General features: G+C 35.6%; 1 protein-coding gene across 2 annotated transcripts; it reads left to right on the top strand.

Moving 5' to 3' along the window:
- The first annotated feature begins 35913 nt into the window (after window positions 1-35913).
- BARX2 (BARX homeobox 2) lies at window positions 35914-117864 on the top strand. 2 transcript variants are annotated; one of them, XM_003764406.3, is made up of 4 exons: window positions 35914-36660; window positions 100988-101285; window positions 105540-105624; window positions 116825-117864. In XM_003764406.3, the coding sequence occupies exons 1-4, from the start codon at window positions 36474-36476 to the stop codon at window positions 117092-117094; spliced, it is 840 nt and encodes a 279-aa protein (XP_003764454.1). In that variant the 5' UTR covers window positions 35914-36473; the 3' UTR covers window positions 117095-117864. The 2 variants fall into 2 exon arrangements, with proteins under 2 accessions (XP_003764454.1, XP_031816764.1); XM_031960904.1 differs by lacking the exon at window positions 35914-36660 and adding an exon at window positions 57779-59133.
- The last annotated feature ends 26315 nt before the right edge of the window (window positions 117865-144179 follow it).

Here is a 144179-nt window from a genome sequence, read left to right as displayed (position 1 = left end):
GCCAGTCTGACAGGTATGTAGTGGTATCTCAGAGTTGTCTTAATTTGCATTTCTCTGATTAATAATGACTTGGAGCATCTTTTCATATGGCTAGAAATAGTTTCAATTTCTTCATCTAAGAATTGTCTGTTCATATCCTTTGGCCATTTATCAATCGGAGAATCACAGTAATAATAATAGAAATGTTGGCAAATAGATTCTGTAGCACAGTCCTAAGTGTGTTTGGCCTCAAAAGGAAACATGTAGAAGAGAAACTCAGTTGTCCTTAATCATGTATAAGGATATCCAGGGAAAATAGTGTGTTGGAATATTGGATTTGGTTTCAGGAAGCTCTGAGTTCAAATTCTACTTCTGACACTTATTAGTTGTGCTGCCATAGTCTCTCCGAACCTCAGTTTCCTCATCTGTAAAGGGGTGTTAATAATTCCTACAACACCTATCTCACGGGGTATTGTGAGGCCCCGCTGAGACTATGTATTTGAAATCTTTAGCAAACTTAAAAAATCTGTGCATGTGTTAATTGTTATTTTAGTTATAGATCAAAAAAAGATTAAAATGAAGCAGAGACTCTGTCTCCTTTCCCAGCCCAATACCCAGAACCATGTTTTTTACATTGGAAGTATTCAATAAATATTTGTTAACTATATTGAGTCATAGAAAGCTGGAGAAAGGACCTGTTTCTCTGGGCAAGATGGGATTAGAATCTTGAAAATGAATCTCATTCAACAGCAGAACAAACAAACAACACAGAGAGATCCAACTGAGTAGTTCATTCAGCTTTGGCAGAAGTACAAGGTCATTTAACTGGGGCCTTTTGAAAACAGTCTACTAGACTCCCCATTGACATACTGCCATCTGGTGGAGCAGGGTCGGCTTTCCAAGTCTGGCTCTCCGAGCGGGTAACATATGCTTGTCTCCATTTCCTGCTGATTTTTCTGACGCCTGTCCAAATATCCAGGAGAGGAAGGCAGCTAGGAGGGGATTGTTGCAAAACTGTGAAGTAGGTGAAGTTTGTTTCTAGCACTTTCCCAGCTCCTCTCTCACTCGTCTCCCCTTTACAGTTGTCTCTCTCTCTCTTGCATCCCATTCCCACTAATGCCTCTGAAATACCCTTTTAAGTTGTTATCCCTTGTGGATCGGTTTTAATAAGGTGCCCTTAAAGATCAAAAAGCCTTCAAGACTATTGTACTGAGTCTTTCTTTCTTTCTTTCTTTCTTTCTTTTTCTTTCTTTCTTTCTTTCTTTCTTTCTTTCTTTCTTTCTTTCTTTCTTTCTTTCTTTCTTTCTTTTTCTTCTTCTTTCTTTTTTTTTCTTCTTTCTTTCTTTCTTTTTTTCTTTCTTTCTCTTTCTTTCTTTCTTTCTTTTCTTTCTTTCTTTCTTTCTTTTTCTTCTTCCTTTCTTTCTTTTTCTTCTTCCTTTCTTCCTTCTTTCTTTCTTTCTTTCTTTCTTTCTTTCTTTCTTTCTTTCTTTCTTTCTTTTTCTTCTTCCTTTCTTCCTTCCTTCCTTCCTTCCTTCTTCCTTCCTTCCTTCCTTCCTTCCTTCTTTCTTTCTTTCTTTCTTTTCTTTCTTTCTTTCTTTCTTTCTTTCTTTCTTTCTTTCTTTCTTTCTTTCTTTCTTTCTTTCTTCCTTCCTTCCTCCTTCCTCCTCCTTCCCTTCCTTCCTCCTTCCTTCCTCCTTCCTCCTCCTTCCTCCTTCCTTCCTTCCTTCCTTCCTTCCTTCCTTCCTTCCTTCCTTCCTTCCTCCTCTCCTCCCTCCTTCCTTCTTTCCTTCCTTCCTTCCTTCCTTCCTTCCTTCCTTCCTTCCTTCCTTCTTTCTTCCTTCCTTCTCTTTTCCTTCTTCCTTCTTCCTTCTTTCTAAAATTATACTTCTTTTTCTTCTTCAATAATCAGCTTTCCAGTCTTTCTACATCCTTTTTTTTCATTTTTCTGCAATTTCTCTATTCATTTAAACACGAATTAAGATCTAATTAGGCTTTAGTGTGGTTCAATAAATAAATCAGATTTGATAGCAGGTCTGTTCCTACTAACTAGATCCTGTGTTATTATATCAACTGTATTTCTGGATCAAAACTTGTGATAGAATCTCTAATCCACACTAAGGGGTCAAAGGCAGTGTAATTGCTTGAAAGAAAACTGGATTTGGAATCAGGAAGCACCTGGATTCCACCCAAAACTGTGAGACTCTGGACAAGTTACTTCAACTATCCAACCTCATCTCAATTTCCTCATCTAAAAAATGGGATAGTAATACTTTCACCACCCACTAAGAAAGTGACTTATGTAGTTCAACCTTAAAAATCTAAATACAATAAATAGAAATCCATATCACACAGTGGAAAGTTAGTTCTAGAAGGAATATTAAACTTCCCAAAATTGTTCATCTAGATAAGTGAGGATGCAGAACGTTCCAAGAATAACAGGAAATGTGACTATTGCTCAGTTCTAATTCTGTAAATAAGCATATGCATGAATACCAAAAAGAAGATGCTAGAGCTTCACACAGTGTGACATCATTAAAGGCTTAGCCTGAGAAAGGAATTAAAACTTGTGGTTGGTTCAAACTATAAAAGCCAGGACTATGTCCAGAACCCTGTGCCCAAAGAATAACCAAAGAGCTTGTGAATAATTGTCAGTGTCTCACAACTATAGCAATACCACAAGGAAATTCCTCTGTTTCTGGAAGAAGTTATATGTGTCCTTACACAATAGATTGGGAAGGTTTTCAGTGATGAAGTGATCTGAACATTGTGTCCTCCCACCATCACCCTCATATTTCCAAAGCCTAATCTGGTCAAGTAATAATGGCAAAGACATTCTCTTTCATGAGATCTTGCTAGGGAGTTCATGTCTGGCAGTGTAGCAAAGTCTTCCTCTATTTTGTGTTCTAAGTGTTTATGTGTCCTTTTGACTCATCAGTGTGGACACTTTCAGGAGAAATGGATCTCATCTTTTGTCTTCCTTACACAATTACCTTGCAAGCATTTGTGTAAAGCTACTTAATTCTTGTCATATGTTAAATGGAGCAATAAAGGACATCTCATAATTACTCAGTCATACAAGAAGAACCAATTGGACTGAGTATGGAGCTAGGTTTCATCAATAGAAGTCTAATAATCCAAACAGCTCAAATGAAATCCTCACATTGCTCATACTACTTACTGCACATGCATATAGAAAAAGGCCAAAGCCTCCTTTTTCAAAGGGTATTCATTCTCTTAGAACAGAGCACATTAAATAATAGCTCACAGGACAAATTCGGTCCGCCACCTGTTTTTGTTTAGCCAGCAAGCTGAGAATGGTTTTTACATTTCAAAATAAAGTTTTGTTGGAATATAGGAGATTATTAATTTACATATTGTCTATATGCCATGCTTATTTCCATACTAAGATATTTAAAAATTATCAGTTCATACCTATCATATCAAAAAAAGAAAGAAATTATTATGATTTTTTGATCTGAGAATTGAGATTGAGATTTTTCTGAAGAAAAAGAACTATCATCAACCATTATTATGGAACACTGAATGATTTGGAGCAGAAGCATTTACTGAAGACTTGATATTATTTCTTAATGAATTAAACCTGAGTAACAAGGCAAAACATCACTTATATATGAAACACTGCAATAAAATCAATTCAATGACAACTAAGCTTATTTAAATCACATATAATAACAAGTTGCTTCTTATACTTCCTGTGCTGTCAAAAGTTAAAACTTTAAGTGAGATCTTCATTCCTATACAAATTTGTGGTGGATATATTTTCTGAGCTCAAATTATAGACCCAGCAGTGTTTTTTGGACTTTAATGAAAGTGCAAAAGAAATGTTGATATTTTAAATTCTGCTTCAGTTGAGAAGAACTGTTCAGTTGAGAAGCTTGCATTTAACATTCATTTAGGAGTGATTAATCTGCAATGTAATGACATGCTTAAAGGCAGGCTAATAGAATTCTATAAATACTTCCTAAGTACTGAATATACTCAATTAAAATCATATGCTCTGTAATGATATCAGTATTTGAAACTGCCTATTTTTGTGAAAAGGCATTTTCTTTGTTTTTTTTTTTTTTAATTTAATAGCCTTTTATTTACAGTTTATATGTATGGGTAACTTTACGAAAAGGCATTTTCAAAGATGAAATACGTAAGATCTCATTACAAATTAGTATTATGCAGGTGCACATTTACAATTTATTTCAATGATAAGACCACTAACTTTGAACTCTAATTAAATATCATCCCCCAAAAAGGAATTCCATTTTTCCATTAATAGACCTGCCTTACAAAGATTATACTTTATTGTTGTTACTGTGTTTTGAATGTTTTTCAATAAAAGTTTTTTCTCTCATTGATTTTGCCTCTCAACCTGAAAGGCCTAAAATATTTATTTTTTGGCTTATCAACTTCTGTTATAGAATATAGATATATGGAATGTAGCATGGTACTCAAGTCATTTCACATCAGTTTCTCTTCATTCATGAAGAATGATTATTTGATACTCTGAACTTGTATGAGGGCCAGAGTGGGAGAGAGCTTGGGAGAGGAAAAATTTTAGTTTTCTGCCTTTGAGAGAGGACACTTAGGGTTCTGGGCTCTCTTCAAGATAAGGAAAATTGAAGGGAAAGAAAGACTCTAGGAAGAAGTCTACATGATTAAGGAACTTGTACCCCTACATGTCGGCTTTTTGGAATCTTTCTCTTCTAGGAAACTTCTCCCTGAAAAGAGCCTGGAGCCATATGTGTCATTTCTCCATGTCTTCATGGAGCACTTAAAAATCATTCTCTATCAATAAGAAGTCTTAAGCAAGTGAGACTGAATCCTGTATTACAGAAGAAACACAGATTCTTGTACTTAAACCCCAAAATTAAGGTGCCAACTAGCTCACACAATAGATCCAAAGAGTAGCGTATTAATATTAGGGGCAAGATGTTCCCTGGTTCTTGTGATCCTGTACTCCAATTCATATCCTAACTGTGAAATATATAAGGATCCTATTCAGTACTTGCATTTAAATTGTAGATAAGTAGCCAGATAAAATCACCAATATCTGGGCATGCTTGCATTTGATACTCTTAGATTACTGTCTTGAAGAGAGATGCCATTTGCTAAGTAATGATTTTTTTTTTTTGCAAAATGTGAGAATTGCAATATGTCAATGGTTCCTATAATTTTTTGCTTTGTGCATTTCTTTCAACAACCACCACCAAAAAAGGGTTGTGAACTTTCAAGGCAACTTAACATATTATTTATAATATTCTTTTCAATTTATTCATCAAATATTCACAGTTAATTATAATGATAAATTTTGATCCCCAAGTTTCAAATTAAAATTGATGTATTATAATATAAAATTGCATTTTACCCACAACAGATATGAAATTCTAAATATAAAATCATAAAATACCAATTATAATATAATTACAAATATTTTATGAGACATTCTATAAAGATTAAAAGAAGTAATGCATGATGAATTTATATGCTTATTATTACTTATAAGACTTCATATTAATTTTCTTTTTGTTCCAAATTCTATTGAGTATAAATTACATTTTAAAATACAATTTGGAGGGTACCTAATATATTATAATAATTACTTGTAAACTTGATGCTGAAGTTTTTTATTTGAATAAAGGCTTGCAATCTTTGACTAAACAATAAATTAACAGACTTAAATTTGGTTCTGCATTGAATTTATTTCTCTATTTGGATTTACAACAAGGAAGAAGTTAAAATGCTTACACATATATCTGGTGGAAAATGATATAAGAATTTTATATATTCTCTTGATGAAAGATGGAAATTCAGTTTTTATTTTTTACCACCTAACCAACTGACAAAAATGAATTGCTTAATTTTATAAAAAATAATGTATTTGCTTTTCTTCTAATGACAAGAACTCTATTAAATGATAAATACATTTAAACTTAAATTGTATATATTATATAAAAACTAACTTTTGTAAGGAAAGAATCTCATCACATATGACTTTCTTCTTTCTTATACAGGTACACCAATTTTACTCTCACATAAACTCTACTGAATGACTGACACTGCTCACAGTTAATTCATTAAAAAAAAACAAACCAGAAGGATAGTAACATAAGCCAAGGAGAAGTTGAAATGAGAAAACAGTCTTAAAACTGCAGTGAGAGGCAATATAAAGATTGTTTTTACAGAAAGTTGAAAATGGTCCATGATGGTTTCAAGATAGTTTGTAATGTGAATGCTCAGTGATTATGTTTTTCAAAAAGCCTGATATTTGTGCTACAAGAACGTAAATGTTCATAACATCTTGATCATGTGATTACATTGCTGATTAATAATGATAATATTGGGTAACAAAGGAGCTACTTTAATTCAACATTCAGAACACAAATGAGTGTATGTAATGTGCCTATTGGAAATTGGTTTGTGCTGAATATCAAACCTTTGTGGCAGTTTGGCAACAATTTGATGACAGGTTGAAAAACTGCTAGAACATGCTAGACTTGATCAGAAGTAGTCAGAATTGGATACAATAACTACACAAGCATTAAAACAATTGTGAGCATGATTGTGGTGATTTTAATCTTATGAAGAAATAAACCAATAATGCTTCAAACATGCATATGCTGGGTGTCACAGAGGAAAAATATATTTGTAGCATAAGTAGGCAATTATTCACTAAGGAATCATTGAGGAATTTTTAGATGATTTTGTTGTGGACTTTTGTCTCAAACACATGAGGGGTTCACAAATCATTGAACTGGATGATTTCTAAATCATTTTCCAACTCAGTAATCATCTATGATAGGAATATTATGGACATAATTTACCTAGATTTTAGCAAAATATTTGATAAATGTTATTCTTTTGGGGAAGATGGAAGAATTAAAAACTAGATGATAATAAATTCAACTGGGCTCAGAACTGGTTGAATGTCCATATGACAAGAGGTTTCTAATAGAGGGCCTCAGAGATCCCCTGAGTCCTAAGCTATCTAGCATTTTTATCAATGTTTTTGATAAATGCAGACATAGAACACTCATAAAATATGCAAATGACAAATCTGGGAGAGATAGCTAGAACATTGGTTTGAATCTAATAAGATGAATTTCAATAAGGATAAATGTAAATTCTTGCATTTAGTCTCAACAAATCAGCTTTAAAAATACAAGATATGGGGAAGACCCTTGGTTAGATAACAGTTTGTATGAAAAACATTAGCAATGTGATACAGTAGACAATAAAGTTAATGTCATTTTGGATTGCATTAAGAGTGGTAAAATTTCCAAGAATAAGGAGATGATAACTCCTCTGTATTCAGCCCTCATCAGATCTCCTCTGGGATATTAACTTTATTATAGTTAGGAGATTATCCTGAGAGGGGCAGCCAGAATGGTAAAGGGCCTTGATTTCATTTCACATATGAATTTGTAGAAGAACCAAGGGAGAAATGATAACTATGCTTAAATAATGAATTTTTATGTCTAGAAAAGGAATTGGATTTGATCTGTTTGGTCTCCTAACATAGAACTAGGAGCAAAAGATGAAAATTGTAGAGAGACAAATTTAGGCTTGATGTCAGGAAACACTTCACTTCCTAGCAATGAGCTTTAAAAATATGCAATACATTTCCTAGGAAAATGGTGGTCTTTCCATCTTTGGAGATCTTTGGAGATCTATCTTTTAGTAGATGCTGAACAGCTACTTGTCAGTTATGCTATAATAGAAATTTCTCCTAGGTAGGGAAACCTAGATAGCTGCTGAAGTAACTTTCAAGTCTCAAATTCTATGATTTGATTCTATCTATAGGAGGCCAAACTAAGGTTTTTGATCTTATATAAAACTAATCATTGAACCACTATTGATTTTTCTGTGCAATAAATTTGCTACCTTTTACCTATAGAAGTGGTAAAACTTAAGTGTTTTATTTTCTAATCAAAATAACTGAAGGAGAATAGAAGATTGAGTTTAACAGAAAGGTCCAATTCAAAAATTGTTTTGTAAATCTCAGAGTAGTGTGATTTTAAAAGGGCTAGAGTATTGTGGAAATAAGACCTTCTTAACCCTTATAGTAGATATCCTAGTCTTTTGCACAGAGACCATAGTTGAACTCATAGGAGCTGATGAAATCAATTAGAGAGAAAGTATAATTAGAGAATAGGGCAAGGATATCGAGGTATACTTATATATAAGAAATGGACAGAGATATTGATAGAAGACACTAAGAAGGAATGCTCAAACAGGTAAGAGAAAAGTTAGGCGAGAATGATGTCACACACCCACACATCCACACAGAATATTTATACTGTTTATTCTACCTTTCTTATCATCATCATCATCATCATCATCATCATCATCATCATCTAAAAATGTTTTAATATTGTCTTGGACCTTTTCCTTTTTGTTTCAATTTGATGAGATTACCCTTCTCTACAAGGTCAATCCTTTCTATGCTTTTCTTTCATCTTTCCTACTTTCTTCTCCAATAGATTTTACTTTCAATCATCCCTTCTGTCCTTTTCAATCTTCAACCACTCCCTGTCTACTTACCCCCTGACGATAGACCTATCCAAGTTTTCCTCAGAGGAGCCTTATTAGACCCTATTATTAAATTATTAGATCCTACTATCTTCTCAAGCTATTGTCCCATCTCTAGTTTTTCTCAAACTTCCAGAAAAGATTATTGATTCCTTATCTCTATTTTCTCTCTTCCCATTTGTTTCTTAATTTTTTTGCAATTTGGCTTCTGACCTCATTACTCAATTGGATGTCTAAAACTCCTTGTTTATTGATTGATGAGTCATAAAGTATTCTTAGAATGGGCCTCATAGCTTTTTTCAACAGCTTATACAGTAGAGGGGGCTGTTGCACCAATTGAAGTGAATAAAGAATTGAATTCTTGCCAAGGGAGCCTTCTTGATTTATCAGTTTTTTCAAGATGCTTTCCTTTAACTCCAGAAGTTGGAAAATCACATGTCTAGTGCTATCATCAATAATAATAAAAACTTGCCTGCTACTATTTATTGTCTTTTTTTTTCCAATTTGATAAATGTAAAAACATTTTTATCCTCAAGAAGCTTACATTCTAATGGGAGATGTCACATATAAAGTATATTGTGAAACTTAAAAACATTGTATAAAATGTTTTGCTAACTTTGAAGGATTTTGAAATGTCAACTATATTTGCCAATCTCTGGTTGGATCCAAATAAAACAGTTTTGAAGCCGGGAATTTAGAAGAATATAACACAACTATACTTCTTTAAACACATTAGTCAGTCAACCAGCATTTAAGTGTTTATTATGTGCCAGGGATTGTATTAAACAATGGGAATACAAAGAAGGGTAAAAGATAATCCCTGCTCTTCAAATGCTCACAGATTAATGAGAGATATAATGTGTACTCAGTTGTAGACAATTCTACAGGAAAAGATGGAAATTAACAAAAGACAGTAGGCACTAGAATTAGAGATCAGGAAAGACTTCCTGTTGAAGACTTAAGATGACTTTGCCCAAGTTTGAGTGCCTAAATTAACATCCTATGACTTATCTAGTAAGTCAAAGGCTGGTTATTGGGAATTACTTCTCAGGCTGATGACATATGAAATAATGTGGCAATAAGATTTAAGATAAGAAAAAACCTATTAAACAAGATTCTCTCTCTTTCTGTCTTTTTACTTCTGTCTGTCTGTCTCTGTCTCTCTCTGTCTTTTCCCACTCTCCAAGTGAGTATATATGTATATGTATATAAATATAATACTTCTCCATTATAATTTTTAAAATTTTGAATTCCAAATTTTTTCCCTTCCTTCTTCTCTGATGTGTTGAAAAGGCAAACAATATGACATCATTTATACATGGTAAAATATGGAAAACATATTTCCATATTAGCCATAGTTCAAATTTTCATTTTCATTTTTATTTTCATGATTATTGCTTTGCAACAGTTTGAAATCTGGTACTATTACTAATATATATTTTAAAAATAATTTCCATGAACCTTGTACTTTGATGATTCATTGTGACTAATGGAGGGCTATGAGTACTCCTAAGGTTTGTCAGATCCTACTAAGCTGAAATGGTTTCAAGGAGGAACACAGCAACATACTGTCATCTGAGGACTAACCTGGCTAAATTTGGTGAAGTTGGCTACTAGGTGATGGATTTTTTTTTTATATTAGCAATTCATGAATAAGCCTGCTAAGGCATGGCAAGGGGATATAATCTGTAATGGTGGAAGGAATACTTACAATAATGAAATCATGGATGTTTTAAATTATTGAAGCATTCCATAATTAAAAAACTCTTTTATATTTTAAGTGGATAGAGTGGTGCAGTGGCATAAAATTCAAATAAAAACTAGGAGCCACTAATCCATAGACAAGAATTTCTGTGGGCCACATATTGACTTAGTTTTAAAATGTGATAATGTCTATGTTGTATTGTTGTTTAATATTTCCCAATTACATTTTAATTGGCTTCAGCTGCATTCAAGAGTGTTGTTGGCTATGGATCAGGTGTTTAATACCCTTGGAGTAATAAATAAAGCTGAACTTGGAATCAGGAAAACCTGAGTTCAAATCCTGCCTCAGGTAGGATCAGGTGTGATCCTAGGCAAGTCACATGATCTCTCCCAGGCTCAGTTTCTGCATCTGTAAAATTAATAGCTTTTACCTGCCAATGTTGTTGTGGAGATAAGTGAGATAATTCTTGTACAGTGCAATTCTTGGTTCTCAAAAATGCCTGCTATCTTCCTTTTAAGAGGTGACCACAGATAACAAGAATCAATATTTAAGAGTTGACTGTATGAATTATGAGTTGCTGTATGAATAGCAATGCTTCAGGATGCAACAACATGTATCAGCATTCTATCTAGCTATAGTGCATAAATAAACTAAGAGCTGTGGACCAAGCCAAGATTTTGTAAAAACCAGTTTAGTGTTACTCTTCTTAGCTGAGTTGGTCTATGCCATTATTAGGTCTATTTCCAAAGATGATTAAATAAAAAGGAAAAGAACCTATATGTTCTAAAATATTTGTAGTTGTTCTCTTTATGGTGGCAAAGAACTAGAAATTATGAGAATAGCCATCAATTGAGAAATGTCTGAACAAATTGTGGTTATATAATTGTGTTTTTTTCCTTTCTTTTCTTTTTACTTTTTTCTTTTTTTTTAAAATCTTTCCCATGGTTTTCCCTTTTTCTCTCATTTTTCTCTCCCAACATGATTCATAAAGCAATGTGTATTAAAAAGAAACTAATTTACTACCACAAAAAAACAAAGCTAATTTCCTATGGATACTATTAGAAGAAAAGGAAAAGAGTCATTTGTACAAAAATATCTATTGAAAGATTTTTTAAAATGTAAAAAACTCGGTATATAATTGTGATAGAATATCATTGTATTACGAGAAATGATGAGCTTAATGATCTTAGAAAAACATGGATAGTCTTGCATGAAATAATGAAAAACAAAATGAACAGGATCAAGAGAATGTTGTACACAGTAGCAACAATATTGTTTTAAGAGAAACTTTGAGTAAATAAATTATTTTGATTATTATACATATCCAAATTAACCACAAAGGACATATGAAAGAAGATGCTATTTGAATCCAAAGAAAGAACTGATAAACAGATGTATAGATTGATTTTATATACGTGCACATACATTTCATATATAAACACATGTTTCCCATGGAAGGAGTGGAAAAAGAACTGATTTTTTATATTATGGCCTGATGTTGGGGCTATTTCCACCTGGTCTGAGGAGGATTGCATGAATCAGGTGAAATGCTAAAGCTAGGTGAATTAATATTATTTAGTTTATTTTAAAATTTTGATTAATTTGATATGCTATGTGAACTGATGCTGAGTGAAATGAGCAGAACCACGAGATCATTATACAGTTCAACAACAATACTGTATGAGGATGTATTCTGATGGAAGTGGATTTCTTCGACAAAGAGAAGATCTAATTCAGTTCCAATTGATCAATTATAGATAGAATCAGCTACACCCAGAGAAGGAACACTGGGAAATGAATGTGGACTATTTGCATTTTTGTTTTTCTTCCCAGGTTATTTTTACCTTCTGAATCCAACTCTTCTTGTGCAACAAGAGAACTGTTCGGTTCTGCACACATGTATTGTATCTACATATTTAACATGTATAGGACTGCTTGCCATCTAGGGAAGAGGGTGGAGGGAGGGAAGGGAAAAGTTGGAACAGAAGTGAGTGCAAGGGATAATGTTGTAAAAAATTACCCATGCATATGTTCTGTCAATAAAAAGTTACTAAAATTTTTTTTATATGCTATGCTTTGTAAGTGAGTTATGGATCTATCGAGGATCACAGATAGTGGGGAATTCAGGGTGAGGTATACAACCCTCCAACCCAGCAAGGGGCCCTTCTGACATCTTGTTTGGCTCCCACCCCTTGGGATCTCTCAGCCTTCCTGAGAAGTTAGGGAGCATGACAACCTGTGTTGCAATTAAAGCAGAGTTATACTAAAATGTCAAGGAGACATCTGCACACAATAGCAAGTTGTTTATGTGTCCTGCATGCGCAGTATATAGTTAGTGCATGTGCAGTGTGCTATAGATATGTAAGGATATTAAGGTATATAAGCCTGAGAGAATTTTGAATAAATGAACTCCTGTTTTGAGCATCTTTGAGAGTTCTGCCCCTTCACTCCTCACCCATGATCAGGATTCGGGATGGTACCAATATCCTCCAGTGAGCAGTCTGGACATGGATCCACATAGCTAGGGAAGTAATAAAGATCAAGAGCTTGTAAGATGGTGGGGTAACATCCTCAGATTTTATTGGATAATGTCCAAATATAAACCCTAGATTAATGACATAAGATAATAGCATTTAGAAAGGAGAATGAGTCAGCCAACCTTTTGAGAACCAGAGAGAGCTTATTAGTTACCCAGACATCACCTTCTAGAGTTAGGTGGTACATGTGGCGGGCAGGGTGAACATTTAATGGCATCTGATTCACTGGTTCACTCACTATCGAATAAGGCCAAATATTAATCATAGTATTGCTCACCTGCTATAGAAACATCATGAAAATTCCCAAGACTTCTTTTTATTTATGGTCACCTTTTAAAAGGAACATGGCAGGAATTAGTGAGAACCAAAACTTGCTAGAAATATTTTGTCTGGAGTTAATAAATCAGCTACTTCTATAATCATAATCATGATACCCTTATTGATATATTATTGGGGACAGATAGGTCATATGGGAATATATTCAAATATATGTCAAAAGGGGAGTATATTTTTATCTTTTTGGCACCTAGTAGGGGTCATTCTCTTGTAATGCAAAGGAAAACAAACAGTATTCTTCATAAAATTTTGCTGTTATTCAATTGTTTCAGTCATGTCTGTGATTATTTGTGACTTTGTGTGGGGTTTCTTGGCAAAAGTGGTTTGCTATTTCCTTCTTCACTTCATTTTGCAAATGAGGAAACTGAGGCAAACAGGATTAAGTGCCTTACCCAGGGTCACACAGCTAGTAATTGTCTGAGACCTGATTTGAACTGAGATCTCTTTGACTCCAGGCCCTATACTTTATCCACTGTATTACCTACCCATCTTCACAAATTATTAAGGTCTGAATGATATCACTACCTACAACTGCCATTTCCCATGCTACTGATTTTAGGCTAAAGGTTCAGAGGAAAGAACTGTATCAAGTTGAAATTGTGGGAAATCTCCAGCCTCTTCAGAATTAGCAATGAAGATGAATGAAAAATATTTTGGTCATGAGTACTCAGATATATACTCTTTGGGTTGTCTAATTTCTTCTAGAATTTAACTTTAAAAATTGTTTGGTGGCTCCTCTTAACATGCTAGGGCCTGTTTAGATAACATTTTGATTTTTTCTAGTCTGACCAAGGGCTTATCCCAAAGTTTTCTGAAGTGCTCAACTGACTTCTACACTAAATCTATGGATTATTTTCATCAGTGAGATAATCTTTCTAAAATCTGGACAGAAGACAATGTTTATAAATCTAAGGCATATAGAAACTATAAGGGCCTGGGTTTCACCAGCATTATATTTAGCACTTCTTAAACAATAAAATTTAAAAAAATTATTTGTACTTTTTCCCCAATAGCATGTAAAAGGAATTTTAAACTTAAAAAAAAAGTTTTGAATTTTAAATTCTATCCCTCACTCTCTTCCTCCCTCCCTGAGATGATAAACAACCTAATATAGGTTATATATGTGATCACCTGGCAGTCTAAGGTACAAGACACTGAGGTCCTTTCTCGAACTAAATTGCCAAGCATTCGAACTCTATTTCAGAGAGCCCAACTCTGTTGGGCTGGCTACATTGTTTGAATTGTGGAAGAGTTCAAATGTACTCTTGTCAAGAAGACAATTTTATGAAGAAATCCCACAGGGCAAATGCTCACAAGGTGATCAGGAAAAGGTATACAACGACACTCTGAAGGTCTCTCTTAAGAACTTTGGAATTCATTGTATGACATGGGAGACACTGGTACAGGATTGCCCGCATGGCATATAATCATTAGAGAAGATGCTGTATTCTATGAGCAAAGCAGAATTGAATTAGTTCATAAGAAACATGAGATTCACAAAGTTAGAGCAACCACATCAAATGTTCATAGGGATTATTTGTGTCTAATCTGGGTGTTGATCTGGACGATACCCCTTCCACTGCATACAATTCTCACTAATTGACTTCTGTGGAAATACATTAATTACACTTTAGTAATTTGGAAGTTGCTTGATATCAAGGCTGTACTGGAGATCTCACAGTGTCTCCTGGAGGCAGCAATGAATCTTTAATCCACAAGAACTTGGTTTACTTAAAAGAGCTTATCAAGTTGCAGTGCAACAAGTGGACAATGAGGTCAAGTGATTATAACAACAAATTCTGCTATCTATGGTAGAAAAGACACAGGTGGAACCCCAGGCATGTTCAGCAGAGATTAGTAAGTAGAAAAGTTCTTGACTATAGTTCTTTTTTGAATTGATTGTAGTGAGACAAAGTATTTTTCCCTCAAAAGTATTTTATTTTTCTAAATAACTGTAAAGATAATTTTCAACATCCCTTTTTTGTAAGATTTTGTATTTCAAAATTTTTTTCTACCTCTCATCTTTATAGCAAGCAATCTAATATAAGTTATATATGTACAATACTTTTTAACACATTTCCATGTTTGTGGGACCAAACTTTATTTTTTATTTTTTTTAATAACTTTTTATTGCCAGAACCCATACCAGGGTAATTTTTTACAACATTATCCCTTGCACTCACTTCTGTTCTGATTTTTCCCCTCCCTCTTTCCACCCCTCCCTCAGATGGCAAGCAGTCCTATACATATTAAATAGGTTACAGTAGATCTTGGATACAATATATGTGTGCAGAACCAAACAGTTCTCTTGTTGCACAGGGAGAACTGGATTCAGAAAGTATAAATAACCCGGGAGGAAAAACATAAATGCAAGCAGTTTACATTTATTTCCCAGTGTTCTTTCTTTGGGTGTAGCTGCTTCTGTACATCCTTGATCAATTGAAACTGAGTTAGATCTTCTCTTTGTCGAAGAAATCCACTTCCATCAGAATACATCCTCATACAGTATCATTGTTGAGGTATATAATGATCTCCTGGTTCTGCTCATTTCACTCAGCATCAGTTCATGTAAGTCTCGCCAGTCCTCTCTGTATTCATCCTGCTGGTCATTTCTTACAGAGGGACCAAACTTTAGTGAGCAAGTGTTGCAGGAGTATCTTGATATAACTTTAGTCAAACACATTGGGGAAGTGAGGACCAACAATTTAATCCAGCTGTGCTACTGGTTCAACATTTTTTATTAGTGACTTGGATGGCTTCTCACCTCTTGCCAGTGAGTTGTTGGAATACAAGTAAAGAAAGAGTTATGCATTTATAGACATAGCTAATGTGGTGATCTATTTTACTTGATTGTTTTTTGACTATAAGAGAGGACTTCGTGTGTGTGTGTGTGTGTATACAGCAGAATTAATTGGTAATGAAATGCTGCAAACAAAAGAAGAAAAGAGCATCAATGAAAGATTAAAAAGTACAAAGAAGAAAGCAGAAGTAAATTCATATATATCCACAGGGCAACTTTGTTTTTGTTGTGTTAAATTAATATATATTTTAGAAACTGTATTAAGTTAATTTCAAATGTAACCATTTCTGTTGAAATGTTTATGTGGTTTGATGTTTGTTAAGTTCATAATAAAAAATAATGACTTGAATGCAAGAATAGATGATATGATTAATAAAATTGCAGATGACCTAACAGCTGGGAGGGATATCTGATACATTAAAAGAGAGAATTGGGAAACAAAAGGATTTCAACTTACTAGAATGATGTTCTAACTTTAATGAAATGAAATTGAGTATGGATAGACATAAGGTAACTTGTGCTCAGTCATATCCAGATTGATGTTTGGGGTAATTATCTATTTTACTGAGTAGCTTACAAATCCACATGTATACTTTTACCAGATCAAACCAGATGACCATGAATAATTCAAAGCAAGGACATGTAAAGAAGTGGAAAAACCAGATTAAAACAGGGAATTCAATTATGTTTTTAAAACACTCTTGAACCCATCATCAAATAACTGAATTCATCTAGGTTTCTAGATAACTCTGTATCTTCAACTCTGTGTGAAGGAGGTTACATTAATCATATGGGAAGCTTCTTTTTTTTTTTTTTTAATTTAATAGCCTTTTATTTACAGGTTATATGTATGGGTAACTTTACAGCATTGACAATTGCCAAACCTCTTGTTCCAATTTTTCCCCTCTTACCCCCCACTCCCTCCCCCAGATGGCAGGATGACCAGTAGATGTTAAATATATTTAAATATAAATTAGATACACAATAAGTCTACATGACCAAAACGTTATTTTGCTGTACAAATAGAATCAAACTCTGAAATATTGTACAATTAGCTTGTGAAGGAAATCAAAAATGCAGGTGGGCATAAATATAGGGATTGGGAATTCAATGTAATGGTTTTTAGTCATCTCCCAGAGTTCTTTCTCTGGGCGTAGCTGGTTCAATTCATTACTGCTCCATTGGAAATGATTTTGGTTGATCTCATTGCTGAGGATGGCCAGGTTCATCAGAACTGGTCATCATATAGTATTGTTGTTGAAGTATATAATGATCACCTGGTCCTGCTCATGTCACTCAGCATCAGTTCGTGTAAGTCTCTCCAGGCCTTTCTGAAATCATCCTGTTGGTCATTTCTTACAGAACAATAATATTCCATAATATTCATATACCACAATTTATTCAGCCATTCTCCAACTGATGGGCATCCACTCAGTTTCCAGTTTCTAGCCACTACAAAGAGGGCTGCCACAAACATTCGGGCACATACAGGTCCCTTTCATATGTGAAGCTTCTAAAGAATTTATCACATCTCTGAGGAATGTTGACATTTTCTGAAAGGAAACTGAATGATCTCTGAAATCCTGTATAGGTTTTGAAGAGGGCTGCTTCTCTGCATGAAAACGAAAAAGATAACAGAACTCAGAAAAGAAATGCCAAATTTTTGTTGTCTTTTTCTATCTGACTTTTCCAATTCCAAATCTCTTGCTTTATAACACTGGCTGGCTGGCTCCTGATGATACTTAAAGAAAATTATGGCAACCATTTCAATAATTATTTGATTACTTTATGATAATGATGATAACCATATATGTATATATATAGTGTTTTAAGATTTATAAAATATTTTCCTCATAATAATACTTTAAAGTAAGTAGCATAAGTATCACTATCCCCATTTTGCATGTGAAGAGACTAAGATTCTGGGAGATGAATCCATTTTCCCTGGATCACACAATTTGTGAGGGTTGAAAACAGAACTAGATCTCTTTTTTAGTGATTTATATGATATATATGTTTTGGTGATTTATATTTTAGTGATTTATATTTATTGGACTTTGTGTTGAACTAAATGCTTTGCATGATTCCTTTAAATTCTAATTTTTCTTTTTCTTTTATTTTTCTAGGGGTTTACTGGAACATACACAGGGATATACTGACTCTCCAGGGGAAAACATACAAATGACACATTTTTAAAATTTAATGTGCATTATTATAATATTACATAATATAATATTATAATATTCTCTATCACCTTCTTTAAGTGTAGAAATCAACAAAATAATAAACAATACTCTATTTATTTATACCATTTGCCAGTTTTCAAAGTATAAATGCTCATAATGAAAATGTAGCAGTTGGCTTTCACAAACCAGTTTGAGCTGGCTCCAGCAAATCCCTGAACGTTTCCCATGAGGCATGGAAAATACTCATAGCTCCATTGCTAACTTCTACTAAGATATGGCTCAACATTAAAGAATTTAATGCTCTTGGATGACTTAAGAAACACTGGGTGATCCCCTGATACCCTCTGCTTTTCCCCTACTACTTTCATATACTTCCTTTTTTTGTTTTCCTAGAAAGACAAAGACTTGTAAAACTTCTCCATGGAGGGATAAGGGAAGACTAGTATCAACGCCTAACCCAACAGAAATGACAAATTGTCCATATATAGCAGGCAATGCACACTCTGGACTAGGTGAGCTTAATACCAGATTTCAAAACTAAATCTCTAGATGCCTCTTCTACATTCTGTTTCTTTCTTGAGCATAGGGTACTGTGCCACAATTCTAAGAAGAACAGCCTTGGAAGCAACCTAGTGAGACTCAGATGATGGAAATTTCTGAATCATCATCATTTTTCTGGCTGTATTCAGGGGAAGTACCTAACAACAACTATAGCACTTATTAGAGAATATAATCACTTGTAGGAAGATGGATTGGCTTGCCAGAAGAATTGGACTTGGATAGAATTATATGGAGAGTATAAAACTGAGGTGAGGATGAAATGTCAATTTAGTGGTCTTAACAAATTATTTAATTTCAATGTTCTAAATATCAGCCTTTTCAAAGAGTAGTTATAAAAGTTATAAAATATGCTATTTGTTTTAAGTTTTTAATCAAGGATTAATGCCAAATGAATTCAGTCTTTTTTTTTTAACATTTATTTTTGCATAGCTGTCCTATGTCTTATTTATAGCATATATTGAGTTTTTCCCTCTATTTTCTCCTTTGGTAATATGATTATCCCAGGGATGAAATAAAGCTAAGTTTTAAGTAACTTTCCTTAAGGAGCCAATATAGTGATGCACAGAGCCAAAGACTTTGGGGAAAAAAAGAGCCTGAATCCCTTCTATGGAGCCAGGCTTCCCTAGCACAGAAGTCATGCATCTAGAATTGAGATGGGCTTCTTAATAGGGGATGGGCTTCTTAATAGGGGATGTGCTTCTGGAAGGGAGAGAATAAGTGCCCCAGCTCTCTTGGGCTCAGCAGTGGGTCTTATTGTTACACTAACATTTTATGGAAATGGAGATATTTGGCTAAGTGATCTCCACTGTTCCTTCTAGCTTTTATTTGTGCAATCTTAAAAAAAAAGTAGTTGGTTTTCAAAACTACTCAGGCAATTTGTACTGAAAACATCTCAAACGATATCTGATATATTTGAAAAATGACAATGTTTTAGATAGATTATCACTTAATGACATTAACTATACACATAAAAGTATGTCAGTGCAAATGGCATTCAATTTGGAGTCAGCACACCAGGGTTTGAATTTCAATTTTGCTTTTTACTGTCCATGTTAATTTTGCCTACTAACTTAAATTTGGTGGTATTCAATTTTCTCACTGTAAAATGAGGGGGTTGAACTTGTTGATTTTATGACAGCACAATCCTTATTATCAGCTTATATTACAACATATTCCTGGTAGTGTGATCATTTTGCCAGTAGAGGGTGACATGATGCCATAGCTTTGGAACAGTAGAGACATTCCATCCTTTGGAGGGCAGTGACAGCCACATTGATCTGCCACAACCCAGACAAGCTGAAGCCAAGTATTGAATACTGTTCTTGTTTCCAGGGTACTTCAAATACAAAATGGGCTGAGATGCAAAATTTGAGTGACTTCATATTTTTGAAGATAATAGAAACTGAAAAACCCTTCTTTACAATATTAGTTATAATCCATATGCTCCAGCATTATCAGTTCAATTGACCTGTATATGAAACTCCTATTGGCTTTTAACAGAATATGGAAGGCTGGCTATATATAGAGGATGATCTAGTAAACAAAGTTGCCATGACACATTCCATTTAAGATAGATAACAGGTTTTTAGAAGGGCTATACTTGCATCCTTAAATCTGAACCCATCAACACCACCAACAAGCATTTACTAAGTATTTTTAACACTAAATAAATAATAAGTAAAGTACCAGATGTGATTTTATAATTTTATTAACTATTGTTTTCAAGAAAAGATAAAGCTTAAAGTTGAGGCACTATTAGTAATGCAGTGGTTTTTATCAAGGAGAATAAAATTTTATGGCCGCACATTGGGCTTTCTTATTTAGGGGATGCCAAAGACTTTAGACTTTCTTGTGTATCTTTCCAAACAATTCAACAAGTCACTTTACTATTGGGAGAGTTGGTAGTGATGATAAACAAGAGTACATCTTTTATAAATTAATGGCAGAGTAGGAACAGTTAAGTCATGTCCACAATCCCTTTTTCTTATCCTCTATCCAAAATGCAATTATTTTGCTTATTAACCGTAGTTCATTTTAGTTCTAGTCTAAGTTGGCCTTGCCTAGCTCCCAGGGAAGTTTCAGGGTTCTTTCTACCAAGGACTTGTTTTTAGTTTACTCTATTTCCCCCATCAAGATTGAATTCCTCTCCTTAGGCAGCATGAATATTCTATCACTTCTATTATAAGTCTTGGATAAACAATCCATGAAGAATCTAGGGCTATCTATAACCCCAATCTCAATTGGTACTCCATTTTCATAAAACTCAAATCCTTTTCATTTTTTCCTTTTCTTTCTCTTACCTGAACAAATTGATTTTGATGCATTCTTAGGTGGGATCAAAAAATATTTTGTTTTCTAGGAGAGACAGAGCTGTACTTTTTATTTTTCAGGTCACAGTTAGCCCTCGACAATTAAGCTATCCTCATTTAATGAGTAGAGAGAGACAAAGAACAGCTAGGTGACAGAATAGATAGAGTACTAGGTCTTGAATCAGGAAGATTTGAGTTCACATCCTGCTTCAGACACTTAGCTATGTGAACCTGGATGTGTCATTTAACATCTCAGTTTCCTCATCTGTAAAATGAGGACATTAATGCCTACTATACAATGTAGTTATGAGAATCAATGGTGATATTGTACATAAAGTACTTTGAAAACCTTAAAGTGCTATATAAATATCATCATTATCTCATCATCATTATGTAAAAGATCAGGTGTAGAGGCATGTGTAGCAATGGGGTGGGGGTGATTGCTGCAAAGCTTAACAGAAAACTGTGGATCGTTCATCTGAAACAATAATAGTTTATAAACTTTAAGCTGCAGCTTTCACTTTAAACCTATACCCAGATGATAGACATTAAAAAAAAAATGTAACTACCAGGAGGTCAATTGTGGTCACTACTGCCCAGAATTGAAATGGAAACTCTTTTCTTCCATTTTCTCAGTTTGAAAAGGCAAAGTTTGTATCTGCTTCCAGCTCTCTAAACAAAACTGATTTATTAAAAAACAACAATAAAAAAATTTTAAATAGAATTTCTAGTTCATGTATGAGAATGTTAATAAGATAATGAAAATGGGGTAATGGGGACAAAGCTATTGGGCTAGGATATTTAGGATTTCAGAGCTCCTCCCTGGGCATTAATTTCTCCCTGGACAGTACTCAGTTTTATTCTCATGTTGTCTAAGTAAGTAATGAGTTGATACTCACCCTGTGATGCTGTGGAAGGAATGCTGGATTTGGAGACAGAGGATTTGGGTTTGAATTCCCTGTCAGCTGCATGCAATGTGACTCTGGAAAAGTCACTTGGACTTCACTTTTGTTTTTTATCTATAAAATGAAGAGGTGTATTATGTAACCTCTAAGCTCTCTTCCAACTCTAAAATTATGTCATGATATTAAAGATCAAAGAGTAAAGAATAATTTAATTAATTAAAGGTTAAATATTGAAGATATTAAGTTACTTTTAAATTAAGAATAGCTGTACTGATTTGGTCACTAGTGTGCCTTCCTTTGTGCAAAGGTTATGTTCCTAAAAAGACCCATATAAATTGGGTTGGGTTGCACAGAAAAGCCAATGAATTCTCTCTGGAGAGTGTTAATTGGTTACTGCTGGCGCTGCTATTTACTATTGTTTTTCAGTATTTATAGAGAACTGTCATTGGGTTGGGCTTGATATTAGCTGGCATCAGCTTTGGCTGCCCAGGGTTTCCAAGTCTACATCCAACAAACACATGGTTATTCTTGGGACACAGATATTCCATCAACCCTCTTCTCCCACTTACATTCTGGATCTAAGAAGCAACCGAGCACTTTCCAAATGCTAAATTGTAAATTACACAGACTTTCTTCAGAGGGCCTGTCCTGTTTCTGATTTCAGAAGAGAGTAAACTAACTTCCCAAGAGGTGTTCATACTCTTATTGTGCCAGCACAGCCAATTGAAAGGTGAAAAATGTAATCAACAAGTTGTTTTGTCTGTACAGCAAATTTGATAAATCTTTTATTTTTTTCAAACTAAGTTGGCTGAATTTGTTATTATGCTGATTGAGATGACCAGATGTTTTGGCAGCTTATATAAATTTGACCCAAGAGACTAAATAATTGGCCAGAGATACAGTATAGAGATAGAACTGGCCCAAGAATTGAGAGTCTTCTGCTTTGTGCTGCTTTAACAGGCCACCTAAAAGGGTAAGCGCTCAGGGTTACTGAGATATCATAAACTTTGTACTGGCCTTTCATTTAGCTGATTTTTAGAGCCTTTTTTAGATCTTAGTATCTGTGTAAATTTAGGAATATATTGAAGGAAAATCTGCATTCTTAGAAATCTTTAAAAGATATTTATTAGATTGAATGTAGATACTATAAATGAAGTGAGAAAATGCAATAATTATGTGGAGAATAAAAGCAATTATCAGGAAGCATAGAATATATTAAATTTGTAATCATGAAGCCTGGAATTAAAATCCCAGGGCTGCTATTTAGAATTTAGAGCTGGGAGGGGTCTTCTTAGAGGCCTTGTAGCTTAGCACTCCCATTCCCCTATTTTACAGGTGTGGTCAATGAGGCTTAGGAAGGGAGATGAAGTGATTTCAACAAGTCACACAAGTTCAACAAGTCCGAATGAGTAGCAGTGATCAGATTTAAACCTACATTCTTTGATTCCAAATTTAGTATGTTCCACTGCACGAGACTCAAGTAAAAGTCAATATCTCAGGCTTCAATTTTCTCATCTCAAAGAATCTCTAAAGCATAACCCAGATTTAAAGTGTGAAAATAAATTCAAGCCAAATGACCCTTTTGAGTTAGTTATCTATTTTAAGTGAAAGTGTTTAGGGACTGAATTATTGAGAGAATTCCTTTGATTATCTGGGGCTTTGAGTATATAGAAACAGCTATAATCTGTGTTCATGCTGTAGTCACATGTATACCAATTTTTATTTTCTCCTACAATTTTAAGGAGACATACAATTCTCAGGAAGGTTAAGACTATGCAGGAAATGTCATATTTTAGCTGATGGTTTATTTCCTTAAAAGTGAAAGTAGACTATTCTTTTTTGTGTTTTTATTGATCCTTTTTCTTTAATCACATTCATTCATAAATATATCCTTCCTTACCCTCTCAGTAAGCTATTGCTTGTGTAATTTTCTGTATGGGGTATAGCAATACCAGGATACAAAACAATAGATGTTTCTTTTAAAACTCTGTAAGGTGTATGTGTGTGTGTGTGTGTGTGTGTGTGTGTGTGTGTGTGTACTTCTAGGATTTGTTCATTGAGAATTTTGGGAAGAAGAGAAAAAGATATGCAGAATTTGAGAAAGACAGAAACATGCTTCAACTTGAATAAGAGAAGCATGCAGAACAATTTGTTTCCTTCCTGACACTTTCATCTAGCAGGACTGAGACCTGATGACCATAGAGATATAACTGCTAGTGTCGATTCAGTATCAGTGAACTACATCCATTTTGGCAAGACTTCTCCCAGAAGTTATTCCTTCTCTGCCCATTTCTCCCAACCAAAGACTGATTAACTGCTCCTCTCCAGTGTCCCAACCAGGAAGTTCTTTTCTGGTTCCCTGAAGTCAGGCCAATCTCTGAGAGTTATATTTTCACTGTAAAGATCAGCTCCAGTGCTGCCCCTCTGCTCCCAATGAGTTTTCTGTTACCTCTCTCAATTTTTTAAATTATATTTCATCCTCTTTGACGAGGTAATGGTGGGAAGTAAAATTGATCCAAAATGAACATAATAGATCCTTTCACTCAATGCACAGTTTGGGCCCCAGCCTCTGGAGCTAAAGATGCCAGGGAAAGGATGAATTTCTCCAATCCAGCTACAGAATCTACAACATTCTAAACTGCCCTATGATGATAAAAGGAAAAGGTAAATAAGGATCCAAGAGAGTGTTATAACTAAGTTTCATTCACCCCAGATGAAATATGAGTACAATAGTACAAGCAAGAATAAAAAAGAAAAGGCAATAGAAGAATTACAATGCATGGTTTCCCCTGACTTCTCTTATCTTTGCCACTTGACCTTCTCCATTCGATTACAAGTAGAGCACTTCAGCTTCATTATAGTTATAGCAAAGATTAAAATATAAATTCAACAAAACTAGTTAATATATCAATCCTATTTGACAGTATTTTCAGCATTCTACTTCAGTCCCCTATTTCTGCAAGGAAGAGAGGAAGTTTCATTTTCTTAACTCTTCTTTGGAGCTTTGCTTGGTCATTACAATCATGTAACATTCAGATTTTATTTGTTGTTATTAAATTTACATTGTTGTTTTCATTGTATATATTGGTTTTCTAATTCTACTTATATCATTTTTCATCAATTCACAGATTCAGCCATACTTATCTGAATTTTTCATGTTCTTATGGTAGTCATATTCAATTGCCTTTATGTGATACAACTTTTTCTATTTCTTTTTTTTTTACTAGGAAAAATACTCCTGTGAATATTTCAGTGTACATAAAACTCATTCTGTTTTTTATCTATCTTTTATCTTCTTGCCTAACACTTAATCCATGGATATTTTAATAATTTTTAAACTCCAGTTTGCCTCATTTTCCTTAATTATAAAATGGAGACAATAATGGCATCTGTCCCACAGGATTGCTGTGAAAATCAAATAATATTTGTAAAACTTTACACAATACTTGGCACATAGTAGGTGCTATATAAATGTTCATTGTTATTGCTGTTGTCATTATTATTATAATTATTATCATTGCAATGTAATTGAGGATTAATCAATAAGAGCCCAGTCCTTAGAACATGAAGACATATTTTCTGCCTTTTTTTAATGCAACCACCTGAAAATTTGGGAAGTCAGTTTCTAACTAAGAGTGATTCTTGTGAAGGCAGAAGGTCTAATGATTTAAGAACTGCTAAAATTCAGTGTGCTTACAAAAGGTATGATCTGCTCACTTCTCATTCTCTTTCCTTCACAACTGTGATGAGACAGGACTGCTTTGAGATAGTTTTGAGAGTTGGATGGGGGAAGAATATTGATCCTGTCTTCCACCACTCCAATGGTGTTTGTGACAAAGCAGCAGCCTCTATTTCTTTGTGGTTATTCTTTCCTGATATTGGATCAATGTGTACTCCAAGGTAAACTTATCTAAGCATCAACCATATGAATTTAGGAGATTGAACAACTAGCATGTGCAGCAGAACCAAGTGGAAACAACAGCAAAAAAATAGCAGAAGCCAGAAGCATTGGGAGGTGACTGAGCAGCAGCCTTGAGATGAATGGTTCTAGGTAGTGATCTTGTAAGCACTGCAATGTCTGCATACATTGCAGGGTGATGGTTGCACATCCTTTCCTAGTAGCAACTGGGCCTAGGAGGAGCCAGCACAATAGGCTGTTGACAGTGGAAGTCTTCCCTTATTTTGGCACCAAATTAGAAGGGAAGGAGAAATAACCAGTGGCAGTGGAATATTGGGCCAAATGGAGAAGAGTGATGACCCAGCATTATAAGAGCAGCCTGACCCAGTAGTGATTGACCAACGTGGCAGGAATATATCTAAGGAGTACCTTAAGAGGATCCCTGGAAGGGAGAAAACTGCCAGCATCATGAGTTAAGAGGTTTCCTTCCTTAAGAGGAAATACTTATAAGTATTTATATGCTTAATTATCATTTACTAATACAGTGGTATTAGTACCGTTTACTACCACTTACTACCACTATTCCTAGGAACCTTATATATACAAGGAGAAAACATGCTCCATATTTTGGGGATATGTTTTGTAACAACTTTTTTTAGTACCTTCTCAGTAAATCTCTTTTCTAAAAGATACTGAATTCAGTTGATTGACTGATAACAGAGAGCATAGTGGTGATGGTTCAGGAGCTATAAAATTATAAATAACAACCCTCTAAAATCCTGAGAAAAGTAATAGTCAGATATTGTTTTGAGATATCTTCCTGGTTCAAATGGGAGTTGAGAGGAGCCCTATAGTAGTTGTTACATTATCATGTTTCCTAATTGCTTTACAGAAGGGTTGGAATGTTTCATACAATTACTAAAATTATGATACAGGAGTTGACAAACTATTGTCAAAGCAGACAAAAACAGGTAGAAGGCCATATTTGATCTGTAGGTCTTATTTTGGGAATGATAATGCTTCATATGCTTATCTTTCCTTATCCTCTCCATTATTTACTATTTCCATCTTTTGTTATCTTACAATTTGAAAGGTAAAACCTTGGAATCATTTTAATTTGTATTTTTCTTGTTATTAGTAATTTGAAGCAATAATTCCTATGTTGTAAATAGTTTATCATTCTACAATTAGAATTATTTATGATATATTTTCACTACTTATCCACTGGAGAATGAGTCTTGGTCTTATATATTTATGTTAATTCTTTTTGTGCCTTGGTTATCAGGCTTTTATCAAAGGTATTTGAGACAAAGATTTTTCTTAATCAATAGTTTTCTTTCCTATACTAGCTACATTAATTTTCCTTATAAAAGCCATATGCATGTATATACATATGCATTTATATAAAATAAAAACTTCATCTTTTTTGATCTCTATTTTTTGTTTAATTAAGATTTCTTATCCTACCCACAATTGTGAAGTTACCTAAATTTTTTTCTTTCTTTTCTTTCTTTCTTTCTTTCTTTCTTTCTTTCTTTCTTTCTTTCTTTCTTTCTTTCTTTCTTTCTTTCTTTCTTTCTTTCTTTCTTTCTTTCTTTCTTTCCTTCCTTCCTTCCTTCCTTTCTTTTTTTCTTTCCTTCTTTCTTTCCTTCCTTCCTTCCTTCCTTTCTTCCTTCCTTTCTTTTTTATTTCTTGCTGTCTAGGGAAGAAGGGTGGGGGAAGAGAGGGAAAAATTTTGAAATACAAGGTTTTGCAAAGATGAATATTGAAAACTATTTTTATGTGTATTTTGAAAATAAAAAGCTATAATTAAAAAATAAAAAAATTGATTAAAAAAACTTGTGTTTTTATATTGCTTAGATTTACTCCTACATCCTTCCCTCTTTCTTTCCCCCTAAATTATGCATTATAACAAAGAATTTAAAGGAGAAGGGAAAAAATTCAGCAAAGCCAATCAACACATCAAAGAATTTTGTTTCTTTATACAATATTTAATAGCCCTTTAACCCCAGCCACTACAAAAGAGTAGTAAGAGGGACCTCCCATATATTTTAGGGTCAGACTTGTTTTTATAATGTTACAACATTCAGTGTTGGTTGTTTGTGGTTTTTCTTTTCATTTGTATGGAAAGCAGTCATTTGTTTTCCTGGCTCTTCTTGCTTAACTTTGCTTTAGTTAATATGTCTCCCTGTTTCTTTGTATCCAGCATGGTTCTTTAAGCAGTTATATTCCATTACATACCCATACCACAATTTGTTTAGCAAAACAATTCAATCAAGGCCATTCCTTTTCAACAAATATCTTTAAAGTATTTTCTATATGCAAATCAAAATGTTAAGCACTGAAAGTGATAAAAGGTTTCTTTTTTCACACTTTTATATGAAGGAATTATATTTGTCTATATCTAAGATTGAAACTCATGAAAATTAACATTGCCTTGTGAAGGTTCAGTCAGGATGCCTGGCAGCTAAAATTATTTTTTTTCTCTATCTCGTGAGATAGAGTATCCATTCTTTAAAGTTCATTTTACCATTAAAGTCTTATAATTTATCTTCTTTTTGCATCCCTCTTTCCTCCTTTCTCTTTTTATTCTTCATTCATCATTGAAAAAAATATTTCCAAGTATGTATTAACCCCTGCCCTTTGTAAAGGACAGATGAGTCACTCAGTGCATGTAGGCTTAGAGTGAGGAATATTTATCTTCCTGAGCTCAAATACAGCCTCAGACACTTACTTGCTGTGTGATCCTGAGCAAGTCACTTAATCTTTGCCTCAGTTTCCTCATCTATAAAATAAACTGAAGAAGGAAACGGCAAAACATTCCAGTATCTTGGCCAAGAAAATCCCAAATGGGGTCACAAAGAGTCAGACATGACTGAAAACAGCTAAGCAACAACAAACAAAAGAGGTCATAGCCTCTTTCTTGAAGAATGCCTGTTTAGTAAGGTTGAACCTATTACTTTCAAAAGATGATAGATTTAGTCATTCAATCACTCAGCAATCAGTCAATAAGCATTTATTAAGCACATATTATGTTCTAGGCAATGTGCTAAACTCTGGAAATAAAAAAGGGAAAAACCAAGATGTGATTGTGTGTGTGTGTGTGTGTGTGTGTGTGTGTGTAGGTACATATAGAGAGACAGGGAGATAGAGACAGAGACAGAGAGAGAGACAGAAAAAAAGAGATAAAAGGTAATCTGAGATAAGAAAGCACCAGCCTCCAGAAGCATGGGAAAGCCTCCTACAGATAGTGAGATTTGAATTGAGTCTTGAAGGAAGATTAAGGGACATTAAGAGGCAGAAATGAGGACACAACATTCCAACTATGGACAGCTGATACATAGGTATGAAGTTGTTGGAGAGACAGCAAATCGGTCAATGTAGCTAGATTATTAGAACAGGAAGGGAGTTTTCATTACACCCAGTATACTTAATAATTACTCTACTCAATTAACATAGAAATAATAGAACCAAATAATTTTTAATCATAAAAATCTTCTTGTAAATATTATTTTTCTTTCATGTGCTCAGTAGGCAGATTGATTCCACAAGTTTTCCCAATTGCCAGCTAAGATAAGAATATATTCTTGTTGACAGTACCAGTGATGCTAGTTATTCCTTGTTATCTTTAAAAAGCTGTCTTACAGCATGAGACTTACCTCACCTGTTATTAGTGAGGACTCCAAGGAAAGGTAGTCTGAACCAGGCTTCAAACCAAACTCTGATACCGGATTTGATAATACCAGTGGAATTAATTTTTTTTTCTTTTTTCAAAAGCAAGGGAGGTTTAGGGCATAATCCAGAGAGTGCAGATGATCCTATGTTAGTATTTTCATCAGTGTACATTGTTTACATTGGAAGAATTATAAACAAAGCAGATGATAGACAGGTACAGATGTGCTGAGAATGTAGCATTAGGTGCCAGATGTTAACCAGAAATTAGGAATGATCTGTAGACACTATCATTTCTTAGAATCATAAAATCATTGCATTTTTAAAATAGGCAGGACCTTAGAAATTATTTCATTCAAATCTCTTTTACATATGAATGATTTGAAAGTAAAGAAATTTATCTAGTTAATTAGCAGATTAAAAGGTAACCCTTTTGAGAGAGTTCTACTTAATTAATTGTCTTTCCAGAATGTTGTGGGCATAATTTCAAATTTAAGTCTACCTGATTCCAGATCTAGACTATTCACTGCACCACTGACAAATTTAACATAATTTAAGGTCTAAAAGTGCTATTAAGTGTACCTAATTTTCCTTTTTTTTTTTTTTAAATAAAAAACTTTTTTTTTTTGGAGAAACACTTCTATACCTCCTTAGTTCTGGGTTGGTTTAAGGTTTTGAATGATAAAAGGATCATATATATGAAAAAAATGAAAGGATATATGAAATGATCATTATATATATATGTGTATATATATACACACACACACACACACACACACACACATATATATATATATATATATATATATATATAATCATACTTTAATAGCAAGAAGGGATATTTGAGGCCATCTAGTTAAGCCACCTTATTTCACAGATTACGAAAATTAAACCCAGAACAGTGAGATAACTTCTACAAAGTCATACTTGTTAGCGTATTTGAAAACTTCTTTGACTCCACATCTGGCACTCTTTTGACTGACAAACTCTGCTTCTACAGAGTCTTAAGATTTCTCAGGATATTTATTTTTAAGAGCAATTGTCTTGTTTTATAAAGAGTTTTGTTAATTAAAAGCTAAATATATTCAAATTCTAAAATACACGGGTGTGTGTTTTAAACGAAGAACTTGGCCTGGAGGAGACGCTGAATTTTTACAGAAAAAAAAACAAAAAAACAAAAACAAAAAACAAAAAACTCTTCCAATAGGGCTTATTTCTTACAAATGTTAGGGAGAGGTTTCAAGCACCAAATATTGTGCGATTTTCAACTATTGTGTAAGACTCAGCACTGCTAGAGTGGCAATCTGTTTTTTTGGTGTTTTTTTTTTTTTTTTTGGCCAGTGGAACTTAAGAAGGCATGGAGGAAGTTGGCATCTGTGTCAGTAGTGAGGGTACTCATCCTGAAGAAATTACACATCTTTTAAATAGTTGAAGAAGCAGCAAGTGCTTCAAATTCATACATAACCCTGAAGCGATTGAGTTCCCTTTTCAGTATTGCAACAGAATGAAACTGGCTCACCCACCATATGAAATAGAGCAACAGCAATGTTACTCTCTATCTCCCCACCCCATACTCCCACAGTAGCTTGGTTAGTGTGTTGCCATGGTTTATGACCCCTATTTTCTAGCTAGGGAAACTGAAATGCAGAATAGTCATGTGACTTGAACAAGATTCGTGCTTTTGGCAAAATCACCATAAAAGAATGCTACAGCATCTAGGTTAAAGTTTGCTTTATTTTTAATGTTTGTTCCTCTAGATATTTGAAAATGTGGGTGATTGATTGAATTTTCATTATTTATTCCAATGACAGGTGTTGTGAAGACATAGTCTTCCTCCCATCTTTTCAATTTAATGTTTTATCCCCTTAGAAACTGCTGTGAGAAAGAATAGAATAAATATTAATCCCAACATAGAACGCTAAATTTAAAGCTGGGAAAGAAATCGTTTAATCTAATGTCTCTATTTTACTGAAGGGACAAAATTCTACAGAGCTGAAGTGACTTGCCCCAAATCAAAATCAAAGTAAGGGCTGACTCCCTGGTGCTTTGTTTCTGAATAAGGTGTATTTTGGACTTCAATTCTATGACACACTCAGTGTCTTCAGTTATGTAAATTATATTTCTTCCTTCTCAAAATTTGTGAAAATAGCAGTATTTTTATGTGTGTGTATGTGTATAAATAAAATTTTCATAATTAAAACTTCCTTGCCACTTTGGTCAAGTCTTGTTATATATTCTTGTTACAGAAAAGCTCAGATGCTAGAAAAGTTTGGCATGCTCTCTCCTCAAGACTAATTTCTCATTAACATTTCCATTTTAGCCTGTTATAGAAATAAAAATCAATGACTTGAATGAAAGCTAATAAAAATTTTTTTTCTAGAACTTGAGATGTAGTTTTCTCACTGGGTAGATTATGGATAAACACCCAATTTGATGATTTAACAAAATATCTACACATAACATGTCTTTGGGAAGGTTAAATTGAGTTATTTCTACTATTGTTATTTTAATTCTATTTGTTTGATTTATCATTTATTCTAATTATACAGGATTTTGTAGCTGACTTTAGGAGAAGGGACTGGCAAAGTGGTGAATTTTCAATCTTTAGTTTGCATTCGTCAAAACTTCTGGTTCTAGCATTTTGCAAGTGTGTCCTTGTGATCTATTATCCTTAGGCTGGGTTCTGCACCTCTCCCTCCCCACAGCAAAAGCAGGTGTCATATTGGAAAGTAGATTTCCTGATTCCCTTTGGTGAGAACTTGCTTAGACCAGAGAGAACTTTCTCACTATGTGTTTATGGGAATGTCTTCCAAAGGCACTACAGAGACATAGTCACTGGAGGCTGGGAAGTGTCTTTGTGGTTCCAACAGCTGTAAAAGGTTTGAGTCCCCTTGGCAGATGTTTGCTATCCTGGCCACTTCATTAATGTTGGAAACAAAACCCCTTACTATACTAAAGTTCTCCCTGTATGATTGACAGCTAGAGTGTGCTTCACAAGATAGAAACCTTATTACTACTTAGAAAGAAAGAGAGGAGAAGGGATGTTGAAAAGGAAGGAGAGGGAGACAAGGGAGGAGAAAGGTAAGAATAAGCTGTTCTTGCTGAGAAGACAAAAAAAGGAGATGGAAAAAAGAGATACCAAAGCAAATCTAATAATAATAAAAACAACTGAATTCTACTTGGGAAAAGATGGTAACTTGAGCCCTACTTTATGAACTATTTCTCTATCCCCTGATCAGAAGCCCAGAAACAGAATCAGAAGACCTTAATACCCAGCCTCCTTCCCTTGCCTAATTTAAAATGAAATTACCAGATTTTAGATAAACCAATGTAGGGGGCGGGGCAAAAATGGTAAATACTGTTTCCTTGGGGAAAAGGAATAGGAGAGAAGCAAGAACAAAGAATGGGGGAGAATTTTGAGTAAGATTGGACAGCATCTTCCCCCTTGTCATGTGTATACTACTTTCCTTCCAATTCTTTCTAACCACACCCAAACCCCCAACCCCCATCCAAAAAGACAGAAATTTCTAGATAGAATAAAATTTCAGCTACTCCTCTGAAGAAGACAAAAGAAGGAGGAAGAGAAAGAAGAAAGAAAGAGAAGAGATAATGTAAAGGAAAGAGAAGGGAAAAAAGGCAGGAGAAGGTTAAGAGAGTTAAGTAAATAAGACAGGAGGTGGGAAGAGGAAGAATGTTGTAGAAAGAAGAGGAAAGAGAAAGAAGAAGGGAAAAAGAAGGGAGTTAAGCAGGAGGAAAGGAAAAGAAATAGAAGATGAAGGGAAGAGGAGGAAAAGGAAATGGAAGAAAAGGGAAAAGACAAGAAAGGGAAGAAAAGCAGAACAAATGAGAAAAAGGAAGTAGAAAAATAAAGGAGACATGAGAGAGAAGGAAGAGAAACAGAAATGGGGAAATGGAATAAGAGGAAAATGAAGAATGGAAGAGGTGATGGGGAATTTAATGAGAATGGAGGAAAAAAGAAAATAGATGAATGAAAGAAAAAAAAAAGAAAAGCAGTGAAGAGGAAGGTTCAAGAGAAGAGAGGAGGGAAGAGAGGGAAAACGTAGAAAAAGGAAGGAGGGAGGGGAAGAAAGAAAAAGAGACAGAATAAAGGAAAAATTGAATGGAAAAGAAATATTGAGGTCCAGGGAGGAAATGAATTGCGATAATTCTGGGCTTCTGCATGGGTATCTTTAGTTGAATAAAAAATTGAAACTTTGGTTTGATCTAAGTTTAACCAGGAAACCTAGTTCCGGTTCTGGTTTGGACTTAGATTCTTTTTTAGGTCCCTGGCCCAAGGCAGTCCTGGAGATAGATAGATAAAAGAAAAGACACAGATGAGAAACTTGTTTGGATTTTTTTTTTTCTTTCTGAAAGCAGAGATAGAAATCCCTTACTTTGGATTATTCGTGGGATATAGACAGTGAGACAAGAGAATTTTTAACTTGCTGCGTCCACTTGCTCACCTATACCTCTAACTAAACACCAGCGAGTTATCTAGGCGGGTCCTGTTCGGTGGTCAGTAGTTTTGAATTGCTACTGCCAGCTAAGAGTTATCCCTGCGATTCTTCACTGTTCTCTCTGCTGAGAAACTATCGGGAAGAGTCACGTCCAAGGTTCCAAGTAGCAGGTGCCCCAGACCCAGGAATTGGATTGGCTTAAAATGGAAGAAAGGGTCTGGGGCCTCCGTCCAAGAAGCTGCACAACCTCCATAGGGAAGACAGTATGTGAAGATTTTTTTACTATTTAAGAATACAGATTAACTCCAGCTTTTTTGTTTGTACTTTGGTTTCGGCAGCATTTATTGGAACAAAAGATGGGAAATAATTATTGCAAACAGGAAATAAGAACAAAATAAAATATACCATCCTTCAAAATCCCACAAAAGCCTTAGAATTTGTATTTTAAACGGACCGCTCAGGTTTCTTTTTTCTTATCTATTGTCTCCTTGGTCTATTGTTGCCTTAATTAAAATATTAATCTACCAATTGTCTCTATTTCTATCCATGCAGAATTAGTTCATTAGTTTGTTTTAGGGTATTAGTCTGTATTAGTGTTTGTCTATTTATTTAGTCGTCAGCTTGCTATTAATCAATCTATATGGTCGTGTCCGTTCTGATCAGCAATGCATTGTTGCTTCCGGAAGATTAAGAGCGGAAAGTAATTGTACACTTTTCTCAACTCGAGGTGAGTGAATCAGATACGAGATTTAAATATAGGTTTCCGACTCTGCCTTACGGGCTATTGAAGTAGAGATCGAGGTGCTAGAGAAGAGAGGCAAAGAGGCGCTCCGACTTAGCTTTGAGCAAATGATTTTCTGGAAGACAGTTTAACTAAACCGTGGTCCCCAAGCTAGAGCCAGTAATGATTTGAGATATGTGGGTCCGTCCGTCCGTGTGTGTGCGTGTGTATTAAAATCACCAAACACGCATACGAAACAACCCAAGGACAAACAAAAGTGTTTGAATTGTTAATATTGTTAATAATAATAATAATTGTTAATATTTTTCAATATATTAAAAGGAATCCCAACTTTTTTCTTAGTCCTGGCAATCTTTACCTGCAACAAAATAAAAGCAAATCTAATTTAATGTGGGAATAAATGGGGCAATAAAAGTATGTGTTCTGTGCAGTCGTCAGCGACCGAAGCCCGGAGAAAAAACCCAGAAGAATCCAGTTTGGGATAGGGCATCTCCCATCAATTTTCAAGAGAGAGGTGGAAAAATATGCTGCAATTTAGATGTTTTTGCTTTCAAACACACACACACACACACACACACACACACACACAAACACACCCCACAATAAATTCCCGTGTTTTATTTTCTACTACTTACGTCAAAGAGTACAGGATGGACATTATGGGATTGGGGAAGATAGGAGAGTAAAGTGAAAAGTTTGAAATCTTTTTAAAATGTTCCTACCATAGAAAAAACACAAAAGCTATCGCATCTTCCACGGATATTGCGCGAGATCAAAGCCGAGTGGAAACGGGGCGGGGTGCGGGGGGCGACGAGAGGGAGAGGCAGAGTTGGGCAGTTCTGTGGGAAGCTCCTCCGGTTGTAACAAGAACAGGCTGACTCTTCAACTATGCACTTCGAGAGCTCTAAATAGTGACATCGTAACTTACAAACTTTGCAATCTCTAAGCTTAGCTTTTGGTTATTAGCTTTCCCTCCCTCGCTTTTTCTCTCCTCCCCAAAAAAGTTCCCGGAATCTCGGAAGGATAAGAAAATTCCTTCTAGTGACGAGTAAAAGGAAAGACAACCCTGGCTGCTCGCTGTTGGGTCTGGTTTTCTGGAGATAGGAGAAGCGGTCTTTTGTAGAAAGGGGCGAAATGGTCAGGCGCAGTGTGGGAGTTGGGGCGAGGACTTGCTTCCTGGAGTTTTCCTTAAAGGTATTATACTTAATGATAGTAGGAAGAAGCACACACACACACACACACACACACACACACACACACACACCTGGAGTTTCTCCCAGAAGGGGGAGGAGGAGGGAAAAAAAGCTAGCTGTATGAGTATCTTAAAATAGAGACTTGGGGAGAGAGAGAGATTGAGAAAGGCAGAGAGAAGGGAGGAGAGAAAGGGAGGGCGGAGAGCGACAGTAGTTGAGAGACACAGAGAGACCCAGAGATAGGTGGTGGTGGTGGTGGGGTAATTATCTAGCGTTTGTTGGCTGGCCCTCCCCAAGCTGCTGCTCGGAGCAGCGACACAACGCAGCCGGGCCAAGCAGTGCAGGAAGCACGCCGTGATTGACAGCTGCGCTGTCCCAAAAAGGCTCCCAAGAAGATGCTTATCGGCCGGTGTGTATAGGAGAGAAGGATAAGGCGCGGGCGCTGCACTGTTCCCCGCAGTGCGCGCGGAGCCCCAACCCAGCGGTGCACTGTCTGTACCCTTCAGGCCTCCTGGAGGAGGTGGGGGCCTGGTCCCACAGCCCCCGCCCCTCGCTCCCGGAAGACGCTCCCGCCGCACTCGCTGTCCCTCTGGGTGCTTTGGGGAGCGGTGCTTCGGCCGGTTGGCCGCTCGCTCCATCCGGGCTCGCCATGCATTGCCACGCCGAGCTGAGGCTGAGCTCTCCCGGCCAGCTCAAAGCAGCCAGGCGGCGCTACAAGACTTTCATGATCGACGAGATTCTCTCCAAGGAGACCTGCGACTACTTTGAGAAACTTTCCCTCTATTCTGTGTGCCCTTCACTCATCGTCCGACCCAAACCCCTGCATTCCTGTACTGGTAAGACTTCCTAGGACCTTTCCTATTGTCAGTTATATGCTCTCCCTTGAAGTGTTGAAAACAGGGGAGTCCGAAGAGAGTCTTAACTCTTCCTGTGCAAGAGGTCACCCTCTCCTATCTTGGTGAATTTGAGGGTAGGACTTGAACGGAGCTCTTAAATCAATCTCGAGGAAATAATTCCCTTACGTTACTTGCCTGGAAATAGGTCCCTTTAATGACTCCAAATTATAAGCAGAAGGGAATTGTGAGTTCCTCATCCACCCTGTGGAAGTTCAGATTGAAGGTTTAAGAGTTTCCTAAAGTATTTTCAGCTACTGACATAAAATCTTGGTTTCTGTGCCTCGAGACATTGATTAAAATTTGAGCTTATTATTTTTCACTTTAATCTAATTTACCTAGTCCTTTGCTTTTACCTTTAGGAACCTGTCAAATTAGTCCTTATGCTTGCATGCTCGACCAAATCCGTAATCTGCCGAACTAGTTTCACGATGATTTTCTTGTAGGGGAGTACTGAGTTAGATAGTTGAGTGCAGAAAGTCTCTGTGTGAATTCGGATTTTTTTGCCTAGGGCAAATAGTTTTTTTTTTTTTTAATTCAACTGTGATATCCTTTCTCCCCAATCATCGAGGATAATGGGAGATGTGAGGTGAACTTGGATACACATGCATATATCTATGTTGAAAAAAAGTAAATGTATATAGTTTAGTTTCAAAGATGTTTAAACAAACGTGCATTAATTTAATTTCTAATAAATCATATTGTCTTGGCACAAATAGCTTGGTATGACTGAAATCCATGCTATCATTAAATACAGCAAAAGATTTTTTTCGCCCTTCCTTCTCGCAGAGGACTACAAAAATCCCAACACACCTCTAAACCAAAGAAGTCATTTGTGCCTGTGAAAATATGATACATTGTGAATCAAATCATTTACACACCTAAAGTGAAGAGTGGAGCAAAATTATTCAACGCATTTGACAAGACAGCTTGGATTTTTCAGTCCAAACCTAACTCCTAGTGCCCACTGCTTAGAGTTTTATATTTCTGTCAAATCAGTTGCTAGTTCAGTGGGGTAATGAGTGAAATATGTAACAAATTCAGTTGAGCCGGGTTGTTAAACAATTTATTAAATGAATTCAGATATAGCATCTTAGTATATAACTAAATTAAAATGAGCATTCCGTCTGACATCCATCACTGGAATCATAAATAGCTTGTGGACTATAAAAAATGAAAACAACTAACATTAGCTATAATTCTCCATTTGTCCTCCAAAATTTATCAATTGAATATCTACTACTGTAGATGAGAAACATTTATTAGGCACGGGAGATATACTCAAATGTCTTAATTTTTTCCTGAATTGGAAAAAATGGCAAGTTCTATATGAGGGAAGTAAATAAATAACTATTTGGATCAAAATCTGAGAAGAGGAATCTACTTAAGCTCTTCAGCTGGTGAATTTTCTTTTAGGAACAGTTTTGCATACAATTAGGCATTTGTTTTACCAATGCAAACACATTTGGAAGAAAATCGTGGGGGCAAATTTTAATAACAACTTTAGTGTACACCTGTACACCAGGACAAAGATGTGACATTAGAGTATGGAGAGGTAGACCTTCCTGGGAGAGTCAAGATATGATCTCCCAAGACCAAGAAACACTTTCAGGTATTTTGCCTGTGTTTTGACTTGTTAGACAATTGTTTTTAGCTTATAAAGACCATGGAATTGGATAGTTTCAGATCATCAGCACACAAACTGGCAAGATTATAGAAGGGAATAGCCCACAAGCACTATTCATCCTTTCTTTACCCCCCTCCTCCCCATGACAATGATAAATAACTTCAGAAAACTTTGATCATCAGTTTTTAGGGCTAGGAAACTTCATCTCTTATTGAAACTTGTTTGAAATATTCCATAGGGGAAATAAAATGATTTATGTGTCATTCTGTGACTGCAATGCATTTTCAGAGTATCTGACTCCCATTCTGTGTTTTCAATAGTTTAGTAACTTTATTCAGGGGAGTGGATTACAATTGTCCACAGTCACTATCTTATTCCATCATTTCAGTCCTCTGGGACATAAAGTTCTGGGTTAAGGGTTGTGACTTCTCTTAAAAGAGATTTGTCTGATGGAAACTGGGGTCTGCCAAGAGAATTAAATTTATAACAACTGACTACAATGGTCCACACTTTCAGATCCTAAGCCCTCAGTGGGTTTACAATTACAGTTAAAGCCTTCCCTGCATTAGATCATGGGAATCCAACTAATGACTGCTCAATAGTTTTGCAAATACCACATTTTCAAAGCATTTTTGTTGCCTTTAGAATTAGTATGTGCATCACAAATCTTAGACAGGATGAGCCTAATCCCTCTTTGATTGAAAGAAGCCACAATAAAGCACCGATAGCCGAAGTGAAAATAAGATTTTATTTTGCTAGAATATTTTGCAGATAAAGATATTTCACACTTTTGGAGGAACCAATACACTAACAAGTTCAGATGGACAACCCTCAATCGCTTGTTCAAATAAAAATTACCAGACATAATAGCCACATCATTTATAGTTTGATAGTTGAAATAATGAAAAGATAAGATAAACATGTTTCTTTCTGGTGGCAGTTTTTAAAACCCATAGAAGTGAATGTGATAAATGTATCAGTTCGAATGGTATTGAAAGAGCTATACCTATTAGGAAACTCCCCTTAGTTAGTCAGATCAGTCCAATTGTTTAGACTCTGTACATGATATCAAACACTGGTGCCACATCTCCTCAGCCAGAAGAGTTGATATTCAAGGAAACCGGAGAAATTGAAATATTTTCATAAGCCAATTAATCACTGACCAGTAATATTTTTAAGTTCTCTAAAATTGTCATTTTAAAAGTTCCTTTCAGTTGCAAATATGATTGCCTATACCTTGCACAAAGTTCACAAAATTCAGAAACTTTAATTTTTTTTAGGTTTGCTTGAAAATTTTTCCTCAAACCTGGAACTGAGTTTGAACTAGAAAAACCTTGCCTTGATTAAGTTAAGTTCAAGAACACCAGATCATAGATATTTTCTGACAGGATTTTTTTTTTACCCCTCTAAGCCTGGATTGCAGGGAAGGGACAGATAAAGGAGAAATTCTTTTTGTCCATGAATATTGCTTTATCGTATTTATTATTCGGGAGGTTGGCAGAGATGATTTTCTGTTTGGATTATGATTCAAAAACATTTAAGTTGATGTTATCTTAGTGATTTAAATTTGGAATGCAGTATGAATGACCTCTACCGAAGGTTACAGGATTGACAGCCTAGTGACTGAAACCACAAAGCAAATTGGAATTTGTGATGTCAAACAATGATTAAATGTAGGGAATATATTGACTTTTTTGTTTGTTGTTACAGTTTTTTGCCAGAATTGCTGTCAGAGAAAATTTCAGTATTTAGGACTGTCTTAAATTCTACTTCTATCCTTTTTCCTAGGCTTTGCTCACCAAGTTCCAAAGTCCTGGAATGGGCTATTTTCCTGTTCTTCTTAGTTAAGGCATTTTCTCTCCTCCATGAAATATTTTCTCTTTTTTCAACATCTCTGAAATATCCTTTCTTCCCCACTGATCTCATTTCCTTCAAATTTCATATAAATAAGTACAATAGAAGCTTATACTTATTTATCATTTTAAAACTTGCAAAACATTTTACATGTATTCCATATGTTTTAATTGATCATGAGATATCATCAGAACACTGTGCCTGTGCTTTTTCTTTGTTATCACATTTGATTTTATATGACAGCTACTTGTATGTATGTCCCAACCCTTTTGTGAGATCCCTATTATTTAATGGTAAACTTCTTGAGATAAATTTTTGTCATATCTATCTTGGCATCTTTAGCAGGTAGCATAGTGCTTTTATACATAGTGGTTAATAAATTCTTTTAATTGAATGAAGTCCAATTTAATTATAGTCTATTTTATTGTAACCTACTGAATATAGAAATCTATTAAAACACCTCTGTAGTTGGAATCATCAATAATAACAGAATTACATTTATATAGTATTTTAACTACATTATATCAAGTTAGCCTCATAATCCAATGAGCTAGGCAATATCAGTATCCTCATCTCCATTTTAGAGATGAGAAACTGACCCCTAGAAATGTTGGTAGCAGCTAGGTGGCAAAGTGGACAAAATGCTGGGTCTAGAGTCAGGAAGGCAACATTCTAAGTTAAAACCTTGCTCAGATACTTACTAGTTGTGTGACTCTGGGCAAATTTCTTAACTCTGTTTGCCTCAGTTTCCTCATCTGTAAAGATGATCTAGAGAAGAAAATGGCAAACTACTCCAGTATGTTTGCCAAGAAAATACCAAATGAGGTCATGAAGAATTGGATACCACTGAACAGCAGCCATAGAGAAGTTAATTTTAATTGACCTGTGCAAGGACATACAATAAGTGTTCAAAGTAGATGAGTTTGGAACCTAGTCCTTTTTGATGATAAATCTAATGCTCTGGCATTAAACCAGATGTATCTCTTGTACCTCAGGAAATTAAGGAGCAAATGCAGAGCTTCTTCACTATTTGCTTCATAGGAACAATTCATTTGAGGTGCTTGACTTTAGTGTGTTCCCAGGCCTAGAGAGATTTTATATGCCAACTGGTAAACAAGTTTACAGTACAAATTATACGGACAGTGATATCATATGTTGACTCTTCCCAGATGATAGACAGGAAGTCTATACTTTTATCACCAGAATTTTCCTTCTAAGCTGTTACCTGATTGTTGATTTTTTTTTTTTTTTGGTTTCTCTTTTCCTTTCCTGGACTGTGGCACTACAATTTCTGGTGCTACTGAGATAAGACTTCTCCCCTAACCACAGTCACCAATTCTTACCTTAGACCAGGGCTCATTCAGAATGAAGGCTTTGCAGCAAGTTTGAAATGCCCCAGGGGAAGAGGTGGGAAAGATGAAACTCCATGGCTCAAGCATCCTCTCACTCAACACTGCTGACCCTTAAAGGTCTGGTTAAAATCTTAACCGGACCTTGTTGGCAGAACTGCTGGTACCTTTGGTCCTCATTTCCCATTATGATTCCTTTTGCCCTCTCTGTTGCTGAGTTGTGTCTGGGTGATCCTCTTAATGGCAGATAATTTACTTCCCTGTGTGACCAAAGATCTATCACTTGGGAGTGGGTGATGATGTAGCCTTTTCATACAATGTAGCCTTTTGTTGTTGGCACTGAAAACTCTTAAAGATCCTCAAAGGGGCTGCATGCTTGCTTCAGAGATTGCATTCAGAGAAGTCAGAAGTCAGAGAAATTTTAAGATTTCATCTCAGTTCAGGCTAGGGAGCAAGAGTTTCCTCACTGGAAATTTTGGTCTGAACAATGGAAAGGAAAAAGAACCCTAATCCTTACTGGAGTCCTCAGAAGGAAAGAGGGTTACAAGGAGCTGGCTTGGACCGGAAAGTCTCAGCTGCTCTAGATCCTGGAATTTCTGGTACCCCACATCACAGAAATCTCAACTGTTGAAACTGGGTAAATTTTGTTTCCACTGCTCAGCCTCTGGGTATTGGGAAAGGTGGAAGATTGCAGTGAGGGTGGCAGTGGTGAGTGTGGAAATGTGTTCCCTGGATATCCCCAATTGGAAATAAATTTCCCCCTAGAAACATTGTTAGAACTGGTGCTTAGAACTACTTACCTATCTTAGTTTTTCAAGCACTTATATTTCAGGCACTTTGGAGTATAGAGGCTTTTGTGGGCTGGCCTAGGGAACCTAATCTCATATGTAACACTTGATAGAGGAAAATTCCTTCCTGGTTTCAAACAACCTACTTATAAAGGAAACTTGGATTCTCAACCCACTTGTAAGCTTGAGTATTCAGACATGATGTAAAAATCTATGTTTTAAGATACAAAAGACTATGTTTTAAATATTCCACCTAAAATGACAAAGTTGATCACTTACCCCCATAACTTTCAACAGCTAGGTCAGATCCTAAAAAGATAGAAGACCTTAGCCAAATATGACTTTTGGAACAGAAGGGAGGTTAAAGATCATTGCAACGAACTGCTTCAGAAAATTCTACTTCTTAATGTGCCAGTAATTTTTGGGAGGGGGTCCAGTTTTGTGATTTATTCATGAAAGAATTCCTATTGAGGAAACACCTCAAGCTGATGCAGATCCACAACTAATTTTTAACTTAAGATTTTAGAAAATTTCCTTAAGCGGTAAGATATTAAGGTATGGTTACACAGGTACTGTATATCAGAGACTGGTCTGGAACCCATGTCTGCAAGTCAGACTTTCTTGCCACTGAGTCCCTCATGTGACTTCTCTTACAGTAAAATGCTTTATGTATAATGCTTCACAAACCTTAAAGCATAATACAAATATGAGTTATTATTATTGTGATGGTGGTGGTTATAACACATAATAATATTTCATTTTAAGTCCATATCACCGCCACCATATTCGTTCTCCAAAGGTCAAGGAATCAGAAAGGTAGACCCCCACTAAATTATCCTCAAGGCATGGGGGGAGGTAATGGTGGATAGGTGGTGGTATAGTAAACCAAGTCACTCACATCTAGGGTATAGCCAGCCAGTCAATTTAGTGAAGAATTTGGGGAAGGGTTGGTTCGTACCCTGGCATTAAGAAAATTTTATCCTCCAAGCATGAGGAAAGAGTACATTCCTTAGTTTGTGATTCCTTGTGAATTTCTACCTTAAAGAACATGCCCACTTGGAATGTAAAATGAAATAAGCAGCAGGAGTGGGTATCTTCTTTGGGAGTGAAGGGATTGCTGCTCTCTCAACATGTTAACTCTAGATTTTTTTCTTCTTTTTCTGCTGAGGCAATTGGGTTAAGTGATTTGCCCAGGGTCACATAGCTAGGAAGTGTTAAGTGTCTGAGACCAGATTTGAACTCAGGTCCTCCTGACTTCAGGGCTGGTGCTCTATCCACTATACCAAAATCACAGCTCCTTTCAGATAACAGGGACCAAATCCCATCCCATTGTCTGGGAACTTGAGAAATGGACACTGAAATGTTAATGGAGAAATGCAAAATGGGGGCTTGGAAAATGATCATTATCAATCAGAATTTGTATTTTGGCCAGGGGCAAATTAGGCTTTTATTGTAATTACTCATAACTGCTACTCCAGTTGCCATTCCAAGGGTAAAGAAATCAAGGGGTATGTGCTGGGTCCAGGTCTTCCAAGATCAAGATGAAAAGAGCTGGGACTATTGAGGCAGAGCCTTTTTGGGGCCTGTAGCACAGGAAAACTTTCTGTTGCCTTATCTATAGAATCTCTTGGCTTTTGGTTCAGTTCAACTGAGTTTTATTGATTGCCTATCTTTCCTCAGCTCTGATTCTCACCCCCACTCTTCAAAGTTAAGCAGGAAATATTTCAGTTTACAAGCTTGAAACTAATTTCAAAATATTTGCAATCCCCAAAGTCATTCAGTTCTAGTGTATGCCCTATTTGCCAGCACTCTTGTTGATCAGGTGGTCATTTGGATCATTCATATTTTCCTAAATCCCCTCTATGCCTCTTCAGCTCACAGGTAGATTAACTTGGGAAACAATAATAATTACTACAAGTCTAAATCCTACTGGAATCATTGCAAACACTTTTGGGGGTGGTCTCTTCTACAAAAAAGAATTAGAATCAGGAAGACACTGACAATTTAATCCCTTGTATGTACTGCATGGCATTTACACTCCAAAACCCACCTATGGACTATATCACCTACAAAGTCATCAGGTTAATATCATAAGTGTGAAATTATGTGTAAAATCTACTATGGAGTGAATTCCCTGTAAATACACCATTTGTACCTTTTCCTTGGTGATTGAATTTCAGACACAAAGCTAAGAATATTTGTTAGGTTTGACAAATCATCCCTTCTTTTGCTCTTTTTGCTCCCATTGAGACATAGATGGAACAAAAAGTCTTGCATTAATTGAAGGAATTAATGAAAGTAGTATCTTCCAGAGATAAATTAATTTGACCTTTGCCAGAAAAAGGAGTTTTTCTTGTAAACTCGGGAATCCTCTGGAATTCAGCCCGAGAGCCACTGCTGCCTTAGAGTAGCTCTGGAACAGCTGAAGTTTTAGTCTTGGAAATGTCTTCCTGTGCAGACAGAAAAGACATAGATCCAAGAAAGGAAACCTTCTTTTGTTTTGCATAGAAAGGTTGTAAGTTCTTTAAGAGTGGGCTCTGTCCAGTGCCTAACATTTATTACTTTTTTGGACTATGATAAAAGTTAATTTAGAAACTTCCAAAAGCAAAATGTCTATTGATCCCTTTAAAATTGAGGGTAGCAGTGGAAGAATACAACAGAAAACCCCAAAGGCTCTGGTTGTCAAGTTCCTCAAGTTTTAACAAGCACAAGGGACTGCTTATAATTTCTGTGTCCCCATTTGGTTGAACATTCATAACAAATGTTCACCATAGGGGGGCTGCTGTTCCTGCTGTGCATCATTACTGAGACATAGGTGGAACTCTGGGTTTTTCAATGAGAAGAACAGAGCTTGCAGATAATGTCTGAAAGGAATTAAACAAGTTCCAAGTCTTCATGCACAATTGTACATTATGCTGAGTTTTGATGTTTAGTGACCTGTCACCACTGCTGCATTTTGGAATGAATCCGTTTGGAATGGATTCATTTCAGTGTGATTCCAGAGATATAGCTTCCCAGAGATCCCTAAACTATCTGGGCATGAGATCCAGAAAAGTCAGCTTAGTTTATCAGAGGACTATCTGACAAAGCCAGAAAGCACACAAAATTCTCCCAAAGCATGCTATTGGAGTGACCAATTCTTCCTGGAAACAGAGTCATGTGGATCAAGAAAGGATCATTGGGGGCAAACATTTGAAGACTAAAAAAGCATTGCCAGTTTTCAATCTTACTTGAAGCCTGACTCTATTCCAATCCCCTGTGGAGTTGTAAGGGGTCCTTTCTTTTCAGTATGGAATGCCAGAAAAGAATTCAGAATTTAAGTGGCAGGGGAACCTGGTTACAATTTCTGGTAGCAGAATTAATGAATTAAAATTAACTCTCTGGTTCCAAACTCACTAGCTATTATTCTCAAGTATCAACCACAGCAAACTCACAGGATTTTACAACTGCCTAATAGCATTTTTGGAGGGGTGTTTCTGATGAAAGTCTTGTAAAATATAAATGCTCTAAATAAAAACACAATTAATTTTTTCATTATTGAGTCTAATTAATTATCATTGGGTCTTTGTATATAGTAATTTAATTTCATGAAAATGGAAACTTGGCACACACTTAAGAAAGAAAGCAGCACACCTAGATAGATATCAGGAACTGGACTAATTACATTTGGGCTGGGATTGAATCTTAAATATGATTGTTGTAAAAGAGACAGAGATGACAGAAAACCCAACTCTGTAATCACTTTGGAAAGTCTCTAGCTTCTTTTGTGCTGATTGAAATTGAATATGGGGTGGGTAGTGGTAATTCTGAGCATTAGATGATGTACAAGTACATTTGAAATGGGTCCTTGCCAATCACCAACTGCATCTGGTGGCATTGCTGTTTGACAGGCACAAAGGGACAGCTATATATGCTTCCTGACTTCAGTGGCTGGGTTCATGAAGATGAACACAACCTTCTTATAAGGAAAGGTCAAGACGTGGCTTGAACCAAAGCCAGCCCGAGTCTGAACACCAATTTTAGAATGGTTGTAGCCTAGGCACAGAGGACTTGACAATGAACACTTCCCCAGACTGTGGCTGGTGAGACAGGGAGCTGCAAGATTTTGTCGTGAATTGTTGCCCTGGAAGCATTATTTCTTAATTCTATCCTAGGTTTATTTCATACATTCACAAACCAGTAGCTCCTGCTCATGTATTTATTAGGGGTAGGTGTGCAGTAAGGTGTTCTCCTTGGCAATGTGTGGAAGGTTTGGGCTCTAAAATGGCTATTGCCTGGACCAGTAAGATTTTTGGTCATTATGGCATATTAAACGGTCCCTTTGCTGTTTGATTTAGCTCTGTCCTGATTATGTTTTCCCTCTTTATTTTCATCGTTCACAGATCACTTATATGACCAGTGACAACTAGAAGCAATGTTGTGCTTCTATAATGCCTTGAGGTCACAGGAGTGTTTCCATCTCAGGAAATACCTATTGAAAGCCTGACTGCTAAAGTCAATTCACTGTCTCTACCCTATCCCCCTACTATCACTATGACTGTTGAACGGTTGTCTGTTATGTCTAGAACAGAGAAATTAAACTGCAGCAAATGTGTACTACTTATAGTTGGATTTAGAAACCCAATATAGGCAGGACCTTCTAGAGTTGGCTTTATAAAGCTTCTCTTAACAAGACAGAAAATTCTAATTTTGTGCTTCTTTCTTAGGGAAAGAGCCCAGAATAGTAGTATTCAGAGTGTTGTCTGGGAAGTCTGAAGATTTCTGACACCCTTTCAGGAGGTTCATGGAGTCAAAATTATTTTTATAATAATATTATAACATTAAATTTCTAAAATGGTAAATGACAGATAGACACCACAAAAACAAATGTCCTGTAGGGAGTCCTCAAGAATTTTTAAGAGGGAAGGGTTTTTGAATTCAGAAAGTTTGAGAACTACTGGTCCAAAGATGGAGTTTGCTTCCTGTAGCATAGACCCTGACAGGGAAGTGTTGACATATATGAAATCTTACCTGCACCCTATGTCCCAATCTTATCAGGCAGGTAAATTAAGTCATGTTCTAAGAAAAAAAATTAGTGAAACTCAGTCCATTCTCAAAACAAATTTATGATTTTAATCACAGCTAAGATTTGCTTCAGAGCCTCTATTTAAGGTACTTCATTAGAGAAATAAGGTGAAATCTATATATCGAGAGTCCAAGTGTTAATAAATATCTTTGTCTTATGGATTAGTTAATGGTTTTCTTAATTATTTCTTGGTCCAGCAAGAAAAATCTAACTCTTATTCATCTGTAATCTGGGTAATATATACACTCCAAAGTACATTACATACAAATACACTTTCTCAGTAAAATCCTATCTCACTTACAGTTCTAACTTGCTAAATTATCTTTGTTCATCTTAGTTGATTTCTGAGGTCCTAATTGGTGTATTGGTTTCTGCTCCCTTAATTCATGAGTTTTAGTGGATGAGTTAATGCATCTTTTAATTGAAAACCTGTACAAGGTTTTCAGCCAATTGTCTTTTCCCCAAAATAAACAATAATCCTGCTACCTGAGGACTTCATAACTTTCTGATAATATAAAAATTCTAAATGAATTGCCTGTCAGTGAAGGCAAGACAAATATACCTTTTTGATTTTCTGTTTTGATTGTCTTTGTTTTAATAAGTATTTGACAAATATGGCTATATCCTATCCTTGTCTTTAGCCTAACATAAATGTTGGCATTGACACTTTAAGTTAAAAAAGTTGTTATTCTTTTTAGATGATTGTGCTAAAAGCATAATTAGTGATAATACTGACACAAAACTGCAGAGTTCTGTTTTTCTCTGCTGTCTAATACTGATTTTATAAATGTCTTTAAAAAACAGAAGTGAAAGTTTAAATGTTAAGATGGGGACCAGAAATTAGCAATAAAAAAGGCACATTGGTTCTTGAACCAGTGGCAAGTCCATTCCTTTGGTGGAGTCTCAATCTATAGAATGTGTGCTCTGGTTACACCAATATAAATTGGAATCCATCCATACTGTGTTGTTCCAGATGATTTCTGTCCCTGTCCTTTCAGAAATCTTCGTAGAGGATCTATCTAGTGTGGTTTGGATCTTTTAATATTTTGTGACAAAATGTCAGCCTTGACTATACATGTTATTTTTTGTTCTTGCTACTTGGTAATGTATAGACCTGGGCTTTTGTTGCTTGTGACCAATAGACTTGTTGCCATTAATTTCCCACTGCTTTACAGAACTGAGTATAACCTGCAATGGATGGGTTCCATTACTCTCTAAAAGTTTTACGTAAAGATGTGTTCTCATAAACAAGATTTTTTTCATGGGAAAAAATCCACAAATTTGTAGATGTTATAGCTTGAGGGATCTTGGAGATCAAATTGACAATATAGGTTTAAGTAATTTTGATAAAAGTTAAATATAAGTTCTGTAGAGAACTTTATCTTCCAATGAAAAAATAAATTAAATATATAATAAATAAATTAAATGAATCAATAAATTAAAAATAAAAATAAAAACAAATAAACAAAATAAAATGAATTAAATGTTACTGTAGTTAGGACAGTTGAAATTTTTACAAAATAATCTTCTTTTGAGAAAGAAAGATTGAGCAATCACTCTGACATAACATTCTGATTATTTGTTTTCTTTATATAAAGAGCATAAATATGCTATATGTTTACTTGTTACCTTCTCCACTACAATATAAGCTCATTGCAACTAAAAATTATCCCACTCTTTGTATTTGTATTCCTAACACCTGGTATACTGCCTAGCAAACAGTAAGTGCTTACTAAACTGTTTGTTGGTTGATTGTAGCACCATCTGCAGTAGTAGATAGACTTTAGACTTGACATCAGTAAAACTGTATTTAATTCCCATCTCATAGTGGTCGAATTGCTTTCTCTGAACCTCAATTTCCTTTGTTAAACGTGTATAACAGTTGCACAACCTAACCTCACAAGATTGTTGTGAGAAAAGCATTTTGCAAACTTAAAGAACTGTACAAATGTGAATTATTTTTATTTGCTATCATTATCAAAGCTGGAAGGAGCCATAAAGATTATCTTGTCCAATCTCCTCATTTTATAGGTATGAAAAGAAGCTGAGACTCAGATAAGTTAAATGCCTTGACCAAAGTTACACAGATAAGAAATAGCAGAGATCCTCTAAAACCTGTTGCCTTTTCATTGACTGTCCCTCAAGCCTGGAGCAACTCTTGTGTTTCCTGACTTTCCAACTTTCTTCAAGATTCACCTAAAATCTTCTCTTCTGATATTCCTTGATGCTAGTGTCTTCTGTCTGAGATTATTTTCCATTTATATTGTATATATCACACACAGTTGTTGGAATGTTTCTATCCTTAAAGGGCTTCTTAAGAGTAAAGACCTAGATTTTTTTTTTGTCTTTTTTTGTGTCACCAGTTTTTAGCACAGTGCATGGTGCACAGTTAGCACTTAATAAGTGCTTGTTGATGATGATAGTCAAACTGTTCCCTTAAACATAACAGAGATCCACATATTACTGAAATTAATGTCTGTCTCTATGGAACTGAAGTCAATTCCCCATGACCCAAAGCACTGGTGGGTCTGATTTAATGTAGCCATGGGTACTTCTGAGTATTAGGTTACTTTCAGAACAGAGCTTTGAATATTTTCAGTGGTACCCCAAGATTTATGTCAACTTTAGCTCAATCTAATTCTGCTGCATTTACAGATAAAATCCCTTTGTCCCTTTATAGTCACTGTATTATGTTTCATTTCATATAATTTGTAAAAAATTGGAAGCTTTGAAGAAAAAGAAAGTTCTGAAAACAGGTGATGCTGATTTCTTCAAGGTGAGAGATGTGTGGTTTCCAGTCATGTCCAACTCATTTGGGGGATTTTTGGGTAAAGATCCTGAAATGATTTGCAATTTTCTTCTTCAGATCATTTTTACAGATGAGAAAACTGAGGCAAACAGGGCTAAGAGACTTGCTTAGGGTCACACAGGCAGTAAGTGTCTGAGGCTAAATTTGAATTCAGGAAAATGAATCCTCCTAACTCCAGACCCACTGCTCTATCCACTGTGCTTGCTAGCTGCCCCAAGGGATTTTGATCTTTTCAGGTAGTTTGGTTAAAATTTCTCTCTGACATTTTCTTCTTGAATGGGAAGGATGGAGATGTATTTCACAAAATCATTGAATCTAGATTATCTTATTTTAATAAACAACTTCACAAAATGATTAATGAAGTCATACAGAGGAAGTCATTCATTATGTACCTGAGGGAAGGGGAGAAAAAGAAGAGTACGGAATGAAGACGATGGATTATGATGCTCCAGGGTAGATTCTTAGTCTTCAGCTGCACTGAGATTTTGCAAACCTTTCATTTTTTCTCAATCAGCAACTTTTGAACCTGTTTGTTTTTGTTTTAAAAGAAAGTAGCAAAATCTACCTTGTGCTTCCTGGTAAATGAGTGTTTTTCCTACATCCTAGAATGCCACTAAGATGCCTTTAAATATCTATCATTATTCTTTATTTTGCTAATTTTTTCTTTTTACTATACTCTTTCCAGTAGACAAAAGAAATGATTGTATTTAACTAGTGAATTAATTTTATTGCCTCTGAATATCATGATAATTCAATGTAAACTTGGTTCTTCTTGCCTGTTTTGGATTCCCTGCTTAGGGAATTCCAGCATATTAAAAGGAAGGATTATCCTCCTGGAGTCTAATATCTTTGTTTTAGCTGCACAGACACTCTCTGAAACAGAGTATATTTTCATTTTAGGGAGCTGAGTGGAGAAGACTGGCCATTGATTTTGTAAGATTTTGGGGAGGAAAGTGTGATCTGTTGTCTAAAAAATAGGGGTGTGTATAGGATTCCTTTTAAAACTTCATAGTGAATCCATTTTTTGGAGGTTTGCAAGTTTTACAGGTAGGAAGGACTTAGGAGATCAGCCCAATTTTCTTACTTATTTAAAATATCTGTTCACATTACTTACTAACATATTGCAAGATTTCATCATTGTTCTGATGATTTCCTTTTTTTTTTCTTTTCAAAAATTTTTAACAAATGCAGGGTATTTTTTAATTTTTTGGTAGTTGAGTCAAGGATTCCCCCTCTTTCCTCTGAGAACCTTATAACATATAAGTTTAAGCAAAAAAAATTTACTCTGACAATGTCTGAAAATGTGGGCCTTTTTCTGTAGCTATAGTCCCCTACCTCTCTGGTGGGAGGAGTCATTTTTTCACTATCAGTTCTCTGAACTCACAAATTGGCATGTTCTGAACCTTTCCATGTTTTCATTTAAATTATTTTGGTCAACATAAAAAATCAATGTCGTGCTTATTTAGCTTTTTGTCATTTCATATGTTTTCCTAAAAGATTCTTTAAATCTTTCAAATTAGTCATTTTTTATAACCCAGTTATATTTCAATTACATTCATATACCACTTTCTGCCATGATTAGCGGATACATGCTTTTGGTCTAGATCTTTGCTACTACAAAAAGTTCTGCTAGACTGTTGTATTACTTTCAGTTTTCTTGTCTAGATTCAGACTTTGGGGAGATTAGGAAAAAAAGTAGTCAAGGAAAGAAGAATGGAAAGTTAACATTTCCAGCAAAGAATAGTCTTTATCAGAAATGGAACTGAACAATTAGCTTCATCATCTGTGACCCTGGAAGCAAGAAAATGTGAATTAGAAAAGTTGTTGGACAAGAAAAATGGATAGAGATGTGAGTAGTTACTTACTGAGCTTACTGAGAAATTCAGCTTCCAACCTAGGATGCGTAAGTGATAAAGAAGGCTAATGCATCTGTGAAGGGGGGAAAGGGTAATCGAGCAAGTTGTATTAGAAATAGGGGGGAAGGATAACAGTGTAGTAACAGGTAGAGAACTTTGGGTAGACATTTATTTCCTACTGGAAAAACAGAACTGAAAAACACTAGAATGGGATAATTCTTTTTGGAAATCTGTGCTGTGAGTACGTGCTTATTATCACAGGCGTTCCTGGTAAGTGACAGCCACCAATGATCTCTGATTAGGCAATGGCTTTGCTTAGAATACATGCGACCTAATTACCTTATATATTATTGATGCATTAAGGAATTTCATCAGCCAGCTTCATAAAAGATCATTATTATTGTAGTATGATAATATAATTGTAATGAAGCAGTATTTGTATTTTGTGTACTTTTCAGATAGTCTTTGTATAGTGCATATTGTATGGACTTGATCTATGGAAGCAGCATGAAATGGTGGAAAAAATAGAGGGTAATAGAAGGCATTGTTTACCTTTCCCATTAGGTCCTCCATTGATTTATTTTATGACCCTAAATAAGTCTTTTTTACCTTTTCCTGAGTCTACACAAGGGGATCTACAGCCTTGATTTACCTCTATTACGTGTTGAGAAAGGTTGACTGACTAATGAATGTTAATTTAATGGTTTAAATATATAGAAGAATGAGATAAATGCAAAGTATGAATGGGAGGGCAGCTATGTGGCCCAAAGTGAATTATACTTGCCTATTACCATGTTTTTATAGGCAACTAGTTTGATGGAAGCAGGACTTCTCAATTACGAAATATAGATGACTCTGAACCACAAGATATGTCATTCTAGGGCACACAGGTTTGCTCCATTACAGTCCAGGGTTTGTTTGTCAGCTTGTGACACACCTGAAACTCTTAATTGTGGGAGTCAAAGAAGGATTTTTCAGGGACTCTCAAAGCAAGATCAGACTCGTGTTTCTGATCTATCACTCAGTTGAAGTCCTTTCTAGAATCTTTTAGAGTCAGTAAGTTGAAAAAATATCGAGAACCCAGTTATTAAAGTTTGGATGCCCTTTTTTGAGGGGTTGTCTTTTTTGATCTTATGACTTTTCTTCTTCTTTCCCCAAAAGATGGGTGGAGTTGACAACTGATATGGGTGGGGGGAAGACTAAATGAGTGCCATTTTTCAATTTAGAGTCTGTATGATGGCTCAAGGTGCTCCTGACTTTACTCTAACTGGTTTGCCAACCCCTAGAAATAAGAGAGTTGTGCAATCACCCCAGCCTAACCCAAGCAAGCTTGTAGAGGTGGATGCAACCTTCCTCCATTGCAAGAGAACATTCTGCCAGTGAGACGAGTCTCCATGTGTGCCTTTTGAAATCTTCAGCCTTCATGGTTTCTCTGAGTCTTGTTACATGCTCTTTCAGGATGAGAATTCTCTCAGATGCACAAATCTTTTCAGTAGGAAGTTGAGTTCTCAGGAAGGCAGTATTTACTTCTGAGGCTAACAGACCATTTGTCAGTAGCTACCAATGGAGTCCTCTAAACCTCTAGGCTTAATTTATACCCTTAAATCTATGATCTTAAAGACCTTGGATTCTTAATCTGGGGTTCGTGAACTTTAATAAAAAAAGTTTTTTATTTTCAAAATATATATATGGGTAATTTTTCAACATTAATCCTTGCAAAAATCTCGTGTTCCAAATTTTTGCCCCTTCCTCCACCCCTTTCCCTAAATGGTAAGTAATCCAATATGTGTTAAACATGTGCAATTTTTCTATACATATTTCTACAATTATCTTGCTACAAAAGAAAAATCAGATTAAAAAGAAAAAATGAGAAAGAAAACAAAATGTAAGCAAACAACAAGCTGCTATGTTGTGATCCATACTCAGTTCCAACAGTTTTCTCTTTGGGTGTAGATAATTCTCTTCATCACAAGATCATTGGAACCGGCCTCAATCATCTCATTGTTGAAAAGAGACATGTCCATCAGAATTGATCTTCATACAATCTTGTTGCCATGTACAATGATCTCCTGGTTCTACTCATTATATTTAGCATCAGTCATGAACTTTTTTTTTTTTATCACAAGAAGGAAAAGAATTTAAGAAATACCTTGAAGGACCAAGTCAAATCAGTTAACAAAGTACAGAAAAAAATGAGGCAAAGAAAATAGAGGTAGTAGAATGAAAATCTTTATTTCCAAGCATAATTATAATATTTTTGCATCAATTTATATGGCCCTTTTAGTGCCAAATATTTTGATAACTATTTGAGTATAATTGATTTCCTTTGTAAAATCCTATGTATTTTATTTTATGCATTTAAAAGCATGAGTTTGAAAAGGATCCTGTGACAAAAAAAGAAGTTAAGAACTTATATTATTGATCCTGGGGATGAAAAGAAAGCTGTGATAGATTCTGTCCTCTAGAAGTCTATGACCTTCTTGGTAGAAGATGGGAGAAGAAGAGGAACTTTAAGTACTTTGAAGGACAACCTGTAAAACGACTTTTGTAGGAGAGAGGAGAATAAGCTTTGCTTTTATATAAAGCAAATGCATTTGAAGATGTTACTTAAGATGGGCTCTGGGATAGTCCCAAAGAACTGATTCAACCTTTTTCTCTCTCCTCACTCTCTTCATGACAGAACAAAAAAAGAGAAGAGAATACTGACCATTTTGCACTCAGCACATATAATCATACATGCCTTGTCCCAGTACTGCAACAGACTTGCAGATTTATTGCACTTATCTACCAACCCAGCCAGGGTGGTACAAATAGAAACTGAGGCAGGATAGTCATAGTGGCATTTTTGTGAATTTCTTTTAAAACATTTTATTGATTTCTTTAGTTTTTATATCACCTTAATTTCCAAATGCCTTTTCCCTTCCCCAGAGCACAATCTGTACTAATAAGTGAGAAACAGAGACAGAGACAGACAGGCAGACACATACACATACAGAGGGAGAGAGGGAGAGAAAGAAAGAGAGAAGAGATCAGTAAAATTAAGGCTGACTGTGAATGCAGAGATTCTCACCCATCATCCATCTGTAAGAAGGCAGGGAAGGACATTTTTTCCTCTCTTCTTGAGAGCTAAGCTTGAACAATTATAATCTTTGAATTCATTTTGCTCTTGTTCTTTCCACGGATTTTAGTTATCATGTCTCTTGTTTTCCTGATTTTGTTTCCTTCATTTTGAATCATTTAATGTTTTTCTATATTCTTTATTTTCATTGTATCATGTGGTTCATATAAGCATCATGGTATATAGGGGATAAAGAGTTGAATGAATTCACCCTTATTCTTTCCTTGTTTTTTTGTCTCATTCACGTATCTCTAAAATATTTCCTCCCTTTCCTCACACCAAGGATATGAAAGAAGGATAGAAGAACAACCTTTTTCCCCCTCTCATCTCGTTCACAATTTGGAATGAGAATCAGGAAGAATTTACTTTGTCCCAGTACAATGCTGGGATCATAGTGGAGAACTGGTAAATACTTGTTGATCAATAAGAATGGTTTCTTTCCTTTTTAGTACTGATTTGATATTTCTTCTGTCATATCAGAGAAGTAGATTATCAGCGAAGAGATGAGGTTGAAATAACTTTTAAAAACTCTTTCCTTTCCTCCAAACAAACTCAAAGATTATTCCACAAATTCAGTTCCAAAGGAGAATCTTCACGCCAAAACACAAAATGAGTTGATGGCAGGACTCAGGTCGCTGTCATTTAGGTCAGTACTTTGTCCATTAGACTTCCCCACCTTTAGTTTAGAGGAAGAATTTGATTTTAAATCAAATTGAATTCAATGACTTTAAATCACTATTCAAGAAGATTTTTAAAATCTTTTTTCCCCTTTAAAAAGATCATTCTTGTTCATGTTAAATATTAATACATGTACTTCACAACTTGAAGATAGATGAAAAGTTTTATTTATAAGCAACCTCAACTTGTTAATATTCATTTTGATTTTTTTTTCTTGGTTAATCTTCTGGCAGGAAACTGAACAATAACTGAACTATTTTCTATTTTATAAAACTAATAGAATCAACTATTTTTATTAATTGTTTGAAACTAGGTGGTGAAACATTATAATTTCACATTTAGGATGGATAATCATTTTATCAAAATATGCAAATATATTTTAATGTTTAATCGCTCTACTTAGAATGTGAACTGTGATTTACTTTAAAATAGAAATTAAACTGTGTTATCCAAATGTACATGAGAAACTTTAAAACAACATTTGAGTATATAGCAATCTCAGTTTTTACCTTTGTTCATTTGTAGATTGGAAAAACACAAGCTTTACTGCTTTTTCAATTTAGACTGATAGTTTAATATTTTTAAAATAAGTAATCTAGAGAGAAATCCTGGGAATTCCATTACATTCTCCCTTCCCTGTGATTTGTTTAGTTCTATTTATTAAGCAATCTCTTTGAAGAGTACTAGACTACATTAAAAAAATTACCATTCATAGTGCTATCTCTGAATCTTAATGTATTTTAAATTTAAATTACCTTTTCTTTTATATAAAAAAACCATGTTTAACAAAAAGCACACTCAGTTTTTTAAAAAGTGACTTAAAATTTAAAAAGAAGTTTGCTACTCATATAGTAGGCATCTAACTAGCCAGTGGGGGAAAGGGCTGTTAAAAATGTCATTCCCCTGAAGTTATCTGGGAAACATCCAAACTGTGCTGAGCCCAAACCCTTGGCAGTGTACTCTCTTTGGGAGCCTTTATTTAGTTCACACAGACTGATTTCTGGCATTGACAATATTTGCATTGTATTACAACCTAGCTACTGCCAATGGTATTAGAATACAAGTTCAAAACTTGAAAGATCCTGCTGTAGAGTCAACAAAGAATGGCCCAGACTTCTCCCCCAGAGTCTTGTCCATTTCTTGTCCTCATCTTGTCCTGGGGGGCTTTCCCATCTTAAGAAAACATTAGGGAATCTTAATGAGGCCCTTTGAATCTGGTTATGTTTGTGGGCAGCAGATTCCTTGCATTTAATGAGAGGAAGTTTGTTGGCTCTCAGAATCTCCCTCTGACTCTCCCATCACTTCCCCCCAATGTCTTCTAGTCCATCACCGTCCCATCCTGAATTAGCTGTGATTCAGCATGGAAAGGATATGTATGTGAAATTTTTCAGTCCACCCTTCCAGGTCCTTGTGAGTTTTACTTGCTTCTTGTGCATTTCCAAAGAATATGTTTAGCATTTCTTCTAAAGGAGACACTTATTCCCATTTTACAAATGAAGAAACTGAGGCAGACAGAGATGAAGTAACTTGCTTAAGGTCATAAAGTCATTAAGTCTCTGAGGTGAGATTTAACTTGGGTCTTCCTGATTTCAGATCCAGTGCTCTATCCACTGTATAGTTAATTTATATTTTCACAGGAAATAAAATGATCTCTTAATAAACCCAATAGGCCTGTAATTATGTTTACCTTTGTATGTGTGTGTTTTTCTTATAAGTTCTAATTTATATGTGTTGTGTCTCCTATTAGAATTTCATGAGGACAGTCTTTTTTCTTTTTCTTTGTATATCTAATACTGTGGTGGCAGAAAAAAAATCATAACATACTTATTGCTGGATTTATGACTAGTCTCACAGTGTGCTAACCATTGCATGTTTCTTGGGAATTGCCTTCTTTTCAAAATTCTCCCAACTAACTTTTCCTATGTGTTAAATTGTAGCATTTTTGTTTGATTGCCTTCAGCTGTCGCCCATCTCAGAATGACCTTCCAAGACCATAGGAAACTTTTCCCATTTTGCATTTATAATATATAGCCGAACTGAAATACCGTCTTCTAGGAGATGATGTTTTTCAAAATGAACTGGATCTGTGTTTTCTTCCATAAAGAGAACTCCCATCAAAGAATTTTCTCTCTACCAATGAAGGCTGGCAGTTCTACTATGTATGGTTTTAGCTGCCTAGGGCACTATAACAATGTATTATTTGCCCATGGAAAAACTGCCAGTATATGTTAGAAGTGGTGCCTACAATCAGGTCTTCCTGATTCTTAAGATCAGATTTATATCCTGCAATCCAGAGCTGTCTCTGTAATTAGTAAGTTATATTGTTTAATATACATCCACTCTCAAAGTAGTCTCAAGTTCCAGGGGTTTTTGTAATGTGAATTAATCTATTCATTAGTTTTATAAGTTCATATTGAATAAGGAGAAATGTTGATGATTTTTTTAAAGTTTAAATCCACATCTTTGCCATATAGCCACATGATCAGATGGGGATAAGGAATTTCAAGACAGAACATTTTTTTTTAATCCGAGGTGGATACCAATAGGTAAGAGGACCTGGGTTTGGGAATATCTTTGTGGATTTCATTTGTGTTTCGTAAAAGTCAGGACTTTTCAACTGTTTTATCCCCAGAAGAAAGACCTGTGTAATTAGCACCAATGCAGGACTCTGAGTCTTGACACCCTAATGTTGACTCAACATCTTACAGAGGGGGGAGATGAGGAACCTTAGGGGAAATCTGGTGAAGGCCTGTCTAGACCTAAGAAAATTTAATACTACAGCAAAACCAGAGCTTCCTCAGCCTCTCCTTACTCTTCTCTCACCAATATATCTTTAGTTATTTGTTGTGGTACTTCTAGTAGTGAAACAGAGCTGGGAATGAGATGTATATTTGAGTAAGTAAACTGACTGCTTATCACATACATTCTACTGAGGCTATGGTTGTAACATTCAAATATTCAGTTTGGCCAATGGGAGTATTCCATTAAGGCATCTCCCCTCCCCCCCACCCCTTGATAGGTCAGGGTCTGTGGCTGGGATTTAAGTCAGCTAAATGTCTGGTCTAGCTCTAATAGGGATTTCTTTAAGAGCAAGTTGAACCCTGTTAGCAAATGCGTAAACCTTGGAAAGGACCAACTGGTTGTTGCCATGGCCTCCAGAAAAACTGTAAAAACTCAGCTTCAAGGTGGCCCAGTGAAGCCATTCGGTCATCATCAATCAACGGCCCGTAAGATGGAGACTGACCTGAAGATGAGAGCATCTTCAGAGGCAGGTGAGTTGGAGACGGGAAGGCTGAGAGAGAGAGCCACCATCAGCCTGGATGCATAATTGAGCATCTCCGCTACATAAGCCCAGGAAAGCCATGTGGGATAGTGTGGTCCCATATCCTCCTTCACGTTATTTATTCTCTTGCCATTATTCTCTATTTTACTAGTGGTCTAACTTTTCCTCTTCAACTCTTCCTTGGCTTAACAGTTTGTAAAAATGGAAGCACTGTTGTTCTTGTTACTTCTGTGCTTGATAAGGCTTATGTAATAAAACATAATGACTAAAATTTAGGTGATAGATACTTTGAGAAAGTGAATGAAGCCTGCTATTCACTGTCTTTCTTATCAGCACTGTGACATCTTGAACATAATGAGCATTCATGGACAGCACACATCATTCCTGATGGAGAAATGAAATAAATCAATGGGTCCAATGCATCAATAACAAAACTGGAAGAGCAATTCTTAAAGATCTTGATTCTTTCCCTGATGGTTGGGAGATTGTTGGTTAATATAGTTGTGATTCTCTGAACTTTAAGAAAAACAGATATAGTTACAGTTTTAGTTGTCAGAGATCAACTAAGTTTTAAATTTTTAGTGATTAGTAAATATATTATATATCACATAACCTTGCAAATGAAAAATTAAATTGTAATTAAACCTATTTAGAAGAGTGGGTTTCATTTTTATTATAAAATTACTATAATGTATGGGGGAATGGGCTATTAATTTAATTCAATAAGTATTTATTAAGTACCTCTTTTCCACATTATGTTCAAGACCTTGGGTTTACAAAACAGTAGAAAAATCATTGGCTTACAAATCAGAAGATCTGAATTAAAATTCCACTTCTAATGTTTATTATTTGTGTAATCACCTGACTCTCTTGGGTCTTAGTTATAATCATCAATAAAATGAAGGAGTTGGATTAGAATCATGTTTTTAACCTGGGGTTCATGCACTTTAAAAAAACATTTTTATAACTATTTCAGCATAATTTCTTTCCTTTATAATCCTGCATGCTTTATTTTGTTCATTTAAAAAGACTATTTTTAGGAATCCATAAGCTTCCCCAGACTGCAAAAAGTGCTCATGATACCAAAAGTGGTTAAAAATCCTTGGTTTAGATGATTCCTAAGTTCCCTTTCAGCTCTACAGCTATGAACTTTGATAATCACTTTTTTTTGTATAGCATTTTAATGCTGACTAAACATTTTCCTCAAAATAAATCCATAAGGTAAGCATTAGAAGTATTTCTATTTTTTAAATAAAGAAATAAATTCTGAGAGGTTGTAGCTCAGCACAGTTATATGATAGTTAAGGTCATGTAACTAGCATTGGAACTAGGTTTGAAAACAGATCTTTTCTGATTCTAAGTCCAGTATGTCTCTTTCTTTCTTTTTTTTTGCAAGGTAATTGGGGTTAAGTGACATGCCCAGGGTCACACCACTAGTGAATGTTGAGTGTCTGGGATAGGATTTGAACTCATATCCCCTTGACAGAGCTGATGTTCTATTTACTGCACCATTAGCTGCTTTTTGGTGTATCTTTCACAGGCCGCTTGGGGAAAAGGTATATATAGTCCGTGCCCTCATAGAACTTTAAGTTGAGTAAGGAAATGAAACAGGCATGTACAGATAAATATAACAATTTTCTCAGTGAGTTCAAAGTTAATCAGAAAGTCCTTTTGTTGAAAATATCTATAATAACAACAATAATAGCTATTGCTTTTATGATACTTTTATGACATTTACTTTATAGTTCATTCTCATGTGACTAGGTAGCTGGATGGTTCAGAGGATAGAGCTCTGGACAAGGAGTCAGGAAAACCTGACTTCAAATGTGGCCTCTGACAATTACTAACTGGTGACCCTGGGCAAGACACTTAACTCTGTTTGCCCAAGTTTTCTCACCTGTAAAATGAATACCTACCTCCCAAGGTTATTCTGAGGGTCAAATGAGATAACAGTGCTTAGTGCATACGTGGTGCTTATAAACACTTCTTTTCTTCCTAGGTAGAAAGATAGTAACAGTTGAATCCATGCCTTGTCATAGTAAATACAAGTATATGAATTAAATTTTTTTTGGTTAGTTTTGGTGCTATTGTGAATTGTTTATTTGAAGAAACATTATAAAGTCCTATGAAGATAGATTCAGCAAGTCAGAGATTAGATTGCTAGATTGCTGCAAAACCTGCTTTTTGACATTGTTCTGAAAATTCAAAATATTCCACTAGATTTCTTATCCTAGAAGTAGAGTAAAAAACATTCACTTCAATGACGTGTCATATGTTTGAGATCTGCTTAAGAGGTTTATAAGTGCTATTTCACCATTGTGACTTTGAAGGATCAAGGTGTGATTTACTCTCTTGTTGTCATGTCAAGAGGACAGATGAGAAGGGAACTCCTTGCAGCATCCTGGGTGTGTGAGTCTCATTTTGTTACAGATGCTTGAATGACTGTTCACACTTCTGCTCATTTTTTTTTTCTGTGAAGAGGGCTCATGTTCCCTGGTAAAGTGCTCTGAGTTTCTTGAATGTCTCAGGTTATTATAAAACATAGGTCTGAAATATAACTGAAATAGATATTTATTACTTCTATGATTAAGGAAAGAGTGCTGGATTTGGCAGTCAGATGCCTTGGGTTCAAATCCTGATTCTTTTTAATCTCCGCTTTTTTCTCCTTTTCCTCCTTTTCCCTCCTCCTCCTCCTCTTATTCCCCAGGATCACACAGCTAGTAAGTATTAAGTGTCTTAAGGCTACATTTGAACTTGACTGTAGGGCTGGTGTTCTATCCATTGCTTCCCCCTGACTCAACTTCTAAGTACCTGTGCATATCATTGGGCCAGAAACCTCCCTAGATTTTGGTGTCATCTTTTGTAAAATGAGGGATGAAGATGGTGTTGGACTAGTTGAGCTCTAAAGTGACTTGCTGCTCTAAATCTGTGATCCTTTGTGGTTCATTAATCTCCATTAAAATATCAGTAAGATTAGAATATTTCACTTATATCTTTGCATCCCCAATGAATTTAGCACAGTGTCTGTCTATATGACAGATACAGTCCGTGGTATTTGTTAGGTGCTTCTGTGTCCATACATGGCATTGTTATGTGCCAACCATGATAAGGCATTTATATTGCTTTTAGAATCTATCTCAGCTTTGAAAATTCAACATGGGGAGAAGAAACAATTTTTGTATTTTGTTTAAAACCTGATTTCCATCAGCAAAGCTCAAATTTGATTTTGATTTTAGGTTGGAAAACCTAAAGAGAACATGGATACTCAGGGCCTCTGCTCCAGATGGCTGCTAGGTTATTTGTTCTGGAGTGTCTGAGAAGACAAGTTTTTCCAACTTGTCTAGCAGCAAAGCTTTACTTTGCTTCTATGTGAATGACTTAACAGAGCAGGTGTTAACGAGCATTGATAGAAAGAGTTTTCTCACTCTACCTTTAATTGGCACAAATGTGATTCAAAGTAATTTGGTTTTTTTTACTTGCATGTGTACATGTTGTCTCTTCCCATCCCTGACAAACTTAGGAGACAGGTTTGTTGAATTGAAATGTCAAGTGAGGGTGACATGAAATTTAGAGCAGTCTCATAGAATTCCTAAGTCTCCTATGTTTGTCAATATGGTTATGGTAGGAGTAGTGTGCATCTAATTCAGTGATAACTGCTATGAATACTCTATATTAATGATATCTTTGGAATAAGATAAAACAGAAATGTAAGTCTGGATTCTACATAGATCCTTACATTTGCCTTGTTATTATTTTTTACAGAGCTCAGGATAGGAGCAAGAGACATCAAATTTTATAAGCCAAGTCTTAGATTACATCAGTAGCCTTTTCATAATCTTGTTATTGCAGCTATATACCTGTGAGCAGAAAAGTTAGTTGCTGTTATGCCCTAGTTAAACATTTTGCCTCTTTATACCTTATTTCATCCTTGCAAGATAAAGGATAAGGAGAAAAGGGAAGAGGAAGTAGAGATGGGAAAGCATCTGGTCTTCATTCAAATTTGTTGTCTTTTTTAGAGTGTGGGTAGAATAATATCTATTAGGCAGAGACTTCTCTGTCAGTTCTCTGATTGCTGATTCCCCCTTCCTTCTCCCCCACCCCCCACCCGCCATTGTGGTTTGGCCAGCACTGCCCTCAGCTTTTATTTGTTTGATTGATTGGAAAACTTAATTTTCCATCTAGGAAGGAATGGATCACTTCATTATTTTCTCTGAGATAGACATCTTTGATATTGGCATTCTGTCATTTTAAGTCTTGTTATTTAACACATCAACTTGCTCATTTTGTATTTGCTCAGTGTTGGAGGCTTCCACTTTCCCTTCTGGTCCCCTTCTTCCCCTTTTTCTCCTCTCCAGTGTGTTTGATCAGTGGGAATGGGTCACTATGTAGAGGTGAAGGAGGGAGATCCTTTTTTTTTTTTTTTTTAACATATATGCTCTTTCTCTCTCTCCCTCCCTCCCCCTCTCTCTTTCTTTCTTTCTTTCTTTCTTTCTTTCTTTCTTTCTTTCTTTCTTTCTTTCTTTCTTTCTTTCTTTCACCTAGGGACCCTTCCTTCCTAACTTCCTTCTTTCCTTTTTTCTCAGTACCTGGCTTGGATGTTTCATAATAAACCTAAATAGATTCCCTGGATATAAATTCAAACCTAGCCAATTATTTGTGCTCCTACCTCAGAATATCCTTAGTTGTATCCATGTTAGTGAGTTCTTAAGATTTTGTTCTAATGAAAACAGTAAAGAAGCCTGGGAGGTCAAAGGCATTAAGGGAGATGTAGTTAGAATTTTAATGACCAGAGAGACTAAGTTTTATGCTTTCTAGTTCATGGAGCTCTACCAGAAGAAGGGTCCAGGGAATGGGAAAGGAAAACATAGACCCAGTGAACTCAAAGTCTTGCTTAAGTATATCATGTCCTTCCTGGAAATCATTTGGCAGCTTTCACTGACATTTAAATTAACCTGAAAATATTGCAGGGCAGAAGAGGGAAAGGAGGGACATAAAGAGACATAGCTTCACCTATACCCAACATGAAGTCTTTTTTGCTTTCTGCCCTGACTTCTCTTGCCACATCCACAAGTAAGTCAGGGTTGTTTTGGGGGTAGGGCATCAGGCATACAAAGCACCATTCAGAGGTCACAACAGCACTCTTGTCTCCTGTGCCAAGCCAAATGAGGCTAGGAGTAAATGTCATTCTACAGTCCTACTTCAGATATTCAACACTGTCTGGAGAGGGACAGAATATGACATTGGGTAGAGAAGGAGGTAATGGTGAATTTTTGTATCTTTTCTTTCTGCCTTCAGGTATAGGTAAAGAAAAAGTGTTCAGCATCCAACTCCTTCCCATATCCACCTTTGAACTTCCGGGATTTCACTTAATACCTTGAAGCTTCAGTTTTTTGAACCACCTTGACCATGTTATTAATAATGGGTGAAAAACTTGGTAGGAAATACTTTCTTATCCAGAAGCCAAGCTACTGTTTCATGCTTCACTCCTCGGAATAACACAAAGCCTTTCCATTTGGTGGGAGCAATGAAAGGAGGCCTCTAACAGGTGCCTTTGTAAGCTCTTTGGGTCCTAGCGAGATTCAGAGGCCATCAGTCCTGTTTTGATCTTGACTCAGATGGAAAGCTTTAGTGGAGAACTCTCAAGGGCTGAGAAGGGGATTCTTTGATCTCTGCTCGGCCCTAATAGGCAGAACCTCTTCTCTGTTTCCTCTAAGGACAAAAATAAACAGAGCGGCTGGGTTTGGGAACAGCTGCATAAACAATACAATTTGGAGGGATGCAAACAATGCATGGGTTATATATGCATCCACACATGTATACTTCTTCATCCAGACTTCTGCATCCTTTGTGATTATCATTTGATCTCAGGAAGACCTTCTGGCTGAGGAGGTGAAACTTTGTGCCTAAAACTCCAAGGAGTTTGAAGCCTTGGGACACTGAGCTTAAAAAGTTTTGCCCTTTTTATGCCATATTTCAAATGTATAAAAAGTTTTACCTGGTTTGTGTCTCACCATTGCCCTGAAACAGTTCCCTCAAAAGTGGATAGTGACCTTCCCAATGACCAAATCCATTGGCTCTTCTGGATCTTTGTAGCTTTTGCTACACACCCATTAGACACTTCAGAAATGTTGTCTTCTCCTGATTTCTCTCTCTATTTTTCTAAGTATTAGTTCTCTTACTCTTTCACTGCCTCCTCACATCTTAATACTTTGATGATGGTGTTCCACAAGAGCTTGCCCTTTATTCTCTTCTCTTTGTCTCCAGTTTCTTCCTTGGCAATTTCATTCATCTCTGTAGTTTCATCTCTAACTTCCATGCATATAACTTGCAAGTCTTTGCTTTTCTCTTTTGAACTGCAGATCTGCATCTCCAACTTAATTAGGATATCCCTGTAACACCTCAAATGAAATCTCTCTAAACCTACATCTCTTCTAGACAACTATCTCTGTGGGTAGCAACCAACATCTGCTTTGTTTCTTCTCTTTTAAAAACTCAAATCTTCGCCTTTTCTCTTTTCATTAACTCTCATATTCAAATCATGTGGATCCTACCTCTGCAACACTGCATGGGTTTGTCTCCTTCTTTCTGCATTCGTCTGGGATTTTATAATAAATTCTTGATAGGTCTTCACCATTACTACTTCCCTGCCTCCAATTTGTTCTTAATATTGACAGCTGAGTGGGGAAGACCTGAATTCAAATTCAGCCTCAGGCATTTGATGACTAAATGATTTTGGGAGAACCACTTAACCTCTGTCTATCCGTTTCTTCACCTATGAAACTAGGATAATAATAAAACTGACCTCCCAAAGTTGTGGGAAGCCAGGTGGCTAAGTGGATAGATCACTGGGCTTGGAATCAGGAAGACTCATCTAAATGAATTTAAATCCAACCTCAGATACTTACTATTTGTGTGATCCTGGGCAAGTGGCTTAACTCTGTTTGCTTCCATTTTCTCATCTATAAAATGAGCTGGAGAAGGAAATGGCAAATCACTTCAGTATTTTTGCAAGAAAAACCAATGGGATCATAGAGAGTTGGACATGACTGAAAGGGCTAAACAAAACCAACCCAGGGTTGTTGTCAAGATCTAATAAGATACTAAGTATAGTAGTGCCTATGATACTAGTATAATTACTGGAAGTAGGTTCTTAATAAAAGTCAGGGGCGGATTAATCCTTACAAATGATTATACTTGCTCAGAAATCTTCAATAACTTCCTATTATTGCTCTCTCTAAAAAAAAAGTAAAAACTACTTTGCTTGGCATTCCACATCAGCTGCAATCTAGCAACTTTCCAGCCTTATCTATAAGATCTGCCATGTTCTTTATTTCATTTCTAACTTAGAATACTATATTGTTTCCCTAGCCACTGTCTGTAGGTGTCTTATGTTCTCTATCTTTGTTAATGCTTTTCCTTAAGCTTGAGTTGCCCTCTTTCCCCTTATTTAGCTGTTGAATTCTTACCCATCCTTTTGAAGGTCAGCACAAGTATCATCTTATCAAGGTAATCCTCTAATTGGAAGCATCTTACCCTTCCAACCTTCCCTAGCTTTTTATTTTCTAACTCCCCAACTACATTTTCATTTTTCCCCATCTATTTTTTTCAATTTTCATTTAACAAGCATTATTTTTTTCTCTTTAGCACCACTCAAATTTGAAAGAGAAATAAATTTTAAAAAACCACACAAACCCTTATAACAAATATGGATAAGAAAATGAAACAATTTCCCATTTTGTCTATGCCCCCAAATATCTCTCATTCTATATCTTGAATCCATCACTTTTCTTTCAAAAGGTGGATTACATAGTTTGCCACGATTGTTCCTTACATCAAACAGATATCGTAAGTATTTCAAAATTGTTTTTCTTTATAGAATTATTATTATATAAATTGTTTCCTTAGTGCTGTCTACTTTACTTTGTATTGGTATGTAAATATAAAATATAAATTTTTTCAGGTTTCTCTAAACCCATTGCTTTTTATAGCACAATAGTGCTTTATTATTTTTATATAGGGCAGGAGGAGGGGAGCAGGCATTTTTTAAGTACTTCCCTTTGCCAGGCACCATGCCAAATGCTTTACAAATATTCCATTTGATTTAGTATACCATAATTTGTTTAGTTATTTCCCAACTGATTGTCTTTTCTTGGATTTCCATTCTTTGCTACTACAAAAAGAATTATGGTAAATATTTTTGTACATGAGTTCTTTTCTTCCCTCTGAGTTTTTTCGGATATAAGATTAGGAATGATATTGTTGGGTCAGAGTATTCATCATTTAGTGACTTTTTGGACATGATTCCAAATTGCTTTCCAAAATGACTAGACCTGTTTACAGCTTTAATTAGTATATCTGTTTTCCTGAAGCCCCTCCAACAGTTGTCATTTTCTATTTTTGTCACCTTGCCTATTTTATGGGTGTGAAATGGTTATTATTAATGATTACTGTTTTTTAGTTCTTTCAACTTATATGATATTGTCCTCATACAACATTTTTCCAAAACCTTCACCATGGTTGTCCTCATTCGGATCTGCTTAAAATGTGGTGATCAAAACTGGACATGCCCCCTCCAGAGGAGAGGAATTACTAATACATTAAGGTAATTAGCTCTCTGGAACTAATTGAGATTCAGATTACATTAACTTTTAGTTGGCTATATAACAGTAACATTGAGCTTGTGGTAAACCAAAACCAACAGATCTTTTCCCCATGAATTGTAATGGCCAGATGCCTTTAATTATTAGAGCTTTATTTTTATTTATTTTAAAAAGAATTTCCACATAATAGCCTTTTATTTTTTTCCATTTACATATAAAGATAGTTTGTCATCATTCATTTTTGTAAGATTTTGAGTTCCAAAATTTTCTTACTTCCTCCTTCTCCACCCCCCTCCCAAACTATAGCAAGCAATCTGATATAGGTTATATATGTGCCATCATGTTAAACATATTTCCATATTAGTCATGTTGTGAAAGAACTAGGGAAAAAAGGGGGAACCATGAGAAAGAAAAAAAAACAAAAACAAATTTAAAAAGTGAAATTTAGTGGGCTTCAATTTGCATTCAGTGTCCATAGTTCTTTCTTTGGGTGTGGATGGAATTTTCCATCACAAGTCTTTTGGAATTATCTTGGATCACTATCATGATGAAAAGAGCTAAATCTATCATAGTTGATGATCACATAATGTTGTTGCTGTGTACAGTGTTCTCCTGTTTCTACTTACTTCATTCAGCATCAGTTCGTGTAAATCCTTGCAGGTTTTTCTGAAATCTGCCTTACTTAAAAAAATTCATATTACATTAATTACATTCATAAATAATGACTTGTTTAACTATTCCCCAATTGATGGATCTGCCCTCAATTTCCAATTTTTTGCCACCACAAAAAAAGCTGCTATAAATTTTTTGTACATGTGGGTCCTTTCCCCCTTTTTATAATTTTTTTTGGGATATAAACCCAGTAGTGTATTGTTGGAATTGCACAGTTTTTTAGCTCTTTGGGCATAATTCCAAATTACTCTCCAGAATGGCTGGATCAGTTCAAAGCTCTATCAACAGTACATTAGTGTCCCAGTTTTCCCCTATCCCCTCCAACATTTATTATTGTCTTTTCCTGTCATCTTAGTCAATCTTATAGATGTGAAGTAATACCTCAAAATTGTTTTAATTTGTATTTCTATAATCAATAATGATTTAGAGCACTTCTTCACATGCCTATAGATGGTTTTCATTTTTTCATTTGAACACAACCTATTCATATCCTTTGACTACTTATCATTTGGGGGATAATTGTTTTAACATAATTATATGACCTTTACATTTTTTTTAACCTAAATGCAAGCCTTTACCCAGCTGGATGTAATCTTACTGGTTTGGGCCTAGATTCCCCACCTATTGAGATCTTGATTGTATCTGTTATAAGAGATTTGTTCTCCTTTCTAGATTTGTGCTTTCCATGAAATGTGATAAACATGCTTCATATATATTTATTTAAAACGTTTTAATAGGTGAGAATGAATGATGTAATGGAGAGAGTAATGTTTTGGAACCTATTTTAAAAGCCAAGTGATAAGTTGGAATAACCAAATGCTTTATCACTTCAGATGAGGGAAAACACACATAAGCGTATGAGCTGGAGGGGAATTGGAAGAATTCATAGTTGGGATGGAAATTGAACTGGGCTTTAAGGACTAGTCAAATGTTAAGTAGAACATGTCAGAGAACAATTTGAGATTTTTAAAAACCCTCACATTTTGTAGTACTTTTCAGAAAATGCTGTGAAAAAAGTTATCACACATTTTATAGCTGTGGGGACATCTAACCTCAAAAAGTTTAGATGAATTGGCCAGGGTCACATAGCTAACTATTCCCAGGCAGAATTAAAACTTCAGTGGTGCAGCTATAAATTTAATACTCTTTCCATGGTACTATCTTGTAAGTGGGGTAGATCAAAACTGCATGTTGGGGTAGATGAACAAACCTGTTTCAGTGGGTGACATGTTGATGATTAGTGAAGAAAAGTAGATTGGGGACACATGGTGGCTTTGAATGCTAGGGTAAGAAGTTTAGATTTTATTCTGCCTTTTGATGAGCCCTGGAATACTTTTGAGTTTGGGAGCAATATGATGAAAATGATGCTGTAATTACATTAATTTGAGGAGAATATGAAGAATAGATTGGAATGTGAGAGAAAATGGAGGCAAGCAAAGCAGGTGAGGGTGTGTTACAATAATTAGTTATTAAATATCTGAGCAGTGGAATTAGAAAGGGTACCAGGATTGGAAAGAAAGAGATAAATGCATAAATCCAAATATTAGTCCTTGTGACTCTGTTTTGAGCTTAATACTCTTATTCTTATCATTTATTCAGTCTCATTTAATAATCATATAGCAATTTAACCTTCAGAAAGGGTTTTCCTCTTAACAGCTCTGTGAAGAAGAGAGGACAAGTATTATCTTTCTAGAGGGCAGAATTAGAAGCAAAGAGTAGAAGTTGTAAAGACATAAATTTAAGGATAGAAAAAAAAATCCCCAAACTTTTGGACTTTTTTACTAACCAAAAAGGTGAGTAAAGAAACACAGATAATTATATGCCGATCTTCTTAGCCATATGCAATTTTAATATGAATAATATACACATGAAGCAAGGACTTCCTTGATGAGGGTGCCAGGAAAGAACAGGCAAGCTTTGTCAAGTAACACTCTATAGGAGAACACATCTTTATTCCCACATAACTGACCAAAGACTAGAGAGAATATAAGATCCTACTTTGCTACTTTCTATTGGTTAAAAAAAGCAATTTATTTAGTAGATCAAAATTTTCAGTAGAAACAATTTAAAGGTGATTCTCCCACAAGGTGTTTCTCATGTGTATTTCAACATTAACGACAGAGAAAACCTTATTGGAACTTCTCATTAGTAATATCAAGCAAAGCATAAACTAGGAAGAAATATGTTCATCAATGTTGTTCAATATTGTCATGGATGAGATTCAAAGCAGGGTCAAGAGGTAAATATAAATATAAATATATATATATATATATATATATATATATATATATATAAAATGGGGTATATATAAAGTTCTGGATTTTAATTTTAAACTTTCTGAACATGTTTCCTTATCTGTAAACCAAGGATAATAATAGCATCTACCTAGCTAGGTTACCTAACTTGAATCAGACAATGTATGTAAAGTGTTTTTCAGACTCATAAGTATTCTATAAATGTCAAGTATTAATCTCCTTTTCCACCTCCTTCTTCTCCCCTCCCCCGTCCTCTTTTCCCTCCTTTTCTCTTTAAACTTTTCTGTTACAGTATTGTTATAAATAAATACATGTGTATGTGTGTGTATGTGTAGCACACATATACTACATGCATATGCAGATATACATAGAAACTAGTGTATTGATAGTAGAGCTGTGAATTAGTACAAACAATTTGGAATCTGCAAACAGCATGACTAAAAGGTCTATACTTTTGGGCCCATAGATTCTACCACTAGACTTACACTTCAAGGAAACTATTTAATAAGAACAAAATCCCCATCAATCCTAAAATATTTATGGTAATACTTCTTGTGATAGTAAACAATTGGAAAAATAGATGCTCATTGTTTAGGAGAAGGTTAAATAAATTGTGATACATAAATGTAATAGAATATTACTGGGTTGTAATTCACAGTGTATATAAAGCATGGAAAAAATTATAGGATATGATGCAGAGTGCAGTAAGCAGAGCCAAGGAAATAATGTACACAATGACTAATGCAATGTAAATGGAAAGAACCACCACAAATAGATATACAAATTACTAGAGATTACAAATAAATTATATATAATTTATAAAATTACAAAGATCAAGCATGGCTCCAAGGAAGAAATAAGAGAAGACACCTCCATTTCACCGTTTTGCAAAATGAAAAATAGTACATTGTATATATGAAGTCTTTTTTCTTTTTTTTCCCAATTTTTCATTTTTTTATTATAGCTTTTTATTTATAAGATATATGCATGGGTAATTTTTCAGCATTGAAAAATTGTTCCAATTTTTCCCCTCCTTCCTCCCACCCCTTCCCTAGATGGCAGGTACCAATACATGTTAAATATGTTAAAGTATAAGTTAAATATAATAAATATATACATGTCCATATAGTTATTTTGTTGTACAAGAAGAATCAGAGTTTGAAATAATGTAAAATTAACCTGAGAAGAAAATCAAAAATGCAAGTGGACAAAAACAGAGGGAAGTGGGAAATTCTATGTAGTGGTTCATAGTTATTTTCCAGAGTTCTTTCTCTGGTTGTAGCTGGTTCTATTCGTTATTGAATACATTCATTGTCATTGTTCATCTCCTTGTTGAAGAGGGCCACTTCCATCAGAATTGATCATCATATAGTATTGTTGTTGAAGTATATAATGATCTCCTGGTCCTGCTCATTTCACTCATCATCAGTTCATGTAAGTCTCTCCAGGCCTCTCTGAAATCCTTCTGCTGGTCATTTCTTACCGAACAATAATATTCCATAACATTCATATACCACAATTTATTCAGCCATTCCCCAATTGATGGGCATCCACTAAGTTTTCAGTTTCTGGCCACTAAAACCAGGGCTACCACAAACATTTTGGCACATACAGGTCCCTTTCCCTTCTTTAGTATCTCTTTGGGATATAAGCCCAGTAGTGACACTGCTGGATCAAATGGTATGCACAGTTTGATAACTTTTTGAGCATAGTTCCAAATTGCTCTCCAGAATGGCTGGATCCATTCACAATTCCACCAACAATATATCAGTGTCCCAATTTTCCCACATCCCCTCCAACATTCTGTATTATCTTTTCCTGTCATTCTAGCCAACCTGAGAGGTATGTAGTGGTATCTCAGAGTTGTCTTGATTTGCATTTCTCTGATTAATAATGATTTGGAGCATCATTTCATATGGCTAGAAATAGTTTCAATTTCTTCATCTGAAAACTGCCAGATGTTCCAACTCCACTGCAGAAAGCACAGCTCTGTTGGACTGGCCACATTGTTTAAATGCCAAATGTATGATTACCCAAAAAAATTGCTTTATGGAGAACTCACAAAAGGCAAGCACTCACAAGGTTGTCAGAAAAAGTGATACAAGGAATCTCTGAAGATCTCTCTTAAGAATTTTAGAATTGATTGTATGACATGTGAGACACTGGCATAGGATCGCCCAGCATGGTGTGCCTTCATTAGAGAAGGTCCTGTGCTCTATTAGCAAAGCAAAATGAAATTAGCCCAAAAGAAAGGCGAGATATACAAAATTAGAGAAGCCACTCCAAATGTTCATAGGGACTATTTGTGCCTGACCTGCGGCGGAGCATTCCAAGTTCATATTTGGTTTTATCATCCACAATCAGACATATTGTAACTCAACTCTAACACAGTGATGTCATTTTGGTCCTTTTAAAATATGAAAGACAACAACCAACTAAACAACTAGTACATTGCACATATTTTCAGAATTTCCTTCCTTCCTTCCTTCCTTCCTTCCTTCCTTCCTTCCTTCCTTCCTTCCTTCCTTCCTTCCTTCCTTCCTTCCTTCCTTCCTCCCTCCCTCCCTCCCTCCCTCCCTCCCTTTCTTCCTTCCTTCCTCCCTCCCTCCCTCCCTTCCTTTCTTTCTCTCTTTCTTTTTCTTCCTTTCTTTCTTTTAACTCTGATCCTCCTGACTCTATCTATTGTGCCACCTATCTGCTCCTCTCAAGAGATTTTAAGGTAGCCATCTCTTACCTCAATATGTATCTAGCTTTTAACTACCGAATGAGTCTCACCTCAAACAGACTGAGACTTGGAAAAGACTAGCTTTAAAAGGTCAAGGTTCCCCACAGAATTCTGGTTCATTGCTAATTATCCTGACTTGGATGAGTCTGGAAGAGAGAGTGAAGCTGATAACTTTGCACAGTTCTGCCTCACTCAAATTCAATCTATCTCAAGTCAAGATGTCACTCTTTTGAACTGTTTGTTGGTCTTCTTTGAGAATGAAGAATAAACAGCAAGTCAAAGGTAAGATGGTCACTTCCTCTTTATGTGGCTGAGGACATTCTTAGATACAGAATAAACTAGATGATCCCAGAGATTCCTTCCAACTCTGTGATTCTCTCAACCTTCTTTAACAGAGGACAAAAATAGGGTGCATAGAAGCTAAATAAAGTCATTCAAGATCGTGTATGTAGAGAGCAACAGAGTTACAATTTTACCCTAGGTTTTAGGACTTCATGTCCGGGATTGTTTCTTTGTCACCTCATTAGCTCTGCCTCTGTCACCTTTTTTAGAATGTCACACTCCATAGGGCACCGACTTTTGATTACTCTCTGTTGCTCCTATCATAGTGTTTTGCACAATTGGATATTGTGGGAAATTTATTATAAGCCTAAGAGGGATGGCAATCCTTAGAAACTGTAATGTTTAACTATATATCTTCACTGACTTAATGTATTGTTGTTTAGTTGTTTTTCATTGTGTCTAACTCTTAGTGACCCCATTTGGAGTTTTCTTTGCAAAGATATTGAAGTGGTTTGCCATTTCCTTCTCCAACTGATTTTACAGATGAGGAAACTGAGGAAACAGGGTTAAGTGACTTGTCCAGAGATGCGCAGTTAGTAAATGTCTGAGACCTTATTTGAACTTAGAAAGATGAGTCTTCCTGACTCCACATCTGGTGCACTATCTAGCTGCCCGACTTATTGTGTTTTTACTACACATTAAGTTATGTGGTCTGTTCTACCTTTACAACCTCTCTGGGGACCCATTGGCAAAGGCAGCATTTTAATCTTATTCTCTGCCTGTTTTTACCTGTAGCTTTTCATTAAGATTTATTTGTAGATTGCTGGCTATCATCTGAAGCCTCCTCACACCAGTCTGTAGCTCACTGAAGATCTTCTGTGTCTATACTCTAAACATTTTCACTAACTGTCTCCATGCCTAGAAATCTCCACCTCCTCACCTTTAATTCTGGCTTCCCTGGGTTCCTTTGGGTCTTGGCTAAAATTTTACCTTCAAGCAGCCTTTGCTGCTCTTCCTTAATCTCAGAGCCTTTTTTCCGAGATGATCTACTTGTGATTTATCTATTTTTGTCCTTTTTATGTGTAAAAATGTTTACTCGTAAAAGGTATTTACTAGATAAGTAGAAGGCCATTGGATGAGGAATCAAAAGACATGGACTGTCTGGTCTGAGGTTTTTAGCTCTATCAGCTTGGTACTCAATGCTCCCCATTACGTAAGTATTTTAAGGCAAAGGAATTGACAGTTTTTGCCAGTGATACTGGGTTCTTGCTGTTTCAGGAACAAAACACTCCACTTTTCTTCTGGGGATTTTCTCTGGATATCCCAAATGCCTGGAATGCTCTCCTTCCTCATCTCTACCTTTCCTACTTTATTTCAAGTATAACTAAACTCTCACCTTCTGCAGTAAGCCTTTCCCAATAATCCCTCTTCATTTTAGTACCTTCCCTCTCTTAATTATTTCCTGTTTATCCTACATGTAGCTTATTTGTAACATTATTGTGTGCTTACTGTCTCCACTATTAAATTATGCACATTTCAGGAGCAGGGTCTGATTTTTTTTTAAATTCTCAGTCCTTTACAGAGTGCCTGGAACACAGTAGATTTTTAATAAATATTTGTTAACTTGGCCTACAAAATTCTTGAAAGCATCAAAATGCTTTTCCCTAACATTGTCTAGGAGTTTCATCTTAACAACCATGGCTAATCTGCTGAGATCATTAGTGATAACTTTTATGGGAAATGTATTTTCCTTCCCATCTAACAGTTCTCCTCTCTGAGATGGACCAGATGCTTGCAAACCAGTTCCCAGATTAGAGAGCATTGGATCCTATAATCTTTTGGCTCCTTCAGATGGCTAAATTATATCCAAGGAATGAATTTATCCTTTCCTTCATCACATGGGATATGCTTGGGAAGGACATTTATCAAGACTTAGCTGAAAAAAACCCTACCCCCCCTTCTTCCTACCCTTCTGTTTAAAAAAAAGCTACCCTGTAATTTAAAATAAGTTTGCTGAAGCCAAAGATGTCCCTGGATGTTTCTTAAGTGGGTTGGTGGCTTGGGTCCCAGTAATTTCTCTCCATCTTCCAAATGATGTGGCTCCTTAGAACTCTCTCATGTTGGTTTCTGAGGGGCTGGCATGGCCTGGGATTTTAGCTCCCCACAGTCTCAAACAGACTTCTTCCTGACCCCCCACAAAGGTTGGCATGGCTTCAGAGAAGTAATTGTTTTGAAATCCCTTTTGATTTTTGACCTTGGCATAAAAGCTTTGATTAGATAGGTCACTTAGGATTTGGGCACTTGAAACAGGCAACTAGTATGTTTGGTTGGCAAATAATGAATTTTTATATTTCCATAGCCACTTTGGTCATGGCCTGGCACTAAGATGGCAAAAGGGTACTTAACTAGTTTAAATCTTCACACTCTGATGGTTTTATATTCAGTAGCTTCAGTTTACATTGTTTGGGAACTATGTACTTAGATTCTATAACATTTTACCAGTCTTAGTAGGCTGGATGAGATTTATGATTATGAACAATAAAAGATTAAGAAAGGGATTACGCAGGTAAAAAAAAAAAGGTGTTTACTAGATAAGTAGAAGGTCACTGGATGAGGAATCAAAAGACATGGACTGTCTAGTCTGAGTTTTTTAGCTCTATCAGCTAATTTTTTTTAAAGCCTCAGTTTCCTCCTTTACATTGCCTGCCTCAAAGGGATCTTATGAGATGAGATCAAATGAAATCATTTTTATTAAAACATTTTATAATCTGCAAATTTCTATGTAAATTAAAGTACTTTTCTTTCTTTTGAGAGGTAAGATGCAGAAACAGTGGGAGAATTACAATTTGAGTGCAGAGATGTTTGGCAAGATGAGATAATATTTTATTGAAACTCAGGAAAACTTCTCAAGGGAAATAGATAATTGCTATTAATTAATTAGTGAATGTTTTTAATTATCAGTGGGTATACTGCATAGTGGCTTCTGAAACAGGACAATCATAATAACAAAGTATTGGTCCCCCCACATTGTTTGGATAATATTACTTGGGGAAAGCCTCTTTTTCACCTCTGACCCCAGGCCAGAGACTACCATTGACCAAGCCCTATTTCACTTATGGCCCTAGAAAAGTAACATAAATCACCTTCTTGGCCTTAGCAGTATCTGCTTATCCTGTGGATGCTAAAACCACTAATAGCCTGTTTCTGTCCCTGTGGCTATATGATTTCCACAAAGATTTTGGCTCAGTGAAATTTGGCTGCTGTCTGTCCCTATTTTTGGATGCTTTCAAAATGTCCAAGGAAGGATTTCTATTTACTGTCTTTTCTTTTTACTTGATAAAGACTCTATTACATCTCTGCCTTATCCTGAGCTTCTCCTGACTTTTGTGGAACACAAAATAAACACAGACAGAATAGGGGAACAACACATTATCCCAGCTGTGTACCTTAGGGCAGGGTTTCTTGAACTTTTTCCATTTGCAGCCCCTTTTCACTTGAAAAATTTTTATGTGACTCCAAGTATATGGTATACAAAATAGATGTGCAAATCAAACATTTACTGATAACAAATCATGAAGTAATTTATTTGAAAACAATTCTTTGGTATATATATAATTTTACCATTAATTAAAGATGAAAGCAAATTTGCATATTAAGGAGATGGATATGATGAAATATTTGATACATTTTACTGTTGCTAAATTTTTCATGACCCCCCCCCACATTCAATGGAAATCTTTTCCATTTAATTCCATCATTTAATAAGCTTTGCCTTAGACAGATGGGTCTAATTCCTCAGCGGTTCTAGTATTATTTTCTGGGATTTACACTGACAAAAGGAAAGGCAGATTTAACCAACTAGGGCTGCACTCTGAAGATACTGTAGGAGATTTAGGTGAATATTCAAAGATTGGAAAAGACCAAAACCCCAGATGAAAGGACATGAGGGCAGAATGCTTCCTGGTTCTTTCGCTGTTCTCAAATTCCATAAAGCCACTTTTAGGAGACTCTTTCAAGAGTAGAATCAATTGCTGGTCTCAGAAATGAGTGACTCCTGGATAGAAGGATGTCCCCAGACTATCAAGATGGATTAAAATGGAAATGCACATTATTGAGTGTGTGAGGCTCAGCCTTCTTGCGTTAAAAGTAGGAGAGAAACAGTTCCAGATGTATCATCCAGCTCTGGTCTTACTCCAATCAACCCAACCTGAAGTTTTGCCTGTCAGAAGCAAATAAAGTAGGTTATGTTGACCCTTACTCTGAAACCTTTTCATAACATTGACATTTTCCAGAATTTTTCTTTTAAAATCCATTCTGCTTTTTTTGAGTCTACCATGATGCATATGATTCCCTTAGGTTTTATTGCCTTTTTTGCTATCATCTTGGTAAAGATGGAAATTCTATCCAGTACATCACATTTTGTTTTGGTGGCTGCAGGATTTATATTTCTATGAGACAATGATCCTCTTTTCATCCCCTTGATTCATCTCTTGGTGAGGAGACAGCGTGAAGAAGAGAAATCTAATTTAGAAATATGTAGCATGGAACAGATTCTGTAGGGACAATGGGTGTAAGTGATACTAATCTCATAATAATGCTGTTCTAATTTTCCCATGTAGGATAGGAGAAATGGCTAACTTGGTTGCAAAAAGTACTTGAAAGAAGAACATTTAGATACAGACTGGAGAGGTTTGCCATTGTGGTTTGCCTCAGTCATTTGGACCTTGTTATAAAGTTTACATTTCTCTGCTAAGTGCTCTATAATTAGAATACATGTTCTTGTCTTGTTGGCTATTTCTCAGCAGGTGGGAAAAATCTATTTGCCCTACTTTATATGAACTTATAGCTAGAACACAATCTTCCTGTCTGACAAAAATTCATCATTCAAATCCCCAAATGTGGTCATTTTGTCTTTTTGGTCATGGAATCATAGATCTAGAGTAGGGGGAGGAAGGAGGAATCTCAGAAGCCATCTAGTTGAGTCCCCTCATTTTGATAGATAAAGCTTAATTGGCTCTCCCAGGGTCATACAGATAAAGTCAGAGGAGGAATTTGAATCCACATCTTCTGATTTCAGCATTAGGTACTCTTTCCATGGTCATCCTGGTTAGTTATATTTTGTCATTTTTGACTTATGGGATTTGAGATAGGGAACTTTTAACTTAGTAATGCTAGGGATGACCATGCCTTTAATTGAGATAAAGATGTTTCAGAGTCACCACATTGGCTCTTAGAAAAGCTACAACCAAGGTTGGGCTTTGTCCCAGGGCATTTAGAAGGCACTGATAGATATGAGAAGATACCTCATCTGATTCCTTTGCAACAGATGGAATTGAATTTATGGAGCATTGCATATAACCATCAGATTTTTTTGATATTTTATGTTTTATTGAATTTTATTTCCTTTTTCTTAAAATTTTAATTTATTTTAAGGGATGTTTCTTTGGGAGGGATGAAGAGAAAAACAAGGGCAAAGCTAGGAGATATGAAAATAAAAGATATCAATAAATCTTATGCTTCAGAAGAAGTTTTCCCTAATGAGGAATTCTGCTGACTGCCACTTTCTTGAAAAATTCTGCTTTCTTTGTCATCAACAAATACCCTCTGGTTTCTCCTCTTAACTTCTTCAGTTATTTCCTCTCCATTTCATTCACTGATTCTACTTCTTTTATCTTCTTCAAATCTAATTGTACCCCAATTCTTGACTTTAATCCTTTATTTTTCTTGCTATATTGTCTCTCCCTTAGAGGACTCATTTATTCTTAGAACTTCAACTAAAACCTTTAAGCCAAGAACTCTCAAATCTTCACAGTGAGACCTAAATTCTTTCTCAAATCTTAGTTTAGTTTCCTAATAGACTGCTGAGTGTCATCACTTGGATGTGGTCTTCTTTCTCAAACACCATACATCCTAAATCAGATTTGTAATTTTTTCCTCAGCTCCCTTCTGAACTTTACTATGTCTGTGAATCTATTATATTTCTGGTCAATTAAGTTTGAAAGCTAGGAATCATACTTCACTTTCTCTCTCTCTCTCTCTCAATCTCTCTCTCTCTCTCTCTCTCTCTCTCTCTCTCTCTCTCTCTCTCCCTCCCTCCCTCTCCCTCCTTCCCTCCCTCTTCCCTTTTCTCTACTCACTGCATTCTATTGAATTATCTCCCATTTGTCCTTGCTCTACCCCCTTTCCCAATGCCACTGCTTTAATCCAGAATTATTGTGATAGTTTCCTACCCCTTTCAATTCATTTTATACACTTCTGTCAAATTAACCATCTCTACAAATTGCTCCCACAATTAAAAACCTTAAAAAAAGTCCCTATTTGTTTACCACACCCAGTGTAATGGAAAGAAAATCTATATCATCTTGCAAATCACTTCATTTTTCTGGGCCTCAATTTTCTCATCTTTAAAATGTGAAGTACAAGAAAACAGTTAAAGTCCTTTCCAGGTCTATGAATATGATTGAACATCACATTTCTTTTAATTTTGTTTGTTTGAATCACACTTCTTTTTATTTTGTTTGTGCTTTTTTCTCAATAGTTTTTTATTTTTCAATTACATGTAAAGCTAGTTTTTAACATTCATTTTTGTAAGATTTTGAGTTTCATTTTTTTTATCCTTCTCTCCCTTTCTTCCTCTTTCCCCAAGATAGCAAGCAATCTGATAGAGATTATACATGTATGATCATTTAAAATATATTTCCATATTAGTCACAACATCGAACCTGTTAAATTGACATTCAGTTTGGCTCTTGCTTATTTTCATATGCACCACTACCACAACCACAACCTTTTTTTCTCTTCCTTCATCCTCTCTTACATTTAAGTCTGGGAAACTCTTGCATGTGCAGTTTTTGTTTTAAGAAAAAAAAATTTTTTTGTTTACTTCTTGGCCATTTCAGTATCTGTGTTTTAATGTTATATGTAGTTATATGTAGTAGATGAACTTGATTTTTTTGGATAATATATTCACCATGTTACATATGCTGGGAAAACAAAATCATTTGCATATTTCCTGTTATCAAAGCATGATATCCAAAATTTTATGGCACACCTAGAAAAATTTGTGGCACTTTAATGTACTATAGAATATCCTTTAAAAAGCATTTTTTAGTCAAAATTTTCATCACCTTTCCTTCTCCACTGCAAAATCATGCCATCTGAACTCCCCCTTGTATGCTTTTGTAATTGTCTTTCTCCTTCAGAAGGATACCATCTATCACTACATACCTCTCAGATTGGCTAAAATGACAGGAAAAAATAATGAAAGATAATGATAAATGTTGGAGGAGATGGGGAAAAACTGGGATATTAATACATTATTGATGGAGTTGTGAACTTACCCAATCATTCTGGAGAGGGCATCTGGAGCCCAAAGGGCTATCAAACTGTGCATACCCTTTGATCCAGCAATGCCTCTCCTGGGTCTGTATCTCAAAGAGATCATGAAGGAGAGAAAGGGACCCACATGTGCAAAAATGTTCGTAGCAGCTCTTTTTGTAGTGGCAAGAAACTGGAAACTGAATGGGTGCCCATCAGTTGGAGAATGGCTGAATAAGTCGTGGTATATGAATGTTTTGAAATATTGTTCTATAAGAAATGATCAGCAGGATAATTTCAGAAAGACTTGGAGAGATTTATATGAACTGATGCTGAGTGAAGTGAGTAGAACCAAGAAGACATTGTACATAGCAACAAACAAGATTATGCAATGATCAATTCTGATGGATGTTACTGTTTTCTACAAAAATGTGATTCAGGCCAATTCCAATATTCTTGTGATGGAGAGAGCCATCTGCAATCCAGAGAGAAAACTGGGGACTGAATGTGGATCACAATATAGTATTTTTATCTTTTTGTTGTTATTTTCTTGCTTTTGGTTTTCTTTCTAATTTTTTTCCTTTTCGATCTGATTTTTCTTGTGTAGCATGATAAGTGTGGAAATAGAAGAATTGAACAAATTAAATATATTTGGATTACTTGCTGTCTAGGGGAGTAGGTGAGAGAAAGAAAAGGAGAAAAAAATTGGAACACAAGGTTTTGCAAGGGTGAATGTTGAAAATTATCTTTTTGTTTTGTTTTTGCTGAGGCAATTGGGATTAAGTGACTTGTTCAAGATCACACAGCTAGAAAGTGTTAAGTGTCTGAGACCACATTTGAACTCAGGTCCTCTTGACTTCAGGGCTGGTGCTTTATCCACTGTGCTACCCAGCTGCCCCTGCATATATTTTTGAAAATAAAAAGCTACTATTTAAAAAAAAAGGGCACAATCAAATTCCATCATATCCTCCATGTTTGATGCATTCCCTTCCTGAGAAGCTTTCCCTCATTTCATCAGCCCATAAATGGTCTTCATCTTGTCACCTTGTAGCACCTATAGCATTTATCATATGAACCACTTATTTAATATTCATATGACACCCATTATGTGAGTATATGGTATCTAAGTGAAAAACCTAGATTGTAAACCTCTTGAGGGCAGGAACTCCTAGATATTTTTGTCTTCTATGTAGTCAATAAATGTTGATAGTGGTAACAAGCTAAAGGATTTTTCCTATCCAAAATTTGAAAAGGCTGCATACCTGATTGCTTTAATTAAAATATTGTCTATGAATTTCAGACCTTTTATCTTAAACTTGTCAAGTATGAAATCTGGAGTAGATTAGATGATAGCAGAGAGCCCTATTATGCAATTCAGTTAGCCATGATGTTAAGAGTCACCCTGTGGGAAGTGTATATGGTAAGATGTCAGTACTCTGAAGGTGAATTCCTTACTTATGAAGGGAATTCCTCTTATTGATGAAGGCTTGATAATGTTGTTTCTTATATGGATAAGGAAAAAATTTAGAAGTGATGTATGTGCAAAAATTTGTGTTGTATGTGTGCATTTTTGATGATAATTTGCTTACAGCATCCAACTTTTCATAAGAAGTATTGTGATTTCATACAAGGCTTCTTATTCTACTTTTTCTACTCATGACCCCTTTTCACCCAAGACACTTTTATGCAACTCCAGGAATTTAGGTAGATAAAAAAGGTTTACAAATCAAACAGTTACTGGTAATAAATCATAACTTTGTGACTGCCACATTCAATCACAGCCCACAGTTTAAGAAACATTGATTTAATGAATAAGAAATATTGTGAGACAGCTAGATGGCTCAGTGGATAGAGTGCTGTGGGGCTGTCATCAGAAAGACACAAGTTCAAAGCTGGCCTCTGCTCTTTGACACTGGGCAAGTCACTTAAGCTCTGTTTGCCTTAATCCACTGGAAAAGGAAATGATAAACCACTGCCAAGAAAACCCAATGAACAGTACAGGCATGCTGTGGTTCATGGGGTCATAGAATTGAACATAATTGAATGATTGAACAACAACAATAATAACAAATTGTGATTTAAATCACTGATATGTGCAGAGCCAAGATAAGTGTCTAAGTTTGGGTTATTACAGTTCATACAATTATCCTTGTTACAGTTCTGTGCTACATGTACAATCATTGTTAGTTAGAGTTAATCTTTTCACTTACCCTCCCAGGTATTTGCAACACTATTCTTCAAATATTGCAGGAAAATTGGTTTTCACTGTGATAGCTCACCTTACTCCCACATTGCAATACTGCAATCCCTCAACACACCACAAATATCCATAACTTCATTTTCAGAAAGTGTTTTCAATGTCATTTGATAGCTGATATCCAGAAGTTAGAATAGAGTGAATAACTCATAGTCACTCCCCAATAATACTCCTTCAAAGAAAAGCAGATAAGGTTACCCTTTTTGCAACAGCATGTGTCAAAGAATAAAACACAAAACATTTATCTATTTTGGTGTGTTTTGAGTAAAAAAGAGGCCCTTAATAGAAGACCCCAGTAATGATATAAGTTTTAATGAAATAGGTAACTTAAAATAGAATTTTTGATTCATCTTAAATTTTTAATTATTATTTTTAAAATATTTGTTGCATTGGCAATACAAATAAGCCAATTGACGGAATGGTGATAGTCTTTTTATATTTCATAGTGCTCTATTTGTGACACATCAGATATAATCTTTCTGAAGTTTAAGTAATAATCATTTTGTATTAAATGTTCATAAAACAAAAATTACAATAAAAATGAAACCAAATAGAATTTGTTTTAATTGTTGACACAAATTTATAATGTTCTTTTCATATTAAAAATTGTACTATACCTAGTTTTTTCCACCGTTTTTGATAGTTTAAACACACATACAAATACAAAATTAAAATTAAAAGTACAAAATACATAATATTAAAGTAAAAGATACTGGTCTATCTAATGTAACATTACATAACAGAAGACACTGTGCCCCACATACTGTGCCTTTGAAGAAATCTCTTCCTAGTACTTCTCAGGAAATGTAAGTTTTTTCCAAATCCCCTCAAAATCAGATGTAAAATCAAGGGAGAGAATGATAATTCTCCTTTGACAAAAAACTATTTTAATGACCTAGAAAAAATAACAACAAAGTTCATATGGAAAAACAAAAGGTCAAGAATTTCAAGGGAATTAATGAAAAAAAAATCAAATGATGGTGGCTTAGCTGTACCAGATCTAAAATTATATTATAGAGCAGCAGTTACCAAAACTATTTGGTATTGGCTAAGGAATAGATTAGTTGATCAGTGGAATAGAGTAGGTTCAAGGGATAAAACAGTCAACAAATATAGCAACCTAGTCTTTGACAAACCCAAAGATCCCAGCTTTTGGGATAAGAACTTACTGTTTGATAAAAATTGCTGGGAAAATTGGAAACTAATATGGCAGAAACTAGGCATTGATCCATACTTAACGCCGTACACCAAGATAAGGTCAAAATGGGTTCATGACCTAGGCATAAAGAATGAAATCATTAATAAATTAGAGGAACATAGAATAGTTTACATCTCAGACCTGTGGAAGGGGAAGGTCTTTATGACCAAAGCAGAACTAGAGATCATTACTGATCACAAAATAGAAAATTTTGATTATACCAAACTGAAAAGTTTTGTACAAACAAAACTAATGCAGACAAGATTAGAAGGAAGCAATAAACTGGGAAAATATTTTACAGTCAAAGGTTCTGATAAAGGCCTCATTTCCAAAATATATAGATAATTAACTCTAATTTATAAAAAATCAAGCCATTCTCCAATTGAAAAATGGTCAAAGGATATGAACAGACAATTCTCAGATGAAGAAATTGAAACTATTTCTAGTCATATGAAAAGATGCTCCAAGTCATTATTAATCAGAGAAATGCAAATTAAGACAACTCTAAGATACCACTACACACCTGTCAGATTGGCTAAGATGACAGGAAAAAATAATGATGATTGTTGGAGGGGATGTGGGAAAACTGGGACATTGATTCATTGTTGGTGGAGTTGTGAACGAATCCAACCATTTTGGAGAGTAGTTTGGAACTATGCTCAAAAAGTTATCAAACTGTGCATACCCTTTGATCCAGCAGTGTTACTACTGGGATTATATCCCAAAGAGATTATAAAGAAGGGAAAGGGACCTGTATGTGCACGAATGTTTGTGGTAGCCCTTTTTGTAGTGGCTAGAAACTGGAAACTGAATGGATGTCCATCAGTTGGAGAATGGCTGAATAAATTGTGGTATATGAAAATTATGGAATATTACTGTTCTGTAAGAAATGACCAACAGGATGATTTCAGAAAGGCCTGGAGAGACTTACACGAACTGATGCTGAGTGAAATGAGCAGGACCAGGAGATCATTATATACTTCAACAACAATACTAGATGATGACCAGTTCTGATGGATCAGGCCATCCTCAGCAATAAGATCAACCAAATCATTTCTAATGGAGCAGTAATGAACTGAACCAGCTATACCCAGAAAAAGAACTCTGGGAGATGACTAAAAACCATTACATTGAATTCCCAATCCCTATATTTATGCACACCTGCATTTTTGATTTCCTTCACAAGCTAATTGTACAATAATTCAGAGTCTGATTCTTTTGTACAGCAAAATAATGTTTTGGTCATGTATACTTATTATGTATCTAAGTTATATTTTAATATATTTAACATCTACTGGTCATCCTGCCATTTAGGGAGGGTGGGGGTAAGAGGTGAAAAATTGGAACAAGAGGTTTGGCAATTGTTAATGCTGTAAAGTTACCCATGTATATATCCTGTAAATAAAAGGCTATTAAATTAAATTAAAAAAAAAAAGATAATTCTCCTTTGAGAATTAAAGGTTAACAACCTGTGTAAAGATGTTATTGATTTGAAGGAACCCCTCCCTTTCCCCCCTTTGCCTCCTCACCCTCCCCATCAAATCAAAAGCAAGAACAGGAAATGTTGACACATAGTGGAAGGTTAAGGTTGACATTTCCAGGAACTGGGACAGGAATATGTATGACAGAAGTGGCCGCAATTTAATCAGTCAGTCTTGCTTGTAACTGTTGCCATGTTTTAAGAGTGTGTTCATGGTCCTGTCTGAAGCTAACATTGAGACATTCTTGCAAATAAAATATTAATAAGTTTATATGCATAGTATACTTTATATAAGTCTTATGGGAGTGTTCTAAGAAGTAATATTTTGGAAGTAAAAGAAGTGCTTAAATTGGCAGTTTCAACTATTGATATTGTATAAGATCTGTTAATCTTGCTAGGAGATTTGAACATTATGTTATTAGAATTCTACCCAACAATATTAGCTAATACTTTTTCAGTATTTAAATATTTGCTGTAGACTATAGTTCTCTGTGAATACAACTAAACTTAATATCTCTTATTTATTAAACAATTTTATTAGATATTCACAATTATTAGTAGAATAGAAAGAATATTGAAAGCATTTTAAGAAAGATTAAGGAAACTAAACAGCTCATTGCCAAAAAATTTTAAAATCATCGTTATATTATATTGGCTTATAATAATAATAAACCACTTATTAGCTTTTTTTTTTTACAGAAAATCCCTGAAACTTCTAGTATAACTATTATAGAAAAATGATTTACTGTTTATTACTAAAGTCACTCCTTTAAAAACATAAATAAAATGTTATGAAAATACAGAATAAATTGTGATTCTGGCAATTCCTGATGATTTCTTGTTCCCAAATCCCCTAAGTTATATCTCTTGGAAATTTGGAAATACTTGTCCTATAGAATATGATGAGCTAGTGTACACTTTGATGGCAACCATACTTCTTTAGACAGGCTAGTTTAAATTTAAACTTGTTACAGTCATAAAAGTAATGATTGAGATACCGTTTATGAACAAATGTAAAGAAACAGTGGCTTCTTTGTGAATCTTTAAAAATTTAGGTGACTCGCCCATAATTTTTAAGCAGCCAAGGAGGAACATATTAAAATTTTTTATTTTATTTATATTTAATATTCAACGTAATATATGTCATTCCATCTCCTTTCTCTGTGTCTGCATAAACTCTGCCCCATTCCTGGAATTCTCTCCCTCTTAACCACCACCTGTCGACCTAGTCAGCTACAGATGCCGTGAATAGAGTACTGGGCCTGGAATCAGGAAGATCTGAGTTTAAACTAGCCTCAGTTACTAGCTGTGTAACCCTGGGCAACTCACTTAAATTTTGTTTATCTCAGTTTCTTTAACTGTAAAATGAGGATAAAAACAATACCTACCTTGTAGGATTATTGTGAATTATCAAATAAGATAATATTTGTATAAGCACTTATTTAACAGAGTGCCTAGGCTGCTTGGTGATTAGAATACTGGCTCTGTAATCAGGACGACTCATCATCTTGAATTCAAATTTGGCCTCACATACTAGTTGTGTGAATCTGGGTAAGTCTTTTAAGGCTCTTTGCCTCAGTTTCCTCATCTGTAAAATGCACTGGAAAAGGAAATGGCAAATCATTTTAGTATCTTTGCCCACAAAATCCCTGGTGGGGTCATGAAGAGTGTGACATGACTAGAAAAAGATTGAGCAAACAATTAGTTAATACTGAAGTCAACCACTTCAGTATCTTTGCTAAGAAAATACCAAATGGGGCCACAAACTGAACAACAACAAACACAGTGCCCAACATGAAGTAGGTGTTATAGAAATGCTCATTCCTTTCTCCCTTCCCTTTTGAATTATTAGTATCCTGCAAGTTTCAGCTTAAGTACTATCTTCTCCAAATGGACTTTCCTAATTCCTCCAGTTATTATCCTTATTCAACCCAATGCATATTTATTTATATAAAAATATATATATATATATATATATATATATATAATTTTTTTATATACCCTCTTACTCATCTGTGAGCATATTGCTTCCTCTTAGTAAAATATAAGCTATTTGAGGGGAAAAAATTGTCTCACTTTTGTATTCCTATCTCCAGCATCTAGCATATAACATCTAATACATATCAGGCTCTTAATACATGATTTTTGGTTAGGCATAAACACTACAAAGATAAAGATATATAATCCCTGTTTCCATGGAGTTTACTAGTTATAACATGTATACAAATAACTATCATGCAAGGTAGGCCATAACGAGTGTAAAGTCATGGTACAAAGAGCTCAAGAAAAACAGGTGAGAGAGACACTAGGAGAATCAAGGAGCAAGATGGCTTTGGAGACAGGAAAATGGGAATTTTAAGCCCTACATTTGATATCTACAAATTGTCTCATGCTGGGCAAATTAATACTTCTCAGTGGCCTAGGGAACTCTCTTAATTCTATATTTGCTTTGAATAAGCTAGCCTGAGGAAGAATTTCCTCATTTTGGAGAGAACTCTCTATACCAATGAATTTAAGGGTTCAGTTTCTATTCTAAAAGCGATTTACCATAGTTAATACAAAAATGTCCACTGACTTTAAGTTGTCTTTAAGTTAAGTAGCTAGAACAATTAACATGCTCCAATAATTATATAAATCAAAGTAACTGAATAATTAAGATTACAAATAGGAACACCTAGGTGGCACCGTAGATTCTGGAGACAGGAGGACCTGAGTTCAAATGTGACTTTAGACACTTGACAAGTGTCTGAGCTGGATAAGTCATTTAACTCTAATTGTTTTGCTAAAAAGAAAAAAGAATATAAAAAAGAAGACAAATGTTATTTATAGATTTATTTGCCAAGATGTACACAAGTTTTTTTTTTAATTAGAAAGCATATTTAATCACATTGTTCTCACCAAAAGAATTGATATTTTAATATTAATTAAAAGGCAAATAGTGCCTTTTAAAGAGGACAAATATTGTTTTGTTCCACTAATTATTTTTAAATTGATAATTTAAAATCTTTTTATGTGTATGTTTTATTACATATTAGTGCAGAAAACTATATTTATAATTTATAATTTTTTTTACTTATAAGGGTTCACTATCAAAATGTTTTAAAAAACATTTGCCTAAGGCATTGAAAGTTATGGTCACACAACTACCATATAATGGGGTGACCTGCTGTAAATCAAGCTGTTTCTCAGTTCCTTACATTGAGCTAAAATCAGGTTCCTTGAAAATTAAATCAATTATTTCTAGTTCCATGTTCTCCTCCCAAGCAACAGAAAAATTTTTAAAACGTGCTTCCAAATTGAAATGGACTATTTCTGAAATTTCAAAGTTAGTGATTAAGATCTTGATCTAGTTTAAGTTCTAATCTAGATAATGCAATGAAGAGAGCAGTGCAAATGAAACTGAATTTGCAATTAGGGAGGCCTAAATTCTAATCCTGACTCAGACCCTTACTGGCTATATGATGCTGGGCAAGACACTTAATTCTTTTCATCCTTAACTCATTTATAGGCAAGTTTCCTCACTTGTAAAATGAGGATAATAATAATACTTATTTCTCCAGCAAGGGGATTCTCTCAGGAATCTAGGTCTGGGCACAAGGGGTTCAAGGGCAGAAGTTCTCCTATCCTGAACCGATCACTTTTACATTTTTGTGCCCCCTGAGGCAGGTTCCCATTTACACTAATCTAAAGGAGTATAATATGGGAGACATACCCAGTGAAGGGTATGTCTGTCATCTAAAGACCAGCTTAGAGAAGAGAAGAAAGACTTCATCTTCACTAGGGTGGCTTCCAGGGGAGGCTCCTTTTTGCTAAACTTTTTGTTAAGTCCACCTATAAAATCTAGTGTTGTGTTGTATGTCCATGAACGTAGTATCTCCCTGCTCCCTGTGAACTTTTAGTGAGACTGGTTAAGGAAGGAACCTAAATCTATTTGCAAAGTTGGCTTAACTCATCTTACACTATGTATCTTGGCTTGACTTGTGCATGTTTAAATATTTTAATTATTATGCTAGTTGACTATGATGAGACAAGAGCTTCTTTTCTTGTTTAAGTAAGTGTTCTGACACTTTGAGTAAGTGATTTAGGCAGTCAGGCAGTATAGTGGATAGAATAGTGGACAAATCTGACATCAGGAACAGATCAATATTTATTAAGTACTTACTGTGTGTACCAGGTACTGTACTAAGCACTAAGCACATAGAAATAGGAAAAAGACAATCCCTATCATTAAAGAACATAATAATCTAATCCTGGGCAAGTCATTTAGCCTGTCCCAGCCTCAGTTTCCCCATCTCTAAAATGGAAATAATAATGGCACTCACAATAGAATTGTTGTGAGGATCAAATGAAATAATATTTGTAATAATGCTTTGACACCTTTAAAGCACTATATAAATGCTGGCTACTATTCTTGTATGAGAAGATGGCATCATGCTGCCTCACTGCCTGCACTGGGCAGATGTCCTGACCTCCTTTTTCAGTTCTTCCAAACCTTAATAGAGCTGCTTTGCCACACCTCTTTGCCCTTCATTTGGCAGGCCTGCATGTACATTTAAACTTTTTTTATTTGATGGGATAGTGATTTCAGGGACTACATCTTGGCTATTTCAGATGTCCAATTCCATGTAGACACTGAGAGAAATTCATTCCGTATGTTTCTGATTCATTTACACTTAACTCATCAAAATGTTCTCTTCACTTTATGAACCAGTCTATGGCCAAGACATCTTGCCGGCCTTTGAGTTGGCCTCTTAAAACATTTTCTATTTTATTTAGACACACAAAGCCAAAGTTCATAAAGATTGAGTTCATTCCAACCACTGGTTACAGTGAGATTAAGTGGCCAAGTATGAGCTGTTCCCTCTCTCTCCTTCTTTACTCCCCCTGACACTTTTTTCTTTCTCATACAATTATTTGAGCCTCTATGAAAAACTTTGTCTGTCTTATTTCCTGTTTCCAGAATTCACTTCTAATAGAAGATAGCCAGCTAGTTTTAACCGACATATCTGTTTTCCCCACAGAGTTGATGCATAAAGACTCCGATTCTGGATCGTGTTCAACCAATTCTTTTGTTCCTCCTTGAGAGTTATGTTAATCAGACCCCCAATTATGGATTCTCAAGATGTGCTTTTGGATTTTTATGGTGATCTGCAAATATCAAAATTGTATTTGTAGAGTCATGACCATCTTTCATAAAAGGGGCAAGGTTGTGATATTGGTGACATTACACCCTCTCTCTGTGGACAACACCCTCTTTTCCTGATTTGGAGAAGACTCAGATTTGACATGGAAACTGGCAGATGCTGGGGCTGTTGAAATTTTACTTCACATGAGAAAGTAGAGGAGATGGGGAGAGAGATATACACAAAGTTGATTAGTCAAGTGGCTTCTTTGTGGAAAAATGCTCCCAAGTAGTTTTGTTCTATGCCTCCAGCACCAGGCAACCAAGCTGGAGTTGTGATTTATAAACTTGTGAGCCTGTATCTATAGGAACAGGTGTGTATGTGAGAGTGTGTGTGTGTGTGTGTGTGTGTGTGTGAATGTGCTTGCTCGTTCCCACATGTGCATGGATCAGCAGAACTGTTTCTATTTATCTCTGCCTGTTTGCATTTCACTGCAGATTTTCCCCCCATGTATCTCTTTATCTGTCTGCACCTGTGTCTTTGTATGTGTTTGTGTCTTACATGTGTTGTTTGGAAGCTTTGTGCAAGATATATAGGCCAGGAATTTTTAATCCATAAATCCATCAAGCCAGAAACTTACAGATATGTATCCATTCAACACTCTGGCACTTGCCTGTCTCGGTCGGAAATGAGAGTACATTTTAGGGGTTATTTGTTAGAGGAGGAGTGGGAGAGAGACTCTTAGGCTTGTCAGAGCACATTTAACCTTTGAGAGCCCTATTTCTGGGACAGTCATTGCTGGAGGGAAAAAGTCCCCTGTCTTTCCTCTTTAGGAAGGAAGGACTTGCCATATAGCTGAGTAGGTGACTAAAGAGTTTAATCTCTGACTCAGATGTGTATGTCCATACCCTTGTTCAAGCATATAAATTTTATATATGACTTAAAAAATTAGTAAAGCCTGGGCTTCCACTGCCAGAGTGGCAGACTGAAAAAGAAACCCTCTGCAGCCCTCCCAAGTAACTAGAAAACTGCCTCAGAATTAGTTCAGGATCAGGGAAACAGCTTACCAGCTGAACAGAAAGGGGCTGTCTCACTAGGGTTATAAGGGAGCTAGTCCAAGAGCGGCAGCAGCAGCCACCTCATATCAGGGTACCTCTGGGAGGGTTCCAAGGGCACTCTAACAGTGAAGTCCCAGAGATGTCTGTACAATACAGCAAAGACCCCACCCTAATGATCCTATACACAGCACAAGCCACCAGCAAGGCTTTGACACCATTGCTGACTATTAGGGCTAACCAACAGAATACCCTGCCCCTGGAAACTACCAGCGGAGAGACCTTGTTTCCATTGCACCCCAGCAGGACCCCACCTCTGAGGCAAACTAGTAGCAAGATTTCTCCTCTAGGTGTAGCCACCAGAAAGATTCTGTTACCTTAGCAACTCAGCACCAATGCTTTACCTTGGAGCAGGTCAGTAGCTAAACGCCATACTGCAAGCCAGAAGGGAAGACTACTCTCCAGAGAAATATTCAACTCAACTAAGCCCTGAAATTCAGTGAAAGCCGGCAGTAATACTCAGAAAAAGCTTGGGACAGTATAGGACTAGAGCCCAAACCTCATATAAAAACACCATGTCACAAAAAAGACAAAAAAAAAAAAAAAAAAAAAAAAAAGCAAAAAAACAAAGTAAGTTTGATTATAGAAAGTTACTATGGTGATAGGGAGGATCAAGACATAAACCTACAACAGGATGATAGTGTCAAAATAGTTACATATGAAGTCTCAAAGGAAAATGTAATTTGGTCTGAGGCCCAAAAATAATTCTGGAAGAGTTTAATGGGGATTTTAAAAAGTGTATCAAAGAAATGAAATGAGAATAATGAAAGAGAATCATGAAAAAAGAGCCAATAGCATAGGGGAAAACATGTAAAAATTTACTGAGAAAGAAACAAACTCCCTAAAAATAAATTGGCTGAATAGAAAAGGTTGTGATTTATAAACTTGTGAGCCTGTATCTATAGGAAAAAAGCTCATTGAAGAAAATAATTCCTTAAAAATTTGAATTGAACAAGTTGAAACTATTGATTCTATGATACTTCAAGATATAACAATACCAAAAAAAGTTTTAAAAAATAGAAAAATGTGTAATTTCAAGATATAATAAAACAAAATTTAAAAAAAGTAAAAAAAAAAAAAAAAAGAAAAAAGAAAAAAATGTGAAATTTTTCACTGGAAAAACTGACCTGGAAAACAGATCTAGTCCAGCCATTCTGGAGAGCAATTTGGAACTATGTTCAAAAATTTATCAAACTGTACATACCCTTTGATTCAGCAGTGTTTCTATTGGGCCTATATCCCAAAGAGATCTTAAAGGAAGCAAAGGGACCCACATGTGCAAAAATGTTTGTGGCAGCCCTTTTTGTAGGGTCAAGAAACTGAAAACTGAGTAGATGCCTATCCGTTGGAGAATGACTGAATAAACTATGGAATATGAATATTATTGCTCTTATATATAAGAAACAATCAGGAGGATGATTTTAGAGAAGTCTGGAGAGACTTACATGAACTGATGCTAAATGAAATGAGCAGAACCAGGAGATCATTGTACACAGTAACATCAATATTATATGAAGATCAATTCTGATGAACATGGCTCTTTCTAACAGTGAGATGACTGATGCCATTCCAATGATCTTGTGATGAAGAGAACCATCTACACCCAGAGAGAGGACTGTAAGAACTGAATGTGTATCACAACATAACTTTCTCACTCTTTTTGTTGTTGTTTGCTTGAATTTTGTTTTCTTACTCATTTACTTTCCTTTTTAATCTGATTGTTTTTTGTGCAGCAAGAGAATTGTATAGATATGTTTATACATATTATATTTAACATATTTTAACATGTATAATATCTATTGGACTGCTTGCCATCTAGGGGAGAGGGTGGGAGGAAGGAAAGGAAAATCTGAAACACAAGGCTATGCAAGGGTCAGTGTTGAAAAATTAATCCATACATATGATTTGAAAATAAAAAGCTTTAAAAAGAAAAAAAAAAGAAAATAGATTCAGGAGGGATAATATAAGAATTATTGGACTATCTGAAAGCTGTGATTTAAACAAAAAAAAGATCATAGTGGTACTAAAATATTCTTTGAGAAATTATCAAAGAAAACTGTTCTCATATTTTAGTACCAGAGGCCAAATTGGAATTAAAAGAATATAACAGTCACTACCTGATAGAGATACCAAAATGAAAACTCCCAAGAATATCATCACCAAATTCCAGAGCTCACAAATCAAGGAGAAAGTATTGTAAGTGGCCAAAAAGAAACAATTCAAATATTGTGAAGCTACATTAAAGAATTGGAGGATTTGAAATTTGATATACTGGAAAGCAAAAGAGTTAGGATTATAAACAATCACCCACCCAGAAAAATTGTATATAATCTTTCAAGGGGAAAATGTAAATTTAATGAAATAGGTGACTTTCAAGCATTTTTAATTAAAAGACCAGAGGTTATTTTTAAAACTTGACCTCCAAGCACTAGCTTCAAAGGAAAAATAAAAAAGATAGAAAATAATTGAGAAAAAGCGCAAGAAATTCAATAAAGTTAAGCTTTATATTTTTATATGAAAAGATTATATTTGTAGCTCTTAGCAACTTCATTGCCATAAGAGCAATTAGAAGGAGTATATGTAAACAGAGGGTGTGGATTTAAGATGACTTTGGTGGGATGATACCTCCTTCTCTCCCCCCAAAATGAAGGGATGAGAAAGAAAATTGCTGTAGAAGAAGAAAGAGGGAGAGATTGAATAGGGTAAATTATTCCACATGAAAAAGCTTATTGTAATAGAGAGGAAAATGGAAGAGGTGGTGGGAAAAACTTAAACTTTATTGTCATCAAAACTGGCTCAAAGAGGGAATAACATACACATTCAGTTGGATATAGACATCTATCTTAGCTTTTAAGGAAATAAAAAGGGATGGGGATAATAGAAGGGTGAGGGGATACTGAGAAAAAGGGATGATATTGGGGAACATAGTGATCAGAAGTAAAGTACTTATGAGGAGAGAAGAGTGGAAGATAAGAGAGGAGAATGAACAAGCAAAAAATTAGCATAGAGGGAAACACCCAGATAGTTATCTTAATTATAAATTTGAATGGGATGAACTCACCAGTGAAAAACAAATGGAGCAGAATGGATTTAAAAAAATCAAAATACTACAATATACTGCCTCCAAGAAACGTTATCTGAAGCAGAAAAATACACAGAGAGGAAGAGTAAGAAGTTGGAACAGAATCTATTATGCCTTAGCTGAAGCAAAGAAAGCAGGAGTTGACAATAATGATTTTAGACAAAGAAAAGTAAAAAATAGTTCTAATTAAAAGAGATAAAAAAGAAACTATACTTCCTGAAAGGTACCATAGACAGTGAAATCATGTCAATACTAAATATATATATATGTACCAAATAGTATGGCATCTAAATTTTTGAATAAGTTAAATGAGTTACAAGGAGGAAATAGATAATAAAACTACTGATAGGGCACCTCAACTTTCCCCTTGCAGAACTAAATAAACTCACAAAAAATAAACAAGAAAATGGTTAAGGAGATGAATAAAATTCTGGAAAAGTTAGATATGATAGATCTTTGGAGAAAATTGAATAATAGAAAAGAATATATCTTTTTTCTCAGCAGCACATGTCACCTACAGAAAAACTGACCATATAGGATATAAAAACCTCATCATCAAATGCAGAAAATCAGAAATAGTAAATGCATCATTTTCAGATCATAATGCAATCAAAATTACATTCAATAATGGACAATGGAGAGATTAAAAATTAATTGTAAATTAAATAATATAATCCTAAAAAAAAAAAAAAAACCTAAGTGGGTCAAAGAACAATCATAGAAACAGTGGATCATTTCATTAAAGAAAATGACAACAGTGAGAAAGCATACCAAAATCCATGGGATGCAACCAAAGTGGTTCTTAGAGGAAAATTTATCTCTCTAATTTCTTACATCAACAAAATAGAGAAAAAGTAGATCAATGAATTGGGCATGCAACTAAAAAAGAAAAACTAGAAAAAGAACAAATTTTAAATTCCCAATGAAATACTATATTAGAAATAAAAATCAAAGGTGATATTAATAAAATTGAAAATAAGAAAACAATTGAACTTATAATTAAAACTAGAAACAAGTTTTGTGGAAAAAACCAACAAAATGATAAAGCATTGGTTAATTTGATTAAAAAAGGGAAAGAAGAAAATCTAATAGCTAATATAAAAAATATTGAATTCATGACCAATGAAGAGGAAATTAAGACAATTGTCAGGAGCTATTTTGCAGAATTATATATCAATAAATTTGAAAATCTAAATGAAATGAGTGAATATCTACAAAAACTATATATTCACTCAGATTAACAGAAGACGAAATAAAAGACTTAAATAACTCAATCTTAGAGAAAAGAAATTAAACAAGCCATCAATGAACTTCCTAAGAAAACATTCTCAGGGCCAGATGGATTCAAAAGTGAATTCTACCAAATTTAAAGAACAATTTCAACATTATATAAGCCATTTGGAAAAATAGGTGAAGTAGAACTAAATTCCTACTAAATTCCTTTTACAGAACAAATGTGGTGCTGATACCCAAACTTGGAAGAGCCAAGACAGAAAGAAAATTATAGACCAAATTCCTTTATAAATACTAATGCAAAAATTTTAAATAACATACTAGCAAATAGATTACAGCAATATATCATAAGAATGATGCACTATGACCATGTGGGATTTATATCAGGAAAGCAGAGCTGGATGATTACAATGATCCAAGACAATCCCAAAGGACTAATGATGAAGTATAATATCCACCCTCCAGAGAAAGGACTGATAATGATTAAAAACAGAATTTGGATCAAAGACTTAAAATTTTTTTTTTAAAAAAGTAGAGCCTGAAAATATTTGTGTTAGTCTATGAAATTTGTTTCTGATAACTTGGTAAAATGGAAAGAACAATCCAACCAGCCCATTCAAGCAAGTTTTTATTAAACTCCTGTTTTGTACAGGGCAATGTTATGTTCCGGGCCTATAAAGAAAGAATGGAAAAGTGTTCTTGTGTTCAAGGAGCTTATGTTGTACTGTATTTCTACTGTGCAATGCTTGAACATACTAATTATGCTTATGGACAAAATCTATAACCTCTCAAAGGCACAGACTCTGAAATGGAGGTGCTAATGTCCAATGAAATGGCCACTCTATCTCAGAATTTGTGACAAAGAAGAAGAAAGTGAGCCATAATCTGGCATGTACCCTAAATTTTAGAAAGTCAGATTTTGATAGGTTTATAGAAAGAATAAGTAGCATCCTATGGAACAAAATGCTTAGGGTTAACCCAGTACACGAGGACAGAGAAGCTCTTGAGAATGAAATTCTAGAGACATAAAAAGCAATATATTTTTTGGATAAAGAGGAAAAAGTGAGATTGTCAGAAGAGATTGATACAGATATACTTTTTTTTGGCCATCTCATATTTAAAAGACATGTACAAAAGATGGAATCAAAGACAACTGACAGGAGATCAGTGCTAAAAGTGTTATCAAGGTTGAAGTAGCTAAGATCTGGCTAAAGGATAATGAGAGAAGGGGGAGCTAATTATTATTTTACTTCATTTCTTTTTCCAAGGAATGATCTTTTAGTTGTAAAAAACAGGACAAGAATGGCTAGCAAGTAGTTAATATTAATTATTTCATTAATTAACTTGTATAGGAGGTCAAATAGCTGCCCTTGATTAGTTCAATACATCAGGTCCACATAAACTATATATTCCAGAGCTTTGGAAGAATTGATGAGTGAGATTGCTGAATCATTGTGAGTGACTTTAAAAATGGGAGAGGTGTAACAAGATTAAAGGAGAGAAAATTTTGTCCAGTCTTAAACAAAAAAATAGGAGAATGGAAACTAGACTAGCACACTATATAAGCTCGTGATTTTCATCTTAATTCTTGGAATAATTTCAGAATGTTATTAAAGGGATGGTTAATGAGCATCTGAAAAGAAGGCAGTGATTACAGAAACAGGATATTAAGTCATGTCACACTAGAGTAATTTCCTTTTTTGAAAAAAGTTACTAGATAGTAAACTAGGGAAATAATATAGTTTACAAAGCCTTTCATAGTTTCTTAATATATTATGGTAGATAAAATAATAAGATTAATGATTTTTTAAAAATTTAATAGCCTTTTATTTACAGGATGTATGCATGGGTAACTTTACAGCATTAACAATTGCCAAACCTCTTGTTCCAATTTTTCACCTCTTACCCCCCACCCTCTCCTTCAGATGGCAGGATGACCAGTAGATGTTAAGTACATTAAAATATAAATTAGATACACAATAAGTATACATGACCAAAACATTATTTTGCTGTACAAAAAGAATCAGACTCTGAAATATTGTACAATTAGCTTGTGAAGGAAATCAAAAATGCAGGTGGGCATAAATATAGGGATTGAGAATTCAATGTAATGGTTTTTAGTCATCACCCAGAGTTCTTTCTCTGGCCGTAGCTGGTTCAGTTCATTACTGCTCCATTGGAAATGATTTGGTTGATTTCCTTGCTGAGGATGGCCAGGTCCATCAGAACTGGTCATCATCTAGTATTGTTGTTGAAGTATATAATGATCTCCTGGTCCTGCTCATTTCACTCAGCATCAGTTCGTGTAAGTCTCTCCAGGCCTTTCTGAAATCATCCTGTTGGTCATTTCTTACCGAACAGTAATATTCCATAATATTCATATACCACAATTTATTCAGCCATTCTCCAACTGATGGGCATCCATTCAGTTTCCAGTTTCTGGCCACTACAAAAAGGGCTGCCACAAACATTAATAAGATTAATGATAATGCAATTAGGTATAATAATCAAAATTGGTTGAATAGACAGATTCACAGAGTATTCATTTGTGGCTCAATGCTAACTTGGAAACAAGTCTTCAGTGATGGCACAGTGGATGATAGATAAGGGTGCCAAACCTGGAGTCAGGAAGCCTCATTTACATGAGTTCAAGTCTGGCCTCAGACACTAGCTGAATGACCATGGGTAAGTCACTTAACCTTGTTTGCCTCAGTTTCCACATCTGTAAACTGAGCTGGAGAAGGAAATGACAAATCACTCCAGTATTTTTTGCCCCCAAAATACCCAAATAGAGTCATAGAGAATCAATTTTAATGGAGTCCTTGAGGAATGTGCACTTGATCTTCTAATTTTTAATATTTTGTCCAGTGACTTAAAGACTTGCATAAGGTTCTTACTCAATTTTTAGATTGCACAGAGGTAGGAGAAGTTATGAAAATGTTAGAAAACAGAATCAGGATCTCAAAAGATCTCAACAGGTTAGAACATTTGAACAAATAGAATAAGATAAAACTAGATAGGACAAATTTAAAGTCAGGAGCATCAGGAAGCACTTTTTAACAATTAGAGCTATTCTAAGGTAGAATAAGTTGACGTAGGAAAGAGTGTATTTCCTGGCCCTGGAGCAAAGGTTGGCTAACCACTTGCTGGGTATGATATAGAAAAAAATTATATTGAAGTAGGGGTTGTACTATAATGGTTGTTAAGATTCCTTCTAATTTTGAGGTTCTGTGATTCTGTGAAAAAAATTATTAGAAATTCCATTCATTTTAGTTTATTCATTTCCATGTCTACTTTTGTCAACTAACAACATATATTTATTTAACCTGAGATATTTTCAAGTTTATAATAACCATTACTGTTTTTCAGTAAGAGACAGTGTTAAAATTTCACATGAGAATGATACATGAGAAGGGTCCAACTCAGTATTTTCATCATGACAATCCTTGGGCACAGGTTCTTTTTTTTAAGGCAAAGAGTATCCTTCATAATATAGGCAAGACTCTCATGAACGAGTTTACTAAATTTTTTTTAATGTTTATAGACCTTAGGCCAAGTTTAGATATTAGTCTCAGAATACATATTTCCATATAGTTCTAACCCAAGGCCTAAAGGAAATACAATTAAATAGAACAAAAAATAAAATAGGACAAGATACTACAGAGCCTAAAGTACGTGTTTTTCTTCTTATTCTCAATTGCCAAATCAGCCTTTAAAAATAATCTTCCCATTTTAATTATTTCCAAAATACATGGATTTTTGTTCCTCTAAATTTATTTTGTTTAGTTCTATAAAATAATGCTTTAGTATGATGTCAAATGTATTGAAAAAATAGGCAATATTGTTATTTTTATTATATTAATAAGGCCTGACCATCAGCAATTATTCTTTCTCTAGTTATCTAAGTCTTTATTTTGAAAGTGTTTTGTAGCTGTATGCATATAATTTCTACGTGTCTACATTCAGTGGTCATTTTCAATGACATTTCTATTTTCTCAGCAGGAACATACAGGTGAATGATTTTTGTAGATTTATTTTATATCCTGCTACTTTACTGAAGTTATTGTTTCAATTAGATTTCTTTTATTTGAAGCTTTAGAGTTCTCTTAAGTAAACTATCTGCCATTTGCAGAAAAAGATCATTTTCTTTCTTTGCCTGTGTTTATCACTTCATTTTCTTTGTCTTAAACATCAAATGATAGTAGTGAAAATGGATATCGTTTTGCCCTCAAAAGCCTCTAGTGTTTCTCCACTGTAGATTAAAAAAAATAAAAATTTGTCTTAGATTGTTTAATGTTTTTAATTTAAATGTGTTTTGCACTTTGTTAAAAGCTTTTTCTGCATCTAATTTTTCTAATTTTGAACCAACTTTATTTTCCTGATATAAACACAACCTACTCATACATTGTCTGCCTGTTTTTTTAGTTATAGAGAAATTAGTCTTGTCCTCATGATTCCTTTAGTGATCCTTTTTATGTACCTGTCTTTTCATTTTATCTCCTAGGCTCCCCTTCTCTTCGGGCATACCCTCTTCTCTCTGTGATCACCCGACAGCCTCCTGTTATCTCCCACCTGGTCCCTGCCACCCCTCGCATTGCCCAGGCTTTGTCATGTCGCCCAGCCACAGAGGCTACCTCTGATGCTCCAGCCAGCGAGGTCCCAGCCAGCAGTGAGTCTGAGACCGAACAGCCAACTCCCAGGTTGAAAAAACCTCGTCGTAGCCGTACCATTTTCACAGAGCTGCAGCTCATGGGATTAGAGAAAAAGTTTCAGAAGCAGAAATATCTATCCACACCAGACAGGTAAGCTCTGGAAAAAGGCAAGGGCAACTCTATAGGTTTAAAATGGAAGTAATGAGGGAGGAAGAGGAAGCGTTTCCCAGAACTCTTTGGGTGGGCAGTCACTAATTAATTCCTTGTATTGTTATAAGTCTGTTAATAATATTTGATTTGGAGGAGAGAATCCTTTTTTAGAAAAACCCTTGTATTTTCTGATATTTTCTGTGAATTACCTACTAGGCTATACTAAGGATTCTTATACAATTCTGCCCTTTGCTAAATGTTGGGAATTCAAATAGAAGATCCCCAAGATTCCTCCTAGCTCTGAATTTCTGTGACTTTCTGGGCCAGTGGTAGGATTATTTTCCATAGCTCACTGTTTGGTGACATGATACCAGTTAAGGTGATAACACACAGCCAAGGGGACTGTTGCTGAAGTTTCTCTACTTGCCACATCCTGAGCACAGCCCTCTCAAATGTTTCCCAGTGTGTGTGGCTACTTCTGTAGAAAAACCACTTACCCAGGCTGCCATTAGGGTAATGGCTTTAATAGTATATTCCTCTCTGACCCTATTTTCAGGGTCATTCAGGGAACAGAGGGAACCGGAATGCTAGAAATACTAAGAAGCTGTCTTAGGAATGCTAGAAATACTAAGAAGCTGTCTTAGTGAAATGGGCAAGTTTGCTGGTTGGAGTCTAAACAGGTCTTAGCATTGTTAGTCAGGGTCTTTTGTGCCATCCTGTGGGTGGCAATCTTGGCTTGGATAAACTGCTTTCTGTATTTAAGTGTCCTGACTGTTAAACGCACTCTCATCACCTGCAGAAAAAGAGGAAGATGTAAAAAGGGTTTCTGAGAAAATATGTCAGTTTTTTAGAGGCTTCTCAAAGACCTTGTTTCTTTTCTTTCCATATTAGGTTTCATGTCATTTTCACCACTGAGTTAACAGGATCTAGAGCACGAGTTCTTAATCTGGGGATCTGTGAATTTGTTTTACTTAATATTTTGATAAATATCTCAATAGAATTGAGTTCCTTTGTAATTTTGTGTAATTTATATACTTAAAAACATTCTTCTAAGAAAGGGGGGCCCTTAGGCTTTGACCCAACATCCAAGGAGTGAAGAACCCCTGATCTAAAGAAATCACAGGAGTTTTAGGATTGGGAGGAATCCTCTAATTCTATAGCTGAACTCCTTCATTTCTTTTTTGTTTATTTGTTTATTTTTTCCCCAGTGGAGAAATGTATTTATTTTTTATTAAAATTGTTTATTTTCAAAACATATGCATAGATAATTTTCAACATTCACCTTTGCAAAACCTTGCGTTCCAAATTTTCTTTCTTTCCTTCCCTTCACCCCCTTCCCTGGATGGCCAATAATCCAATATGTTTAACATGTACAATTCTTTTATATATATTTCCACAATTATGATGTTGCACAAGAAAAATCTGTTCAAAAAGGAAAAAAAAAGTGAACTCCTTTATTTCAAAGGTGAGAAAATCAAAGCCAGAAAAATTATGTAATTGGCCATAGTCCCAAAGATAGTTAGAAGGAGGATTGGGATTTGACCCAAGGTTTTTAAAATCCAAATCAGTGCACTTTTCTTTCTATCACAGAGAAAGCCAGTAAAATTAAAATGTGTCTATTAAGCCCTTCTATAGTTGCTTGAGTCAGAGGTATGGTAGGAGGAAAGAGTGAAATCATTGACTAAAAGGAAGTTGGGGATTAGTTGTAGATATTCATTATTTACCCTTATGACCCCAATCCTTGACATGTCCTTAAGAGCCAACTACTTTACAGGTAAGTTAAATGGGCAATAGTATTTAATTGTATGATGTGTTTAAAGGACTTTGAGATGAATAAGTAAAACCAACAACTAATTTTAGGCCAATTAAAAAAGTCAGAGAAGCTTTTCCTTAGCTCCTAAAAAACCCTTCCTGGGGCCTCAGAAACTTGCCCAGGCATCTCTCAGGTGCTCTAGAGACCTGGGCAGGATTGGCTCTTTTGCCTGGGGAGGTGGACACCATCTGGCAGGCACCCGAAGTTGCTGCCTTAATCTGCCATTATGGATATTCCTCACCTCTGTACGTGACTGAGGCTATGAGCAATCACTCCTTCCTGAGCTTTCTCCCTCTTCTTCTCTGTTTGTTTCCCTGGTTTCCTAGGCAATCACATTTAGGTAAATGTGCAGGGAAGAGAGAAGTTGTAACGGTGGCAGGTAGGGAGAAAGAGAGAAGATTACAGAGAAGCATGTTTCTTTAGACAGGAATGAATCAAAGATGCATATTTCCCAAGTGAGCTAATGCAGTTTGGTAACTAGTACCAGGACGTGAACTGAAGCTTCCATTGACTAATGTACCTGATGACCTCAAGTGGACTGAGTCATAAAGAACTGAAAGAAACTATGGAAGGGACCTGATTTCTGGGAGATCAAAGAGATTAGAAGTCCAGAGAGATTGCATATTAGATCCCAGGATTTTTGGTGAATTGATGTTAAGGACACAATTTTCCTATGTAGGAGGAAAGGGCTAAGTTATTTGACAATAGAAATTTGTTAGGTTTCAGTCTTTTGATTGTTTTCAATAAAACTTTTTGCCTTTTAGCAGTCTTGCCATGGAGATTGGTGAATTGGAATGGACACGTAAGAAAAAATGACTCTGAATTCAAAATACCCAGTTCTACATTTTAATTTTAGACATTTCAGTTATGGCCAGGACTCAGAAGAGCACAGTTGGGGCCAAAGGGATAAAACTATTAAAGAGATAACTTAGGTTTCTATAGTTGAGAGACTATAGAGATCATTGAATTATGGAGGGTCAAAGTTTGAGTTTGCAAGGGACCTCCCTGTAAAGATTTAATGGTCCAGCCATAACAAAGCTGAGATTTGTGAAGTGACTTGCCAAAAGTTCCACATATAACAAAAAGCAGAAGGAACCAACAACAAGAGGAAAATACAAGACTAAAGGGCAAAGAAGTATAGAGCAGCAAGAGAATCATAAACTTGTAGAGTTAGAAGAATAAAGTTAAAAGGGATGTCAGTGCCTAACTTATCTCAGCAACTAAATGAAAAGAACATTGTTTATTATAACATCCCTGTGAAATGCTCATCTAGATTCTACTTGAAGACTCCCAAAGTAATGGAACTTGCCACCTTTTAATGCAGTCCATTCCAATTTAGGACAACTTCAATTTTTTTTTTTTTTGGCTGAGGTAATTGGGGTTAAGTGATTTGCTCAAGGTCACAACAGCTAGGAAGTATTAAGTGTCTGAGGCCAGATATGAACTCAGGTCTTTCTGATTTCAGGACTGGTGCTCAATCCACTGTGCTACCTAATTGCTCCAAGGACAGCTTCAATTTGGGAGATATTTTTTCTGACCTCAAGCCTCTCTTCAATTTCCACTGCTCCTGATTCTGCCATCTGGGGCCAAACAGAAAAAAAAAATCATATCTCCCTACACATGACAATCTGTCAGATATTCATAAGAAGTTATAATGTCTCCCCCAAGTTTGTTTGTTTTTTTCAGTCTAAACATCCCGTTTTTTCCAATTCTACCAGAAGCTATTCATTAAGTGTCAACTGGATACTCATCTCTGAGGTAGAGGGTGAAATATGAGTCTGGCTTCCTGTCTTCAAGAAGTGTATATTTCTAACTAAAAATAAAATTGACATATATGAAGCAAGTTAAAAAGAATAAGGAGTTAAATTCAACCATGTTGCCTCTAAGAGCAGTGGGAGTTTAAGAAAAAGAGAGATTGATTTGGACTGGAATAGGGAGGGAATATTTCTTAGACAAGTCTTATAGAATACATAGAATTTATATAAAAATATATAGCCTTGTATTTTATTTCCATTTTGGATGTTCAGCCAAAGCCTTCACCTTAGCATCCCAGAGGTGAAATATATCAGGAAGAAAACTTTGCTATGAAGGGATGGAAATGCCTTCCATCTTAGTGAAATTTTGGAGGTAGAGAATTGTTCTTAGAAAATTTGGGATGAGGATCTCTTCTCAACTTCTAGGGCAGGGGTTCTTGGTTTTTCCAAGGAGTCTATGGATAAATTTCAGAGGGTCCATGAAATTTGATGGGGAAAAAATTACATTGTTATATCAAGGTTAAACACCTTTGATCAAGGGATTTTCATCCATAGAAAGTTTTTCAGGAAGAGCTAATATTGATTTTTGTGGAAGAGAAGGGCTGGATTGAACCCTGGAGGACCCCATTACTGCCTGCCTTTCTTTTCCCATTATCTCATTACATGTCTGTATCTTTTGCCTTCTAGGTTGGACCTTGCCCAGTCTCTGGGACTCACTCAACTCCAAGTAAAGACTTGGTATCAAAATCGCAGAATGAAATGGAAGAAAATGGTAAAAATAATTTTTTAAATAATCTCATTCCAAGATTTTTTTAGTGGTTGGAAGCAAGCTATGTGATATTGGGTAAATCATTTTATTTCTGGTTTATTTTCATCAGTTATGAAACGAAGGTGGTACGTACAGGGTGCTCTCTAAAGTCCATTCCAGTTCTGAAACTGGAATTCTCTGAAATTTGGTTGGATGGGACTTTTCAAAGTCTCTCCTTGGGGATGGGCAAGGTCATAGGATTTATAGCAGGATGGAACCTTAGAGATCATTCAGTCTAATCTCTTCATTCTGTATATGAAGAAAGTAAAACTGAAGTCCCACTGAGCTAGGATTCAAATCTAGTTTTTCTAACTTCAAATATGGTACTCTTTCTTATCCCATTGTCTCTGCTTCTAATGTTATTTAATATAAAGTTGACCTCGGGTAAAGAGAAAGTTAGAACTCCACTTCTTTTCCTATTAACAATGTCATCTCCACATGACATCCTTATCATTCTAACACCACGAGGAATAGCATAAATAGAAAGAATTTCAGGTTGGGGTAACTAGGCTGATAGATCCTTACAGTGTCTCTCCATTCACATTGTCTTCAAACAAGCTTTCTCTATGGGTGGGGAGTAGATATAGGAACAGGATTTAAATGGAATTAAAACCACCCAAAGAGACTGTCCTCTACCTTTCCTTCCCAGAAAGGGCAGTGTTTGTTTCCCTTCGTGCCAGTTGGATGCTCTTTGGGGCAAGTGAAACCTAAGAAGGCTTTTTAAAAGATGGATTCTTAATGTGAAGATTCTGCCTGATGAAGCATAAACAAAATGAGATACAGTTACAAAGGCAAACACATTTCCTTTTAATAAATTAATCAAAAAGTATTTGTTGAGCTCTGCCCTATAATCCCTTTGATAAATGACTATTTTAATAACTCGCATTTACATAATACTTTTAAAAGATCTAGTAAATAGAGGGAAAGATCTAGGAAGACCTGAGAATCAAGAAAAGCTAGGTTTAAGTCTTCTCTTTGACACATATTGGCTACATCCTCCTGGGCAACTCATTTACTCCTTCTATGTTCCCAGGCACCTCTCTAAACCACCAAGCAGTAGCTGTTCTGAATTCATAAAAGAAAGTTCTCTCATCCTCAGTTTCCTATCCCAGTGAAATCAGGTTACAATATATCTTTAGATGTATAACTTTAGACTGGGTTCGTGTCTCAGAATTTTCAGTCTAATTGGAGAAACAACGTAGGAAATGATTAGGGAACAAAAGAGGACAATGTATAATTGTATATGTATATGCATAAATGTATAATTAAGTGTTAAATTGTACTGCATAGAAGAGACAAACTCAAGTGGGCTGGGGTAGTCAGGGAATGCTTCCTGGCAGAGTAATGTGATCTGGGATTGAAGGATGGGTAGGATCTGGATAAGTAAAGGGGAAAGGGGTGAGAAGAATGTGAACATGCCATACATATTCCCAAGGGTGAGACCGCATAGGGCACAAGGACAGGGAGGAGACCAGAGTGACTAATGGTAACTTCTTTAAGATCAACAGAGTGTGGGAGGTCTGGTAGGGCTGTCTTCTTCAGGGGCCCCTGACATTTGTGTTAGGGTAGCAGAACAAGGCTGTCCCTGGGGTGTGGAACCCTCACAACTCCCTGTACTTGATTATCAAGGGTCCTCAGCAGGGACAGTATAGGGATACCTGGGGCAGGAAATAATTGGCACTTGACACCCCCTGTTCTTACTTCTTAACTATTTTCTCTCTATATCTAATTCTCTCATTTTACAAATGATAATGAATTCCCTAAAAGCCAAATGTTTTGTCAGGGTCACATTGCAAAGTAGTGACACCTGCAGTACTAGAACTGAGATCTCTTACTTTACTCCCAGCTGAGTATTCTGTCATTTCCCCCAAGATCATTTTATCCCATAGTTCTGACTGCCAAAGTCACAGATATTGAAGCCAAATATATTCAGAATTAAGTTAACCCTAGGTGGCACAATGGATAGGGTCTTTGGCTTGAAGTCAGGAAAACTTGAGTTCAGATCTTACCTTATATATTTACTAGCTTTGTGATCCCTAGGCAAGTCACTTAATTGGTCTGCCTCAGTTTCTTCATCTGTAAAATGGGGATGATAATAGCACCTCCCTCTCTAGGTTGTTGTGAGGGTCAAATGAGATAATAATCAAAAAGTGCTTGGCAGAGTGCCTGGCACATAATAAGATCTCTGTAAATGTTAGCTATTATTATTACCGTGCTTTGTAAACCTTAAAGTTCTGTAGAAATGCTAGTTATTATTACTAGGAAAGAATGAGAGTGAATATGATCAAGAAGCACACTAGAAGCACTAGAACATAGTAGGTGCTTATTAATGCTTATTTTTCTCCTTTCTTTCTTAGAATTTGGGACCCCTGTTCTTCTTTCTAAGATTCTTACCTAGACTATCCTTTAAATCTCTTCTTCCTCTGCGCTGGAATGCCTGAAATTCCTTGAAAAAGGACATTTCAAGGGCCGAACTGAGGCATATTCACACCTAGAGAATTTTGGACCACTAGTAGAATACAAATTCTTGAAAACTTTAGCACACCTACTTTAATCTCATTAGTGCAAACTAAGCTACTGGGCAGGAAAAGGAAAAAATAATAATTGGGCAATAAAGATATCTCCAAGGCTAGTGCCCTAATTGGAACTGGAAAAAGATTAGTACTTGGTTCTCAGTTACTCATACCACTGCCAAAGGCTGAGTTGCCAGTTTGCCAAAACTGAGATAGCATCTCTAACTAGTCTTTACTGGTCATCATTGGTAAACCATAGCGGGTTGAGTAAATTTCATCTCACATCTTAGATGCTAAACTCATTCTGTTGCTCTTGGATTTTACTCTAGAAACATCCACAGAATGTTGCAATAAATTGCAAGTGCGTCATTGTTCAGAAAATCCAGAAGGGATAATCAGCCCCTCAAAATTCACTCAATAGCTGCGAGAGCATTAGGAGAAGCAGTCTAACAATTCCTGACATTTGACCTATTAATTCCACGATCCAGCAATTCTGGATCTAAACCATGAAATTAGAATCGAAGTATCAGGAAAAGGATTAAGTCAGAGAATCTAAATTGGAAGGCACTTCTCTGTCTTCAACTTTCAGAGGCCCATAGAGACAAACCAAAGCTAACTCTTTAAGATTTCCAGGGACCTGGCTTTTTCTTTGACTGACGACTCTACTAGCATAATGAGTGACCAACACCAAGCCACCAGTTCCATTCATCTGCATTTTCAGCCATGTTTGTAGCCTAGTAGGGAATTTTAGCTTTAGCAAAAAGTATCTCTATTGGCAATGCCGAGGGAGGAGAGTTGCTGATTCTAAAGAATTTGAGCTTTTTTTTTTGGCTTTGAAGAATCTCTCAACAATTACATCCAGTGATGCAAAACATTTTGGGGCAATATTGAAATGAGGGAAGAAAGTACCCTTGTCCTTGACCTTTCATCTGGGAGACTAATGGGGGAGTGGAGCCAGGATGGATAAGATAAAAAACCTCTAAAAACAACCAGAAGCAATATTGTAAATCATATACCTAAAAATGGGAAGGAACAGGATGTAATTTGGGAGATTATCTGGTCCAGTTCCTGGTCTTTTTGGAAGATTTCAGACCAATCGCCTTGGTAAAGTCACAAAAAACCAAATTCTTTGTATGCAAAGAGTAGCTTTACTTCAATCTGGCATTAGAACAGGGATGTCTAATGGAAGAAGTCGATGTGCTTGCCAGGTGTTTTTCCTGAGAGCCTGGGAGAGGTGTGTGACCCAGCCCACATTCAATTTAGAGGCCACTCCTGACCCTGGGGGGTTAAATTGGTACAAGGGAGAATTGTTGGCCATAGGGAGGGGGGAGGGGGAGGACGTGGACTGCAAGTCAACAAAGGCTCATTTGAATATGCAGGACTGGGTGTGGGATGGTGGGGGTGAGATAATTGCAGTTTCAGGTGTGCTGAAAGGCAGGGGGCCAGAGGTCGAGTGCCTGAAGCTGCTGAAGAGGATAGTTATCTCCTAATTATTACCACTCATGAATGTTTGATTCCATTTAGAAAATGGTTTGATTGTTGTTGTGTTTTTCTCCCTCAAAGTAGGAAAAAGGCCAGGTTGGGTCTATCCAAACTGTGTGGGTGGTGTTCACTAATTGCCTGGGCTGGACTTTCTTTTCCCAATTAGGTTGCTTCTTTAGACCTGCCCTTTTATAACTTGATTGTTATACCAGGTAACTTAATTTTGTATAACTCCTTTCATAGTAAGTGGAGCTACTTTCAACACAAACTCCACCTTGGCACCCTATTCTCCTCAGGCGGGTGCTTTCGAAAGAAAGCCTGAAATCATGATCAGATATTGACTTTGGTAGAAATGCATCCACAGACTTCTTCTCCCTAAAGGGAAATCCTGTCAGTACAAATGCCTTATTAAAGATTTGTCTTTGCTTTGACAATGAGGTGGAAGCTTGAAAAGGGACTCATTCAGGCAAGAACCATCACTCTGACACATTAGGTCTGTTTGTTATTGCAGTTCAGCCACCTGAGGACTCGTAGCTCCTTCTGTGGTGTAGATTCATAAAATCCTTTGGCAGGAGATTTGGGGGAGGAGAGAGGACAGGGGTCAGATATGTGATTTTATCAGTGGAGGGAACTTCCTCTCATCAGCTATGAAGAGTAACAACTTAGTTTCATGAGTTCCTAACAGCTCTGAAGTTTCCATAAGTGTTGGAGATCATGTAGTATAACTTTCTTATTTGACAAGAGGCTTAGGGACAAATTGTGTTTAGGGTACTTATGTCACAGAATCATGGCATTTCATAGCCAAGAGTCCCAAAGACATTTAGTTTAACCTGAATGCCAGTAGTCATGTGTTCATTAACAGCCCCTGAAATGATCTGACCTAATCAGTCAATCAATGAGCATTTTAAAATCCAGCTACATGCTAAAGATACAAAACAAAAAAATGATACCGATGGGGATGTGAAACTGTGTTCCCTTTAATCTGTAAAATTAATCACTCTGAAATTGTGTCCCTTTTTGATCTGCAAAAGAAGAGAGATTGGGGTCTCCTGGACTCCAGAGAGTCTATGAGAGAGAGCATATCCTCCTGGCTGGGCTTTTCTAAGGCAAATCACCCCTATTGATCTTTTAGGGATGCAGACCCTTTTCGGGAAATTCCAAATTCCAGGAGCCTTCTAAGTGATTTCCATTCAATTGGAGATCTAGGCTGGGGACTTAGGCTTTCTTTTCAACCTTAAACTGGAGTCTTAAGATTTTCTATCAAAGAGCAATTTTAAACTCACTTCTTTGCAGAATGCCCAAAGGAACATGCTTTGGCTCTTTGGCATAGCTACCATGATCCTGCTCCCTGTGAAGACATTCTCAGTGCCAGCCTCCATTTCCCAAACAGGACTTTGCCACTAGGAAGTCAGTCTTCTAGTAAGGCTGACTTCTCATCCAACAATAAACTTCCATTTTTGCCACTTAATATTAAGGGTTTGTGAATTCTTTCACAAAGGACCTGCCCACAACTCTTTGACTGCCACTAGAACCCCATCAATACCCTCTTTTCCTACAAAAAGCTTACATTCCATTGGGAAGAGACATGTATATGTACATCATCATCATCATATCTATCATTTATATAACACTACCTATATTCTAAGCACTTTGCAATTTTTATTATCTCATTTGATCCTCACAACAATCTAGGGAGGTTGGTGCTGTTGTTATTCTCATTTTACAGGTGAGAAAAGTGAAGCAGACAGAGGTTAAGTCCTTGCCCAGAGTCACACAGCTAGTGACTGAAGTTGGATTTTATCTCAGTACTTCCTTACTCTAAGCTCTTTCTCCACTGTGCCACTTAGCTGCCTCAATCCTCTGTTCCTTTCTCTCTCCTCTCTTCTCCTCTTCTCTTCTTTCAGTCTCTCTCTCTCTCTCTCTTGTTTCTCTCTCTGTCTCTCTTTCTCACACACACAATAACTAGAAAGTAAAGTATGGAGGGCACTAAGTAGGGGTTATAGGATATTAGGGAAAGGATATTAGGAAAAGCATAATACGTGTATCTGAGCTTAGTTTTGAAGGAATATCATTATTTTAGGATATGGTGGTGATGATAAAATTATTTCAGACTTGGATGTGTAAAGATAGAAAAGGGAAGCATGTATGAAGAACAATAAGACGACCAGCCTGGATTGTAAATTATATACTGTAGAGTTATGAATGATAAATCAGGGAAATGAAGTTGAGTTCAGGCAGTAAACAGCTTTAAATGCCAAACAAAGGAGTTTAAATTTGACTCTATAAATAATAGACAATTATTGCAGTTCGTTGAATGGGGAGTTAACATAGGAAAAAAATTACTTTAGGAATATCATCTTAGCAGCTGAGTAGAGGTTTGGAGAAATGAGAGTTATCAATTAGAAAGCTATTTCAGTAGGCCAGATCAGAGACAATGAAGGCCTGAGGTGGTTGGCTATATGAGTAGAGAAGAAACACATGGGATGAATACTGTGGCAATATGAAAATAACAAGACTTTCCAAATCCTAGGCTACATGAAGTGAGAAAAGCAGGAAGTATGAAACATAATCCCATGACTGGGAAACATAGGTTACTGAAAGGATGTGGGTATCCCTTGAAAGAAATAGTAAGGGTCAGTAATGGAGTGAATTTGTATGAAGAGTAATTCTATTTTTGGCATGTTGAATTTGAAGTTCCTATGGAATATCTATTGGAATCTATTCGGCTGATAAAACCGAGTTTCTTCTAGCCAATATAAACTTTTAAATTTTCTGAGAAATTTCTGAATTTTATATAAGAAATTTAATGCTACTGAAAGACATAGTTTAAATAACCTGAGGAAATCAAGTCCTTTTATGTATTAAGAGCTTCCTTCATATCAATTCCCAAGAAAATTGATCAGTCCCAAACTTGTGGAACAGATATTCAAGTGCTCTGATTTATAGGTTTTGGCCAAAAGCAATCATTTTATGGATTAATAGAATATTAAATCTGGAAGAGACCTCAGAGATAATTTAGTTCAACTCCCTTATTGCATTAACACAGACACTGAAACTCAAGAGAGGAGAAATAACTTGGGGAAGGTGGTACATCATCATCTAGTTAATAAATATTTGAGCCCTGAGAAAGCATAGTAATTCATTCAGTGATAAGAAAGTTAAAAATTAAGTATGGAATATATTCCCTAGAGGACACAGGTAGGACCTGAATAGGGAAACAATGAAGATATACTTCTCTTAGTTATCTTTGGTGATCTAAGGACACTTATTAAGACTGTAAGCTCCTTGAGGGCAGGAATTATTTTTTGGCCTTTCTTTGTATCCCACTATTTTCCTCATAGTAGACCAATTGACTGACATCTCTATGCTTGAATTTGCTCATATAATTATATAATTAGACTAGATCAAAGAATTTTAGAGTCAGGCAAAGAAAAAGTTGTTCTTTAAAGATTTTATATTATCCATCCTTTTATCTCGGTCTCTGCTAAGGGTCACATTCTTAAAGTTGGAAGAGATCTCACAGATCCCTAGTCAAACCCATAGCTGACAAAAAGATTCCCCTATACTATATGCTCACCAAATATTCCTCCAACCTTTACTTGAAGAGAGTATATGACTTTCTGAGGCATCCCTTTACACTTTCTGATAGCCCTTGTTCTTAGGAACTTTTTCCTTATGGTAAACTATATTCAGTAGCTATGGGGCACAGTGGATAGAATATCAGGTTTGAAGTCAACAAGACTCATCTTCATGAGTTCAAATCTGTATCAGACTAACTGTGTGACTCTAGGCAAATCACTTACCCCTGTTTGCCTTAGTTTCCTTATCTGTAACATAAGCTGGAAGATGGAAATCCAGAAACAGACACAAATGAAAAATTGAGCTGAACAATCAACTTTCTAGATTGCATTTATTACACTTTCTCTCAAAAACTTTGCTTTCCAGTGAAATTGGCCTATTTTCTGATTCCTGTGCATGATATGCCATTTCCCACCTCTTTGCCTTTGCAGAGGCAGTTTCCCATGTCTGGAATGTTCTCCTTTCCTTGGAATATTCAATGTTTTTTCACGGCTTAGTTCAGGTGCTGCCTCTTGCTTTGGACCTGTTCTTGTTCCCCCAGTTATTAGTGTTCTCTCTCATCCTCTGAATTACTTGATATTTATGTTGTATGTGTTTGTTTTTTTGTTTGTTCATTCATTTAAAAATTTGTTTATGCTTATATGTATTTGTTCCCTCTTCCTCCAATATACTGTAAATTTCTCGAGGGCAGAGGCTGTTATGTTGCTGTCTTTCTGTCTCCCATGACTAGCACCACAGTTCCTGGTACATAATAGGTGTATAGTAGCATTGATGTAGAGCCAGTAAGAAACTTAGAGGTATATTGTACACTACATGAGAGTAGGACTTGTCTTTTGACTCTTTTTTGCAATCTCAGCACTTTGTATGATGCTGAAATTTAGTGGGATCTTAATAAATATCTCTCTATTAATAGTCTGTCATCTATAAAATGGATCAAAAGTCTTAGTTAAGTTTTAAGATTTAATAGCTTAAATATAAGGGAAAAGGGGGGCAGCTAAATAGTGCAGTAGATAGAGCACTGGCAAAGTCAGGAGGACCCAAGTTCAAATCTGACCTTAGACATATATAACACTTCCTAGCTATGTGACCCTGGACAAGCCATTTAACCCCAGTTATCTCAAAAAAAAGAGGGGGAAAATATGAGAGAAATACATATCTATATCTATCTATATCTATATCTATATCTATATCTATATCTATATCTATATCTATATCTATATCTATATATGGAAACCAAGGCCCACAGAGTCACATATTTTGTAAAAGGAGAGCAAAGATGCAATTTGGGCTCTATGACTACAAGTTTGGCACTCATTCTCCTGGATTAAATTCTAAGGTAAGGTCTGACCATGTTATTCTACAACTGAGAAATCTTCAGTGCTTCCTCCCTCCCTTTCTTCCTTCTTTCCTTCCTTCCTTCCTTCCTTCCTTCCTTCCTTCCTTCCTTCCTTCCTTCCTTCCTTCCTTCCTTCCTTCCCTCCTTCCCTTCCTCTCTCTCTTTTCCTTTCTCCCTTCCTTTCACCAAATGAACTAGTGTTTTTTACATTTGGCATTCCATCTCTCCTAATTGCTTCACACCTCTCCTCCATCTCAGGATTCTTATCTTTCTTCAAGGTTCAGCTCAGGTATCACCTGAAAAGCCCTTCTTTCCCTTTCATCCATAGTTGTTAGTGTTTTCTTCCTCCTCAAATTTTTTTTTTAGTCATTTGTTTACTTGCTATGTCCCCCTTACTCCCATCTGAAGAATGAAAACTCTTTTTTTTTTATCTTTGAGTTCTTATTATTTAGTACCATACTTTATACATAGTTGCACAATACATGCTTATTAAATTGAACTTTTAGCATCTTAGTGACTGGTCCACTGTAAGAGCTCATTAACCTGATTACAACATCTTAATGACTATATTGTTTATCATTAATAACCCTAAGTTGTGGGTAGTTGTTGGCTCATGATAATAATTAATTCAAATAATCCTATTAACAACACCCTAATAGTATACCTTGGAAGGAGAGTAGTATGGACAGAGATTGGGAGTGGGGCTAACGGAGAGCTGCCAAAGATAATGTTATTGTCATGGGGCAGGACGTTGTTCTTACAAGTCCCTAGTGAATACTCAGTTCAAATCAATTTAATTCAACATAACTATCAATTAAACACCTATTAGAGTCAATAAACATTTATTAAGTACCTATGCATGCATTACTCTGTGTGATAATTTCACTAGCATATTTGGAGATATTGCCCTATTTTGAAATGACTAGCACTTAATAGAAGCCTTTCCCCTTTCCTACTGCTTTATATTTTATGTATCCTATGAGTATTTCTGGAACTTATATCTTGAGGAGATATAAGCATTGTAAGACATTCACTCAAGGCCTTACAGTTTTGTTAGAGAAGTACACAGACAAACCAAGTAGGAAAGATAGTATTTGGGCAAATGCTAAAATATGTGATGCTAACACAGTAGTATTTGACTGTCAAAGTATAGAGGAAGAAAAATTTGATTTGTTCTAGAGAATCTAGGGCATATTTTATAGGGACCGTGATTCCAATTTCATCTTGCAGGATATAGGATTGAGCACCCTTTTCATCAAAACTATGATACTCATTGCTAGGACAGAGAGAGATTGTTTCATGTAGCTTTGAGGGACCTTTATGATATGCTTTTACCTACTTTTCAGCCTTTTTTCATATTATTCCCCTTCATGAACTCTATATTCCAGCCAATCTAGGATTCTAATTGTTCTCCAAACTTAATAGCCCATCTTGATATATTTGAAAAAGCTATTCCCTGGCTGAACAAATTGTTCTCAGAAAAATCTGGAAAGACTTACATGAGCTGATGCAAAGTGAAATGTACTGTGTACAAATTTATAGCAATATTGTAATATAATCAGCTGTGAATGACTTAACTGTTCTCAATAATCCAATGATCTAAGAGATCCAACATCTCCAGAGAAAGAACTGATGGTGTCTGAATACAGTTTGAAGTATGTTTTTTTGCTTTCTTTATTTTTCTGAAGGTTTTTATGTTTTCTTTCACAATATATCTATTTTGAAAATATTTTGCATGATCGCACATATGTAACCTATGTCAAATTGCTTTGTCTTCTCAATGAGGGAGGAAGGAAAAGAATTTAAAACTCAAAGTTTTAAAAACAAATATTAAAAAATGTTTTTACATGTAACTGGGAAAAATATAAAAATAAAATCAAAACTATAAAAAATATATATAAAAAAAGAAAAAGCTATTTCCCATGTGTGGAATGGACTGCCTCTTCGCCTCTGCTTCTTAGAATCCTTATCTTCCTATTTAACTTAGGCATCAATCATGATTTCACCACCTCTTCATATTCCCTTTGTCAGTGTTACTATTATTGTCTGTGATTTCTTGAATTTCTTCACCCTATATTTGTGTACCAATTATAAGTAATTAGCAGAATGCAGCCAGCCTGAGAGGCAGGATTCCACTGCACTATGTTGCCTCTTGCTTTACATATAGGATCTAAATACGGCTTGAATGGAATCTGTTGGATGTCCTTTAAGTAGCTCCTTCCCTCACTTCATTTCTCCTCTTCCTCCTTCCCAGGTTCTAAAAGGTGGGCAGGAAGCTCCTACCAAACCCAAAGGGCGTCCCAAGAAGAACTCCATCCCCACCTCAGAAGAGATTGAAGCTGAAGAGAAAATGAATAGTCAAGCTCAGAATCAGGATGTGCTAGAGCCCACTCAGGAACACAAGAAGCTGGAACCTCCAGAGGAACCCAAGGCGTCTGATCTCCCCACAGAGGCCCTTGAGTCCCCCAGTAGCCAGTCCCAGGAGCTGCCACCTCCCTCTTCGGAGACAGCATCATCAAGCTAAAATTTACCTTTTCTTGGGAGGGGAGGGAGTGACTGAGGGTAAGAGGAGAGGAGGCAGGGGGAAGTAAGGAGAAAAAACTCACCAAAGAACTCATACCTGATGTGCCTGGGGAGGAGAGAAGGCAGGCAAACCCTTCCCCTCCTCCCAGAATGTTCTTACATCATCATCAGCATGCATGCACTTGAATGAACCCTTGTTTGTTTTAGGCCTTGCTCCTGTTGAAAGGGTGTGCTGCCACAGGGCTACCCAACTTGCCTAAAGGAAGAGAGCTCCTTGGGGATCTTACTGACACCATGGTTGTCATGGAGATGGTTGTGGTATTCTGGCTGGGTACAAGATACCTATCTATGGGGTAGGCTGTATCCTGGAACAAAGAGGGAGGACGCCATAGCTCTTTTCTCTATCGGCTCCAGGGCAACCACCAATCAAAGCAGAGAGATATGGAAGAACTGGGGCAGCTGCCCAATTTCCTTGGTGACCTAGCACTTATTTCTTGTAGGCTTTAAAAGAAAACATTTAAAATTTTTTGAGGGGAGGGAGAAGGGCAGGGTGGGTCAGGGGATAAGGGAGTTCTGAATTATTAGAGTTGTTTCTGAAGAAAGTTCCTGTTTGTTTGTTTGATGTGTGCCTTTGTACCAATTAAAGGGTGATAAGGTGACCCAAGAACATTTTCCTATAGCCTTGCTCCAGAGGGGATGCCATCCCCAACAGCTGCAACGCAGATGTGTTAAGATAACTTTTATTTTTTAATTAAAAAATAAATAATTGAATAGGATTGTGTGTTCATTGTCTTGGGGGTTGGGGAGGAATTCGACAAGGAATTTCATATTCCCACATTCAGACCTGAGAGACCATTGTTTGAGAGTAAATGCATGTCACTAGATAGAAGCTTGTTCAGAACAGGACCTCGGTTCCAATAATCTTTTTATTTGCAGCACTGAGGACTACCATTGTCTTAGAGCAGGTGTTTAATACAGGTAGGTTTCACTGAATTAAATGTAGTGGATCCTAAACTGGGTGTAGGAGTCTGAAAATATGCAGTCTCATTTCAGGAGGCCTGAAGGTTTATTCCCAAACTCTACAGTGGGCCAAGTGGATCGACAGGAAATCATTAGCTCCTGATCTAGTGGGAAACTATACCAAGATCCAAAAGATGTGTGATGGAAGCACACAGTTGTGCAAAGTCATTTTAGGTCCTGAGGCATAGTCCCCCATCCTATTCATCCCACTCTGGAAAGGCCTTTATCAACTTTGTTCTCTCAGTCCTCAAATCCTTGAATGTGGATACTCAACACTGATCATTTTAGGGGTAGCTGGTGACAGTGACTTACATCCAGGGGACAGGACCGGCATGTTCCTGAGTGCACCTTCAGTATCCTAGCATCTGACACCCTGTTTCCAGTTCTTAGCTTCCAGTCCTTGTAATTAAGGCATCTTAAAATCATTGCAACTCTCATTTTAAAAGTACCAAGCTCTGGAGCTGAGTTGCCTGACCTACCTGGCTACTGTCTTATCCTAGCCCTACTTCACTTCCTCAAATGATAGAAAAGAAAGCATAGAATGTTAATTAACATTCATACAGTTGTTAGACTCAATGTGTGATCTTTGTCTAAAGGTCAAATCAATACACTAATAATCTTAATAGAAATATTATATCCTAGAGGAAGTAAACCCCAACTCTCAACCAACAAACATTTATTAATCAACTACTGTATGCAAAACCAGGTGCTGGGATAACATATAAAAACACCTAATTAAAATATTAAAAGAGCCAGAAGTAAGGCTCTATCTCACTGAAAAGCTTTTATGGAATAACATGAATGAAAACTTTGAAGATTGGAAAGAATTGGAGGAGTTTCAGTTTATATTAATGGAAGAAGGGGTACCTGTACTAGCGAAATTCGAGTCCATCAAATTATCAATCAACCAATAAATAAACATTTATTAAATGCCTACTATGTGCCAGGCACTATGCTAGGTTTTAGAGATATAAAAAGAAGCAAAAGTTAATCCCTGCCTAAATGGAGCTCACAATCTAATGGAGGACGTAACATGCAAAAAATTATATGAAAAGCAAGTTGGGTATAGGATAAATGAAAAATAATTAACTGAAGGAAGGCACTAGAATTAACAAAATGAAAAGCGGAGTGGAAGCCTAAACTAACTAGGAAGTCTGCCTAGGGACTGGAAATGTAGATATGGTAATTGATAGTTGCATAATACATAAATAATTTATTAAGCACTTGCCATATGCTTGATAAATTAAGCCAATGTGCTAAGTGCTGTTATTACGAATATAATCAAGCAAGACAATTCCTGTTCTCAAAGAGCTTATATTCCAGTTTCAGTCAGGTGTTCAGTCACTTTTCAGTCATGTCTGATTCTGTGACCTCATTTGAGGTTTTCTTGACAAAGGTACTGAGGTGGTTTTCCATTTCCTCCTCCACTAATTTTACCCCTGAGGAAACTGAAGCAGACAGGGTTAAGTGATTTGCCCAGGGACACATAGCTAGTAAGTGTCTGAAGCCAGGTTTGAACTCAGATTTTTCTGACTCCAGATCTGGTGTGTTATCCATGGTACCCTGGAAAGAATAATAGCTCAGCCTTATATAGCACTCTATGCCTTACAAAATTCTTTGTCCTCATTGATAGGATTCTCTGAAGATCTGCAGAATGACAGAGAATTTTGCATGTGAGGTAGGTGGTCTGAACATGACTTCTGTCTTATAAATGAAGAAAACTGTGGCTTGGAGCATTAAGATCAATTTTGTCCAAGTCACACGGATATGCTGCGACAGATAGGATTCAAGCTGAGGTTTCTTAACTCCAAATCCAACAGCCTTTGAACAGATTATGCCATCCAGCTGAGACTCTCCTCCTCCTGTTCCTCCTGTTTTTCCTCTTCTTTCTCCCCCTCCTCCTCATTTTCTTTCTTCTCCTTTTCTTCCTCCTCCTTCTTCCTCTCCTTCCTTTTCTTTCTCTTTCTTCTCCTTTTCTTCTTCCTCCTCCTCTTCTTCCTCCTTTTCCTCTCTCTTCCTCCTCCTCCTCTTCTATTAAAGTGACTTTCTCAGGATCATACAGCTAGTGTCTAAGGCTGGAATTGTACTCAGTTTCTCCTGACTTCCAGGCTTAATCTACTGCACCATTTAGCTGCCCCTCATCCATTTGCTTTAGAATTACTGACTACTAGAATATACAAAATTAAAATGCTTGTTTTCTTCTGGCTCCTAGAATGGATCACTTCAGAGTCATCAGATATATTCTTTGGAACTTCAGTTGTTTCCAAAGAGGAATGGGAAAGAGTGATGAGATATTCTGCTCAATAAGCCATACCAGAAGGCCTGGGTATAAAATTTTCTATTGCTCACCTTAATGGAAGCTGAACTACCCTGGCAGAATCCCAGAATTTCTGATTTAGAAGAGAATACAGAGGTCAGAAATTCTCTTAATAATCTTCCATCATGGTCCATTCTTTCTAAGGATCTCGAAGCACTTTCTAATTCAGATATTTGCCATTCTTTTCCTTGCCCCTTCCTTACATTGTAAAGAAAACCAATTTACTTTTAGTTTTATTTTTTAAAAACTATAAAATATAAAGAATTTGGGGAGAGGAAAGGGCAATATTTGGACTTGGTTCACCTAACATCAAGAACGGTGCTAAGAATTAAATGGAGATGCTAATTGTCAGCAGAGTCCCATTCTTGAGCACCAGGGGCTGACTGAGATCCTTGCTAAGCTTTTAGAAAGAGCTTGCTACCTCTTTGCCACTCCCATATTAGCTTCCACCCTCACCCTAGGATTTAGAAGAGGTCTTCACTGTGCTGTGGGTGATGAGTCAGCAGGCAGGAGCAGTCCTGACAGGCTTCCTGGTCCCCTTAAGTTCCTCCTCCTCTGTTGCCTTCCTTGGATGACAGGGTGCCAGGCTGTGTGGTGTTCCTGAATCCTGACTCTAACACATTAGTAAGCAAGGAAATTCTAGATACAATAAACTCTGAAAGCATTTCTAGCTAGGGTGGTTGACAATGAGACAAGTATTCTGGGTCATGGTGCCCTTAGCCTTGTTTATGAATGTATTGTGTAAAAAAATTCATAGGGTTACAAGAAAAAGGAGTAACCCAGAAATTCAGCTTGATTCAAACTATAAATGTGTGTGTCATCAGGCTTCCAAATTAGATTGAATTGATACTGGTTTTGTCTGAGACCCTGGAAAATATGTTAGCATTTCCCCTTCCTTTCAGAGATAGTCCTAAAATTTGCTTGCCTTCATCTTTAACCTTAGTCCTGCATTGGGTGGGTTGAAACTAGACTGGCCTTCAATACAACACCAATTGGTAATCTCCAAAAGTTTGGTGATTTCTCAGCTCGAGTCTAAAGTTATCTACAAGCAGAAAGTGAGATGGAGAACTATTAACTAACTATCCAGTTAGTTTTATTGACATAGACAAGTCACACCTGATACTGCAGGACTGAAAGTGGTTTGAGATGTGGAGAAGGCTTTTCATTCTAAATTCATATTCTGCATGGACCAACCGACTGCATGATTCACACAGTTCTGTGTTGCCTAGTGCGTGTAGACATATCCTAAACCCCAAACTCATTAGGTTAGAGAGGAGACTTTCAAATTGTGAAAATATTGGAGTTAAGAGATTCTGGAAATAGATATTGCATCCAGATCATCCAGAGTTTCAATGGACTTTGTAAGCCTTTGAATTTGTTAGTGCTGCTTTTAAACTTCAAGGTTCTCTCTAATACTACCAGAACCAAATATATAATTTCCAAACAGTCTGAGAAATTCTATGCAGTTCTATGGATTCTCTGTTCTCATTGTCTTTTGTATCCTAGACCACATCATTAAACCAGTTCCAGTAGCCCTTCTACCTTTTCTTCCATCTCAACATCTAAGACTGCCATGCTGTTCATATATATTGAAAAGGGAGTGGGGTGTTGAGTTGGAGATTAAAAGAGAAAGGAGAGTTTTCAGTTATTGCTGTGAATATCAATAATCAATGAATTAAAATATTTCTGAGCAACCTAATTACAAGCAGTTCAATAACAAAATACAAATACAAGATATAACAATAACAAGAATTTATAGTAGATATAAATAGTAGATGATTTATAGTAGATATTAAATTAATATTGTTAAAATTATGTTAATATTGTTGTTCATTATTTACTATTCATTATTCATCCAAGATCCAGTCTCAGTAGTTTTGTGACATTCCAAATTGAAGGACAGTAGAAAGAGTTCTGAAATTAGAGTCCAAGGTCCTGGATTCAATTTTCATTTATGCTAATTAATAAATTGCTTAATTTTGCGGGGTTTTGGTTTTCTTCCTCTTCTGCAAAATGAAAAGGTTGAACTAGATCACTTCTGAAGCCCCTTCTAGAACTAAATCCAGAATGCTCTGAAACAATCCCTCATTTCCTTCTCAACCTTTCTATACCCCTTCCTTCATCTCTATCAAAGTTGCACCCTTCAGGAAGACTCACCTAATCAATCTTGTCTACTCTCTAAGCTGCTAATAAAATCACTGACTTGTCTCTTCCTTTGGACATTCTTATAATGATCCTTACATGCTTCTGGTGATGACATGTGCTGTCTTGTTTCCTCCTTTAAACTATATATTCCCTATAGGAAAAATAGGAATTTGTCAATTTATCCTCTGGCCTGAGAAGCTAGCTACTTGTTGACTTTTTGAGGTCCAATAGATGAATAAGGAAAAGAAGTGAATGGAGTTATTGCAAAATTTCTTAAACCCTTTAGAAATGTGAGTTTTTGCAATTATTGTTATTTTCTTAAGTAACTTTCTTTTTTTTTAAATTTTATTTATTTAATAGCCTTTTATTTACAAGTTATATGTATGGATAGCTTTACAGCATTGACAATTGCCAAACTTATTGTTTCAATTTTTCCCCTCTTTCCCCCCACCCCCTTCCCCAGATGGCAGGATGACCAGTAGATGTTAAATATATTAAGATATAAATTAGATACACAATAAGTATACATGACCAAACCGTACTGTACTGTACAAAAAAGAATCTGTACTGTACAAAAAGAATCAGACTGAAATATTGTATAATTAGCTTGTGAAGGAAATCAAAAATGCAGGTGGGCATAAATATAGGGATTGGGAATTCAATGTAATGGTTTTTAGTCATCACCCAGAGTTCTTTCTCTGGGTGTAGCTGGTTCAATTCATTACTGCTCCATTGGAAATGATTTGGTTGATCTCATTGTTAAGCAACTTTCTTGGGGGAATCAAGGAAAAATCTCTGACTTTTCTGTGCCTCAGTTGACTCATATATACAATGGGTATAATGACAGTTCACTAGCAAAGAGCCCTGAGATCTCTCAATTTTGAGAACCATTCTAAGAAGCCTCTCTAAATCATAACAATTAAAGGCACACTACCTGTCAGCAGGCCTAAGAGTTGCCAGCAGTTCTTTGGACCAGCAAGGGAAATCAAAATAATATAAATTCTCAATCTGTCACAACATGCCTATTATCCATTAGAAACAATGAGCTCCTGTTTTCTCTAGAACACTCAGGGAGAAAGGACCATGGTTAGGATACAGTGGGTTCTCATGGTAGAAGATTGCTTGGTAGAAAACTCATTGTCTGAATTTTCAGTGGGAATAGCAGAGGGATATTAAGGACGAGCAATTAAGGAGGAGGCTTTTTTATAAAGGTAGGTGCTGTTTTGGATGTAGGGGAAGATGCTTAAGCATCTGATGAGAAGGGGGAAGGAGAAGTCTCTCTCTCCAAAAATTTGTCACACCTCCAAAGAGAATGGCTTTCTAGAGCAGAATGATTTTTGTCTTAGAATCACTGCAGTTGGGATCACTTATTTAGGACTGAAAGGGTCATCTAGACAAACCCTTTTGTTTTATGGGTCAGGAAACTAAGGCCTAGAAAAATGAAATTATTTATCCAAGATCACAAGGATAATAAATAGTAGAATCAAGAATCAAGTCTATATTTTCTAGATTTTAAATGCAACAGTTTTTATTATGCCACGTTGCCTTAGGGCAAAGGTCGTGTGAAGGGAGAAAGGTCAGTTGAGACAGTCTTAAACACTGAGTAATCTGATGTAACAAAGGGAATAGAGACAAAGAGAAAGGAGAAAAATGAGACCTGGACATTGCATTAAGGGCTCAGGAGCTCTCATGACAATGCCAGGAGGGAGAGCAGTGGTCAGTTTGAAGAAACTAGGATCTAGAAGGCCTTGATCACAAAGATGCTTATGACTATAATTGGGGCAGTGGGAGGAGGGGACAAACAATTTTCATATGTAGAAATATCATTACACATTTTAAAGTTTTCTAGTTATAATAAGTTCTCCGATATCTTTGAATTATCCTCAGATACTCTCTATCTGCTCTCCAAATTCTTAAGATGTGTATATACTCTCTCCCTGTTTCAGGTTATATATGATTTATCTGTATTGAATTCTACCAAACGGTTGCTGAGTTGGAAAAGTGGATGAAGTTTCCCCAGCTGCAAAAAAAAAAGGGTAGTTTCTGGCTGGTGGGTCTTTTGGGGGCAACTTCCAGGAGAAAAGATGTGAAACTGCTCAGTGGTAGAGAAAGGGTCCTTCCCTCCCCAAATATAATGGAGGATCAGTATATTCTGGGCTCGAATCACAAGCTGTACTAGATGCCCTCTACTTCCTTGCCTCTCCTGTGTTTGTTAGGAGCAATAGCAGGATTAGACTTTCAACAAGGAAAATGTTGGGATTAGATAGGGAAGGTAGGGGAACAACAGTCCAGTTTCACATTTGACAATGCCATTGTACCAGTGATAGGTAAGGTGGCAAATTAGCAGTTTTGTTCTGTGTTCCAGTGAGGCTTAAGTATTAGCCTCCAAATGACAGTACTAGCAATATATTTCTAGATTCTATTCTAGTTGGTTGTTGTCCTTCATTCTCAAAGAGGACCAAAATGACATCATTATGTTAGAGTTGAATCAGTGTGTCTGATTGTAGCTGATCAGAGAAATACAAGCTTGGAATGCTCTGCCACAAGTGGAACACAAATAGTCCCTATGAACATTTGGGGTAGATTCTCTAATTTTATGCATCTTACATTTCTTGGGAGCTAATTCAATTCTGCTTTGCCCATAGAGCACAGCACCTTCTCTGATGATGGCACAGCATGCTGGGAGATCTTGTGTCAGTGTCTCCTATGTTATACTATCAACTCTAATTCTTGAGAGAGACCTTAAAAGTGTCCTTGTATTGGTTTTTCTGACCACCTTGTGGGTGCTTTCCCTGTGTGAGTTTTCCATAAAATAATCTTTTTGGCAAGTGTACATTTGTCATTCAAACAATGGGACCAGCCCAATGGAGTTGCACTTTCTGCATTAGGAATGCTTGGCAGTTTAGTTAGAGAAAACCTTTATCCTGCTGGGTGATCTTCAGAATCTTCCTGAGACAATTCAAACGGAAGAAATTCCGTTTCCTGCCATGGCATTGGTACTGTCCAGGTTTCACAGGCGTATAGCAATGAATTTGCACAGAGGCTCTGGAGACCTTCAGTTTGACAGTCAGTCTAATACCTCTCCTCTCCCACTTTCCTTCAGAGCCTCCCAAACACGGAATTAACTCTGGCAATCTCATTATCATTATGGACATTCCTGGAAAATGTACTGCCAAAATAAGACAACTTATGCACAGCATTCAGAATTTCACCATTTGCTGTAACTGATGGTTCCATAGTACAGTCTCTGAAGCTTAGATTCATCAGAGTATGAATCGATTCTCTGCTGCTTGTGTAATTTTGGCCAAACAATTAACACCAAGAAAACACAAGTCGTTCATCTGCCAGCAGATTCTATTCTTACTAAGCTATGATTTTTTATTGCTTGGGATTTCCTTTTCTTTGTAGGAATAAATTAGCTGTTCAATATCCGATTCTTGTTTGTATATTGAGTACCTTTTTTTCTTTCTCCCTTTACTAAACATCTAGTCTATAGCCATTTCTTAAAATGTGTGAATAAAGAATCTCACAAATAACCAAATTATTTGAATATGCACTATTCAAAATTGTGATGTATAATGTATAATGTGACTGGGGGAGTTAGGTGGTGCAATGGATAGAGTACCCAGTCTGGAGTCAGGAGGATTCATCTTTTTGAGTTTAATTCTGACCTTAGATACTTTATAGCTGTATGATCCAGGACAAGTCATTTAATCTTGTTTCCTTATCTATGAATGAACTGGAGAAGGAAATGACAAACCACTTCAGTAATTTTGCCAAAAAAAAAAAAATCCCTAATGGGGTCATGCAGAATTGGAAATAATTGAAAATATTGATCAATAACAACAACAAAATATGGCCATCAGTTTCAGCCAATGGAAATATACAGGGTGCAGCCATTTCATGAGATTCATTGTTAGAGCTGATTGGATCTTTACTTTAATTATCAACTCTATCAGCAATCTTTGAGAATCCTAGATGGTGGTGCAACTAGGCATTTAATTCTCCCAGTGAGAACTCAGGCAAGCTCAGAACAATACACTTGGTGCATAAACAATGAACTAAGCATACCAGTAGCAGAAGATTGCTTGGTCAATTATGTTGCCTGAACTTTCAGAGGGAGTAGCAGAGGGGCATGGGCTGAGTATAGAGCTCAGTACCTAACTCTGATGAATCTTAGAAGGGATTGCCTTCTAGTCTCTCTTAGATTGGATTTTCCTAATCTCCTGAACTCAAACAAGTCTTTATTGAACTTCTAACTCATGCTCAAAACTATATTAGATATCCTCTGTGTATATTTTTGGCGGGAGCAGGGAGAAGAGACAGAAGAAATAGAATAGTGCCTGCCCTCAAGTAGTGGTAGTCATAGTTGAAAATCTAGTTGGAGTTGGGATAGAAAGGAGAAAGTGTACTTACTTCTTATGCTCTATCTCCAACAAGATGGTGACAGATTCATTTATTCATTTGATTAGTATTTATTAAATGCTCACCTTAGGTCAGACATTGTTCTAGGGACTGGACAATCCATGCCCTCAAGCGATTAAGTTTTATCTAAGCCAGGAAACTGAGCTCACCTCAGCCTTTCTCTGTCTAGCCTCCTAGGAAAGGGTTAAAGTCCTATTCCAGGCTCCTAGTACACCTGGAATAGTGATTAACAATGGAACAAAAGGTGTTTGCCACATTCACCTGAATATACCAGCTAATCCCAGATTGTCACCCAAATCCTGGGTGGAGGGTGGTGTGGGACAGGTACTAATATGCTTGTAGTATAGTTTGTAATCTGGGTGCGGATCTGGAAGGAAAGATGAATTGGCAATTAGTCCATTTCTGCCTCATTGACTTCCAGAAGCATACCCTATTTGAATCTGTCATCAGATGGTATGAGATCCTCATTTTCCTACATGCTGTATTTTTCCTTCTTCTTCTTTTCTTCTTCTCCTCCTCCTCCTCCTCCTCCTCCTCTCTTCCCTCTCTCTCCTCTTCTCTCTTTCTGTCCCTTCTTTCTCTCTTCTCTTTTCTGTCTCCCCCCTCTCTCTTTCTCTCTCTCTTGCTCTTTCTCTCCCTCCTTCTGTCTCTGTCTTTCTGTGTGTCTTTCTCTCATCTTTTGTTACTTTTTGAACCCTACTTCAAGTTCTTTTTTTTTTTTTTTTTTACTAAATGCTTTTGCTAGTGATCACCTGAAATAGCCATTTCCTTGTGTTCTTTTAGATCTTTAGTTCTCTAGATTTTTTTTTTTTAGTTCTAAACCTAAGATCTATGACCCTATGTTCCCATTCTCCTTTTTGCTCTTCTCTTTAAGTATATCACACCAGCAATGGCTCAGAGTCCCAAGGATAAAAGGATCTTCAGGAGTGGAAGTCAATTTGGGGGGAGGTGGGGAGAGTGATTATGAAGGGAGTTGTGTCTCTCACAATTTCTCTTCATACCTGTGAACTAGGGCCATCTCCCTGACCTTGCCCTCTGAACTTTCTCCTCCCTTGTTTGCTCTTTGCCCTTTCCCCACAGTTTATTTATGTTTCAGATTTATTAAGAACACAGTTAAGAGCCCATTTAGAAAGTTGAACTGTCATCACTGGCTGTTTTATGAATAGGATCATTCACTGACAAAACCCTTTAAACACTTTTTAAAAGCAGGGAAAAGAGGCGGGGTGGCAAGGGGAGAGGAGGAGGAAATAGGGCCCCAGGTCAGCACTGAGGCCAAAAACAACCGAAACCCAAGCTATGGCCTCTCCTGTGGTGGAGGAATGCAACAAGGGCCCTTGGAGTTCCTTTTAATTTACTCCTGTTCGTCAAACTGCTTGTCATTTCTTCTGCAGGATTCTGGGGTCTAGAGTTCATTCCTTTGTTTTAGCTGCCTGAAAGCATAGCATTTAGGGCCAGCCTAACTTAGGCGGCTAGCCACCTGCTGGTAAAGGCTGCCAAGAACCTTCAGGCAAGTCAGTTTGAGTACTTCCTCTCTGCTTTGGGTTCTTGGATTCACTTCCTTGCTCTCACTCTTTCCCCCTTCTTCCCTTTTCCCTTCACTGCTCTCCTCCTTCAGGTGTCCTTTTTTTCCAAGTAGCTGCCTGTAGCTGATGCATTAGATTTACTTTGGTTAAGGTTTCACTCTACTGCACAGTCTATCTAGATAGTGAAGAAATATTCAGCATCACTATGTGTCATATTGTGGTAAGCAGAAAAAGAGACAAAAGGCAATCCCTGCCCTCAAAGATCTTGCAATTTAATGGGGAAGATTATATGCAAATATATACAAAACAATAATCTTGGCAATGTTTCCAAAGTAAGTTTGAATTTGCTTTTTTAAAAACTGAATTGTTTGGGAGTGATTTTAATGATAGCCCAAACAACTGAAAACAATTTTTTTTTGATATTTCATGACATCCTTCATTACTTGTAACTCTCTCCTCTAGTATTATGAAGACTACTAATGAGTTCACTCATGAGTTCTTCTCTTTCTTCTCCCTGCATCCCTATTCAAACCACTTCTTAGGAAAGCATCAAATAATCAAGTTCACATTTAAGTGTAAATGATTGCCATAACTCAATATTTTAGTTCTTCTAAGGGTATTTATTTTTTTAGAAATATTTAAAAGTTAGATCAATGATTCACGCCTTAGTCTACTGGACTGATTAAGTGTTAAATGAGAAATTAGACCAGCCTCCCTGGTATAGGGTTTGCAGATATTGCTCCTACCCTAGTATATGTTTTTGTTTTTTTTTTTTTTTTCCATGAATTTGGTTCGGATAGGGCAATGGTTGTAGGGCCAGGCACATATCACAGATGTGGTGAATTCTTTGTAATTGTCTGACTGAAGTCAGGGTTAATGGCACTCTTCAAAAGAGAAAAATATAAGGAAATGTATGAGGAGAAAATGGAAGATGTTATAGCCAAATGAAATTGAAAGAAGATTAAATTTAAGACTGGAAAAAAGGTCCTGATTAAAAAATGGAGATGGACAAAATGAGAGAGATATTCAAAAAAAGGAAGGAGAGGCAGTATAGTGTGACTGGGGGATAGAGTAGTGGATAGAAGTCAGGAAATTTGAGTTTTAGTCATTCAGTTGCCACTAACTAGAAGTATGATTTGGGTCAATTTATGTGACATTTTTAAGTTTTCATCTAACCCAAATGGATTGGCTATTCAGTTGTATCTGACCCTTTGTGACTCAATTTGAGATTTTCTTGGCAAAGATACTGGTTTGGTTTGCTGATTCCTTCTCTAGTCATTTTTACATATGAGAAAACTGAGGCAAACAGGGTTACACAGCTGGTAAGGGTCTGAAACCAGATTTGAACTTCTGAAGATGAGTCTTCCTAACTCCTGGCCTAGAACTCTATCCATTGCACCACCTAGCTGCACTGATATAGGAGTGGAGTAGCAGAATTTGTGGTGGAGATTGGGTTATGAAGACAGTAAAATGAATAGAGATGAACCTCTGGGTACAGTTACCCAGGAATAACAGAAGGACTCACTACAAATGATTCTGCAAGCTTAACAAGGGATAAGAAAACATCCCTTCTTCTTATCTTCTTATCTTATTGAATGAAAACATCTTATTGATGTTTTCTTATCTTCTTCAACAATAAAAAGCTCTTTCTTTAATTTATGTAGGCATAGGTCTAGCTTTAAAACAGAATATAAATGGAAACTAAGTGGTCTAACAGGACTAATAAAAATGAGAATCCAGGGTTTTATTTTTAAATGATTCCAGATCACTATTCAAAGCCTATCTTTCTTAAACTAATCTCTCCAAACCAGCAAATGTGTTTAGATGATGGAAATCTCCACGTGTAACTAATGGAAGAGTCAACTAGACCCTTATGATTCCTTTAGGCCTAGAATGTTCCTACGAATTTTGGAAATCCAATATGACTGGGTTGAGGTCCTCATCCCCATTCCCTATGGCCTTTCAAAAGGGGCTTTAACTAACTCTTGATAGTTCTTGGAATAGCTCTGTGAATATTAGATATAGGGTAATTGCATTTTTTCCCTACTTTGGAAGGGTGTGTAGCAGAAAGAGAGCAAATAGGAAGTATAATAGGAAGCCTGTTCAGAGACAACATTTGGAAGGGGCTGTGACAGAAATCAGAGATTATGCTACCTGGATTAGAGTTAAGATTAACTTCTGCCAACTTTTTGATGGTCAATCTGTCATCCTCATTCTTCTCTTTCCAACCAGTCTTTTGAATTTAAGTCCCCCTTTTTTGCTCACAATTAAGGCCAGGTCTAGCAGCTTCAAACTGTGCTGAAGATTAATAAGTCCTTACTTAGGATGTTATTATTGACTCTCTACTCCCCATTCCCTTCTCCCTATGCACAGAAAATGTACTATGGTTAATGAATAAATGTTAGAAATGTGATTTGGGAGCGATCCACCCCAAGACCTCCAAAGAAAGTTACATGTTAATTTATTACATACTTAAAAGGAAAAGCAAACTGTATTTAAGAATTGTGGTTTCATGAACAAGCTTATTTTTTTATTCTACCTTGTGTATGTGATGTTCATTTTATTTAGAGTTTGTTAAGATCATTATCATTGTCATCATTATTAACAATCCATCCATCCATCCATCAATCATCATATCAAAGGTCTTTGCTTCAAAAAGCAACTTGAGGTCATCAAGATGACTTTGTAGTTTTCCAAAAATACTCCAGCTGACTACCTTTTCCTGACTAATTTTGACTCTTGTCCATTTGCAGCATCCTTCTTCACTTTACATAAGTTCATATTAGTCTTTCCTGCATTTCTTTGTATTCATCATATTCATTGCTTCATACAGTTATTACATTTATGTAACATAATTTGTAACCATAATTGGTGGTTGTTTACTTTGTTCCAATTCTTTGATACTACAAAAAAAGCTGCTATATTTATTTTGGTATATACAGAGCCTTTTTTGTTATTGACCTTTATTAGGGTATATGACTAACTGAAATCTTTCTGTCAAATGACATGGATATTTTAGTCACTTTCTTCATATAATTCCAAATTCCTTTCCACAACTGTTGGAATAATTCATAGCTCCACCAACTGTGCATCAATATGACTGTTTTTCCATAATCTATTCAGTATTGATTAGTCCTATCTTTTTTCTTCGTCAGTTTTATGTGTATGAGGTAGAATCTCAGAGATTTGATTTGCATTTCTCTTATTAATAATTTGGGATATTCTTTCATATGTTTGTTAGTTTGCAATTCTTCTTTGGACAACTTTTTTGTTCATGTTCTTTGACCATTTTTCTATTAAGGAATGGTTTTGTTCTCATACATTTATTTTAGTTTCTGTGTACCTGGGATATTGAACTCTTGTAAAGATATTTTGTACAAAGATTTTTTTATTCCCAGTCTATTTATCTTAAGTACACTAAATTTGTTTATGCAAAAGTTTAAAAATTTCATATAATTGAAATGATCTATTTTATCTTAATTATCCAACGATATTTGGGCCATTTATTTGAGTAAGAATCCCCCCCCTACACACACACACACACACAATGGTTGCTAAATGTACATCAAGTTACTTAAATTTTTTATAATATGATCTTTAATATTCAGGTCACATATTCATTTCGAGTTTATTGTGGCATTTTGTATAAGAAGATGTAGACTTAATTTCTATCAGACTGATTTATAGTGTTCTCAGCAATTTTGCTAAATGGGGAATTCTTTATGCTTTTGTTTAGAGGTTACACTGGGTTATTACACTGGGTAATTAAATTTAATTATTGCTGATTCTTCTTTGTCTAAACTTTGTCTAAACTGTTCAATTGATCTACCTTTCTATTTTTTAACTAGTATCAAATAATTTTGAAGTTCTCCTTGCTTTGTTAACTTCTACCTCAGGCTTTTTGAAATGTTAATTGTTTGGGAGATGTATTTCACTTTCTATTTCTGGATCTTTACCTTAAAGGATTGTCCCATGGTATATAGCCTAGACCTGCTATGGCTTTGGCAAAACTTCTTAACTATATAAGACAGGACGTTTTCAAGAATATGTCAGGAATATTGCCAAGCATGTGAAAGTTTTATGGATATGTTTTTACTTAATGATATATACATATTTCTTTTACTGAAGGAGGGAGGGAATCTCCCAAAGTGTGTTTTGTTTTGTGATTGAATCAGAGACAGAAAAGTTTTTTTTTAAATTGAAAGATAGAGCAGAGTGTTTATACTTGCAAGTGTTTACATGAATTCTGCAGGTTTTTGTTTTTTTTTTTTTAAAGAGGTGCTTACCTGTAGTTACATACCTTCTAGAATTTAGGACTGATCTAACAGCTAGTCATTTTGGGGGCCTTAACAGCTGAGCTATGCCAATGCAACACAATGTAGTTGAATTTTATTACCTAATTTTTTTTAGTGATTCTGTATACAAATAACAGCATAATAAAAGTAAAAAAGAGAGGGAGAAATTATAGAAAAATTATAGCAAATGTAAAAAATTAACATTTAAAATTTGTGAAGAACTGATAAAATAATTAAGGATGGCAGCTACAGGGAGGAGAAGAAAGAATCATAAGACCTTTAAATTGAAATTAGAGTTCATTTAATTCAATTGGTCTATTTAGCGGTAATTGGACCCCTGGGGAGTTTACAATAATGTTCTAAGTGATTCATCTTAAAAATTCTCTAATGGCATTTTTAGCAATAAATATATGTTTAATTGTGTTATAAATATATTTTTCCTCTATAAAAAAAAAAGCTTGTGCATGTTTGAAGCAGTATAGATTTGTTTCTGCAGCAATTCAAAGCTACCATGGTCGTGCATATAATGATTTTGGTGTTCATTGCAGCAGTTACATCAAATTCTGACTATTTTTGACCAAACACAACATGTTCTTGCAGTTTATCAACTTGTCATCATCAAGTTGGTTTGCAAATCATCACAAGAGTTCAACATTTAAGGGCAAATTGAGTCCCAACAAATGATCAGTCATATACATGTGTATTTGGCAAATTGTACTAGAATAGCTCAGTTTTTCTCCTTCCTTATTCTGTAATACTTTATCAGCTTTTAATTATGTGATTAAGGTGTTACTACCATTTGTATTCTCAAAGCACAAATGTTAGACTGAAATCCATGACTACTGGGCATATATATCAAAAGACATTTTGAAACCATCATGAAACATCACAAATATTAGACAGAAAGAAGGCTTATACTATTTCTCATTGCAGCATTTAAGACAGTTTCTAATTTATAATTATCCTCCATTTATGTTAACATTTTTCTCTCTGGTGATTTTCAAATGAATGGATTAGAAATACTTATTAGTCATTCAGTAAAGTGAGTAAGTCATTCAGTAAATGTGAGATTATAGCCATTGTGCTATGGTAGAAGAGAAGGAAGTCATAGCTAAAGAGTTTCTTTCCATTTAAATGTTAGTTTAGTTATAAACATTTAAAAATAATATATGCAATGAATTTTAAAGTTCATTTATCATTTAACACAGCACTTTCCATTAGCTAGTAGAAAATTAAATATTATATGTGAAAACTAATTATTCATTTTTGTTGTTTGAATAGGTAGCCACATTTTTCATAATTTGTGTATACTGGTACTAATAACATTTATCTGTAGGAGAGTTTTTTTTTTTAATTAAATAACTTTTTATTGACAGAACCTATGCCAGGGTAATTTTTTACAACATTATCCCTTGCACTCACTTCTGTTCCGATTTTTCCCCTCCCTCCCTCCACCCTCTCCCCAAAGATGGCAAGCAGTCCTATACATGTTAAATAGATTACAGTAGATCTTGGATACAATATATGTGTGCAGAACCGAACAGTTTTCTTGTTGCTCAGGGAGAATTGGATTTAGAAGGTATAAATAACCTGGGAAGAAGAACAAAAATGCAAGCAGTTTACATTCATTGTAGGAGAGTGTCTTAATGTCTATAAATTCTTATAAAACAAAGTCATTTTAAGGAATATTCATTTGGTACAATTATATTAATTGTGTTTTACATTTATTGAGTCAATATTAAAGTAACTTTGTATATTTGTAGAAATAAATTTTTATTTTTTTAAAGTTATAACAGTCCCAATGGATTGTTGGGGTTAGGAAAATAGACATGAGAAAAAAGTCAAAAATATGCTAATGAACAATCTCAAAGTATTCATTCAGATTCACCACATTCTGATGAGGAAACTAAATATTACTCAATTGATATTGCTCAATAGCTCTTGATTCTTAAATAACCCACAGATATTTAAAATACCTAGATTGTGACAGATATGGAAAAAGGAATATGATGAATACATTAAATTTTTAAAAAAGTTTTTGGAGATAATAAATATTCATGATTACATTGCCTTTTTCTATTACGTAGTCAAAATACAAAAGTTATCCTAATTAATAAGTGTATTAATTTTTTAAGTAGAAAGAACAAAATTTGAAAACACACAATGTTGATTCATTTATTTCTATGAATAAATAAGAAAGTGGAAAAGCAATTGAAGTTTCATATTTTGTAAATTATGAAATTGTACAAAGTGGGAAAGCTTATACTATCTCAGGAAAATAAATCTTTCCATGTGCCAACGTAATTGCTAAATATATGTTTGAAGAAAATTCTGTTATGAAGTTAAAAATAATCACATGATATACCAAAAAAAAGTCAAAATGAGTACATAATTTAGATGTTAGGAAGAATATCACAAGCAAATTAGGGGGGGGGGCATAGAAAAGAATTGCCTGTCAAATCTATGGAAAAGAGATTTCATGACCAAAAAAAGAAATAGAGTGTCATAGGAGATAAAAATGAATTATTTTCATTACATGAAGTTAGTTTTTATACAGTAAAACAATGTAGCCAAAACTAGAAGGAAAGTAGAAAACAATGGAGGAGAGGAGAGAGGACAGGGAATTTCACAGCAAGTTTCTTTGGTAAAGATCTTATTTCTCAAATACATAAAGGGCTGAGTCATTAGAAAAAAAGCTCTAAATCACTATTGATTAGAAAAATATAAATTAAAATAATTCTGAGATATCACCTCATACTTATCAGACATAATGGAAAATGACAAATGCTAGAGGGAATATGGAAAACAGGTACAATAATGCAATGCTGGTGGAGTTGTGAATTGGTCCAACCATTCTGGTTGAAAAATTTGGTACTATACCCAAGGACTTTAAAACTGTGCATACTCTTTAACCCAGCAATATCACTTCTAGGTCTGTATCCCCAAAAGACTAAAAACAAAAAGGAAAAGAGACTATGTGTAAAAAAGAAACATTTATATCAGCTCTTTTTGTAGTGGTAAAGAATTTGAAATTTAGGGGAATGGCTGAAAAATTAGTGATACATAATTATTTTATAATACTATTATACTATAAGAAATGACAAATGAAATGATTTCAGAAAAACCTGGGAAAGCATATAAAATGATGCAAAGTGGAATGAACAGAACCAGGAGAATACTACACACAGTAATATCAATATTCTAACAATGATCAACTGTGAAAGACTTAACTACTCTGATCAACTCAATGATGTATGACAATTACAAAGGATTCATGATTTCAAAATTAAGAAATGAATGTTAATTAAAATAAAGTCCAAAATGTATAACAATACTCTTATTGAGTATATATGTTCAATGATATTGAATTAGTTATTGTAGAAAAAAGTTTTTTTAATAAAATTTATTTTTTTTCAATTAAATGAAACAACTTATGTTTATAATGTAGCAATTTTAATTGTATTTGGAAGATATCTGCATGAAGTGGAAATGACTTTTTTTTTGTCATCAAGTAATAAGTAACAACTGGGGGAGACAGTTCTAATCTAATTAATTCATACTTTGAAGAAAAACAAATCAATTAGTCTTCTTGTGGAATTTTCACAGATGGAACAAAATTAAATATAGAAGTTGGGGGGCAGTTTGCATATTTAAAAAATTAGCACAAATGTGATATGAACACATTGCAGCATACATAAGCAAATTTTGTCATCAAGAATAGTACAACTCAAAAATGTGTTAGGTAATACTGTTAAAATAATTAATTTTATGCAACTAAGACTTGTTAACTTGATTATTTACCATTTATGTAGAGAGATGGGCAGTAAGCATGTTATATGTATATATATATGTATATAATTATATCTATATCTGTCTATGTCTCTATAACATGTATTCAGTAAGAGTCAAATAGCATTTATGTAACACATTGTATAGGCTTAATAATAATAATAATAAACAACCCCAAATGGGATCTTCTTGGCAAACATTGAAGTGGTTCTCTACACCATTTTGCAGGTGAGGAAATTAAGACAAGCAGGGTTTAGTGACTTATCCAGGGTAACATAGCTAGTTAGTGTCTGTCAATTAGCAAAGAGTTGGACAAAATAGCTCCAGAAAATTTCTTTTATTTCCTCTTCATTTATCATAAATTTGTCTTTTTCATTGTTGATACTAGTAATTTTGTTTTCATCTTACTACTTTCCTTTTTTTTTCTTAAACCAATTCCTAGTTTTATTGATTAATTCATTTTCTTTTTTGCTTTCAATTTTGTTAATCTCTTCTTTGTTTTTCAGGATTCTTGTCGTAATGTTTAATTGCTTTTTTAATTTTTAATTTTTTTTCTTGTATTCCAAATTGCACACCATTTGTTAATCTGCTTCTGGTTACTCTTTTTTTTTTCTCCTGATGAAAGTGTTTTGAGATATACACTTTCCCCTAAGTACTATTTTGGCTGCATCCCAAAATGGTGGCCTATGGTCTCATTGCTATCATTATCTTTAACAAAATTATTGATTTTTTTTTCTATGACTGGTTCTTTGATCCATTTTTTTTTTTTTTTTTTTTTTTTTTTTTTTTTTTTTTTTTTTTTTTTTTTTTTTTTTTTTTTTTTTTTTTTTTTTTTTTTTTTTTTTTTTTTTTTTTTTTTTTAGAATTAAGCTAGTTTTCAATTTAGATGCAGGTCAGGTTCAAGTATTGCTGTTCTCCTTACTGTGTAAACTTCTACTTGTGTAATATGGATGCTTTCCTTTCTCCCCATTCCAGCCAATATATTCCTCTTCCTCTCCCTATCTGTTTTTCTTTTTAAATCATCAAAATATAGTAGAATTATTTCTAGGTATTTTGCCTAATTAGATTCCCGTTATAGCTCCTGATGATGATAGAGCTCTGAGAGGACACATGTATCATCACACCATGTAAGAATATCAACATTTTTACTTTGTTTAGTTCCTTATAACTGTTTGCTCATGTTTAGTTTGGGATGCTTCTCCTGACTCCTCTGTTGGTACAATGAACAGAAAGTAACAGATCTAGGATCTGGAAGACCTGAATTCAAATCCAGCCTCAGATACTGACTAACTCTATTACCCTGGGCAAGGCACTTAGCCACCCTTCCTCTTTTTTTTCTTCTCAGTTTAATCATCTGTAAAATAGAGATAATGTAGCATATACCTGCTAGAGATCTTGTGAAGATTAAATGAGATAATAATTGTATTATGTTTAGCATCGTTTCTGGCATATAGTAAATGCTATATAAATGTTAACTATTATATTTTTTCTTTGACCTGAGAACTCTGAGATTTTACCAATAATATTACTAGTTGCTCTTACTTTGGAGTTTTGCTTTTTTTTTTTTTATAGGAGGTAACCAGTGGATTGTGTCAATTTCTATTTTGCCATATAGTTCTAAGGCATCTAGATAGCTTTCTTTCATGATTTAAAAAAATATACGCCTGGTTTCTTTTATTTTTGGTCATGGTTTTCAGGTAATCAAATTGTCTGTCCTTGAGCTATTTTCTAGGTGAGTTTTTTAGCCTATGAGATACCTCATATTTTTCTTTATTTCTTAGTCTTTTGACTTCATTTTAACATATCTTGATGTATCAAGGAGTCATTAACTTCTATTTAGTTACATTTAATTTTCATGGAGTTATTTTCATGGTTTGATATTTCTTGTTCCCCACTGTTAATTCTCTTCCCTAATCTTTCCTTTTCTTTTCTCATTTTTCCTACTATCATTCTCATTTTTTAAATACCAATTTTAAGCTCCTTTATTTCTTCTAGAAATCCTGGTTGCATTTGTATCCAATCTATATTTTTCTTTGAGGTTTTGCTTTTAGATATTTTCAAATCATTCTCTTCTTCTGGATTTATGTCTTCCCTATCACCAAATATTTTTTGTGGTAATTTTTTTTTTTTTTTTACTCATTCTTCCACCTGACTTTTTGTCATTGGACTTTATGTTAGTTCTGGGTTCTGTGCACTTATCAAGAGAATATCTAGGATATGCTCCTGTTCCCTTGTGTCATTCTCTTGCTTTGTTAGAGTATTGAATGTTGTGTTATTCCAGGATTTCAGGGACAGCTCAGGATGGGGATCCAAATTCTTTCAGGGTTCCCAAAGCAATATGACTCAAATGAAATTTGTTTATTGCCTTCTTGGCCTGGCATCTTTCTGATGCAGGTTTAGGTCTGAATAAGAAGACATCTTTTGTCTTTGTCCTAGTTATAAATTTCAGTAGATTACTGCTAGCTTCAGTTACTACTAATTCACTGGAAAGTGCTGTGGGTTCAGATTAGTTAAATTTCACGTTCCCCTGTGTAATGTTCTGGTTGGTTTTCTGGAGGTCTTTGGACCAGCCTTTGTTTCAGTAGAGTAATCACCATAAGAATAGACAGAGATAAAGTCCAAATTCTTTATTGTCTCCTTGCCTGGGGCCTGAGCTTGCTTTCTGGAGGCTTCAGACAGGCCTTGGTGATCTCAGTGGAGAAATGAAGGACAGGTCAGCCACCACAGTGGTGGGAACTGGAATGAATGTCTGAGTCCGAGGGCTTGTGCTCCAGCCTCCAGCCACCACAAAGGTGGAAGATGGAATGAATGTCTCTGTCTCCAGCTTATATATACTCTATTATAATTACATCATTGTAGGTATAAATCTTGTAGGATAAGTGTCAATCTTGTAGACCTATATTAAGTACTAAGTACATGTACTGAATTAGAGAACTATTAATCACCATGCTAAACTAGATAACCATTGTCTTATCAATTACACTGAATTAACATCTTGTTTTAAGAATACTTGCCTAAACATATTTTTCCAGAGTTCTGGCCCATTACACCTTGGGTCTGGTTATTCTCCCATAGGCTTCATATTGGGCTAGAAGTCCAGTTCCTGCTCTGTTCCTAAAACTAGAGGCACTGATATGATTTATTTTTGAGCTTTTTCTTTGCTCAAGACATAGTGAAAGCCTCCTCTGTGCCTGCACCACTCTAAAGTGACCTGTGAATTTTTTTTTCTTGGATTTCTCAATATGAATTAAGTTGGGAGTGTTTTCTAGATCTTTGTGACAGAGGTTTGATGAAGTCTAGCGACTGTAGTTCTTCAGCCTTCTTTAATCAGCCTTGTCTATTTAAATTGAGAAGACTAAGTAGTTGTCTTCTTCACTGACTCCATTTCCACTGAATGAATGTACAAATGTTATGACATAACTAAAAAGACATCTTTTTAAAATTCAGATGTCTTTTCAGAAATGAACAGTCAACACATCATTATAGGGTACAAATAAAAATAAATTCAGTGTTTAAGACAATAAAACATATGATCAAAAAACTATAATTTTCAGAACACACAATTGGGAATAGTACTGAGTGCTTTATGACATTACATAATTTTTAATTGGAAAATGAATTATCTTTGAATTGTGCTATTAAGAAAGATACCAGTGACCATCCAAAATTTTTAGAAGCAATTTTCAATGAATATTTTTGGGAAAATTTCAGTGAATTAAATTATACTAAAAACTCATTTGATATATCTTTTATGTCTCTGCTTATGGATTTGGCAAGAGACAAAAAAAAAGATAATTAAAATCACAATCACAAACAAAAGTCACAATTTGGACTACAAATATCATTCAAAAATGGTAGCCTTATGAATTTTTGACTAAAATTTTTTAAATGATTTCTATGTTTCAGCAAGAGAGCTTATAAAATTCCCCTACAACTTTCTACCACTGCTTAACTTCAGGCACAATGAGATTTCAGACAATGTTTTTCTGGTACTTACCCAAATATTGCATAGTTTTGTTCAAGTGAAAAAATGCAATATTGAAATTAGATTTATAAAGTTCACTACATATTTTCTTTTTTTACTTAAAAGGGATTTGGAAACAAAAATATTGAAAATCACTGATGTAATCCATTACACCCAGTACAAATTTCCCTCCTTCTGCTTTGTTCTTCCTATTTAGAAGAGAGAGAAAAAAGGACAAAAGGAGAGAAACAGAAGATATATAACACTGAAAGCCAATATATCTTGAATCAAATCCTATTTCTGTTATTTATCCTCGGTAAATTATTAACTAAATTGTTTAAATTCTTTCAGAATTAGTCTCTTCCTCTATAAAATGAGGTGATTGAACTAAGGTCCCTTCCAGCCCCCAAATCTCCTGATTATTTGAAAGATCTTTTATGAAGAAGTCAACTGTTGTTGAAATCTCAAATGGGATCTATTTCTACTGCCAAAGGAAACTCCACTACTCCAAATGATGTCACCTGTATCTCCAAGATGATACCTAGTTTTAGTTGGATATTGTTCAAATTCCACATCTGCTTTAACAGACTCTACCTGTTTGTTGATTCCTCCTTTCTCACTTCCACTAAAGATATACTTCTCTCATTAATTTGTTTTTCTTTGATATTCTCAAGTAGCAGGACAAATTTCTTCATGGGTCAGGATGTAATATTCTCCTTTGTAGGTGAATGCATCATCTTCTTTTGGAAAGGTACATATGACTTACTCAAACAGAATATTAACATGGTTTTAAAGCAGATATCTACTAGTCTTAATTAACTCTTCCTTACAATTTTTGGCTAGGAGAAGGGCAGGCACTCTGAACAAAGTCCCATTAATTAATGACCTCCTATCTCTCTGAATTCTAACTTCAAGGAAAGTTTAGAAGGGGCTTTGGGGGCAGGTGCATATCTGTGGTTGAAACTGACCCCATGGAAGCTCTTCTTGGATCATATCCATTGGACCAGAAGCAATGTTGTCCTCCTATAAGTGTTCCCAAGATGAAAGCAAAAACCTGTTTCCATTTGTGAGGCATTTTCATTTACAAGACCTCATCATGAGCTCCAGGGTATCTATATCTAGCTATTAGTTCTGGTCACAGAGCCAGGAGGAGGAACAGGGGGCATTGTGTAGACTCAAGAAAAAAGTGGTTGGTATTTATAAGGCACTCATTATAATGAGATGGTTTGTATACATGCCTAGGTATCTATTTTGGCAGCCACCTGGCTGTGGTTGGCCATGGATATATTTCTTAATTGCTCTTGAAATCCTATCTCTTACAGGAAGTCCTACAGATTGATCAGAAGAGAGCTAAGGGGCATTCCAAAACCCCATCTTGTGTAGACTTCAAACTCCCATATTTAATTCCATAAGATTTTCCACCCTCATTATGCATGTATTATCTGGCTTGAATCACACCTTTAAACACTCTTATATATGATTCCACAACACACATTTTAAGTGTGTATTTTTAACACATCTGAATGTTTTGCTCTCCGACTAAAATGCTAGCTCCTCAAAGATTGTGATTGTATCCTGTTTATATTCATATGTTCAAATTTTCGGATATATCTGGTATAATGCATTATATAGTATGTATGTATACACATGTATATATATGTTATATATATAAACATCACTTTGAATATATATGTGTACATATAATGTATATATATATATATATATATATATATATATATCACAAGTTGTGTGTATGTATATACAGTAAATCCTCAAAGGAAAGGTAATATTTCTATAAAATGGACTGAAAGTTTAAAAAACCCATGAATATTGATACTTTGAACCTATGGGAAATAGGGGATGAGTTCTCATAACCACCAAAAATTGTTATCTTTCACTAGAGATTGCTAAAAATGCACTTTTCTGCATACAATTGTTTATAACTATATATATGTATAAAATGCACTACACAAAATAAAATTGGTAGCATGCAAAACATTTTTTCTTACTAGTAATTCCTTAGATTTCTATGACCATTTGTCCTAGCATCTCAATTTTAAAAAAATCAGACAATATTCATTTTTCCTAACACATGAAATCTACAGTACCTAAAATACTATATAGTAAATAAAATTATTAAAATTTGGTCTAGGTTTGGGGGCCATAATTGCAACATAGAACTTGAGTTTTAAAGGCAAACAATGAAAATATTCCACAAATGCACAAGGAACTCTTTACGATGATATAGTGAGCAAGACTCGTGAAGCACCTTGTGGGGTACCAGCTGCTCCACAAAGTTGCCCATATCATGCCTTTTATTTTTCTCTCTTGCCCATACCTGTAATTGTGCACAGTTGGCAATGTGAAGGTAAAAGTGAGGTTACCGATAAAATCACCTGAATGCTTGAAATCACAAAAGTTAAATGTGTCAATGTTGAAAATTGACTATGTATTCTGTCAGTGTGTGTGTGTGTGTGCATAATATATATAAATGCACTCTATATACTATATACAATAGCTATACATTGTCAATATAGATGTGTTGTACATATATTATGTACATACATACTTCTGATGTGTTTGTGTATTTGTATATGAGTATATATATTATATATTATATCTAATTTCTTCTTCATATGTTGCCAATATATTACGTGTAGTATATATATAGATATATGCTGTATGTATGTTACAATATGTACATATACACTTTATATATTACAATATGTATATACATATATATATAAATGCATATATGTGTGCCTCCCCCCCTTACCCCACCCTCAGCTAATCAACAAACCATCTTTGATAACAAATTTTTTTAAAGCTGGAGGAAGAGAAGTTTGGCAAAATCAAGATGCCAACTGAATCTGACAGTACTTACAATATTCCATACCTAGAGTTTCCCACCTATGTAAAGATGGGAGGCACATTTTTTCAGCTCCTGACCAGGCCAAATTTGGTCACTAATTTCACAAATATACTTTAGACTATTAATCCCTAGAAGCCAAGGACTATGTTTAGATATTTCTCATTGTGTAGACCTTAGTACTGGATCATTTGTATAAGTAGGTATCTAGCACATTCTACTTGATATTGATAACTTTTCCATACACCTTTATTGGTTTGAGAAAGATTTGCCATATGCAGGGGCCAGCTTCTCTGGATCAAATTATATTCCAGAACAGTGATAGAGAGATAGGCCAAAAAACAGCTTGCTAATGACTCTGAACAAGATCAGATTTAAAGAGGCGGCAATCCTTTAATCCTAGATGCTATTGCTTCCGCTATGAACCCTGGAGTCCACATACCCACGCAACTGTCCTTGGCTACAATTCCCACGCACCTGGTCCGGCAGTGGCAGAGGATGTTGGTAGTTCCAAAAGCAGCCAGGATGGACCTGCCATGGAGGGGTCAGGTCAATCTGTAATTTCAGCCACAGCCTGCTACTTAGAGAAGGTCTCTCTGCTGGCCAAAGTTACAGTGTTTGAGATGTGGAGATGCTGGGAACCTTAATCCTACCTTGGCACAAAAGGCCTCTGACATTAGCCAGGACTCTCCAGCCCAAACATTCTTCTTTATAAATAGAAGGGTTGGAATGCAAAGTT

Source organism: Sarcophilus harrisii, chromosome 3 (assembly GCF_902635505.1).
Source record: "Sarcophilus harrisii chromosome 3, mSarHar1.11, whole genome shotgun sequence".
NCBI lineage: Eukaryota > Metazoa > Chordata > Mammalia > Dasyuromorphia > Dasyuridae > Sarcophilus > Sarcophilus harrisii.
This window is presented reverse-complemented; position numbering and strand designations above follow the sequence as displayed.

Bases quoted from the DNA above. Each gene is read 5' to 3' on its own strand.
- BARX2 (XM_003764406.3), top strand. From the start codon at position 36,474: ATGCATTGCCACGCCGAGCTGAGGCTGAGCTCTCCCGGCCAGCTCAAA. The intron at 101,286-105,539 runs GTAAGCTCTGGA...TTTGCCTTCTAG, and splicing joins TATCTATCCACACCAGACAG to GTTGGACCTTGCCCAGTCTC. The intron at 105,625-116,824 runs GTAAAAATAATT...CCTCCTTCCCAG, and splicing joins GAATGAAATGGAAGAAAATG to GTTCTAAAAGGTGGGCAGGA.